The 144,179-nt window shown below is 44.4% G+C and overlaps 1 protein-coding gene across 1 annotated transcript; it reads right to left on the reverse strand.

Moving 5' to 3' along the window:
- Positions 1–8,045: 8,045 nt before the first annotated feature.
- Tgfa (transforming growth factor alpha) lies at positions 8,046–96,431 on the reverse strand. Its single transcript, XM_051175023.1, is given in 9 exon segments — positions 8,046–8,668; positions 9,128–9,237; positions 10,513–10,662; positions 20,034–20,151; positions 57,762–57,815; positions 91,867–91,957; positions 91,959–92,114; positions 92,208–92,339; positions 96,384–96,431. Coding segments are annotated over 9 exon segments (867 nt in total). The 3' UTR covers positions 8,046–8,660.
- Between the last annotated feature and the right edge of the window lie 47,748 nt (positions 96,432–144,179).

The raw sequence follows: 144,179 nt of genomic DNA on the forward strand, positions 1-144,179 counted from the left end.
GTTCCTTCTGGGGGAAGCAATCACACACTGAATGGATGACTATATAACAAACATAGCATAGTTACAGAGTTGGTAAAGAACATAAAGCAGAAAAGAGTGATAGACCATGCAGTTAGAGTTAAGTCTAATCATCCTCAGGACAGAGCAGGCACAGCCTGAGGCAATTATAGTGGGTGTCTTAGTTTACATTCTAGATATAGTTGGAATAGTAACTAATTACTAGAAGCAATATAGATGTTATCCTTTCCATTATGGGGCCAATATATAATTTTTCTGAAAATATTTTATTTGTGTATGTGGCATGCTGTGAGCAGTGAAAAGATGTCAGAAAACATCCTATAGGAATTAATTTTCTTCTTTTACCAGGAGGCTTGTAGGGATCAAACCCAGGTTGTCAGGATTTTTGCAAGAGCCTTAAGCCACTATGCCATCCCATAAAATTCCTGAAAATAGTTAAAAGCTGAAATATCCACCTTATACTTGACATCACTGAATTACAATTATAAAAACATTAAGTTATTGTTATTAGTGTTATTGTTGTAGTCAGTTAAATTCATATAATTAATTTCTAGTTTCAGTTTATCTGTTTTAGAGAATTAAATTATGCCAGTGAAGGATATTATCTTTAAAGTTTTCTTTATTTCCAAGTAAACAAGCTCAATATGGTGGCACACAACTTTAATCCCAGCACTCAGAAGAGAAGACAGAGGCAAATAGACCTCTGTAAACTGAAGACTAGCCTGATGGTCATAGTAAGTTCTAGGCCAACCACAATCTAGGGAGACCCTGTCTCAAAAAACAAAAACAAAACAAAAAACAAAAAAAGTGGTTTTGTGTTTTTGGGAAAATAATTGTGCCAGATTTTGAGATTTACCTCTTTTCCTACACTGGAATTTTAAGTAGCCATTCAGGGAAACCTCTATTTATAGACTAAATCCTCAAATGCGTATGAGGCAGTTCATATCTTCTCAGAAGCCAAGCATTGAAATGGGAGCTTAACTGCCTCATCCAGAGTCCAGTGGTTCACTTTCCTGCCCAGGATGGAGAGCTCCCAGGATGCACCTGAGTCTACACTCAAGCAAGGCTTGGGTGTAGCTGTAATGAAGCCCTGTTGTATTCCTTGGGTGACCTTTAAAGCTACAGATTGTAAGTGGATGGAAGGTTGTCACAGGATGCTTGGGGTGTGTTTCTAATATACCCAAGATAGCACTTCATGATCAAAGGAAGGACATGAAAATAAAGACCCATGCTGGCTGTGGGCTTTACGTACCAGGTCCCTGAGCTGCCTGTGTGTATATGTGTGTGTCTGTATGTATATGCATATTTGTATGCATGTATCTGTGTCCATGTGTGTATGTGTGTGCATGTAAGTATGTGTACAAGTGCATGTGCACGTGAGTGTGTGTGTGTGTGTGTGTGTGTGTGTGTGTGTGGTGAGTGCAGTCATGCTGCTTCATACTTCAGGCTTCTTCACCTGTAAACTTCCAAAGCTTCTGCCGTTTCTACCTCCCATCTTATTTAGGAGTGGTGAGATTATAGCTGTGTAACTGGCCTTATGTGGGTCCTGAGGGCTTGAACTCATGCCTTCACACTTGTGTGCTAAATACTTCACTCACTGAGCTGACTAATCACTTTAACATGTGACATGATGACACTATTATCTGCTTATGTGGCCCCATAGGTTCTGGGCTTCTGGACTTCTCCTGACACCCCTACCCATACCTTCTTTCACCTTGAAGGGCATTGGAGGCTAGGAGCTTGAGTTGGATCACATCTTTGAGGTGGTTAGGATCACATTTAGATTTTTACTCTAAGAACCAGACTATGCATGGGAGACTGTCCTATAGCTTCCTAAGCAGAGCGAGTGAGAACTGAGCAGACAGCACTGTAGGCAGAATGACTAGCAAAGCCCCAGAGTGGCAAGGTGGAGAGGAGTGGTCTGGATGCATGCCCAGGACCTAGCTTCCAGGTCCCCTTCCTGATAGGTACCCCGAAGCCCCACACCTGGCTGGGTGGTGTCCATAGTGCAGGGGAAAGGCCACTCTTTCTTTGATCTGGTGGGACATTTCAATGCTGCAGTGTCTCCTGGGATGAGACCCATACCCATAATCCTGCCCTGCCATGTGCCATATGCTAGTGGTACAGGCTCTAGGGCAGTGTCCCAGGTCTCTCTTCCACTTGCATACTTGCAACAGAGGACCTATTCTGGGCATTTGTGTACCTGAGTGTATAATGTTCCTACAAAGAGGCTACTCCCCCTCCCACTGCATTTCCCTTTCAGTACAAAAACTCAGTTTATTTTTATGGCCAAGAATAAAATTTCTGTAAAGCTGTGGTCCACTTGTACGTAGCCTTGAGCACAAACCAGTGACCTTCCTTGTAGGAACTTCTATCTTTCTTCAAGGTAGGTTGACATGGATCTTTATAGCTCTGTCCCTTAATGAACAGAGCTTGAACCAAGCTTCAATGCTATTCAGCAACTCTTTTACATGGCTGTGAGCTGCACTAAAGAGACACTAGGAGGGTTTGCCAAAACTTACAGGGATTGTGTGGGCAGTTCTAGAAGTACTCCCTGCAGTTAGAGCCAACAGTGAGTTCCAAGAGATGGGGCAGAAGAGAGACAGATAGGCTTGTGTGCACTCCACCAGGCTGTGCAGAGAAGATTCAAAGGGATGCGGCCTCGGCATTTGGGTTGTTGTGCACTGCCACCTTCTGCTGGTTAGTTCTGTCAGCTCTGACATAATTTAGAATCACTTGGGAGAGTCCCATGAGTTGTCTAGATCAGGTTGGCCTGTGCTGTCTGTAAGGGATTGTCTTGTTCGTTCTTTTAAATGTGAAGATGCATTCACCCCAAATGTAGGTGGCACCAGAGCTGGGCAGGAACTGTGTCAGAGCAAAGAAAGGCAGCAGAAGCCTTCCCAGGCAGGAGGCATCTGTGCATTCCCCTCTGAGAGGGGGCAATGGAGACAGAGTTTCTCTTTGTAGCCCTGGCTGTCTTGGAGCTTGCTATATAGACTAGGCTGGACTTGAACTCCTGAGTTCTTCTTGCCTTTGGAGTGCCATGTCCCACTCCTCTCTGCTTTTGATGGTGAGTGTGATGTGATAAGCTGCTCCAAGTTCCTGCTTTGGCATTCCTCATGACTGTGACCTGGAATCTGAGCCAGCCTTTTCCTCCCCTAGGCTGCTTTGTGTCAGAGCATTTTATCACAACAGAGAGGACACCAGAACAAACCCCACAGGGAAACCGACTCTGCAAAACTTTCCCTTGAAACAACCTCACAAAAAAACTGCCCCAGAGTCCTACAGCACATGTTCCTAGTCTGGATGGCATTATCAGAGTGACTGAGGAACAGAGGAACAAGGGATATCCCTAGAGTTTAATACATTGCACCCCAAGCTCTACATTCCTAACAGTTCTCAAGAATATTAATATAGACCACACAGCCACCTACACACTCTTTACCTTAAATTCTATGAATGTTGTCAGGAAATAACCTGGAGGCATTTTCTGCCTGCCATCCTGCCTCAGTTTCTCTTAGTACAGGATAGTGTCACTGTTTTCCTCCAGGTATTAGGAAGAACTTCATTTCTTTAGGCAGACAGGGGTAAAGTACAGTCAGGCTTAGGATTCCTAAAAAAATCATCTAGAACTCAAGAAATGGCTTCATACTTCTCTTTCAATAGACCTGTGTTGGCATGTTAGGTGGGAACATGTCAGGTGGCTCACGACCTCCTGTAACACTAGATCCAGGGAAATCCAATACCCTCTTCTGGCAATTGAGAGCAATTTCCCTGCTCTCACACATGAATCCCTTCATAGACACACATGAATAAATACACATGATTAAGAATAAAAGCAAATCTTAAAAGAAAAATTACCTGCTATTTTTTTCTCATTCACATTTGCAGAGAAAAATTTGTTCAGCCACATTAAAGGAAAACTCTAGTCTTCGTATTTAGGAAAAAAAAGTTCATTCCTTCATCCTTCCAAACAAGGTACAATACAACTGAGTAACAATACACATTTCTGGAAAACACAACAATATCTTATAATCCTCATTATTCTTTAAGTATAATTCAGATATTAAGGAAAAAAGCTTCTAATCACATTAATACATTACAGAAACCAAAATTAACTTACCACATAAAATAAATTAAAACATTACATATTAACCTTCAGTGCATCATATACAGAAGTCAGAATGATGAGTTCTAAAAATAACATCGGGTTCTTATATAAAGTTATTACACTATGGAAAGTAGTTGCTTTTCAGTACTGTGTGTGTGTACAACACTATGTCTTTGAGACAAAACAATGGCTTCAGGGAATAGATCTTACACCAGAACATTAAAAACAAACATAAGTTAGGTGTGCTGGTATACACCTGTAACCCAGGAGGCTGAGGCAGGGGAATCATGGGTTCAAGGCTGACCTGGGCTGTAGAGTGAAACCCTATGTCAAAAATGTATGTGTTGTATGGCCTCCCCTTGGTCCTGGGAGAGACAGGCTCAGAACTCACCACAGGACTGGGCGGTGTTAGAATGTTGCTGGTCCATCCAGTGTCTCACAGGCACTAGGAAACCTGGCTTGGGGACCCCATGTTGCTTTCTTTACTTGAAGGGAATAATCCACCAACTAAACCTAGAGCCACAGACACCTCCCTCGCCAGTGTGAGTGTTTAGGACCAATTTTGCACCCCCCCATGCTTTTTCCCTCCCATGGAGAAAATGTGTCCCATAGTGTATTTAAAGCCACAACTAGAGGTGGGGGACTTTCTAAAAAAGTTAGTGTGTGTGTGTGTGTGTGTGTGTGAGAGAGAGAGAGAGAGAGAAAGAGAGAAAGAGAGAGAGGAAGAGAGAGAGAAAGAGAGAGAACATGTGTGTAGAACAATTCTCTCCTTCCACCATGAGGGTTGAATTCAGCTCCTAAGAGTTGTTGGTAAGTGCTTTTACTCATAGAGCCATCTCAATGTCCCTAGAATTAATTTCAGTTCATTTAATGGGGGATGTTCATAGTCCCCTGAGTCACTGGAACAGTTGTGCTGTCCACTGTCCTGTGTATTGAACATCAAGAGAGGGGTGGGGAGTGCAGTGTGAACTGACAGGAGGTGAGGGCGCTGTGGGGATTGCAGTGTGAGCTGGCAGGAGGTGAGGGCACTGTGGGGATTGCAGTATGAGCTGACAGGAGGGGGAGGGTGCTGTGGGGAGTGCAGTGTGAACTGACAGGAGGTGAGGGTGCTGTGGGGAGTGCAGTGTGAACTGACAGGAGGTGAGGGCACTGTGGGGATTGCAGTGTGAGCTGACAGGAGGGGGAGGGTGCTGTGGGGAGTGCAGTGTGAACTGACAGGAGGTGAGGGTGCTGTGGGGAGTGCAGTGTGAACTGACAGGAGGTGAGGGTGCTGTGGGGAGTGCAGTGTGAACTGACAGGAGGTGAGGGCGCTGTGGGGAGTGCAGTGTGAACTGACAGGAGGTGAGGGCGCTGTGGGGAGTGCAGTGTGAACTGACAGGAGGTGTGGGTGCTGTGGGGAGTGCAGTGTGAACTGACAGGAGGTGAGGGCGCTGTGGGGAGTGCAGTGTGAACTGACAGGAGGTGTGGGTGCTGTGGGGAGTGCAGTGTAAACTGACAGGAGGGGGATGGCGCTGTGGGGAGTGCAGTGTGAACTGATAGGAGGGCGCTGTGGGGAGTGCAGTGTGAACTGACAGGAGGGGGAGGGTGCTGTGGGGAGTGCAGTGTGAACTGACAGGAGGGGGCTGTGGGGAGTGCAGTGTGAACTGACAGGAGGTGTGGGTGCTGTGGGGAGTGCAGTGTGAACTGACAGGAGGTGAGGGCGCTGTGGGGAGTGCAGTGTGAACTGACAGGAGGTGTGGGTGCTGTGGGGAGTGCAGTGTGAACTGACAGGAGGGGGCTGTGGGGAGTGCAGTGTGAACTGACAGGAGGGGGAGGGTGCTGTGGGGAGTGCAGTGTGAACTGACAGGAGGTGAGGGCGCTGTGGGGAGTGCAGTGTGAACTGACAGGAGGTGTGGGTGCTGTGGGGAGTGCAGTGTGAACTGACAGGAGGGGGCTGTGGGGAGTGCAGTGTGAACTGACAGGAGGTGTGGGTGCTGTGGGGAGTGCAGTGTGAACTGACAGGAGGTGAGGGTGCTGTGGGGAGTACAGTGTGAACTAACAGGAGGTGAGGGCACTGTGGGGAGTGCAGTGTGAACTGACAGGAGGGCACTGGTAGACTAACCAGATCTGTCCCGTGAGATGGCCCAAGAAGGAAAACAGCATTTGTCTGACTTCCAAAATCAAAGTCACCAAAAAGCAGGGCTGTCATCTGCTGGACAATGTCCAGCCAGATCTAGTCTCAGCTTCTGACTGTTCAGACCCATTGTTTTGCAAAAAGCCTAACTGGGAAGGCACTTTTAAGGGGCATTTGAGCCAGCTGAGCTGCATTTGTGTACAGGCACTGACTGGGAGGGCTATCAGCTGCTATGACAGGCTGGACCTGAGAACTGGAATGTTCAGACACCAAGCTGAAGTCCTTCCTGGGACCCTCTGTCTTCACCATCATGTGTTTGTCCTAATTTTTCCCACCTCTGCTGAGTCTTGGCTGACAATTCCTGGTAACATCTTTAGGATGGGACATTCCCATTAATACTTTGATACCAGTTCTAACTCTTTAAAAGAAGTCAGATGTCCAGGAGCATTCAACAGATCAGAAAAAGACCTGTCATCTGAAGATAACAGTGTGAACTAGATTAAAACAAGCCCTGCACCTCCATTTGTGTTGGTCCCCATGAGCAGAACTTCAGGCAGGGTCTGCTGAGAACACTGGAGCTAATAGAGTCTAAAGTCCAGTGCAGTTGATTGGTCTCTGAGCAGCATGATACACTCATGAATGACCTTGACCCACATGTATGACACCAATGAATGCAAACTTAACCTATTTTCTTTAAAGATTGAAAAACTCCGCAGGGCATGGTGGTGCACACTGTAAGCTCAGAACTCAGGAGGCTGGAACAGGTTCAAGGCCAACCTGAGCTATACAGCAAGACCTTGTCTCACAAAAAGAAACAAACAAAACCCCACAACCATAATAATAACAAAATAACAAAAATGATGACCATAGCCATGTTAGCTATGTAGTTAGAGGACAGCATTGAACAGACTCAGTTTCTTCTTTTGGGGCTCTAGGCATTGTGAAAAAAGAGCTAAGACCTGGAACATCTCATATGATCATATGAAAATATAGATCATATGAAAAGAAAAAAAATCCACAGAAACAGGTGGAATGGAAAAGAACGAGGAACAGGCAAATCTTTCTGCTAGAAACCAAAACTGACTTGGTGTGTCAAATGTCCATGTCCTGATGTATAGTGAGAGGCTGTGGAGGGCTGGCAGGGGTGAGCAGCTTTATGTATTTACTGTCATTCTGTCTCCAGACAGTACCCAGCAGCCCAAGGATGAGGGTGGGCCCAACAGGTGAGAGCATCCTCAGGTGCTTCGGAAACATGTCTCCTTCTCCAGAGGGGAGTGGAGAGGCTTGGCAGCAATTTTATTAATAATGCCAATGTTCTAAAAGGGAACAAAACAAAGCTAAACAAAAAATAACAGTGGGGTATTTATCCCAATGCTTGAAAATAAACAGGAACGTTAAATTTCTCCTTCTAAAAATAAAGCAAAAACCAAGGCAACAGCATGGAAAATAAAGGGCTGGTCCCTTTCACGGATTTGGCCCACAGCTGGCTGCTAAAGCTGGAGCTGGGCTCATGAGAAAGTTAATGTACTTAATTAAGCATTGGCATGTGTGTCCTCCCTAGGTGTCCACATAGGCTCTCTTGTGTTCTTGTTCCCATCAGGGCACGGGTCGGGGGTGGGGAGCTGAGGGCTCTCCATGCCACTGGCTTTGCTAACTTTGCTACAATGTGTATCTGGGGGACTTTCCTGCTTTGTGTCTTAGAGGGTAAGACCTTCAAACAGCAGTTTTGTCCCCATCAGAGTGCACATTTGAAAGCTGCCTCTACAGCCCCTGGGAGGCCCCCCTCCCTGCGGTGTTGCTTTATCAAAGTGACTGGACACCTCTATTCGGTGTAACTTCACAGCCAGCTGCTCACATATCATTAATGTGGATGCCTGAGATTAATTTTAAAGATTAAAAATAAAACCATTATCCTTCTAATAAATAAGACACACACCCTGACAACAGCTTGAGGAGATGTCAAGGTCCCTAGGAGGCCACAGTGTCTTCATACAACAAGAGACGTTTCCTCTTGTCCATTTTGTACATCAGCCAAGGAGTCTCTGCTGGAGGCAGATGGCCTATTGAGAAGAAAGAGCCTGGAAACCATGGCTGGCAGGAGGCACCAACCCAAGCACATGCCTGGTGTGGGTTAGCAAGAAGGCAAGCCCTTTGAGGTTCTTGTTCAACTTGTCTTAAAACGTGGTCTACTGGCCTCTTTTCTAGGGTGTACTGAGGAAGCCCACCTAGAAGGCAGAGTTATCACAGTTTTGGAGGCCTGCAAAGGACAGAAGGCTGCACAGGCAATTGTGCAGTGAGAGGAGAAGGTCTGTCAGCATTGTCCCAGGTGACTAGGCACTGCTGGTGGTGTTGTCCCAAGAAGCTTTTCTGTCACTGGGCTGCCATAGGCCACCTGGCCAAATTCCACCTCTGGGATCTTCAGACCACTGGCAGAAAAGAAAGACAGGGTGAACAATGTGGGACTGAGACATGCCGGGGAGACAAGCTTGGGTTGGAGACTTTGAGGCAACATTACTTATTGGCTTCTCTCAGCAGCCAGGCTGAGTTCTAGCTGAGCTTCAGGGGCATCAACTTCTCAAACTATGCTTTCAGTGACAGATGGAATATGAGTTACAGTAGAGGGGGCTGGGGTTTCAGTGACAGAGAAAGATGAACTAGAGTAGCAAAGAGGTTGGTGGAGATACTTCTGTCAGGAGGACTGTTTCAGCCAAACCCATGGCCAGTACCCCTGTCAGGAGTGGTAGGGGGAAATAGCCCCTCATTTCCCTTCTGCATTGTCTCAGCACCTCTGTGACAACTTGGAAAATGGGGACCATTTTTTCTACCCTACAGTACCTCCCCAGGAGGAAAAGGGTGAAAGCCACTCTGTACAAGCATCCATGTACCTGTCTCAGAGTGGCAGCAAGCAGTCCTTCCCTTCAGGAGGGCGCTGGGCTTCTCCTGTCTGCAGATGAGGGCACGGCACCACTCACAGTGTTTGCGGACATGGCAGCAGCTGGTGATAGAAGGGACAGGTTGAGTGCACCTGCCTGGTAGAAGAGTCCAGCTGGGAAGCCCTGGGTGACGACTCAGCCTCTCAGAGCATCAGCAGCCTCAGGACCCTAAGGACCCAGACAGATACCCACATGCCTCAAAGTACATGTTGGCTGTCACAAAGTGTTGACACCATAGCTGTAGCTCTGTTCTAGACTCCCTGGGTCACCTGGCTTCAGATTCCATAGCTGAGGGGAAAGGCCATCCACCTGGCTGCTGGCTGTCTCCATAAAGGGCCAGCTGGGAAGTTCCACCAGTGTAGCAATGGCCTTACAACAGACATAAGGACTAGGACCAGCAGACCCTGGGATTGGAGGCCATGATGCTTCAGGAGGTGGCCAAGTCTAGGCACATCAATGGGCCTGTGCCTCAGATGTCCTAACAGCAGCAACTCACCAGGATAGTGTCTCTGTGTGCAGCCTGGCCAGTCCTGGAGGACAAAAGCCTGGCATTGCTTTCACACCCAGCCTTATCAAAATAGCTTTGTGCTTTCTCCAGTCCCAGCCTGAGTCAACCTGAACTGTGCCGACAGGCTGCCTTTAACTGACCAAGAGTGCCCTGTGCCAATTCAAATTAGGTAGGCATCTTCTGAGCCCTTTGACTTATACTAAATCATTCCAGGGATTAAGTCTGGCTTGGTGTCAGTTGCTGGGAATGCAGCACTGTGTTTCCAAGGTCTCTAGTTATATTGGCCAGGCCAGCAGGAAGCTCTGGGAAAGCTCTGGGATAAGACACTCCTGTAGTCTCCCTTGACCTGGGGCTCAGCACAGCTTCCTGAAGGGTACAGTTTAGAGGTCCAGAGGGTAGTGGTGGAGAAAGAGGGAGGGCATTGTGGGTGGTGACACCAATGTGCAGGGACAACATTGGGAGCCTCTGATGTAACTTTAGAATTTCTATAGGGAAGAGCTTTCATTCTGGACTACAGGTACTGGGAGCTGTTTCCAGCTCATAAGTTTTCAGAAGATTCTGGGTTCAAGGGCAGTGGTAGAGCTTGTCTTTGATTTGACATGATTTCTGGAAGAGCCCCAAACCACTGGTGGCAACTACCCATGCTCCAGGCCATTGCACGCATTGCCTCACTGTGTAGAGAGACATTAACTATCCTTAGATCAGCTGACATCACTCTCATGTCACAACAATGAACTTGTGGCCCTTTGATGTGGCCATACTCTATCAGGATGCTCCTGGGCAAGTCAGGCAGGTGGGGGACATGAACTCGGGGGTGGCAAATACTCACTGGATCAGCACACAGGTGATAATCAGGACAGCCAGGGCCACGATGGAGACCGCCACCAAGGCAGTGATGGCCTGCTTCTTCTGGCTGGCTGCCACCACAGCCAGGAGGTCTGCATGCTCACAGCGAGCACCCACATACCCAGAGTGGCAGCTGTAGGAGAAATGAATGTCAGTATGCTTCTGACAGAGGGGCTACTTTACCCAAGCTAAGCTGGAAGGATCTGGGGTCTGCTGGACAAGCCCCAAAGGGTTGTTGTGGAGACACAGGCATGAAGCAATGAGTTCCACTTCCTTGCCCTGGTGCTGCTTGCTGAGGGGAGGGGAAACCAACCCCCTTCTTCATCAAAGGTGCACTGTGATCACTGTCCTTAGGCTAACTCTTGAGTGCCAATGGCAGCATTGAGGACAAGAACTTCATTTTGTTGGGTGATGATACTGTGTGTGCGTGTTCATGCATGTGTGCTCATGTGTGTGTGCATGCTGGTAGGTGCATGGGTGTGTGCACAACTGTGGAGGGCAGAAGTCAATGTTGGATGCCTTTCTCTATCACCCTCTGCCTTATTTTGGAGACAGTGCCTCTTGCTGTATCTGGAATTCACCCATACGGCAGGGCTGGCTAGCCACTGAGTTCCAAGGATCTTCCTGCCTCTGTCTCCTTAGCTTTGGGGTTCTATAGGTTGCTCACCAGGGTCCCCCCCTACCCCATGGTGCTGGCCATCTGGACTCAGGTCTTCATAGTCTCTTGTGGCAAGAATTTTACCTCAGTTTTCTCAGTTCCAAATCTAGGTGTTTTTTGTTTGTTTGCTTAAGATAGGGTCTCTCTATGTAGGCTTGGGTGTCCCTGAACTCACTATGTAGATCAGGTTGGCCTTGAACTGACAGAGATCTGCCTGCCTTCACTTCCTAAGTGCTGAGATTAAAGGTGTGTATCATCATGCCTAGCCCAAAATCCAGGCTATTTCTAAACCAAATTTGCTTATTTAAAATTTTAGATGAAAGAAACTACACTATCTGCATAGTCCATGTTTGGCTTTCATGTCATCATCATCAAGTTTAACCCCAAGGATATTTCCTGGATGGCTCAGTGCATAGCTTGGTCCCTCCAGGAAAGGATGAGGGCTTGACACTGTCATCTGGTCACATCAGGGCTGGAGAAGTCTCTAGACTCCTGTGAAATCTTGTATATCAGCATTCAGTGAAACATGCCTGACCTCTATACAGTGAGCAAAGGTGTAAATGAGGTCCAGTGTGAATGTGCATGCTGGTGCAAGCATTGACAGCACAGTCATTACTGGTCTTGTTGCATCCCTAGCTTCTCTGGCTCCGTCATGCCAAAGGCAACCTCCTATGTGCACAAGGTTGCTCAGTGGATGGTTCTTCAGAATGGACCTACCATAAGGAGACATGCTTTTCTGGCATTCCTCCAAGCATGTGACTTTTTAAACAGAAAAGTGGATGAGGTGACACTCTGATCCCTTTTTAAAATCAATGTAAATATTAAGTTCCAACTCTCTCAGACAGGAAGCTTCCTTGGGGAGCAGCTCTATATCACACACTGAATTTGAATCTATAATCTCTCTCTCTTTCTCTCTCTCTCTCTCTCTCTCTCTACACACACACACACACACACACACACACACACACACACACACCTACAAGGCTAAGGCAGCTAATATTTTTAAGTCTATGCTTGCATTCCCTTGTAACTTGCAGTTGTCAGGTAAAAGGACTTTAAAGAACAAAGAACACAGAAAGGATCTTGGGCTTAATGGCCCTCCCTGGGGGACCTGCCGCTGTGCCAGGCTGGATTCACAGCCATTCCAGGTGTGATCCCCGAGTCCTGTCTCCTTAATCATCAAGCCCAGTTCTCAGAAAGGTTTGTGGAGTCACAGGAAAAACAGGGCATGTTTGCTCAGATCCTGGCTTTTGTCCACCGTTAAACATCAGCATTTGGTTGGTAAAGGGACCAATGTGTAGGGGTTTAAGGCTAATGGCAGCCTGGGATAAGGGGTACACACCCTTCTCTGACTCACCCAAAGGTGGCTATTAGTTGAAATTCACATATGTGAGTTTATTGTTGTTTTGTTTTGTGATAAGGGCTGGCTGTGTAGCCTTGGCTAGCTCAAACTCGTGATCCTCCTGTCTCAGCTTCCGAATGCCTGGATGATATTGGTGTACAGCCAGGCTTGGCTTCTTGCTCTTTGGTTGAGGTTATTTATGTCTGGTGTGTTTTCTCATTTACTCTTGTCATGAAATAGTCACGTCACACTTTCCCTTCTGAGGACTTGAAGGACATTTGTGCCAAGTCCAAGTCTGGGGTCTGGCTCTCTCTCCTTTGCCAGGATGGTAGGCTTATGATTTAGCACCTTATCTTGAAAAGTTGAAAAGACTGGAATTTAAGTTGAACATGGTATAAAGGGCTTGTGTCCTTGTTAAATAAGAAAGTCAGGCAGGGCCAACAAGGAAATTAAAGACTACCCTAAGGCACTAGATAGACAGGCTGTCTATACTGACTCTCATGGGTCAGTGCAATGGGATTGAGACAGAATTTTGTCTAATTAAAAAAGAAAGAAAGAGGGGCTGGAGAGACGGCTCAGTGGTTAAGAGCCCTGCCTGTTCTTCCAGAAGACCCAGGTTCCATTCCCATGGCAGCTCACAGCTGTCTGTAACCCCAGTTCTAGGAGATCCGATACTTTCACACCAATACACATAAAAAAATAAAGTTAAATAAAAAAAAAAAAAAAAAAAGAAAGAAAGGAAGGGAAGAAAGGAGGAAGGGAGGAAGAAAGAAAGAAAGAAAACCTAGGAGGAGGCAGAGAGGATACACAGCTCACTGGATAACCACTGTCCCCTTCCCTGGTGACAATCTGGAGAAAACAACAGTGAACAGATCCCCCAGGCTGGTTGGTGATTAGCTGGGCCATACACAGCCTGAGCTGTTCATGTCTAGACAATGTTGGACAGGTTCTCTTAGCTACTTCTCAAGCTCTAACCCTCTGCACAGATGTCCTTACTTTCCAGAGTCCATCTGAGTTAGAGGCTTTCTTTCTGTGATGCTTTCTCCTTCACGCAAGGTCTTAATCTACCCCCTAACATCTGCCAGTTCAAGTGGCTCACATGGTCCCTACTAGCCCACGGGTAGATGTATAAGTGGCCATACATGGGTGCTTGGACACCTGGGATATAGTCCCTTACTCTCTCCACACTGCATTCCACATCCTATATTCTCCAAAAACTATGTGCTTTCTACACTCACTCATTCACATGCTCACCAGCCTGCCCATTTCCCGTGGCTTCACTCTCTGCCTCTCAGGCCTTGTCCATCTTTAAACACCTGCAGCCCCACCTGTGACCACCCTCTTTCCCCAGTTCCTCACTCCTGCAGGGCAGGCCCAGTGTCTCAGTAGTTTAGTTCTTTATGAGTGACATTTCGTCTTCTCTTTAATTCCTAGTCTTCTAATATTAGACTTAATTATTCTGATTATTTTAAGAACAAGTCACACAAAGAAGGGAGGAGTGTCACCTCACCTGGCCACACATGAGTCATACCCTCACTCTGCTGCTGCCTTTACCTCTGGAAGGCACAGCCAAGTCACCTGGGAGTTCTAGAAACTGCTGGGTTCAAGGTTATACCCTCAGTCTGGCCACCTGGATGACTCTAACATGCATACAGGCCCAAGAAGCACAGAGGTAGGATTGGCTTGGTATCTAGAACCAAGTTAACATGCATTGGTTCTTCCTCTACCTGCCTTCCTTTCTTCCCTTTCTTCCTTCAGCACTAGCAGAGTGACAACTGCAAGCATATCCCTGTGCCAGGCCCTGGACAAGAGGGATAGAAGGGGCTGCACCTCCTTTTATGAAACAAATTAAATTGACATGAGCTTTATTACAAAGGGGGAAGAGAGGTGAGACTGGCACCTTCATCATGGGACCATTTACACACACACAGAGGTCTGCTGGGCCTGACACAATTGCTTGTCAGATACACACTTCTGCAATGCTGTCCGGCTTCTGTAATTCAGACCCTTTTCAGGTTGACTCTCCATAATGAGAGACAGACAGACAGACACACACACACACACACAGAGAGAGAGAGAGAGAGAGAGAGAGAGAGAGAGAGAGAGAGAGAGAGAGAGAGAAAGAGAAGGAAAAGAGGGGACTGCAGGACTACAAGGCTGCAGATAAGCACTGACAGCCCCCATTCTCCTGTGTCTCCTGGGGGCTGGAGGCTGTGCTGTGCCTGCTGGGTGGTTAAGACTGGCAGTTGCCTTAGAGCTTTTCCTAAGAGCAGTGTTGTGGCTTCTGGACCCTGTTTTAACTGTCTATAACATCCTCTCTTCCCCCTCCAAGGATAGCTTTTGGGTCACCCTAAGTTTCTGGCTCATAGTGCTCTTTAAAAACATGAAATATGAAAGCCACAGCTGTGAAATGTTAAGGGTTTCCTTAAGGAAAAATTTCACATTGTGAAATATAGAAAATATACTAAACATAGAGAAGCCCATACTACTGCCATGGTGCCAGCGTGTTTGTATATAAGTGACTAAAATTCATTACATAAATGTATGAAACTGTAAAATAGTAAAAGAGAGAGGGGGAAGAGAGACAAAGAAAACAAACAAACAAACAAACAACAACAACAACAAAACTCAATAAGAAAAGAAACTTCAAATCAGAATCTCAAGTTCTACCAGGCTCACGATGTATCTCAGTTCAATTCCCAGACATACAGGAAAAAACAAAACAAAACAAAACAAAACAAAATAGAAAACAAAAGTCCTTTGCAAAGCCACTTAATTTAAATGGAACACAGTAATTTCTGCACTTTAGTTTCACCAAATTCTTTCCACCCAGACGGTGCAGGGTGTGATATGTAACCAAGGCTGGACATTATCTCTGTACTCAAAGACACTTTGTTTGTATTTCAGATTACACCCCAGGACAGGAGCTCAAAGGTATACACAACTTGGAACAGGCTCTGTAGCCAAATTGGCCTGCATTCAAAGCCATTTCTTCACTTCCTGTCTGTGTTACCTGGAGCCAGTAACTGCTCTTCACCACAGATTCTGCATCTTGAAGAAGCATGTAAGACTCACCTCCCAGTTAAGAGCACCAAAGGAGCCTTGTGCATTGTGGTAAGCAGCACTAAACCTAAGGCAGGCTGTGTCTCTGTTAAAGATGAGATTAAATAGCAGGGTGTGGGGTGGGGAGATGGCTCAGTTGAAAAGGGCTTGCCTTGCACTTTGAGGACCTGAGTTTGATCCCCCAGAATCTATGTGCAGAATCCAGTCAAGGTGGTGTGTGATTGTAATCCCAGCAGACAGGCAGATTTCTGGGGCTCCCTGTCTAGCTGCCCTACCCTACTTGGATGGGCTCCAGGCCAGTGAGAGATGCTCAAAAATAAAGTGAGAGTTGGAGAGATGGCTTAGGTGGTAAAAGTTCTTGCTATGCAGTCAGGAGGATCTGTGTTTGGATCCCCAGAACTCACATGAAGCTGGGCTTTGAGTATGCTTGTGATCCTAGCACTGGGAAAGCACAGGTGCATCATGGGGCTGGCTGGCAAGCCTAAACAACTTGTTCATTATGAGGCCCAGTGAGAGACCATGTCTCAACAAACAAGGTGGGCTGGAGAGATGGCTCACTTGTTAAGAGCACTTGCTGCTTTTGCAGAGGACCCAAGTTCATTTCCCAGTCCTACACTGTCCCTCACAATTGCCTGTAACTCAAGCTCCAGGGGATTCAACACCATTTTCTTCTGGTCTTTGAGGGCACAAATACACACACACACACACACACACACACACACACACACACACACACACACACAGCACACAAAGTATATACACACCTGCATACACACACACATACAAGTGCACACACACATACCACACACACATAAAAATAATCTCGAACAACAACAAAAATCCCAACACAACAAGGCGGACAGAATCTGGGGAACAATGGTCGACCTCTGACCTCCATACACACATGTTTACATGAACTTGAACTGGCCTATACATATGTACGTGTACACACACACACACACACACACACACACACATGCTCATACACTCACAAAGGGGACATTTTTAAGAGTCTTTAGCCACATGGTCTCTATATGCTTCTATGGCTTTGGCAGGCGGCTGCTGCTACCCTGGTGACTCCCAGAGTCTTCAGCACTGATCTAGGCAGGCAGTGGAGCTTGAGGGTTGAGGGCCAGAATGAAACTGTCTCTAAACACATTTTGTATCATCTTGTGCTTAACATGTATCATCCCACAGGGCTGAGCTGGGAGTGGATTCCCCAGGACTGGTGAAATGAGAATTGAGTTCACCTTTTCTTGCTTTCTGGAGAAATGAATTCAGGGCTGAGTGTGGCTCAGTGGCAGAGCACTTGCTTAGCATGTGTGGGGTCCTGGGCTCCTTTCCCAGCCCTGAAACAACAAAAAGGACTAGATTCACCTGGTCCTATCCTTTCTTCCATGGGGCTGGGAGGCCAGGGCTTCCTCTGCAGCTCAGAGTCTGTGGTCTCTTGGGACATCTGATCCATGGGGGAGGTGATGCCTGTGTGAAACCTTGTATGCTTATGCTGTGCTGGAAGCAGTACCTGGGAAGTCTTCTAGAGTTTTTTCAATGATGACTGCAGAGTTCACCCCCCTGCCACCTCCAGGTTCAGAAAACTAAGTCCTATTTAATTAAATCAATGAATGTGAATACTTGCACATGCCCAGAGGCACAACGGCAATCACCACAGAGTCCTCACTGTGCATCTTTGAGGTAATGGTCTCTGAGGGAGATCTGAGGTTAAATGGGGCCAGGCCACTTGTGTGGGCACTCATCTGGATTTTAACTCAGGTCTAGCTGATCCCCAGATCCAGAGAGATCCTTATTGTCTGTTTTGGGTGGATGTGGGACGAGAACAAAACCAAGGCATAGTTTTCTCAGGTCCTGTCATGGGTGTGATGTCATGCTACCTCCCCCACTCCCTCCCCAACACTGATGTTCAGAGGCTAATGGGGGCTCTTATGCCAAGAGCAAATCCCCCACCTGAATCTGATCTCTTGTGGCTTCAGGGCTGCCTACCTGTGCTGGAATCTCACTGTGGTCTTCTCTCTCTAGGTATTCGTCTATTCAGACCTGTGGTGTGCACTGTGGCCAGAGTGGCCAGGGAGAACAAAGGGATGGGGAATGTTTTTCTTGACTGACAGAGATGTATTTTTCTGGGGTTTCTGTCAGGGTTTTAGTCACCAGGAACATTCAGAACAGGAGGGAAACTTCAGTCTCCTGTGATTCCGACACAGCCACCTCTGTGGATTCTGCCTCCTTCATGCAGAAGACCCACCACCTGCCCATGCCACCTTGGTAAAAGGGTGTGTTGCCCCTGACCTTACATCTTCACAGTTTTCTGTTTCTGCATATCTTCCTGCCATGGTGTTTGGCTCCAGTGAGATTTCCAAGATGTTCAGATGAACAATCTTGGGCTCATCTGAATCTTGGGTTGAAGATAATTTCTCAATGTCTGACTAGTGGCATCTTTTTTTTTTTTTTTTTTCTTTCTGTTTAGTTTTAGAGTCTGAAATGCCACTTTAGAGTTTCTGAAAACCTAATGACTCTTTTCTTCTGGGAGAGCATGCTAAGAAGTGGTGCCTGCCTCTACATGGCATTCTTGACTTGCTGGGGCTTCTTTACCAGGCCCTGACATATGGAGCCCTACCTCAAGGGATGTCAGTTTTATTGACCAGAATGTTGAGTATGTCAGCTCCTCAAAGCTGGGAGGTTCTTTAGAGTGGGGACAGAATGTTCTGGCTTTCCCTGTAGAGACTCAGAGTTTCTGGTCTGGTGGGAATTAGGTAGTTAGAACATTCTTCTCGTTACTATAAATATAAAAAAGATGCAAGGTGTGGTCCTGTCTCCCAGAGCTAATGCACCAGGAAGGTAGGGAAGCAAACCTCACCAGGTCTCCAGGTCTGACAACTTGCCTTGTTCAGACACTCTGGCTCTGTGCCCCCAGAGTGCTGTGTAGAGGATAGGGCATGGCCCTCATGTCTCCCATGGTCTCTGTTGCTCAAGGGGCCTTCTAAGAATTAGAGGCCAGTCACTCACAACACTCAGGGGCCCTGTGCATGTCTGGAGAGATCCAGTGGGTGACGGTAAGCAAATAGAGATGGAGGCAGGTGATGGACATCAGCACTGGGGAAAGGTGGGAACCAAAGAGCTGGAGAGGAAAACCATGGTTGTGTGATGCGTGGGCAGCCATGGCAGAGTGAGGTGTGGGTACACCCGTGGGAGGTCAGGCCAGCAATGTGTTTTTTGTTAAGGGAAGCTGAGCACCTGCTAGGAAGTTCAACTTTTAAGATGCACACAAGGACTTAGAGCCACCAGAGAAGAACACACAGTGTCATCTGTCACATTAACATGTCTGAAGACTGAATACTGGCCTTGGGCCACCAACATCCAGTAGGGAAACTGAGAGAAGAGGGTGGTCATTTTCCGTGGCCTCCCAGGCTGTCAGAATGTCCTATTCTGGAGCCTTGGCCCTGAAGAAGGCTCATAAAGAGTTGTTAGGAGCAACCCTGACCTTTCTCACCTGCTAGAGGAAAATGCCCATTTCTTTTTCAGAAATAGGAGGTGAATTTTGTGACAGATCCATCTAGGTCCATCTTGTCATAGTTACCACAGACAGATGAACACCTGTAAATATCCTGTTCTGAAGTTAAATGGCTTGCAGGCTTGCACTGCTCACTCCCAATGAGCCCTGGCCTTCAACTGCATCTTCTGCCTCCCTGCTGTGCACTCTGACCTGCAGTAGTCCCTAGAATCCTAGGTCTCGACTCCTTTCTGCTTGTCCACTGGTCAGCTCCACATCTGCTGAGTGCCTCTCCTCCAGGGCCTTTCTCCCCTAACTCCACTGTCGGTGGTAATTACCAGTGGCTCTGTGTGTGTGTGTGTGTGTGTGTGTGTGTGCACATGCACGCGTGCGTGCGCATGCATGCACATTCCATGACACACATGTGACGATCTGAGGATGACCTTGAGTGTTGGTCCTTGTCAGACATGCACCCTACTGCATCTGGCTTTCTATGTGGGTTCTGGGGAATCTGAACTCAGGTCATCAGGCTTAAGTGACAAGTGCCTTACCCTCTGAACCACCCCAGCCCTCACCATTGGGTTATATCTATGTGTTGAGGAGGGTCAGCATCTGCATTACACTTGGCAGTCTTTCTGAAGCTTCAGGGAGGTGGGAGCCACCAAGTTGTGACATGTGTATTGACCCTTTGCATGACCTTCCAGCTATTTCACAGGCTGGATACAAAGTGTCTGGTGTATGGAAACTTCATTATAGAGTTTCAAATACCCAGGTTAACATTCCCGCCCCCAACTCAAAGCAGAGAATTAAATTCTAGCCAGAGTTTGCTGATAAAAACAGATCCCAGCTCTGGATCTCAGTTCCCTAGCTAGCCTCATGGAAGTAAATGTTCTTTTAACTGGGTGCCTCACCACTTCCTGGAGACTAGAGGATACTTACACACATGCTGGCTTTTCCTCCTGCACCAAAAACCTGCAGGTTCCATGGAAGCAGAACTGAATGTGGGAATCTGGGCACTCATTGAAATGAGATACCACTGCAGCCGCCACGGGTGAGTCTGCTGGGGCGAAGAGACATAGGTCAGACCTGGCATACTCACCCTTTGCAAAACTCTCCCTTCCCAGTGCTCAGCCAGGGCCCAGAGTCTTCATTAAGAAGTCTGGGTATTTTTCCAATATTGTAAAAGATTTCTCCCAAAGATAGCTAGTTAGAGTCATTTTTGCAAAGAAGCTCATTTTTTTTTTTTTTTTAAATAACAGCCCTAATAAAAATTGTTTGCAGCTGGGTGTTAGCACACACCTGTAACCTCAACACTCAGAAGGTACACACAGAAGGACCAGGAGTTCAAGGCCAACCTAATTGGTATATTGATGAGTTTGAGGTAAGTTGGATCCCATTGTCTCAAAATAAAAAGGGGCTAGAGAGCTAGCTCAGTGGGTAAAGTGCTCGCTGTGAAAACACAGCTTGAAACTGGAGTTTGAGCTCCAGTACCCACACAAAAAGACATTGCAGTAAGGACTTTGATTCCTTACTGGCATCGATTGGGGCAGCACTCTGTGCCTTGTGGCATAAGAAACAAGGATGCTTACTGGACAGAAATACACTGACACACGTGCAGAACAGGCTCAATTTTCCTGCTTCCATGTTCAGAGAGTTTTTGAAGGAGACATTGTGAGCAATGGCAGATAACCTCCTTAACAATGTTCTAAAATTCTTGCAGAAGCTCCAGCCAGTGCCTCCTCTCCTGTGTCATCACACAGCATGAAGAAACTCCATGGAACAGTCACAGTGAGGGTGGGTGACACCTGATCTCTGCCCTCTGAGCACAGAGTGAGAACAAGAAGCCTACTACTTAGCGTATACACTTCTGGTCTGGTCCCCCCCCCCCATACCTGGCATGTCACACTGGGGATGAAACCAGGCAAGCACTCTACAATTTGGCTTTATCCCCTGCCCACTTCTGGTCCTTCATACAGCCATCTAGCTGTCTGCTGCTTAGAACGCAGGCTTCCAGTTCTTTCTGATGCCCTGTCCTCTTCAGGCCAAAGGGCTCAGAAAGGATGAAGTCCATGTTACAACAACTAAACAATTTATTTAAAACAAACAAACAAAAAAAAAAAAACAACTTTCAATTACAGTGATACTCTTGAAACTTCATCAGAAGTTTAATGAATTTCTGGATTACAGAAATAGTCCACTTAAACCACCAATATACAATAAAAGCCACCACAGGGAATAAAGTGCATCTTTAGTCCTCAACTTACTGAGTCATAACAACATACCACACACTTGTGAGCTTACATTCCTGTTCTAAAAGTCAAGTGCAAACACACTGTAAATGGGAAACTGCCCTTATCTGGGACCTGTAGAAGTGTTTGTGGCCACCAAGGGCACCTCAGAGGGCACCCAGAATCACAAACAAACCCATTCCTACTGATGCTCAATGTGAGAAGGCTGCGGTGGCTCTGCTCTGGCCAAGTACTTAACTCATTAATGTCAAGGCAGGGCAGGCAACTGACCAAAGATGACTTGTTACCCACCCTCCCCCCCCCACACCTTTGTGTGTGTGTGTGTGTGTGTGTGTGGGTAACACTGCCTCTAGTTTGTCAAAGTAAGTTTATGAGGAGACCTCAAGTTCCCAATATCTTTCCCCAAAAGTTGGGCCTCTCAGCTTCTTCTTCTCCTTTTATTCTTTTAAATTAAAAGATGTGTATGTGTGTGCATGCGACTGCAATTACTAGCAACTGAACTCAAGTTCTCTGGAATAGCATCTTTACCACTGAGTCACATCTCCAGCTCTTTCTCTTTAAGAAGGTGTTATGCAGCCCAGGCTGGCCCCAAATTCATATCACTCTTCCTATTTTAGTTGAGGGCTAGGATTCTAGGTGTGTACCATCACAGCTGTCACCTCTCTTTCCCTTGCCCCCCTCATATCTCTTCTCTTTATAAAAACTCAATAAAATTTCAAGAGACAGAAGGAATGCTTTTCTACCCAGGTAGAAAAGGTGGGGTGAAGGCAACATCCAAAGAAAGACTGTTCCTCTAGTGCACATGGAGGGCTGGGCAAGGCTGGCCCAGTCCCCTGCCCTGGGCCATCTCGTGTGGGTACCATGTCTGATTTGCTCTGGGACTGATAGGAAAAGCAAATGTTCTGGTTGGGGTGCAGCTCAGCACCAGGCACTTGCTAGCAGCTGGAGTTTCCAAGCTGCTCAGTTCCTGTTGTTGTGAAGTTTCTGAGAGGCCCCTATATCCTGGAGACCTGACATTTATTTTTCCCTGGGAAAGCCGTGAAAGAGACCACAGACTCACTAATAGGGCCTAGAGCCCAGCCCAGCTCACAGACAAAGTCTGGAATAGTAATCAGGGGGTGAGGAAATTCCTGCTTCAATCCACAGGGGGTTCAGAAGTTTGGACAGACACCATCTGCAGTGTCTTTGGGAGCTGGAGTTGGGGAGCTCCTGGGTTGCAGCAGCCACACCCCTGAGTAGTCTTGAGGAGCAGCTCTAATTGGCCTATGTGCCTAGCTAGTTTGGGAGCCTACAAGGCTGTGACTCTTCACTTTTCCCCAGATGTAGTGTTTGCCAGTTGTAAAGCTGACATTTATAGCCCTTTCATCACTTCCGACAGTTTCAACATGACATCTAGTAGGATCGTTTGTTTGGCCAAGGCTAGCAGTCAGTGGCAACAATAGCAGAGTTGTCTGTGAGGAAAGATAAATTAATGAATATGAGAGTCCCCAGCAGCCCCCTGAATAGCCAGGGAAAAGCAGACACCAGAAGGATGCCCCCTGTAGGGCTAGACAAGTATTTCACCCTGAGGCCAGGCTAGAGGCCCTGTGTCAGGGAGGTTGGGTTCAGGGCAACAGGACTGGCTACAGGGCTGGGACTTCTTGCTCATGACATGATATGGCCACAAGTAAAGGAACAGTAGAGGCCTTCCCCAGAGGGAAGACGTGGCACACTGGGGTTAGAGATGAATGGCTCAGGTCACAGGCACACTTGTGGGTGGGTGAGAGCAAGCCTTTGTTTTTTGAGACAGGGTCTCATTCTAGCCCAGGTTGACTTCGACCTCAGGACAGCACTTCTGCCTCAGACCTTTATGTGCTGGGATTATAGGCCATGAGACAGCATGCTCAGCTCAGGGGGACTCTGCAAATGATCTTGAAGAAGAAGGATGCCATCTGCACTGTGTGGCCACACCATAGACCTTTACTAGTCAGAGGAACATCCCTTCCTGCAAGATGGCAGGCAGGCCTCAAGGGAGCCAAATAAGTCATCAGAGGATGAAAAGGCGATCATGTCACTTCTGTTGTTGAAGCTGCTAATGTGTCGTGTCTTATTCTCAGGCTCTATCAGGCCCCAGGTTCTCAGTGTTCTAACAGACCTCATTTACTTGAATGATAAGATGGGCCAGTGAGATGGCTCAGCTGGTAAAGTAGCTTGCTGCCAAACCCAATGACCTGAGTTGGATGTCCAGGACCCACAAGATGGGAGGGTGTCCTCTGACCTCCACACATGTGCTGTGGCAACACTCCTCCATACACACCTCTATAATAAACAAACAAACAATAAATAAATGAAGGTCAAGGTGAAGTGCTTCCTATAACTGGATCCCAGGACACAGATGTTCTAGATCTTTCAACACTCTTTCCTGTACAGTCTGATTTCAACCCAGCCTGGATCCATCAGTTCCCTGCCTGTAAACTGACCTTAGGACACACGCCATGCCTTATACTCTCATTAAAGAGACAGGGCTCTTCATTATTTTGCCAAATCTCGGACCACTGTATAGCCTGTGGCTAGAGTCTTTCAGATGCAGAAACTAGCATTCAGATAAGCTTCCAGACAGCTAGAAGTTGCTAGAACAAGACATTTAGCTTGTTTTTAATCCTACTTTGAGCAAATGAAAAGCCATAGGAAGTCAATGGCATGCTGCACAAGTCTGGATGGCAAATGCTGGGAGGAGTATGATAAAAATCAACAAGTCTGGTGAGCATCAGGAAGGGCATACTTGCAGAAGCAGCTCCTAGCAGCAGGGACTCCTTTAGGAGAAATGAGAGGCAATTCTGATATTCAGAAGGGGAGGGAACTGAAGATGGCAATTTCTCAATCCCACAAAAAAGCAGCAGCCAGAACCATACCATACATAGGTGCAAAAGAGATTTCTAGATGCATGAGGAATGGTTCACTGAGGAGTAGCTGGGATGTGCTGAGGGTCCCATCTATGACATGAGATCTGCCCGCCACTGGACTTCTGTGCAGTGTGGCACTCATGCCCAAGAGACCTGGAGCTTCTGGTTTAGGACAGGGTTTGGGTGGAGCCAGATGCTTTCTGCATCAACACAGGGAACAACCAGACCAATTGGATTTCCATTGCTCATTTCTAGCTCCAGGAAAGACCCAAGCTATAGGATTGAACCAAGTTCAAAGATAAGTGCCATCTTCTACTGTCCTACAAAGATACTGGCTACTTTGGCCAGCTTTAGGAAATCAGAAACACTGTCAAGGAGTCTGTCTCTGGTGATACCACACCTGGGAGGGACTCCCCTCCTGTGCTTACTTTAAGTCAGAGGCAGAGTTAGCATCAAGTTTGATGCCTGCTTCTATCTCAAGAAGAAAACAGATTTGCCTTGCCAGGACCCTGTTGTAGCTGAGACACCTGGGCTTACTTGTAGTTTTAACCCAGATGGATTTTCTGAGGCTGGGCTATGATGGTGATAGCTGATGTTACTAACAGGAGCTATTAATGGATTATCTAACTGCACTCAGCATGATGAAAGAAGCCTTTGCTACTCCATTCTGGCCACATGAGGGAATTTAAACAGAGGGTGGTGATGTTGGTTCAAATATAGGTGATCACTCTGGTTCTTCCTGACGCCTACCTGACTGTCACTTCAAGGTGTGGATATGTGAGAAGAGGGGCAAGAAATCCTTAGTGGGTACCACCACACATAGATGACTCATTCAGAAAATAAATGAATTTGGGATTACCAAGGCATTCTGGGAGCATTTTAGGATTAGGGACTGAGATTCCCAAGGTAAATGGCTTTAATTAGCAAAGAAAATTTAGGAGCCTAAAATAAATGTCAAGTGTGGGATGGGACCTGCCTGGCTATCCCCTAGATGTCACAATATGCAGATTTCAGCTGACTGCCTACCTGCACCTTGGAGAAGGGAAGGCCAGTCCTTTTCTAACCTGCTTTCTAAGTTATGGACTAAAGGGACAAAAGATGACTCCCTTCCCACAGCTCTTATTGCTTCAGAAGACCCTGGGCTCAGCCTACAGGTTTTTAACGGGGGGGGGGGGGAGAGGAGCAGGTCATGGTTTTGCTTTGAAGACAGATGCCAAATGTCCCTCTACCCCAGCATTTAATCATTTGATTTCAAAGAGAAGGACTGCTTCTTTCATATCTTTAAACCAGAAAACCCCTTATTCTAATTTCAAGTTCTTGGGTGTCAGTTAGCATTCTGAAAACACTTCACCTCGATTTTCATTCATGCACTCAACAAGGGTATACTTGTACCCAGCTCTCAGAATCAGAGCAGGAGGATGCTGGGAGCCACAGGTGAGCCCTGCCAGGTGGGGAATTCTGCCCCAGCTTTGTTGAAGAAAGAGTCCCGTTAGAGCCCAGGGCTACCTGCCTATGCCAGCTCTGTGTGTCTCTATTCTCTTTATAAATACCAAAATTGTTAGGTAGATTGCCTGACAGGAAACCCTCACTCAGCCCCAAGGAAAAAACACTCCTTCCTGCTAAGTCTTTGAACCCTAATCCCTTCAAACCCTCTGCATCAAGGGTTATAAACACTGCAGAGATTGTTGTTTTTCTAGAACATTTTGTGTCCTCAGAACTTTTGGTGATGGTACTCAAGGCCTTGTGCATTTGAGGCAAACATTCTACCACCAAGCCCCACCCTCTGTCTTCAGAACTTCCAACAGATATGTTATTTGTGCATTTGAACACAAAATCTCTGTGGGTGGATGATGAGCCTAATTATGAATGAAGAGACTGAGGTACTAGGAGGTGGACTTGAGACAAAACTTGGAAGCCTTAAAAAACACAGGGGTAGGAGCTGCCAAGGTGCTCAGTGGGTAAAGGTACTAGCTATCAAGATTGATGATCTGAGTTTGATCCCCAGGATCCACATGGTGGGAAGAGACAAGATACCCTCTGATCTTCACACATGTCCCACAGCACATGCATACACACAGACACAATATAAATAAAAAGTAATAATAATGATAATAAAAACTATAAGAGTAAGATCAGGCATGGTGATGCAAGTGTATAATAACCCCAGTACTCAGGAGGCTGAGGCAAGGTGGGCTGTGAGTTTGAGGCTAGCCTGGGATACATAGTAAGTGCCCATCTCTGTCTCACAAAGATAAAACAACTGTTGCAGTGGTGTCAAGGACCTGCTTGAGATGAAAGCTCTTCTGTCAAGTTCATATTCCAAGTGGAAGTGTCAAGATGTTAGGAGAGGATTATGGGTAGTTTTCATTTCTTTTTTTTTTTCTTTCTTTCTTGTTTTTTATATTTCACAAGATGATCACCTTAAGAGTTTGAAACAACACTGAAGTTTCAAACTTGGCAGGAGTGGGGGCACAAAGCCTGGCTTTATTTTTACTGTCTTAATCACAAGACTGTAGGGTTAAAGAAGCCTGGGCTGTAGGAGTCTGGATTTGAATATGAACAAGAAAAACTATGTCACTCCCTCAGGCTTTAATTACTAAAAGAGAAAGGTGAAGAGCGGTACTGTCCCCTCCTTGAGTTTCAGCAGCCTTAGAAACAATAAGACCTATGCATGTAATGCTCAAGTTCTTTATAAACTCTTTGACAGTTGAACACAACCCCCAAACATCCTCTTGTATGATTGGATTGCTCCCAGACCACTCACAGTGCCCAGTGCAGTGGAAATGAGGCACAATTAGATTGTTGAGTGGATCTTGGAGTAGAGGGTGGCAGAATCTGTGGTGCAAAATCCATGGATGTGGAGGGTCTCAACAGAACATGTTCAGATGAGAGATGTTTGACAATGAGGTGGGAGACATGGCTCTGCTGTTAAGCCACATTCTATAGCTCACAACCACATAATATAACTACAGCTCCAGGGGATCTGATGCCCTCTTCTGGCCTCTAGGGTACCTGCACTCAAGTGGTGTGCCCGCATGGCACGGGCACTCTCTCTCTCTCTCTCTCTCTCTCTCTCTCTCTCAAAAATAGACTTAGAAGAACATGGCACCTATGTGAGTCCATCTAGCCACACTAGTGTCTTGGATGTGTGTTCATATGCACACATGTCCATTTATGTGTGAAGGTCAGAGGGCAACCTTGAATGTTGTCCCTCAAGAGCTCACCATTTCAGATTGCTGGTCAGTCAGCCCCAGGACTCCCCCATCCCTGTCCTTCAGACAGAACTGGTTAAAGGCATGAATCGTTAAGCCTGGCTTTGATATGGACACACAGGTTCTGAACGCAGGTCCTCATGCTTGTACACCAAGCACTTTACCCACCGAGCCATCTGTCTAACTCCAGAATTTTGCTCCTAAAGGAAAAATGTTGGGAGTTTCCAGCCACACCAGGGACATGTAACTGCTTAATTATTTCCAAGCCATGTTGGATATTTTAGTGAAAAACATTTTCTACCCAAAGTCAAGGAAATGAAGCTTGGACATGTCTTGAATTCTCTTGGGAATATCAAGTTTTCTTATCTATACGTTAAAGAATTTTCAGGCATTTTTTATGGATTTAAACTCAGAAACAGATTTGTCTTTCCCTACCTTCTGAGCAATCATTTATATTGGCTACTTCTTAGAAATAATCAGTGAAGATGGAGCAGTTCTTGTGAATTTTCCTTGGCGAAGCTTGTGTGGACTCCTGATGAGTAAATTCTCTTCCAGCTTTGGGTGGTCTCTCACTGTAACCTGTGCACAGACTTCTATGTCTTAACCCTTTGTCTTGACAGAAAATATGAGAGCAAAATTATACTCAGGGGCAGTAGCCTTGCACTAACCTTATCTTGCCTGCTCCAAAGAGTGAACTTACCCTCACGCGCGTGTGCAAGTGTGTGTGTGCATGCATGTGAAGTCCATATTCTCCATCTTATTTTTAAGACAGGGACTCTCACTAAGGTACTGCTCCATCTTGGCTGGCTGGACAATGAACTCCGGGGATCTTCTTGTCTCTCCCTGACCCCCCCAAACACTGAAATTATAGACCTGGGCAACATTGCTATTATTATTATTATTATGTAGGTGCTGGGGATCTCAGGCATGCATATAAAGTCCTTTACTCATGGAGCCTTCTCTTTAGCCCTTGATTTTTAAAATCTTATCAAACATCCATGTCTGTGTTGATCAACATTTGTCAATCTGGGGCTTCCCAGCAGAAATTCCTCCATTTCCTAACAGTGCCCAGGTTTTCCTTTAGTGAATCATTTCTTGCACTACAGGTTTACATTGGTTACAGATGCCCTCTGTATGGACTATGGATCTAGAGAAGAAAGACACATAGTGGATGACACTGTGCCTGGCAGGTTGGCATGTCGAGCACTGACTGGTCTAGAGGGGAATCTGTAATTCCTGACCTTTGCTCCAGGAACCACCTGGACTATCACTTATCACCAAGCACAGCTCCTCAGCTCTCTGGCTGGGTTTGTGGCTCCCCACAGCCTTCCATTGAGACTGTATGGGTTCAAGGTAGCAGGCTGTGATTGCTGTAACAAAAGTACCTTCATAAGGAAGTCTGGCCTTGGATTTCTTCTCACCAAATCTCCACAGCCTACAAGACTGGGGCGTGATCTCTTTAGTTCACTGGAATTATTTATTTCAATTTTTTAAAGACATCTCTATACCATGCCCATAGTGTAGAAGCTGAACTAAAATTTCAAGTTGAATTTCTTTGTTCCTCAACAACTCCTTTCTGGTGGCTTTGCATGGTCACATCTCAGTTGGACAGTCAAGAGACATCAGATAGTCATGCACTATCATTGGTACCATCCCCTCTGACAGGAAGTCACATGACACAGCCATACTGCCAGCTTCTGGAGCCAGGATTATCTATGCTCTCAGGTGTCAAGGTGCCAGTATTTGGCAAATCTCACAGAGGAAATATCTTAACGTGTCCTAAATTTCTTTTCTCCAGGCTTCTGAGTCAGGAAGTTATTGTTTTCTCCTGCCTGCAGAGTGGATCAGTCCTTCATGGTTCTGTTTGTGAGGCATTTCCTGCATAAGAAGAAGGGCTAGAGTCTGTGCCCAGCCAATCCTGCCTCTGTAGCCTGGTTGGTGACACAGTGAATATTCTAGCTTGTTCTGTGGTGGCCTTCAGGGAAGAGAAGCACAGGAAACAAAGGATAGAGTGGCCTGCTTCCTCTGATCCTTGTCTACATGCTGCTCAATGGCATCTGACCCTGACCACAGTCTTCTGAGAGCAGCGGGGAAGTTTCCCTGTGTTCTTATAAGTGCATCTTCTACCCTTATTTTTCATTTTAACAACTTGAAAGTGCCAAGGCAACAGTTCAAAGTGGAATGTGCAAGAGAAAAAGCAGAGAAGAAAAAGCCACGGACATTTGAAAGGCCCCTGTCCACACAGAACCACAGCTAACACTGAGGAGGCTCCGACAGGAAGTTAATAGAAAGGATCAGCATTGCCAAGTCACATTCCTTGTCACTGTGCTGAAACACCTGCCCGAAGCAATTTCAAAGAAGGAAGGTTTATTGGGGCTCACAGTTTCAGTCATCATGGCAGTGCGAATGTGTGGCACAGTCTGCTCACATCACAGCAGATCAGGAAGCAAACAGTGCTTCAGAACCAGGCAGGTGCTGTTCCAAAATCTTCCAAGGCTCTCTCTTAGTGACTTATTTCCTCCAGGCAACCCCCAAAGATTCCACAGTCCCCCAGATTACTGCCACTAGCTGAGGAACAAGCACTCCAAGCAGGAGCATATGAGGGGTGTTTTAGATTTAAACCATAATAAACCATCCAATTCAAGTGTTAGAAGGAAGCTTTGGTGGCTGATGTCACCTCTTGGCATACCTGCTTCTTTGGGTCCTGTGGACCCTCCAAAGTACACACACACACACACACACACACACACACACACACACACACCCTTTAGAAAGGGTCTTACTGAGCAGTCTTTGCCTGCCTTTGCCTCTAAGTACTGCGATTAAAGGCAAACACCCAGCATTTGCTATTTTTGTTTGTGTGTACTAATGGTTATCTGCCTGGAGTAGAAGCAGTGTGACAAGGGATCCTCCCTTCTAGGACTTCTGAGGTCTTTGGTCAAGCCGCAGCCACTGGAATGAGTGACTGCCTTAATGGATGAAGTTATTTCTTCACCTTCCTATCAGTGTTGTCTGTCATCTTTCAGAAACTTTTTGGCCAATTTCTCAAAAAAAAAAAAAAATGTGTATACATGTGTATCTAACTGTGTGTGGGTATGTGCACATGTATGTGGGTGCCCTTGGAGGCCTGAAGGGGATATCAGATCCCTGAAGCTGCAGTTACAGGCAGTTGTAACCTGCCTGATGTAGGTGCTGGGAATCAACTCAGATCCACGGGAAGAGAAGTGTGTGCTCTTATCCAGTGAACCATCTCTCCAGCCCCTTGGCTGAGTCTGTTTGGAAATCTTTACAGTACCAGCTCTGTGACTTGGGATGCAGAATTTTCTCATGACTTTCAGCTTCTCCATTTTTTGATTTCAATTAGCTGACTATATCTTTTGCCTATTTTTCTATGGACACACCCATTCTTGTTTATTTAAGAAGCTCTCTTTAAACTACTAAGAATAACAATTCTACATCCTGTTATGTAGACTACAAATAATTTGTGGTTTGAGCCTTCATTTTGTTGATACAGAAGACACCTTGGCTTGTAATTAGACACCTTCCCTTCCCTGAGACTATATAAATATTTACCTGTGTTTCTACCACTGGGCTGTTTATACAAATGCAACCTTCTGTAATTTATTTTAGTGTTAAAAGTGTGCTTTATTATTTTCTAAGTGGCCCACCAATTACCCCTGATCACTTATTGACTAGCTCATCTTTCCTTACTGATTTTAACTGCTACCTTTGTCACCCATCACTTTCTGGTTCTCCTGTCCAGTTTCACTGAGATTCTGTCTGCTCTGATACCAAATCACTTACTGGTTCTAACCTGATAATACAATTTGTCATTGTCTCCTGAACTTACTCATTATTTTTTTTGAAAAGTGTTATTTATTTGAATGCGTATGGGTGTTTTGCCTGCATGTATGTCTGCATACCATGTGCATGCAATAACCACAGAGCCAGCAGAGGACCTCAGATTACCTGGGACTGTGAGCTGCCATGTGGGTGCTGGGAACGGAATCCGGGTCCTCTGAAAGAGCAGCCAGTCTACTGAGTCAGATCTTAGTCGAATTCTCCATTTTTTTTTAACAGTTTGAATATTTTCACCTATTTATTTTTTCTACATTGACTTTAGGATTCTCCCCAATTTATAAATCTTTTTTGGGGAACTGAGACCTGGCCTGGGCATGGCTTTGCCACACTCATCCTGATGATTTTAGTTAAGTCACTGCCTTCCCTGGATCTGTTTTTATCTTTGTGAAAATAAGGTATTGCCTATTCAGAAGGTTCTTTACAGATTAGAAGTCCATCAAAAGGGAGATGGGCTGTTGGTGAGCCTCAGTTGGTAGAGTTCTCATCCTGTATGAAGCCCTTGGTTCCTTACCCAGCACTGCATGGCAAAAACCTAATGTGGTGGTACATGCTTAACATCCTAGCTCTTGGGAGGTTGAGGCAAGAGGATCACAAATTCAAAGTCAGCCTCAGCTACATAGTGAGTATGAAGCCAGCTTGGGCTATAGCTACGAACGACCACATTCAAACTTACTTCTCTGTTGCTGTGAGTAACACTATAATCAAAAGCAACTTGGGAAAGAAGGGCTCTTTTGATATATATATATATATATATATATATATATATATATATATATATATATATCCCATGCTTCAATTCACTGGAAGAAGCCAAGGCAAGACCTCCAAGCAGGAGCTAAAGCAGAGACCATGGAGAAATGCTGGTTTGCTGGTTTGCTGACCATGGATTTTCCAGCCTGATTTCCTATACAATCCAGGGGTGCCATCACCATAATTGGCAGGGCCTTCCCACATCAATCATTAATCAAGCAAATGCTCCACAGAGTTGCCTACAGGCCAATCTGATGGAGGCAATTCCTTAACCGAGGTCCTCTTTTTTCAGATGACTCTAGTTTATGTCAAGTTGACAAACAACAACAGCCAACCAGGGTAGATCCTGTCTCAGAACCAAACAAAAAAAAGATGTTGGGCAGGAGAGCCCTTTGAGGGGAAGGCAAAGCCCCACTAGCATGCACATATTAATGAATGTCTAGGTTTTACAATGGTAGATACTTCAGAGACAGGTGGGGAGTGTGAATGTGTCTTTGGTCTCTATAGAAGGAGTGTGCAGGGCTAAGAAGTGGGATGGGGAGGAAAAAAGAGAGCCCTTGTGACTGAACAACACAAACACCAGATGACTTTTGACCAGAGAGTGGATGCATGGGAAGGTTGAGTTGGTATAAATTTTCATAGTCCCTCCCTCCCTCCCTCCCTCCCTCCCTCCCTCCCTCCCTCCCTCTCTCCCTCCCTCCTTTTCTTCTTCCCTTCCTGCCTCCCTCCCTTTGTTGAATCAGTGTCTCTATATAGAAGGCTGGCTTTGAACTCACTGTAGTCCCAATTTGGCCTTAACTTCATTTTGTAACTCCAGGGTGACCTCAAACTTGTACAGTGTTTTCACCTCAGCCTCGAAGAGTACCGGGGTTACAGGTGTGCTCCTCTACATGGGTTCCTGGTCTGTTTCTTTCAGCAACATCTTTGGCTGCATTTCAACAGCTTCCACCCATTCAGATCAGTAAGGCCTAATACAGAAAGCCCAGACCAGTCCTGAGGTTTCCTTGGCTTGTTAACTCTGGGACCTTGGTCTTGATTTCTCTCTCTAGGAGCTGAGAGGGCCAGAGAAGCACAGAGAGAAGTCCTCACCCAAGAAGACAGATCAGGGCACCGACCCTCTGTAAGAAGTATGAGGGACATAGGTGGCAGTTGTCCCTTCCTTCTAGGCCCAGAGGACAGCCTGAATGGGCCATGAACAGAGCCATGCCAGGAGGTGGGTGCTGCCTGCCTGACCTAGGGAAATGGGACCTGGCTTCACAGCCTAGGACAGAGATGCCGGGCAGGTGAGTGTCTGCTCCCACCAGCTGCTAGAGGGAGGTGGGTGTTGGAATGCTGCTCCTAGCCACCTTGGCCTCACTCAGCCTGGCATTTCACACACCCATTCCTTAACCTCATTCTCTGTCTATTTCATTCCTCATCCCACGCAGTGTTTACTAAAATCCCTCCTCCACGAGAAGCACGGGACTTCGGTTCCCTGAACCTTCTGGGAAAGTTCCCACAACCTGGCAGCCACCAGGCATAGCACCCACTGCAGGCCAGAAGGCCCCAGCTTCTACCTTGGAGGACACAGGCCTTGTCAGGGACAAGAAAACCACAAGGTAATGTCAGAGGAAACTGGCTTTCCTTTTGAGGTTTCCAAACATCTCAAAGGAAAAGAAAAGGAAGATGCAAATCCTGGTGGCTTTGCTATTTATCAGAGCAGGGCACAACAGCCAAGGGACAAAGAAGAGCCCGAGAAGCATATTGTTATGGCTGTGTAATCCTCATCTCTGACTATGTGCTCTCATGTACAGAGACCTTAGATGCTTGTCAGCAAGTGTCTGGTTTTCTCCTTGGCCCAGGCTAACCGCCCCAGAGACAGCACCATGGGTTCCTCAGTCAGGGATGCAATGCCCAGGCATACTCAATCTTGGCTATGTGCATGTTGGAGAAATCACCTTGGAAAAGTACCCTGCCAGGATAATGACCTAATTGTTCTGAGGTATAACTAGGACAATAGTTTGTTTCTTGGGGTGTCTACTATGTAGAAAAGTTTGGGAGCCACTGGTTTAGGATACTTATAAATAGATTAAAGCAATCAAGCAAACAGACGACAACAAGAAAAACTAAAAGGAGACCTTCCTTTTCAGACTCTAAATGTAACCACAGAAAATCGTGTGAACCATTACAACAAACCTCATTGAGAACCAACTGAATGTATAAGAAACAGCTCATCTGGTATGACTTTATCATGTGGTGTCAGTAAACTTAGGAAGAGAAAAATAAAATCATGGAAACCTGTGTAGTTCACAGACAACATCACTTCCCATCCACAGCATCCTTTACTTGTGAATAGATTTTGAAAAACATTTTTTTCATGCAACAATTTTCAGACATGGTGAACTGGACTGTTTTGTTGTAGGAGTGTTCTTGGCTTGGTTTTTTTTTTTTTTTTTTTCTGTAGTGGATTTTAGTTTGATAACGTGCGATGTGCTAGGGCTCCCTGGGCAAAGTGGAAGGTCTAGCACAGTACACAGACTTTCCTTTGATGCACAACCTCCTTTACTGTAGTTGGACACCAATCTTTTAGGCTTAGAAAGGAGGTTTTATTTCTGTGCCAAGGGGCAGAACTTCCAAAAAACACAAATGCCTTTCAGCATCGTGTAGAGTAAATAATCAAGGGAATGTGAATCAATTACCCTCTCTACCTTCAACTCATCATCGAGCTGTGGAAGAACACCCAGGCAGGTTGTCAGCCCCCAAGCTGAGACACGCTTCTTTGGCTCCCCAAGCCTCGGCTTTATCTGCTTCAGGGGTTTTCCAAAAAAGTACATGTACGTAGATGAGTTAGCACTTTGCCTTTTAATTCAAGCCATTCATAAATTCCGGGGGAAGTACAAGGGACCCCAATGGTACTGAGTTTTATAATCATTAGTATCCCATGGTCCATGTCAGGAGGCTGCAGGAGATCATGCCCTATTGCACCTCTTACCCCCAAAGAAAGCCCTGAGAGATCCCAGAGCTCCACCACAACTTAGTAAGTTGGTGGGAAATAGGATGAAGAAAGTAATGAAAGCCCACATAGCAAGTGCATGGCTTCAACAACCCAGCCACACTTCCCAGAGGGGCACAACTCAAAAGTCACCACAACTGTATTTATGCAAAAGCAGCCACTCTGTTCAGGATGGCACCACCAGTGCCCACCAGGTCCCTTTGGGTTGTTTGTGGGAAACATTCTCTCTTCTCTTTCCCCTTCCATCCTCCCCCCCCCCCTCGTGTGTGTGTGTGTGTGTGTGTGTGTGTGTGTGTGTGTGTGTATTCAGGAGTGTGTGGAGGCCAAAAAGACCAAAAGACAACTCCAGTGTGGTCCTTCAGGTGCCATTCACTTTTCTGTGGAAGAAGAGAGAAAGGGCCTGCCAGTGGTCTGGTATTCTCTAAGTAGGTCAGGCTGACTGGACAGAGAGCCCCAGGGACCTACCAGACTTTGCCTCTTCAGCATCTGGATTACAAATGTGGGCTACCAGGTCTGAGTTTGGAAAATTAAGTTTAAAGAAGTGTTCATAGTGGAAGAGAGGAGTAGAAAGATTGTAGAACCTGAAAGAACAGGAAGTTTGCTGATTTTTGTCTCCTAGAAATGTCAGAGAAGCTACACACATAAAGTCTCATCAACTTGACTTTATACAAATGACCTATAAAGGACAGTACCAACAGACATGCTAACACAGAAGAGGAAAATCTCATGGCACCCTAACCCTAAACAAAGAACTACAGGCAACTAAGGAAAGCTGAGAGTGGGAAAAATAAGTCTTTCCCAGGGAAGGGCCCCAAACTGGTTATCCAATACTAAATGGTCAGGGCTGAAATCTATACATACAGGTAACATTATATGTACCAAGCAGGTTGTTGTACTTGTATATTTAGGAATATACATATACATACATTTAGGAATACACACACACACACACACATGCACACACACACGCACACACACACACAAGCGCACGCACACACACACACATGCTGTGAGTTTGAGAAAGAACAAAAGGAAGTTCTTGGGAAGAGTTGGAGGGACAAAATAAGAAGTAGGAAAATTATGTAATTATATTTTAATTTCAAAAAATAAAAAATGTTCATTTCCTTTATTTTCTTAAAAATTCAAAAGAGATGAGTGTATGTTGAGACAAGACCTCACTCTGTCCACTAGTTGGGCCCCTTCTCTGTTGGCTCTGCCTCCATTTTGGAAGGGCTCATTCTGCTGTGAAGGGCCCTGTCCACAAGCAGCTGTTTGGGAGTTCGAAGCCCTGTCCATCTCTACCTTCATCCCTTAGGAAGCCTCAGGACACCGCCCCACATGGTGTTGAGAAGGACCCAAGTAAGGAGTCTATGTATCTACGGGTCTTGTAGATGAGACTTTCAAGACTATCCACACTGTCCCCTGCCCCTGCACCCATCCCAAGTCTGTTCAATGCTGCAGGAGAGAAATGTATAAAAGCAAACCTTAGACTGGGGGAGGTCTCCTTTTGATGGAGATTCCAGAGAGAGAAAAACAAAGAGATTGGGAGTGAGAGGGAATGAAACAAGACTAGAGACCTAACAAGGATTTGGGGAAGAGAGGAACAAAGGGTGAGCTGGTGTCACATTGATCCTAGGGCACATTAACAGGTACTTGAATGGGAGATTTCCTTCTGCACACCTGGTCCAGGTGGGGCCCAGGGAGAGAGGATGGATAGGATGAATGGGCTCTGTGTTGGAGCATGGTCAGTTAAGAATGGCCCTGGCATCTTTGCAGCTGGACGGCATGTCTTCTGAGGTCAGGCGTGGAGGAGATAAGGTAGCTGCTTACGTCAGTCTCTGCCCTACTTCTGACCATCACTAGACAAGCAGGTATTACCTTCCCATTTCACAGACAAGGAAATGGAGAGGTCAGGTGATTTGTCTAAGGTCACTTTGCTGGTTGGCATGGGGGCTGGTCAGAGCCCTGGTCCTTGTGTGCTCAAGGCCTGGCTTTCCCCTGTTTCTTTATGCAGCTGCTGCAGACTTCATTTCTCTTGCTGTTCTGTTAGATTATGAACCACATTCATAGAAAATGGGGGGTTTTCACATCCCTACCTAATTTCACACCCTTTCCACATGCTGGGCTAACAAGCTGTCTCTGCGTTCCCCTCATGCTTCTCAATTACCATTTGTGCTACAAATATGCTCAAAAGACAAAGGTGTCTTTCACGTCACTCCCTCATTAGAACACTTGGCTTTTGTGTGATTGCTGAAAACCTTCAGTCAGTTGTTTGCAGTGGCTCTAAGATTGATTGGGTCTGTTGTTAGGTAGCGTTCTGATTCCGGCAAACACAAATTTGAGAACAGTGCATATATATTTATGTTTAACATTCAAGCTCCAATTGTAATGGGTACTAATGATGGCTGTACTTTCATGTATCCAGGAAAGGCATAAATATACAAATACTTTTTTTATTTTTTGAAAGTAAAATATTATTGTAGAAACACCCAATATCTCTATACAGTTACCTAGCACTGAATGGGAGCTCTCCTTTCCTGTTTCCATGGAGCAGAACCACCTTCTCTTTTGGGCAAGCCACTTTTAGAGACCTGGAATGTCTGCCCCTATGGCCCTGTGGTGATGCTAGAGTTTCAAACCTCTTTTTAAAAATAGTTTTATTTTTATTATTTTTAATTAGGTGTATGTGTCTGTGGCTCCATGTAGGTATGTGCATGGGGGTGCTGGTTTGGAGGAGCCAGAGTTATAGGCATCAAATACCCCAGAGCCAGAGTTATAGGCAGTTGTGAGCCACCCCACATGGGTACTGGGAATGGAGTTCAGGACTTTTAAGAGCAACATTCTCATTTAACCCTCAAGTTGCCTCTCCAGCCCCAAATCTCAAAATTTTTCATATAAATCTGCAGTGCCTTGGGGTATGAATTTGAGTAGGAAGGCTCTTCTAGGAAATATTTCTAGAAAGATCTAGGACCACTGTGGGTGACCTGAAGCACCCACACAGGGTCAGGTGCATCATGGCCTCTATCTATCTGGGTTCTAATGCCTCTATATCCACCCTCTTTGCCTGAAGAGGAGTTCCAGGATCCTCCACAGCAGAAACATGCCACTCATCTTAGCACACACCCCAAAAAGGAAAATGCCTCCAAGACAAATAAGCTAAAATTTCCTTCACAGCTCCACCCACATTCATCAGTGTCATAACAGCCAGGCACCTAATAGGGTAAACAGAACTCCAGAGCAAGGAGGGAGCCTGAGAGATGAAGAGACCAGAGAGGGGAACTCCATCCATCTGTGATGCTCTATGTCCTTGAACCTCTTACTAGGATCACTTAAAATGCACAGAAGGCTGGAATTCAAATTCAGTTTGTGCTCTCCATTTCCAAATGTCATATTTATTGTTGCCACTATGACACAATGTACAAATTAAGTGACTTAAAAACCACACACATGTACTATTTTACAATCCTGGAAGCCACAAATTGATATGAATGTTAGGCTAGAATCACGAAGGCATGACCAACCTTATCAGTCAGATCTCTCAATAGCTTTCAGAAGTTGCCTGGGTTCTTCAGCCTGAGATGCAATTCTGTTCATGTTGCCACACCTCCTACTGAGCTTTCTGCCCTTGTTTCCCTATTTTAAGGGTTCTTGAAACTATAATCTGTCCATCTGCCAGAGATAATCCCACTTCCAAGACCCTCAGACTATCTGCAAAGCGCCTTTGGCCACAGAGTTAGTAGCATAGTCACAGTTTTTTTGGGGACTGGGGGTAGACATCTTTGGTGCTCAGTGAAAGCCCTTCTTTTAAAAACATACTTATTTATTTTTATTTTATGTGTATGAGTGTTTTGCCTGCATATATTTCTGGGCACCAAGCCTGTGGAGGTTAAAAGAGGGCCTTATATCCCCTGAAACTGGAGTTATAGTTGGTTGAACTGCTATGTGGGTGCTTGGAACTGAACTGCAATCCTCTGCAAGAGTGGCCAGTGCTTTTTTGCTGAGCCCTCTTTCCAGCCCCAAGACAGCCTTTTAAAGGCAAAGCAGCAAGAAGTGGCTGAAGACTCAGTTCTTGTGTGTGGTGATTCCAGTCTACCCCCAACAGAACCCAGAAATTCAAACATGTGACTCTGCTGGAACCACGTAAGCCTAAACTGCAATGGGAAAACCAGACACCAGAAATCTGACTCCAAACTCAAAGGAACTTGAAAGGTAAGAACCTGAGAAATTCGCACCAAGACTGCGGAAAGTCTCCAAACTATAAATCCCCAAAGACCTTAGTGCTGTTTACCCATAGCTGCTCTCAGCCTCCATCAGGGTCTCCAGTACACAGGCTCCCATTCCTGTCCACTCTTGTATCTCATGGAGACCCCAATCCTTCCCCAGCAGCAGTTATTGCCTCAGAACTTTGAGGTTTTTTAAAAATATTATTATCATTATTATTGTTTTTGGGTGTGCAGGGTGCATATGTGTGATGGGGGCACACGTGTGGAGAGTAGTGGACAATTTGCAGGAGTCTGTTCTCTCCTTCTGTCACATCATCCTTGGGGTTTGAATTCAGGATGGTAGCCTTGGCAGCAACCACTTATACCTGATGAGCCATCTTGTCAACCCCCGCCCAGCTAGTTTTCAACATAAATCCACCCAATGCTTATTTCCTTAGGGTAAATTCTTACAAGTGAATCAGTGGATGAGAAGAGTTTCCCTTCTAACCATGTGATGAGGGTCAGCCAACCTGCTATCATAAGTTGTCAGATCTTACACACCAACAATTCCTGTTTCCAACTCTATCTACTGTGTGCATCAACCCTACCTCACATTGATTTGTATCTCTTTGGAGGCTTCAAGCCTGGACATCTGTTTTGTATTTCTTGGCCTTTCTTGTCCTGAGAAGTTGTTCTTTTATATTGTGCCCATTCAGATAATCTGACAGATTTTCCTATTGCGTTGAGTGAATATTTCATATACTAAAGGTATAAATTCCTTTTAGGATTCAAGTACTGACAGATATTGACTATGTTTTTTTCTGCATTGGTGTCTTTGATGGTGTTCATAAAACTAACTTTTGTATATATTTCCCTATATTGTTTGTTCTTCAATGTTCTAGTCATTTTTTATTTTTGGTCATATAAACATTCTTGTTTCCCCCCCAGTCCTGGGAGTTAAACCCAGGGCCTCAAAAATGCCAGGCAAATGACCTACTTCCCAATCTCTATTACATAATGTATATAATATATAACAAATAGACATAATATAGTGAAAGAAATATAACAAAATATTTTTGCAACAGGTATTCACATGACCCATCTGACACAGGATGACCTTAAATTTCTGATCCTATTGCTTCCACCTCCCAAGTGCTGGGATCACAGGTATGCACTGCTACTATTGCTTTATACAGTGCTGAGAATCACACCCAGGGCTTTGTGCATGTTAGGTAAGCCCTCTGTCACCTGTGCTACATCCCCAGCCTCTCATTTACATTTTCTTAGAGAAATTTTATGCTTCTATCTTTGAAATATTTCAATCTGCCAATATTTATTTTAAAATGTCACTCATATTCCAAATCTAAACCTGTTTATCTTAGATATTTACCATCCTGTGCCAGGAATTGCTCTCTATCTAGAGATGTGAAACACCTCTTTGTCCCATGTCAGAGAGTTATGTGTGACTGGGTCTTGAAGAATACACAATGTCAGGATGAAGGTCAGTAGTTGCTTCAAAACCATAGTAACCAATTAAAACATGGAGGATTAGGGGAGGTTGAATTTCTACCCGTGGCATGAAGTTGTGTTGTGTAACATGAAAAGACCATGATCTGCTGTACAACTTTGAGCTTGTAATTCCTGAAACTGCTGAGCTGGAGAGATTGCTCAACAGTTGAGAGTGTTTGCTGCTCTTGCAGAGAACGCAAGTTTGGTTCCCAGCTGCCACATGGGGACTTATAACCATCTGTGACCCCAGCTCCAGGGGATCAGATACCCTTTTCTGGCCTCTATGAATACCTGCATTCACCCATGCAACACACACACACACACACACACACACACACTCACACACTCACATACACACATACACATGCACACTTAAAAATAAAAATGATCATCTTTAAAGATGTTAATTCACCATGTTGTGTTGTATACAGAAAAATTTAAGAGGGTAAAAACGTTCCCAAAACATCCTGGGAAAGATAGCCTTCAAAGATTTGAAATATAGATTCTGTAGAACACTTGAGAAGAATCTTTAAAAGGTGTCCTTAGGATGTATTTGTGGAATTCCATGGATCTTTCCTTTTAAGGTAATTTATTTGGCAGAATTTCTGCCTTGCTGAGGAAGCACAATGCTATAAAATTGTTCTCCTTAGCACATTCACCAGCAAGGGAAGACCCAAGTTACTTTCAAGATAAAGGAGAACTTGACTAAATGATACCAAAGTCTCCTTTAAAAATAAAATATAATTTATTTAAAGACACAATGTTCCTTTAAACAAAGAGAGATTTGTACCATCAAATGTTCAATAGATAAAATGAAACTGAAATAGTTAAAGCATTTTAACACTGGGACAAGGAAAGGTACATCACTAAGTCAGCATGGAAAGCCCCAGAACAGTCCTAGTTGCACACAAGTTGACATGGGATAAAGTGGTGTTTCATGTTTTCTGGGAAAGAGCTGGTCATACCACAGTGACTCTGAGATGGTAGGGTATGCACTGAGAGAGCTCACATGAGCTATACAGCATCCCCCCCTGCCACTGTCAACTACAGAGTAACTGGCTTGGAAGTACCCTCTCAGAGCACAGTCCAGGTGAAGTCAGACACAGTAGCTCAAGAGCATCTATAATCCCCAAGCTTCTCCAGCAAGATGGGAGGCAGAGCCAAGAGAATCCCCAAGGCTTGTGGATCAGCTAGCCTGGAATATACAGCATCAAGTAAAAAGAAAACCTGTTCCCTAACAAGGTTGTCCTCTGGCCTCCACATGTGCTCTGTAACACACACACACACACACACACACACACACACACACACACACACACACACACACACATTATTATTTTTATTTTTTTTAGCAGGCACTCTGGAGATATGAACTCAGGTGTCACAGAAGGACTATCTCACTACACAGGTCTGTGTGATTACACATTACCCACTGAGCCATCTCCTCTGCTCTCCTTGTCTTTAACAGATATTTTGAGGTTATGGGTGTTTTCATAATGTGTGATTATTTAATTTGTGAAAATAGTAATTTAGCTCCTTTCCTGCCAGGGTAAAGTGAGCAAAGAGCAGGCTGGCTCTCACCCTGGTCTTGGCAGTTCTCAGAGCTCCCTGTCACACACTGAGGTGCTGTGACAGACCCTCATCACTGCTGTCTAGCACTTACCTATGCCTTCTGATCACTGTTAGCATATTTTTATTGTTTTACAAAAACAGACTTAAAAGTTTTACAATGTGTCTGACCTTTTGGTTCTGTAAAACCATTAGTTATCTACAAAATTCATGTTCAGCTAAATTACAAAAAACTCAAAATTGCAAAAATTTTACCATAATGTTTCAAGTAAGTTTGCAATTTTAATTAGGTGGTGCTCATAGCTGCCCTTGTCAGTGTATAGCCTGCAGACCCAATGAGTGGGCATGAGCACATTTCTTCTCCAACAGCAATCACTGCAACCCTCCTGTTCCAGTTAACCTCTACAGCTCTCTCTAAAATACACTCAACTGGAGCCTTCCTTGTTACTTCTGCAGGAAACACAGAGAAATGACCCATCTCAAAGGCTGCAAATAAAAATCTGTGTGTTATAGGAGCCCCTTTAACTGCTCTTCAAAGAAAGCCAACCAAAATACTCCCTCCCATGTGCCTATCAAGATAGAAAAAGGCAAGCCATAGGCTCAGACCTGAATCTACCACAGACTGGTGCATGCTGGGAGGCCTGAGGGCAAATCTCCACGCAGAAGGAGCTTAGGTTATTCTCTGAGTGTGTACTCCCAAAGCAGTTGTTTTGTAGTTGGCAGGCTGTGTGTGCTTGTGTATGTGATTACACACACGGCCACTGGTCCTGTTTGCAATAAGTGAGCCACACGGATCTGACCCAAACCTTCCTGCAAAGCACCAGAAAGCCTTAAGACACTTGTCATGTAGGACACTGCCCCATAAGATACCTGTCAGTCAGGAGGCATGGTGTCCAGAAATATTGCCACTGTCACTTAGTACACAGTACCCAGGAAATACTGCCCCACTGCCGCCTGTCTTCCAGAGACTAATCCCCTTGGGTGTGTCCCACTCCACCCCTGACCAACCGTGCAGAGGAGGTTCAGTTAAGAGGGCAAGATGACAGTCACCAGCTTTCAGGAAGTCTGTGGATTCATCTGCTGTTTGAGTTGCCAGTGTGGCCACTGACAACCCCCAGGAAGGCTGCATGTGCTAGCTGTCCAGGTTGAGCAACTTTCAAGGCCAGCCCATAGCAAGTGCACAAAGTCCTTCATAAATGCTGTTGTTCTTATTTGAAGTGAGGAAAATTACTAGTCACAAGAAGAAAAAGAATTAAAACCAGCTTGTTTTAGTATTAGTGCAGGTGTTTTGTGTTTTTGTTTTTTAAATAATCAAGACTGACTTTAGGAGCACTTTCCAGCTTACAGGACAGTAGCATTCCTGGAACTTGTATGGGTGGGTTAGATAGATCTACACAGGAAGCAGAATGTTACAGAGGTGTGAGGATATAGTTGGTCACTGCTTCTAGGAACTGGCCTTCCCTACCACACACTAGGCTGGATGAGATGGCAGGGTGGAGTCTACTGCTAGGGTCAATGCAGTAGGCATAAGGTTTTGACACCACGTGTTAGTCTTTGTAAACTTGGTACAAACTAGGGTCACTTAGGAAGAAAGAACCTCTACAGGAATTGCTTCTATCAAACTGGCCCAGGGCCATGTCTGTGAGGCAATTCCCTGATTGATGAGTGACATCTGGATGACTGGCTTACTGTAGGTAGTAGTGACATCCCTGGGTAGGTTCTGGGTTGTACAAAAAAGTAGGCTGAGTAAGCCATGGGGAACCAGCCACTAGGCATCTTCCTCCATGGTTCCTGCCTCTGTTCCTGCTTTAGTTCCTGCCCTGACTTTCCTCAATGATGGAGACTTGGAAGTCAAATAAACCCTGTCTTCCTGGTGGTGTTTCCTTGGAAGCAACCCCCACAGGCTCATGTATTTGAATGCTTAGTCCCTAGTTGGGGAGGATTAGGAGGTGTGGCCTTGTTGGAGGAGTGTCCATCTCAGTCTTTGCCTGCTACATAGATCAGGATGCAATGCTTTCAGCTACTCCTTCAGTACCATGAAGGTGTGTTTCCCACTATGGGGATTATGGACTCTCTAAAACTGTAAGCAAGCTCCTAATTAAAAGTTATTTGTATGAGTTGCCTTGGTTGTGGTGTCTTGTTACATCAGTAGAACAGTAACCAAGACACCCCCCCAAGTTGCTTTTGGTCATGGTGTTTATCATAGCAGCAGATAGCAAACCAAAACACTCTATAGTGTTCTATTCCCTGTGCAGATGGAACCACCAGAAAACTGGTATGGGGCTCCCCAGGGCCAGGGGCACCAGCTAGTGTGTGGGCTGTGGGGAAACAGGTATGTGTGATACATGAGTCAGGGTGAATAGGACCCAGGGAAGAGGATAGCTCCAGGTTCATGGTTTGGAGACAGTCTACAAAGAAGGGGATTGAGGCAAGGAAAGAGGGTCCCTGATTTCTAGCTAGTTCATTACCAAGATAAATGGAGGGGAGGATAGTGCTACTGACTGAGGCCTATGTAATGGGGTGGAGGATGTCCTCTGTCCCTCTCTGGTTTTGAGGTGGGGACAGACATCTTCTCCATGTAGAGGAGCATCCAGGGGTACTATCTGGGCCTGTGTTCACACCTGCCAGAGTGTGATGGCTGGTGTTTGCTTGGAGCCACAGGGAGCATATCTCTTCACTTTCATTGGGTCCTCATGGTCACTGAAGTTACACAACTAAGATTTGGTCTGCATCTGCATCAGGGCTCCAAGGTCTTCGTTTTGCCCTACACTTCTCACTGTGGCTACATTCTAGAGCCCCTTAGAAGGGTTAAGAACACCACACTCATGGTGGGGAATCCACCATAGACCTACGAATTAGAATCTCAATGGTGGAATGGATCTGACCCACAGTAATCAAAATAAAGATGGCTAATTTGCACATTTATTCATAAGAATAATTCATAACATACTAATCTATAAAATCCATGATCTGTTGTTTATGACAGTTCATGTCAGCTTTGACTAGCCATGTATTAAGTGCTCCTCAGTGAGGAAAGTGTGTTTCTCCACATGCTGTCTGGAAGCTTTTAGAGATGGAGAGATGTCTTCTTTTTACAAAGGTTCACACATATGGCCTGGGTAGTGGTGGTCTTGGTTGGGGGTAGGGGTGGGTGGGAGGGTGGGGGGCCAGGGGGACTCTCTTACTTAAAAGAAAGTGTTGACTGAGCCCGGTTCTTTTTCTTTTCTTTGAGACAGGATTACTCTGGATTAGAGCTTGCTGTGTAGATCAGGCTAGCCTCAGACCCTCAGGACTGCTTCTGCCTCTTGAGTACTGGGATTAAAGGCCTGTGTCCCCATGCCTTGTCTGAACCAGATTCTAAATAATGCCAGTCTTTGAAAAAGGAGGAGAGTGTGGCACAGGGTGGGGGTTGTAGTTCAATAGCTCAGTAGTAGAGTGCTTGTCTGGCATGCCTAAGGCCCTAGATCTGATCCCCAGTAACACAGTCACACATACAAAAACTACAATATCTTAAAATGCAGTAATTGTCAAGGTTTACCCATGTTTCACAAGTGTCCTGATATGAGTGTCTCATCAGGAGGTCCCACCAGGAAGCACCTGTGACCAGACCCCTGCAACACACTTACAGGAAGAGACCAGACTCCTGCAACACCCCTACAGGAGAGACCAGACCCATGTAACACCCTTACAGGGAGAGACCACCACAGGACCTGAGCTGGTTTAGGATGAATGACAGGATAGACTGACAAAGGAAGACATAGAGGTTCTGGAGATGGACACTCATAAAGCTATCCTATGTAAGTTTTTAAAAAGTAATTTACTACACAGGCCTCCAGGCTCCATAGTCTAAGAACAGTGATATCAAATGGGAATGATTTCTCTGCTTAGACATCTTTCAACAAGTCTGTGGGAGATAATTAGAAGGATAGATTCTCTCTGGCTAAACCAGAAACTTGCTGCATTGTGGCCACCTGAGGTGCCCAGCAGAGAGGGACACTACACACATTAAAGCTGAACCAGGAGAATACTTCTTTTTATCCCTGACAACCAGCTTTGTAATCTACGGGGTCACCCATGTTTCACAGGTCCCCTGACACAGTGTCTCATCAGGATCTGCAAGGAGGTTCTGTCAGGAAGCATCTGTGACCAGACCCTGCAAACACTTAGGAATCTTGACAGCTAAGAACAAAATCCATCACAGGACCTGAGCTAGCCTTGGCTGAACAGCAGGACAGACAGACAAAGGAAGATTATATAGCTTTGTGTCAAGAAAGAAGGCAAAATATTGCTGCTAGACACATGTGCTTACATGGTATTACTATATGCACATGCTATCCATACACATACATGCATATGAGATCACACACATTTTATGTTAAGATGAATATCTAATTTTAATTTTTATTATATTTTATATGCATTTGCTGTGTGTGTAAATGTGTGTGCCAACAGAGGTTAAAATCATAGAGGTAAGGTATTTAGAATCCTGCATTCCATTACCATCTGGGTTTGAATCCCACATTCCCCTCTTTCTAGTGACCTTGGGCAAATTTGATAACTTCCCTGTGCCTCAGTTTTGTCAAGTGTAAGATGCAGTTGCTAAAATTACCTTCTTCTTTGAGTTGCAGATATTAAATGATGCTAAATAGACCAGCACCCAGCACATAGCAAATATGAACTGTTAGTTCACCTTGGAACTATATGACTTTAACATGACGAATAAACACAAGCTCATTGTGAAATGTTGTTGAACTCTCACAGAAGCTTTGGCCATTATGTGTATTGATTCAATAATATGTAATTAATAAAGGTTCAGCTTCTATTTGCAGGGCTTGTGCCTTTGATATTTAAAATTAGATTTTTGGCTAAGGCAGGAAGAGCGCTACAAATTCAGTCAGGCTAGGCTACATATGAGTTCCAGGCCAGCCTGAGCTACAGAGTGAAACACTGGACACACACACACACACACACACACACACACACACACACACACACACAGAGGGAGAGAGAGAGAGAGAGAGAGAGAGAGAGAGAGAGAGAGAGAGAGAGAGAGAGAGATTGGTAGATTGGCTGGGAAGTATTGACCCAGGGTTGAGTCAGAAGCTGCCCACAGTGGTCCCTGTGGTAAGGACTTAGGAGTCTGTCTTCTCTCTGCTGGCTTTTATTTAACTGGGTGTCAGTTGCAAAGTGTGCTGAACCTGACTTTAATAGAAGATACTAGACTTTATAGAGGCATGTCATAGCCTATCACAGTATTGGGAAGATATGTTTGTGGTGGATTTCAGAGTGACATGTGACACCTTCCTCTTCTGAGATTTCAAAACATCTTCCTAGATCTACTGGGCAAGATGCAGAGGGGTACTTGCCATAGTTCAAGCCCCTTGAGTAGAGATGAGAGAAGGCCTATGCTTATAAGCCACTGAGTGACAAAGGGAAAATAAAAGATGTCCCTTCTGCCTTGGGGCCTCAAGGTTGCTATATGAGTCCTCTGCTCTGCTTCATCTCACCCCATTTCTAGGCCGAGGAATTCAAGAAACACTTTAGACAAAGGAACCTGGTCACAAAAGGGTCAGATGCATGACCCATCTGGGAAGTAGGATATGACTTTCAAGTTCAGGATGAATCTATGAACTGCAGGTTTCAACAGTGTAGAAGCTATGACTCCAGCTTGAGTCCCCAGGAAACACAGTCACCATCCTGCCTCAAAGCCACTGTGTACTTTCCATAATCCCAGATAGGCCAGTGGGGAGAGCGGGCTTTGAGGTGAGGGCCCTATTTCACTTCAAATTCAGACATGCCTTATTCCAGAACCCAGCTGAAGAGAAGCAAGGGCTACAGGGATGGGGACTGTCATTCAAAGGTGAGAACATCTTGCTTTTAAGGGCAAGCACCATTCAGCCTCTTCCTCCCACCAAGCTCTAGCAAAATGTGACTAAGGCCCAAGAGCACAGATTTATAGGCCCTGTGCTGATGGGAACCCGGGTCTATATTTTTACTCAGTGAGATGACTGTCACAGCACTGAAGTGTCAGGTCTCAGCACTCAACGGCAAGGCATACAATAGCCTCATAAAGACAGTCTTACTTCACAGGACCTGCTTTTCCAGAATGACACAAAGCATGGAGACCAGCAGTGGGTAGCAAGGGACAATGTGGGAGGAACACTTCCAGTGTACACACAGAGCAAAAGCCTCATCTTTTAATAAGAACTCCACCAAGGAAGAAGCTGGGGCACAGGGGCCACATCTCCCAGTTGTTCTCAGTCTGTCTTAACAGATGAGATGTCCCTAGGGTTGGGAATGCTAAAAGTGAGACATTTCCAGTGTACAATTCCTCCCTGTGCAACAAGGTGACCCCACCCTCCACCCCCGTGGATGGTACATGGGAAATAGAAGTTGAAAATGTATTTAATGCACTAAGCTGCCAAACACTTGAGCTTGAATGTACTCACAGTCTTAGTTAGCCTACCACCAAGCAAAGCCATCTAACACAGGGCCCACTTTATAATAACATGCTGAGGATCCTGGGGGTATATGTGAAATGGTAAAGAGCTTGTCAGGCAAGCCTGAGGATTTCAGTCCTATGCCCTGGGTCCTATGCCAAGGTGACCATTGAGAACAAACTCTACAAAATTGTCCTCATAATAAGTCAAATTCTTAAGAAGTGCTAAGTGCAGCTGGGTGGTGGTGGCACACACCAATCTCAACACTCAGGAGGCAGAGGCAGGAGGATCTCTGTGAGTTTGAGGCTAGCCTGGTCTATAGAGCGAGTTCCAGGACAGTCAAGGTTACACAGAGAAACCCTGTCTTGAAAAACAAAAGAAGAAGAGGATGAGGATGGGAAGAGGAAGGGAGGAAGAAGAGGAGTTTGTGTGGCTCATTCACTGCTACTGTGGCACAAGATTGCTGTAAAGCAAAGCAAAACAAAACAAATAAACAAACACAAACAAACAAACAAAAACAAAAACACTAGAAACCAAACCATCATGACTAACAACCCTGCAATCAGTTCCTGTAAAGAAGACTGATTCAGGAGCCACAGGGCCACAAAGTTATGCTACAACTGATGAGGAGACATTCAACTGGATGGCAAAGCCACAGGGAAGGCTGTGCTGCCACCAGCATCTGGGGCCAGGTTTCAGGGCACAAGGCACAGGTGTAGGTGTGTGTGCTGAGCTTAGAAACTGCACAGCCTGACTAGCCCTCAGTGATCACCGAAGCTGCTAGACACCCAAGAAAAAGGGAATAACAAGTTAATCTACTAGACACGATTATTGCAAACTTGTTTGCCCTTTATTTTTGCATCTGGTCATAACATTTGTAAATCTAAGGTATATCTTTTCATTTCACCTTTTCTTACACGAATATCATGTGTATCTTCCTTTATCATTGTACATTTCATTTCTTCCCTAGCAGAATTTTTAAAAGCATATTTGTAACCCTGGAATTTGGGAGGTAGAGGCAGGAAAACCTCAGCTACATAGTGAGTTTGAGGTTAGCCTGGGCTACATGAGACTGCCTGAACAACAACCAATGTGATTTTTTTTGTGTGTACGGGAGGATTTTCTTATACAGCCCAGGCTAGATTCAGACTCCTGCCTCAGCTTCCCAAGTGCTGGAATGGCAGGCATGAACCATCATGCCTGGCTCAATAACACAATTAAAAACTAAAATACAAAAATGTATTGTGTACGGGTGTTTTGCCTGCAAGTATGTGCACCACCCGCATACAGTACCCTCAGAGGCCAGAGAAGGGGGTTGGAGACCCAGAAACTGAAGTTACTGGGTCTGTGAGCTGCCACATGAGTACTAGAATTGCACTCAGGTTCTCCGAAGCAGTGCTGTCAGCTAGAATCATGTCTCCATCCCCTAATCAGCATAGTTTTGAAGGACCATTTTCTCTGGAACTGTTTCCCCTTTTTCAGACACTTAAAGACACCTTTTGCCCCAGTGGGGAGCAACCTAACTCCTGTCATTGTTTTTATAACACAAATCCCTAGAAGGGCCATGGTGGGGTCTCAGGGTGTGCACAATGTTAAAGTTCTTCTATATGGGCTAACACTAAGCTGCTCAAGGGCCAGTCTGGGATACATAGGAAGAACCTGTCACAATTTGTCAATCTCAGAAAGGTTACACACCCATTGGCAATCAATGTTGCCATCCTATGATGCAAACAAAAGATGTCTCAAACTCTACTATCATTCTAGAAAATACATGAAGAAAGGGCTTACTTCATTTTACACTTCCAGATCACAGTTCATCTTTAGGAAAAGTCCAGGTGGGAATGCAAATGAGAAGAGGAAACAGAGGCCTTGGAGGAGCACTACTTGCTGGCTTGCTCAGTGGCTCATGCTTAGCTAGTGTTTTTATATACCCCAGAACCACTGGCCTAGGGATGGTGCTGTCTGCAGTATGTCAATTAATAATCAAAACAAGCCCTTACAGACATGCCCACAGACCAACCTAATAATGACAATTTACTCAATTGAAGTTATTTTTAGGCAATTCTAGGCTGTGTCCAATTGACATTGGGGCCTGGAAGATAGCAAATTGCTCAATAAACATATGCAATGTAGAATGGTTCCCAGGTCATTTTGAACTATGGGTACCAGGCTCCTTTCCTTCAGGTCTGACTAGGAAATCTACCATCTTCCTCAGGCCTCACTGCCTTCTAGCCCCTTATTACCCTGGAGGTTTCCTCTGTTGCTTCTGCAGCTCCAAGGTATCAAGGAAATCATATTTTTTTTTTTTCAGACACAGGATGACTGGCCTTAAGATGTTCTTCATGGAAGACAGAGTAATGCCCCAGCCTATGTGTGACCTCTAGGTCTCTACATGTGTTCCTTGGACCAGCTGGAACATCCAGTACTTCCCCAACAGGACTCTGGGGCCAACTCTTATCTAAGCAGTCACATTTTGCACAGTTGGATGGAGGGAAGGTGCTGTTTCTGTAGGATACGGGTTCTGTTTTTGGCAGGATGGCTGCAGTTTAGCAAGGTGCAACTGAATGCAATGGATGAAAACTTAACTTAGGTTAAGAACACCAGCAGCAGGCATGACGGGCAATGGGCAGGTGAAGAGCCAGTGGAAAAGCATTCCAAACCTCCTGTGAGCTAACAGGCTTCTGAATGTATCTCTGTGCTCCACAGGGAATGCTGGAGAAGGGAATGCTGGAGAAGTAGCAAAGAGACGTTTCAGCTACTTAAAACAAAGATGGTGTCTCTTTGGACTTTAAAATTGTTCCTATGCAGCTTATTTTATTTTTGTTTAATCAAATAAGCAGAAGGTCTTCCCGTGGGAAAAAATAAAAAAGAACACCAAGTCTTAGGTCGGGCATTGGTGGTGCATGCCTTTAATCCCAGCCCTGGGGAGGCAGAGGCAGGTGGATCTCTGTGAGTTTGAGGCCAGCCTCGTCTACAGGGCTAGTTCCAGGTCGGGCTCCAAAGCAATATGGGGAAAAACCAAAAAACCAAACCAAAGCAAAGCAAAACAAAAAACACCAAGTCTTCATAGTTTGCAAATGTGGCTTTCTTGAGAGAAGTCTATCATGGTGTGTCCCAGTTTTGATGGCATATCCCTATAATCCCAGCTCTTGGGAGAGGCAGAAAGATCAAGAGTTCAAGACCACTCTCAAATACATATCAAGTCAAAGGCCAAGGTCGGTTTGGGCTATACATGGCCCATCTCCAAAAACCAGACCAGATCAGACCAATTATCATCCCGACCTGACTGATCCAATGCACTTCTTTGACAGGGTTCACACTTAGTTCTCTTCAGGGCTGCATACAATGCCTCATCCACAGAATGTTCTCAACAATGTATGGGAAATAAATGTTAAGCACTAAAAACAACAATATAGTAAGACTTCTGCAGGCCTAGATTCTAAAATTCTTTGAATTTTATCACTTGCCTAGCTTCCTCCAAAGATAATGACTGCCCTTCTAGCTCATCTTGTGCCAAGCCTTTCCCTTCTTCTCTTGGCACCATTGGATCAAGGCCCTCAGCCAGCACAAGTTCAGGTAGGTGGTTTCCATAGTTGACAGCCTATTTCTGTTCTTACCAGTTAGATTATATGTTTACCAAGTGGCCATTGTGTTTGTGCTCAAACCTGTTTAAGTCAGTTGTAGTCATTACTGTATTTGTGTAATTTAATTATATATTATGTAAATTAATGAAATATCTGCACAGAGGAGAGCTACTGTTCCTGTGAGTTTTGAAAAGGCCTGATGAAGATGGGCATGTCAAAAGTGATCTGCTGTCATGTTTCTATATCTTTGAAAACATACAGGCCAATTAGGCTGGCACACAGCAGAAAAAAAGCAAGAGACCCTGTGTCAGACAAGGATTGACACCCAAGTCCTAGCACTCATCCTGAATAATTCTAGGGATTCCATGAATACTTTAGAAATGCGGTTCATGCCCCCACTGATAGGAAACCAAGGTACTCTTAGCCAGTGAGCCTGGGGAGCAATCCATTTTCATGTTTTGTGTTCTGTTTTCTCCCAAAGAAGCCTCCCCTTGAAAGGCAACAGACATAGCACAATTTGCTTTGCAAACAATAACAGGTAGGGTTCAGCAGATGGCTCAATGGGTAAAGTGCTTGCTGCAAAAGCCTGGTGACCTGAGTTCTGATCCTCAGCACCCAGGCAAAAAAGGACAGGCACAGAAGCACAAACCTTCAATCCCAGAAATGCAGGGACAGGAATACCCCTGGTGTTTTCTGGCCAGCCAGCCTAGACATATCAGTAAGCTCTTGGCTCAGTGAGATACTTTGTCTCAAAAATAAGATGGATCTTCTACAGTTTTGTAGAGGACTTGAGTTAAAGTTAGGGTTTAGTTTCCAGCACCCATCTGGTAGCTTCACCATCACCTGTAACTACAGTTCCAGAGATTGAAACCTCTTCTGGTTTCTGCAAACTCCTATACATTACACAGGCAGGCACATACCCGAAAATAATTAAGAGAGAATCTTTTTGTTTTTTTAAAATGACAAGCAATTGAAGAAGACAACACATGTCAATTAGTCTCTAAGTCTCAATGTGTACAAGTATACAAGTACATACACACCTGTACAGGCATGTACACCACACATATACACACTGTAGCAGATGAAATGAGGAAGTAGATGACAACAAGGACACACCCTGGAAGGCAGGAAGACTCATTTTATCCGGAAGCTCCTCTACGAAAGCACTAGGCAACTGCACACAGGTGTGTGCAGCTTTATCCTGAACTGCTGTACAGCAAGCTCCTTGTGTGAGGCACTGATTTGAAACAGGTGAACCATGTACCTGGGTCAAACATGTGAGCCTTCTAATTTTAGAATGACTTCAGCTTCCCATATGGGAAAACTGTAGACAATGGAACGGGGAAGCGTTTTGAGGTTCTGAAAAGCTTTTGTTAAAGGAGGTGAGCAATGAGGAGAGTCCTGGCTGGCTGGCTGGCTGACCCACGTTCTGCCTGCTTTGTAAACAAGAAAAGCCTTCAAAGGCTTTCCCCTCTAATCTGACCTGCCTTGCTGTCCAGCCCAGCCACAACTCTCATTTCAGCAAATTGGAATCTACAGTCCCCAGTGATGCCTGACCTGGCCACTATCTCCCCAAGCAAGTGAGAATAGTGACACACCCTACAAAGAACCCCACAGTGAAGTTTCCGTGTTCATCATTTTTGAATAGTCTCTCAGAGACTGCATTAAACAAAGTCCTCAAACATGCAAGGTCAGGTGGGTGTCCATAGACACTGGTCAAAGGTGAAAGATGAAGAATTGGAGGTGGAGAGAGCCACTTTGAGGAACGTGCAAGCCGCAGGAGTCTGGCTCCCAGGGACCCATAGGGGCCCTCACCACACCTTGGTCATTACAGTGAGTTTCATGAGAAAAGAACCAGATAAGCGGCCTGGGAATGTGCAGCATTGCTGAGGGCGAGGCAAAGGGCTGCCCAACAGCTTCGTGACTTGGTGCATTCTGTCCTTTTAAAAGGGGCATCCAAGAGTGCCTTTTGAATATAGGTTGGAGTTTTTTTCCTAAGGAGGGTGTGGCTGGTGTTCTAAACTGTGGGTGCTGACACCCTCACCTGCATCCAGCTGATGTTTCTCTTTGAGTTTTATAAATAGATACCCAACAATGATTAAAGTTTATGCTCCAAACTTCAGAGCATTGATTTCACTCCTGTGGCAGTCTATGGTCAAAATGGCACACGGAACAGCCAGTGATACCTCCAAGAAAAGTTCACAGACTATGTCGTCACCCATTATGTGGGCTTCTGGAGGGCCAGACAGATATGTCCAATTCTTTGTAGGATTTTAACAACCAGAGGGTTGAGATTTGAAGATACAAGAGCATCCTTGAGATGCAACATCCCAGGAGAATCAAATGCAGCTGTCCCTTTGTATCCAGCAGGGAAGGACCAGTCCAGATTGAAACCCAAAGATGCTCAAGTCCTTACAGGAAACAGTGTAGGTTACACTCATGTTCCCGCGCAAGTGCACACACACACACACACACACACACACACACACACGCATGCAGGCCCAAAAATGACATCAGTGTCTTCCTGGATTGTTCTTCACTGTATTTATTGAGGCAAGATCTCTCAGCTAGTCTAGCTAGCCAGCTTGCCCCAGGAATTGACCATCTTCCCCTCCTAAATGCTGGGATTATATGGAACCACCATGCCTGTCCATTTTATATGTGGGTTCTGGGGATCTGAACTCTGATCTTCACAATTCCACCAAGCCATTTCCCTAGCCCCTTCCTACATATTTTAAATTACCTATGCATTACTATAATATACAAAACAATGTATAAACGTGCCAAAGTCTATACATATTTAGTGTGCTTGCCATTTTTTTCCAGGTAGTTTTGGTCCTTTGACTTCTAAGATGCAGAACCTGTAGATATGGAGGGCCAACTCTTCATAGCGGTCACACCATCATTCCCTGCCTGACTCAGGGCAGACATCAGCAAGTGATCACTGACTGCAATGCTCTCTAAAACCTGAAGGTATCCTCAGAATCTCCCATCAGGACAGCCATGTGGAGATTCTTGGGCCATTGCTTTCTCAGTCCCACAGATGAGGAAACCAATCAAGTAGACACTTGAGGATTAACCTGTTCAGGAACTTGGAAAGTCTGAAACCAAGCCGGCCCCACCAAAAGATCCTGGTCTCCTCCCTGAGGCCCCATGTTCTCCACTGTTCCACCCAAAGTAAATGCCTGAGAAGCCTTTACTGATGCAATCCAGTTTCCCACACCTCTGGCAACCTCCACCCTTCAGTTTTGGGGATCTAAGAGAATGAAACTAAGATTTTGGCAAGAAAGGCCAAGGGTAACTGCCTGCCTGCTCTAATGGCATGTATACTTCCCCCAATCAAAAACAAACAAAAAACAAATTCCATGTTCTTCTGAGCAGGGGTCCCACCCTTGATTGGCACATGGAGCCTGCAATTTTCTCTCCGAAATGTTCTGTAATGCTGGGTCTGCCAGAGGCCCTTGTGGCACCATTGCCACTCAGGGATGTATTGAATCAAATGTAGATACAGTGGCTTCTAGTTCTGATCAACGATGTGGACAGCTGTGCCCATGCACTACTGTCCTGAAATTCCTTGTCCTAACCCTAATGGATGCTTCTGGAATTTAGTATAGGAGCCAATCAATACCCAGGGCATGGGGGAGGGGGAGCTCAGGTACAAATGAATAAAATTTCCAAAACAGAGTTCACATGAAAAAAATTATACTTATCAGGCAATGTAAGAAAACACCAAAATAAGCACAAATTAACACTGAGGGCTGGGAAAATGGCTCAGTCAATAAAATGCATGCTGTCCAAGCATGAGGATCTGAGTTCAAGCCCCAGAATTCATGTTAAAAAGAAGGCAGAGATAGGACCTCCAGGGTCCAATGGCCAACCAGTCTAGCCTAATTGGTGTGCTCCAAAACACTAAGAGATCCTATCTCTAAAATGATGGACTGTGTTTCCAAGGATGATGTCCAAAGCTGTTGTCTGGTCTCCACAGGCACATTTGAGCTGTTCCCACCCCAGGATTTCAGCAAAACCAAAGAGAGCCAGTCTCACATTTATCATTCATCTTACCGAGAATAGCCAGTGTTCAGACAAGTAGCCACCTCCCTTTTCCCCAGAGGGGAAGTGGTTTGGGGCCTTCTGTAAAGTGCAGTGTGCTTCTGTTCTGGCCTGTCAGAGTGAGCTTCCATGGGAGCTAAGTCATTAAAGAGTCCAGGCAGCATGGCAGGGGACAGACTTGATGTGGGGGGGTCTCTGTGAGAAGGGTACATTCTGAACACTTGCTGAGGTTGGGCACATTCCCTCATGAGGAAATTCAGGAGGGAAAGGGGAACTGGGGCTTCAGACAAGGTGGGGCCGGTGATTTTCTGGCTGAAGGATCAGTTCTGCCAAGAGGACCTATAGCACTCCAAGGAGGCTCAGCAGGAGCCATTCCAGGGCCCTGAGCAAATAGACTCAAGCAGGATATCACTAGGCTCTGTCTGTATGGATAGACTTGAAGGGGTAACATAGTCAAGGGTATCCTTCCCACTGATAGTGACATCAGCATTTGCCACCATTCCAACCTGTTTCAATGGAGTGACTCAGTAGCCAGCAGGTCTCCATTCCACCTGGCTGACCCAGCCACAAAGCCTGCATGTTTTGGGTGCACAGTTTGGTTTAGAAGGATGCAAAGCACAGCAGGGCCACACAACCAGCATCTCAGCCTCCCAGAGCTGCCTGAAGGTATGTACTTCCATCAGGTACCAGAGTGAGTAGTGACTCCTGCTTGGCCTCATGCTTAAGTTCCCTCAAGCCCAGGCTGTAAGTGTTGCAATGGTATCTGGTACTTGCCAGATGGCTTAGTGGGTAAGTGCCTGTGACACAAACACGAGTACCTGAGTACATACACACACCTCTGTCCCAACACACCGAAAAGCAGGAATCAAAATCATTAAGACAACCATTATTATGTACAAAGACTAGCTAGAAGCCCATGAAACGGAAGGGTTCCCTGGTACACTGAGATGGTGAGGGCTTTGTCTCCCAACTCTCAGAAGTACTGAGAGAGAAGACTGAAAAGAAGGGGGTGGGTGGGAGGTAGAATAACTAAGCAAAGGTCACTGGGCAGAAATGGACAAGAGTTTTAGAAATCTAATCATTACATGGATGGTAAAGTATGGACAACTTCAAGCTCTGAGGTCCTGCAGGCCCCAATTTACCTGCCACATTGGTTGTCTAAACAGGTGAAGGACTCTTAATGGGACACCCCTGAGGGAAAAATGTATAGTCCTCTTGGGTTATGGTGTAGGCCTTTCAGTACACTCTCTTCTGCCTGCCCAGAAGAGATAAGAGGGTTCAAGGATAGGCAAGTGCCCCTGGAAGGGAGCTCTCCAGATGTGAGGCAGGACCCATACCCCATCCACATCCAGGGAGGATGGACTCACCGCTCAGGGGGGATGTGCTGTTTTCCAGAGCCTGACACACAGCTAACATGAAACCTGTAAGGGAAGCAGAGAAGGTGGATAAGTGTCTCCTCAGAAAAGAACTTCCTTGGAGGTCAAGCAAAGACTTCAGGATTTTATTAAGGGGCCAACAAATATGTCTTTGAGGGTCTCAGGGCAAAATGAAAGCAGGAGCCCCTTGTGCCCAGTGATGTAGTAGGCAGTACCCTGGGAACTAAGGCTCCCATTGACTTTCTTCATGAGACACAGACTCCAAGACAGTACAGTGAGGCCCACATGCATGGCCACATGCATGATCCATAAAGCCACTTCTGACAACAGGTGACCCATATGTGTCCTCAAGTTACAGAGGTGGATGTTTGTGGAAACAGAGCAGAAGGTTCTTGAAAAGAAGGGAGCTCCTGTGAGTTTTGCCATCATCATAAATTAACTTCCGTGACCTGAAAGGCAGAGAGATGCCTCAGGCAGCCCTGCAGAGGAGGCTAGGCCCTAGGAAGACTATTCTAGAAGGCTGAACCCCTCAGCCACTGCAAAAATCAAGGTAGGTCTTATCTGCCCCTCTACCGCAGTGTAGGATCTATGTGACCTTTGAGGTGCAACAGCTGGCTCCTGTTTCTCAGAGGAAATGTCTCCTTCCTATAGTCCACATGTTCACAGGAGTCTCCAGACAAATCTTCCATGCACACACCCAGGAGTCCATTTCTGCCAGAGCCAGAAAAGGTTGGGGGTTGTGCCCTCAGAGCTATGGCATGGTCACATCCTGATGCTGTGGGCACTGCCACAAACCACTCTGGCTGAAGTCAGTCTGAGACCCGTAATCAGTCAAGGCTGACATGGAAATGCCTGGCATACCTCAGGACAGAGAGCATGACCAATCTGTCAGCATATGTCCCCAAATCACTGAGTGATCCTTAAGCCTCCTCCCTGCCTGAACCCTGCCTGTCAGGACAAATAGCATAAACACAGTACTGAGCATTAACCCTGCCAGCCTCTGGAGCAAAGTCAGGGGATCTGGTGTACAGTGGGGCCAGTCCCCTACCTGGCACAAAGCCCCTGCATCCTTCTACTTCTCACCTGTCAGCTGCCAATTGCCAAACTCATGAAGGCATTTCAGGAAGTAATTAATGGCTGCAAAGAACATATGTTCCTCTGAGGAAAGAACACTTTGCTTTTATTTATGATTCTAGAAAGGTGACAATAATAGTTCCCTTCTGTCCCCTCACTTCCCATGATGCCCTGGCTTCACTCTAGCTGCTATGGGCCTGGATCAGGCAGAACAAGGCTCAGACTCTCCTCTTAGGTGCCATGTGCTATGGTTCCACAACCCACACAGGTTTCAGACATTCTCATCTTATTCTTTTCATGACCCTAGAAACAAGTTCCTGCCAGTCTCTCCATCTGTGGGGATGCCCAGGAAACTGAGCCTTAAAGTTTCAGAAATCTGCCCAAGCTCCTATGCTACAATGAAACTTGAGTCTACCCACTTGCAATGTGCAAGACACTGTTGTGTGAGTGTGCCCGCCGGCTGGTCATGGCACACCAGCAGGTATGTTTCCATTGGTATGACCCTTCTGGCTTAATCCAGAGACCTGGCAGGCCCAAAGGTCTTATAGAGGCTACAACTTTACCTCCTGGGATTTTTTTCTCCTTTCCCTCAGTTTCCCCATAAGACAGACCTGAGCTGTCCCACCTGCATATTCTGGGAAGCCAGCACCCACCCTCCATGTGGCCTGATGTCTGAAGGCCTTCTAGGAACATGTGGCTTTGGCAGACATGAGGCTCTGAGAAGCCAAGGGGCCACCACAGAGCCGGCTTGGGCTTAGAAAGACACAGTCTAGCCTCAGGTTCAGCAGCAGGCAGGAGCCATGAGTCCCTCTAGGCTGAGTGTCAAAGCCACCTGGCACTGGTCCTGGGGATGGGAAGGCAGCTTGTAGGGCCACCGAGCCAGCTCTCCTCCCTTGGGGACAGGCATCCTTTCAAGGCTGTCCTGCTAGGATCTCATTCTCATGTCTATCTAAATAGCTCCCAAGTAGGAAATCCCAACTGTAGACTTAAAAAAAAAAAAAAAAAAAAAAAAAAAAAAAAGGAGGGCAGTGGGTGGTGTTGAGGGAAAAGCTACACACAACTGAAGAGGATCCTTAGGGAAGCCTGGTCCCAGTTCTCAGCACAAAGCTGGGACCCAGGACCCAGGGCTGCCCTCAAGGCAGGGTGAACTCACCATGCTTGTAACACAGCTGTCTGCCACTCAGAAACTTCAGATAGAAACAAACAAGGTGATAAAGAAGGCTAACCCATGCTTTGGAGTTTGCAGGAGTGGACACTCCCAAGCCTATCTGTGATGGAAAAGTGGGAAATGACATTGAGAGGGCTGGTCACTCCTGTTCCCCTGGGTCCCAGAGGAGGGACACCCACTCTTGAGCCCAACTCCTGACTAAGACAGACAGTCTAGGACAGGGACACAAGCTGGGCTTTCAGCCTGAGACAGAACCCTCTGCCCTCGATTGCCCATCGCTTGGCAATCACTTCCTATGGGCAAGTGCCAGGCCTAAGGGGGGCATCTTCAGGCTCCTGGCTGTACCAGCTGAGGTGAGTGTGTCCCTACCCTGGCCTCTGTTGCAGCCTGTTTGCTCCTAGGCTTCTGTCTCTTCCACTGAATGGCTCAGTGGGAACCTGGCAAGAGCTCCACATGTCATCTGTTTGTACCTCTAAGCCTGGAGGGACAAGACTGAGTGAAGTCCTGGTGCTGAGGGAAGATGGAGTTGGATCCAAGTCACAGCAGGTGCCTTTGGGTACAAATGCTCTGGGTTTAACAACAGCACAGGGGAGGGGTGGGCAGGAGCTGGGCTAGAGAGGGACAGAAGGATGCATGAGCATTTGGGGGTTGCTGCTAGTCTCCCTTTCTGCCTCTTTATCTCATTGGAGGTGGAGAGCCATGAGGAACAGAGGAGGAGTCAAGGAAGAGGTGAGTAACCTCCTGTGAGACCCTGCAGTTTGGTACCAGGTCTGCAGGGCTCCCAGTGGCACAAGAATTCTTGTGAATGGGAAACCAGATCCTAGGCCCTGCTGAGATAGACCAGTAAGTGTTTGCCTCACAAATTCCCCAGTGAAGAGGAGCCTCCCAGTCTCTGCTGGGAAGAGGTGTCAGTTTACCCTTGGCCCTGCTCCCAGAGGTGCTGTGCTCCAGAGGAGCAGGCAAAGCTGCAGAGGAACTGGCCAGACAGGACAGGGAGAAGTCTGGGGACAGTGAGGCAAGGTGTTTGGAAAGACAAGAGACCCAGGAATGAGTCACTAGACAGATGGCCCCATGGCACACAAGGCTCTTTCCTTAGCCACCCTATCTCTAGAGCAGTCTTCCAAATCACAGGCTGGACCTTGGCATCCAGGAAGAGAATTTGGTGGGGAACTCACTGGCCAAGGTCAGTGCTTTATCAGGAGATAGGTTCTGACACATAATGGAACTGGAGTTGTGGATGGTTGTGAGCTGCCAAAGTGGATCCTAGGATTGGAAGCTGGGTCCTTTGGAAGAGCAACAAGTGCTGTGTGCTGGCCGTTTTTGTGCCAACTTGAACACAAGTTAGAGTCATCAGCCTCAGTTGAGAGGCTACCAGGAAGTCCAGCTTTAAGGCATTTTCATTTAGTGATCAATGGGAGACGGACCTAGCCCATGGTGGTGGTGTCATCCCTGGGCTTATGGGTTCTATCAGAAAGCTTCTTTTTTTAAGGAACCGTCAGCACGTTGTTGTTGAAGTGTGGAGTTGTAACTCTGTGTGGACTGTGGACAATATATACTTAAATGTCACATTATTGCAAAATGGGTGTTTTATCCAGGTACTCATACACTATTTTTTTTGTACTGCTGGTATTGTACCAGAAACATTTTCTTTTATTGTTACTTGCTTTTTAAACTTTGTTTAGCCACTTAAAGAAAATCTGCTTATGACACAATTTGCCTCAAATCCATTCCAAGTTGTTTTCCAATAAAAAAATTACAATTTACCCCCCCCCCCCAAAAAAAAGAAAGCTAAGCAAGCTAAGGGAACAAGCCTGTAAGCACCTTTCATGGCCTCTGCATTAGCTCCTGCCTCCAGGTTCCTGCCCTGCTTGAGTTCCTGTCCCGACTTCCTTCAGTGATGAACAGCAATGTGGAAGTGAAAGCTGAATAAACCCCTTCCTCTCAAACTTGCTTTATGGTCATGGTGTTTCTTCACAGCAGTAGAAACCCTGACTAAGACATGCTCTTAACTGCTGAACTCCAACCCCTTGTTAGTTTGTGTGGGCACAGGGTCTTTTCCTGGCCAGAAACTCCAGTGAGTTCCAGGAGCCTGACTCCACCTTACTATGCTGGGATTACAAACACACTGGACCTGGCTCTTTCCATGGGTTCTGGGGGTCAAACTCAGGATTTATACTTGCAAGGCAACCAACCACTTTAATGATCAAGCAATCTCCCCATATATATATATATTCACACACACATATATATATTCATATATATATGAATATTTATATATAGATGTTGAAATATTTTGGGAACAGGAGCAAAGTCCAAACAGAAAATTAATTTGTTTCATATGTATATCCTATGAATAGTCTCAGTGTCATTGGGCTTAGTAATTTTAGAGTATCTGCCTGGTGACTGTGAACTGTTCCAGAAGGTCAGGTGTGAAACATTCTGCTTAAAGCCTCATCTGGGCGCTTAAAACACTGCAGACTTTGGACCACAGGTTTTCAGTCTGGGTGAGCAGCCTGTATGATGCTCCTTATTTAGAGGTGAGAAGACCCCAGCAGAGCACTGGGCCATGGGCTCATTCTAAGCACTACATAAAACCAGGTGTGGCAACACACACCTGCAGCCCCCAAACTCAGGAAGTGGAGGTGGGAACATCAGAGATCCAAGGCCATCCTCAGCTCTATAGGGAATTCTAGCACAGATAGGCTGCTTCAGGCCATGTCCCTTTTGGCTAAGGCCAGGCATGCTCAGTATGGGCAACGCAGGCAGGCAGGAGCCCAGAGCCTAGCTTTGACTAGGAATTTTTTTTTTTTTTTTTTTTTTTAAAGCAAGTCCTTATCCTCTTCTCCTCTCCTTCCAGTCCCCTTCCTCCTTCTTTACTGCCATGTAGTTCAGGCAGGTCTTGAATTCAGAGCAATCCTCCTGCCTTATCCTTTTGAGAGCTGGGATTGCAAGCATGCACCACCATGCCTGGACCAGTTTCATCTTTTCCCACTTTGGGCACTGTCTTAGATAGATGACATGGTTGAATCTCCAGCTTACAGGCAGTTATGAAGTCAGAGGGCTGCCCACCTCAGCTAGCTAGCTGGGGGCAACAGACCACATTTGACTCTTTCTGAGTAAGTCCTCTGCCTGGAATGACTGCCTGCCCATACAGTCTCAGCAAGGGGTGCTGCTCTACAATAATATACATGGAATTATACAAACTATCAGGCTCTGGATGAGATATCAAATTAGGGTACTTCCCACTTCTACATCTTCAGTACAGACTTGATGGCTTCCTAATCTATCCATATGTACCAACCCATGAAAGTCAGTGAGTTTGGGTTCCTCAGCTGCCTGTCCTACTAACCTCTGGGGTCTCTCAAGCAGCTAATTTCATAATGACAAGTCTAAGGCAATATCTCCTGGTGACCTTCTGGTGACTGTGTGGCATAGGTGTCACAGTGTCATGGAAAGCTCCACATCTCTCTAGGTCAAAGAGACCCTCATGGACAGGGAGGTGGAGAAATGGCAGAGGGGTTGGACACTGTAGCTTCTGCCCCTTCTAAATTCTGATTGAGGTGTGCCTTGACTTTGGGTCACAGGACTATGGCAAAGTTGAAGTGGGTGTGTCGCTTCCTTAGAGTACAGTGTGCCTACTGAGTCTGGCAGCAGACGCTACTTTACCTGATGTCACTTTTCATTTCTCAGAACTCTCCAGAAATCAGAGAAGGAGCAACAGTTGCCCACCTTGTTCTCCTTCAGGACTCCTGAAGGACTTCAGCAAGGGACTACCTGAGATCCAGGGTCACGTGGTTGAAGTCCAAGGGTACTCAGGGCACAGACCTGGCTTTTGAGGATTTAAAAGGGCACCATCTACTTATGTTAATGAGTCAAAGATTGAGCAAACACCTACATAACAAAAGGAGGAAGAGGGTCAGATTGGGAGGGAAAGAGAAAGAAAAAGAGGTAGGAGGAAGGTCTATGGGCCCTGGAGATGGTTAAGAGCATACACTGCTTTCAGAGTTCCCATCACCCATGTCATTGGTGGCTCACAATCTCCAGCTCCAGGGTATCCAAGGGCAACTGGGTACCTGCACTCTGGTTCATACACACACACACACACACACACACACACACACACACACACACTTAAAAACATAAGTTTTTAGAAAGAAGAAGAAAGGGAGAAAGAAATAAGAGAAGGAAGGAAGGGAATCTGAACTCTGTGATCTCTGTTCTAAATAACTGAGACACACAGGGCAATGGCAGTGTCCCCATTATCACACTGCAGCAGAGGCCAATAATGTGAGCTGTTGAAGTCACTGAGACCATCCCAAACACCATCTCCAGCCATACCCTCCATCAGGGCCTGTTCCTCAAGTCACAAGGTAAAAATAAACTCATGTCCTCCCCCTTCTCTTCCTGTTCTAAGCAAGGCTGAAGACCAGGTCAGCCCCTCCCTCTACTTTGCAATCCAAGCCAAGCCCTCCTACACAGCCAGCCCCCACAGGGACACTTCATCCATCCCTGCATTTCAGCCTCCCCAGTCCAGGCCTCAGCACCTCTCTAGGCAGCTCAATGGTTGCCAAACCGGTTCTTCTGACAAGGCCTTTCCTCTTTTACTCTGGCTGCTGGAGCTATTGAGAGAGGGCAAAGGAGCCAGCACTCTGGACCAGCTCCTTTCCCAGCTCAACCCAGGCTGGAGTCTTGAGCCAGATTTAAACACAGTCTCAAAAGCCAGGCATGGTGGTGCATGACTGGAGGTTGAGCCTCTCCCAAATAAACAGCAACACTCTCCCCTCTAATCTACACACACACACACACACACACACACACACACACACACACACACAGACACACAGAGACACACAGACACACACAGACATACAGACACACATACAGACACACACACACATACACACACCAAGCCCCCAGAGGTACTACATCCAAACACCCCTGCCTCCTCTCTCTAGTGCTCAGACTTCCACTGCCTACCCCAGCTGCCACCATGCTTGGGGTCCTTGCAACTCTGATCTCTGTGGAACTGTTGAATTCTCTTTTCCTTCACCATGAAAGGTCACAGATTCCATCCCTTGGACAAATTCATTATGACACAAGGCTTAGGGGATTTGTCAAAAACCTGCAGGGCACTGAATAAGTGTTTCTTCCCATTTATTTTATTTTAGAGACAGGATTTAATTAATGTAGCCCAGGATGACCTTGAATCCTTGATCCTCCTGCATCATCTCCCTAGCTCTGGGATCTCAGGTTGCCCCACCATACTTGACTGCTCTTACTGACAGTTGCTTAGGTCAATGGATTGCTAATCACCCAGATCACAGCCATACATATTTCATATCATAATGTGTCCTGAAACATGCATGGACATTAACATTGTCTTTAAAGTGCTGCTCTCTAATGTTGGCACACCTCATCCTCCTGTGGAAATCATGTCTGCCTTTCAAAGTCCAGCTCATCTGTGGAAAACAATCACGCCTTTGCCAATTTACTCCTTCCTTGTGGCTTTGAGATTTTCCCACTCATCCATCTGTCCCAGTGGTATGGTGTTTCCTGTGTTCACTATCCCCATACTTGGCCTCAAGCCTGGTGCCTACTTTGGATGGACTGAGTTTCTCTAAGAAGTCTCCCTCTTGAAAAGGAAGCTGGAGGTGATGATGGGAACCTGTAGGAGTGGGCAGCCAGAAACCTGTCATTCCCCAGAATTCTCTGTTTAGACCCCTTTCTTCTTACATTTCTAGAGTTTCTTATTCAGATTTCAAGGGATTATATTCTGACCATTCATTCATTCATTCATTCATTCATTCATTCATTCATTCAAGTGGTGACCAAGTATCTATTACTGTGTTGGAGAGACTGGGGACAAAGAGGCCTGTCACTCACAACCCACACAATCCTTTTCCTATAAGAAGCTACCTTTCCAGTTCTTGAAAGCCATCACAGTGAACTTTAGAAATGATCTCTGAAGAGCTCAAGTGGAGTTTAGATCCTAATTTAAAAATGCCTAAAACTGACATCACAAACATGAGGTTGGCAGAGAGTTGACCCACTTGCAAAAGGAGGTGGTACATCCTAACTTGCTGAAAAGCTCCCAAGGTAAATAAACAGTGAAAATCAGCTAATGAGAAAGCCGAAGAAGTGCTTGAAAGAGATCCACCTTGTCCCAATGAGACACTTCTGTTCCTAAAGCCACATGTGTGCGCCGAAACATGTTGCCATACTGCCATAAAGATCCCTTCAATGAGAAGGGGTTCTGACCCTTCACCCACTCAGTAGCAGCAGAGTTCACTATGCTGCTCACTGATGCTGGCTTGAGTATGCGTACACATGTGCACGTGCGCGTGCACGCATACACACACACACACACACACACACACACACACACACACACACACACATGCCTGACAACACAGCTCTGGCTCATCAGTTACTTGCCAGGACTCAGAGCTATGTGTGTCCTGGGGCAAGGAAGGCCCTTGGCAAGGACTATCTGTAAGATCTGTGCCACAAACTTCTCTGCCAGGATGGAGCCCATCTCTGGGTTTGGGATGGGTCCTGAGTCAAGCTTCCTCTTCCTCCAGGGGCCCCTCTAGACATTCCCATCTGAGTTCCTGGAACTGCAAGGTAGCAGAGCTGGCTGGAGTCCTCAGTTGCTGAGTCACCAACAGGCTTTACCAGGGCCGAGTGGCAAAGACATTGTACCATGCTGAGTGCTCTGAAAGCCTGTGCCAGCTGACTACCTCAAGGTACCTTTGGAAAGGGTCCTAGAAGGATGAAGAAAAGTCTAGAGGCATGGGCTGACACAGGGTTGGGGTTCAAGTGGTACCATCCATGGGGCCCAAGGCCTTGGAGCCTGAAACAGGCAAAGAATGAGGCAGGATAGAAATACAGGGAAAGGAGTCCTTTACTCCAGCATCAGAATCATCTGGCCAGGTGATAAGCAAGCAATCCAGCACAATCAACATTGCTGAGAGGTAAACAAAGCAGTGAGCCAGGCTTATGGTCTGAACATGTATGATTTGGGCAGGGCTGTTACTATTCTTCCTTTTTCTGGGAATCTCTTACAAGTCTATTTTGTTTACAGTGGCAATAGCCTACCTTCCCACAACCCTGTGAGCTAGACTTTTCCTGGCCATAGCCCATCTTCCCTTAGTACTGTGATCTAGACTTCTCCTTTATCAAGTGTGATCTTGTCCTCAGGAACTATGTGTGACCTCATTCTGGTTTCTTAGCCATTTGAAGAGAACAACTTCAAAAACACCCAAATCTTATATATGACTACTGTAAAAATTATGAAAGGGACTCTTTTCTCTCTCTGAGAAGCCCAGATCCCCATTCTCACATGTGTCCTTTCATTGCACCCTTCTCTTACCTATAGTGCTTAAAAATATATATTTTAAGACATCTTTTTAAATCTCAGTTCTGCTTTATCCTGGCTCACCCTGAAAATCTTGCTTCACCTGAATCGAAAGATGATGGGATCCTCTTGGACTATTGAAAGAGGAGTTGTCCTATGTCCCTACGGCTACGGATAGAGTACACTTGCTGCCAGCAAATGTGGATGCCATTGCCAGTCGTTAGGTCTACAGGGATGGTATGAACCCTCTCTCCATCTATGTGGTCTACTGGGACATTGCAGCATCCCTGCTTATGGTAATTCAAATCATCCTTTGACCCCAACACCAACCAACATAATTAGCCTTTTGGCAGCTTCAAGCTGGCCAGGCATGGGGCATGTTTCCTTTCCATGTGTAGATATCCCACCTGGCCAGGGGCTTGGAAGCCCTTAAGAATGTGCAAACAGTCCCTGAACTCTGCTCCATTTCCTAAATGAGCAGCAAACACATTTCTTCCCACCACTGCCCAAGACTCAGGACACACGGGCACCTCCCGGGACCAAACACAGAAGGTGTTTGGGTCCAACACAGATCCAATCCACTTGGCAGGATTAAGATCAATGAAATATTAGTCTGGGTATGAAGGCAATTGGGAGGAAGGGACAATGAGTTCAGTGATTAGGAAGCATGGTCCCAGAGAGGAAGAAACAATCCCTAGAAGGTCACCAGCTTGTGGGGAGCACGTGGAAGCTCTGGGGTTTACACTGCAGACTGGCAGGGTTCCAGAAGTGAGGAGCAGGAATGACCCAGAAGGGAAAGGAAGGACAGGAGAGAAAAGCCCAGGGCTGGAAGGAAGAGTGGGTTGGGAGTGTGGCTAGCTTACTGCCTTTTACTAGAAGACCAGCAAACCCCTCGCCTTCCAGACAGCCTTCTTCCCGCTGGCAATACACCCCACTATGGTCTTTTGAATCCCACAGGGTTTTTGTGTTATTGTGGCAATGACAAGGACCACTTTTGGTATTTAGTGGGTGGGCCAAGAGTACTAAATTCCTGTAGTGCCTGGGACTTTGCTCCTTTCAGAATGTGATTGGTGCTTCTAGCGGAGACAGTGGAGACCCCCAAGGAGAGAATCTCTTCATTCCAGGCCCGAATGGTGCCTAAGCAGAAATGGCCAGCACATAGTGGAAAGGAGCTAGGGACAGTCACAAGAGCTGACAAGTCCCTCATCAGAACTTGGCAAATGGTCTCTCAGAGGTTAGACTGGGATTATGGGTAGGGTGTGAGGTGCTGACCTCATCTCATGTCCATCTGTCTGTACTTGTCTGTCTGACTTTTTTTCATGAACCAAAGGCATCTGGGTTGAATGGCACAACATCTGCTTGTATAGTATTGAGGCTGATTAGCCACAAACAAAGGCCATTTCAGAGGTTATGAGATTCTCAAGGGACATATAATTCTGATCGCCTAGTGCACAGCCCAGCTTGGAGACCCTGGTGTATTGCCATAAGGTCATTTGGATTGTCATGGCCACATGTAGCAATACCCTTTGGTGCTTTACATGTTCTCACTCATGCTCTCCAAATCTCATTTGTGGACCCTAGAGACACTGGTAAGGAACTAGGCACGGCTACTCAGTTTGGGGACAGACAATGCCATGTGCTTTTTGTTAATGACACTTTAGAACATTGAAAAGAAAAACAGTGTTACGAGTTGGGATCCTTCAGAGTTATGAAAGACATCATGGAGGGTAGGGCAGGAGCTCCCTGCCATCTCCTCTCACCCCCACTTTCTCCATGTTTATTCCTTCAGCTTCTGTTGGGGAAGAGCAGAAAGAGAAGAAGAAATAGGAAAAAAGGATGTTTGCTGCTAAGAAGGTTCAAATCTCACAATAACAGGGAGCTCTTGGGAAAAAGGAGGGAAGGAGCTAGGACTCCATGTTGAAGCCCCAGAGAAGGGTGCAATGGGACAAGGGTGTTGGAACACCCCTGTTTAGAGTGCTCTGAAGTACAGCCTAACAGCCAGACCCATCTCAGAGAAGGGGCCACTCCAGAGGACAGTTTGGGCACATGAGTCCTGCCATGGGGCCAAGCCATAGCCCCTTTTACTGCATATCAGAGTTGAAAATGAACCTTCACCAGAGTATCCATAGAAGTTGTCCATTAAGTGCTGGAACCTAGACACCACTGTGATGTCCCTCACAGGTAAGTGATAAATGGTGTGGTGTGGTCAGTGTGGGGCATTATATAGCAATGAAAACAAATACGCCAAGAAACTATCAAGACACAGGGGAGGCTGAACACCATAAGTTAACACCATTAACTTAGTAATAACATGACAGCATTGGCTTGTCAACTGTAACACACACACACACACACACACACACACACACACACACACACACACCAGTGGATGAAAGGACATACAAGAAGGCATTGGGAGCTCTAGATTTTTGTTCCATTTTTCTTTAAACCTGAAACTGCTCTAAATAATAGCCTATTAATTTATAAACCAGACCAAGCAAAAATTCCCCTCCCTTCTAATTGTCTAGTTGCTCTAGTCCTATGTCCAGGCAAAATGCCTCTCTCTGCTACATCCTGAAGAGTTGGGTGGGCTTTTCCAGACAGGCAGAGATCCTAATGAGCTTCAGATGGAGTCAAGAGATGACATGTAGCCGCCAAAAGAGTAATATACCGAGCATTACCAGTAAGCCACAGCTTCAGGGAAATATATAGATTAATAGAAATGGGTTAATTTATAAGAGAGAGCTAGCCAGTATTATGACTGAGCCATTGGGCAAACAATTATATTTAACATTAGCCTCATAGTGTTATTTTATGAGTGGATGTGGGGACATAGTGGGCAGGAGAGAAACCAGTCCAGCAGGACCCGGAGAGACAGAGAAAAACTTCCAACTACATGTGACAAAGGATAGTGGAATAGTGGTTAGTCAACCTCTTGGTCTTCCAGCCATATGTGAGAAGGGCTCCTTAGTGGATACTCTACACAGATTTCATCATATATGAACCATAGACATGAGACTTCTGCCACCTTCTCTGCCCTGTGAGTTCACCAGCGACAACCAGGCCAACACTCTCTCTTGAAGAAGATGACAACTCAAAGCTTACACACATCTGGTAAGAGGTAATCTCTATTTAGGAATTATCTTCATCACCCTGGCCTGTAGGAATGTCTGGGGAGAGTTTTCTTGATTGCTGATTGATGTGGGAGGGGCCAGCTCACCTTGGGCTAGGTAATCTCTGGGCAGGTGGGCTATAGAAGAAAGGGATTTGAGCAAGCTTCAAGGAGCAAGACAATAGGAAATATTCCTTTGTCATCCTTGATAGTTTCTTTCTTGAGATCCTGCCTTGACATCTCTCAGTGAAACTGTGATCAGAAGTATAGGCCAAATAAACTCTTTCCTCCCCAAGTTTTGGTCAGTGTTTAATCATAGCAAAAGAGAAACAAACAAGGAAAGCATGAAAAATAAGAAGCACAAGTAACAATACCCTCAGCCTGAGGAAATACATCTTTTTATCACTCTAAGAAAAATGGGTCATCATCTTGAGCATCAATATAAATAGGTTGCATGCACAGAGTCAACTCTATGCAGGATCCCCAGCAGACATTACTAATCAATCACAGAATTATCACTGAATTTAACTACAGCTCATAGAGTCATCTAAACAGTCACTTCCAAGACATCATAGTTGGCCTAGAAGATGAAACTGTTTCCCAGGTGTGCCAAGACAAAAAACAAAAAACAAACAAAACAAAAAATGCCCTCCCCCCCCCATTTTCTGCTATGCTAGTGGAATGGGAGTCAGATGGAGGAGGGAAGGAAGGAGGCAGATGAAGAGAGTCTCTGGAGGTAAATGACAGCCAACTATGGAATATTGCCATGATAGTTGAGACTAGAAACAGAAGCAAAGTCACCTGTCCCTCCCATTCTCAGGCAGACTGTGTCACCCAGACACCTGACTAGTATAACTGCAAACTGAAAGAGGGTTCTTTTAACCCCATCCCAATACTGAGAGTTATTGGGGCCGAATACTGATAGTGATTCATGCTGATTTCCTTATCTTCCCAAAGCAAAGATCTATCTTTCTTTCTTCCTTTCTTTCTTTCTTTCTTTCTTTCTTTCTTTCTTTCTTTCTCTCTCTCTCCCTCCCTCCCTGCCTCCCTCCTCCCCCCTCTCTCTTTCTTTCTTTCTTTCTTTCTTTCTTTCTTTCTTTCTTTCTTCCTTTCTTCCTTTCTTCTAGGAACAAAAGCTCTAGACATCTTTGAAAATAGCTCCTCAGGTGACAATCAGTAGAGACCAAGCAGCACCTGAACCATTTATGCACAAAGCAGAAGCAGAGAAAGTAGACTCAGAGAGAGTGAGCAGCACCACTGTTCTGCGCTTTGAAGTCATCTTCGTGGAGTCTAATAATGCCTTTCTACAAACAACTTTATCTTCAAGGCCAATGGGAAGGCCACTTGTCCACTTCTAGTTACTCTCAGCTGAGTAAGAGGTCATCATGGCTCCAGAAAGCATCCTTGACTAGGTCAGCCCCAGCCCACAGGGTGGGGATGGGTGATTGGCAATCCCAGGGAAGAGGACCAGACTGGTCAGGATGGGGTGAACTGCCAGTTAGACACCAGACTGGCTCACAAGCACAAACTGTGCCTTCCTTATATAAGGAAGTGCACACAAAGGAAAACATGTATCACATCATATATGAGGGGGTGAGAAATGAATCCCCATGTGACAGGAATCCAGTTCTCAAGGCCAAGGGCTCAGATAAAAGGTCTGTCCTTGAATATCATGTCTCTATCCTTGGCTTACTGACTTGTCTGGCTGCAGGCTGCTCTCTAGCCTCAGGCATTTCCCACAGAGGACAGGAGCCAGCAGGGAAGCTGTATTCTGGATCTTTCAAGAATCATAGCTATGAAGCCCAGTGGCTTTCCTTCCTATTAGAAAGCAAGACTTATTTCAGTAGGCCTTCTCTTTTTAATAGTCACCAGGCCTGAGCTTTTTGGGCTGAGAAGTCCCAGCTGAAATGATAAAAGGTTTCAATTAACAGGGCTGTTCTATTTTAAAAAGTTCACCCCTCCCCACAAGAAGATGTATCATTTGGGTCAGGGACAAGTGATGGGGTGTGGATCACAGAGAAATGCATAGACCCAATGAAGACCATGGCTGTTGGCAGAGTCATGGGGCAAACCTGCAGAGATTGAGGGGGTTGGGGGAGACTCCTGCTCTGGCAGAGAAGCATCTTAGAAGGAACTACTCTACTGTCTGTCTATATGCTGTTGGACCAGAAGGGTGGGCTCTGTCCACAGTCACCAGCAAAGCCAACTTCTTATTTCTGTAGTAGACACAGCATACCTTACCTAACTTAAAGAGAGATTGCTTTGGAAAATGATGCTCTGATAAGGTCCTTTAAATACAACATAGGCCTTTTCTTTTATGAGATGGAAGGTCCTACTATGTAGCCCAGGTTAGCCTTAAACTGATAATGCTCTTTTCTCAGACACCTCAGTGCTATGATAACAAGCTTGTACAAGACTAGAATCTTAAAGATGTATTTATTTAATGTGCTTTTTGGTCATGGTGTTTCGTTGAAGCAATAGAAACCCTAAGACACATTGTATGCCTATGCCCAAGGGCAAGCATGAGCATCATTACTAGCAAGTTCTAATATTTTTCTATAGTTAACTTTCCAGAAATAGATTACTAGGTACAAAGATCAAATACTTTATTATTATTATTATTATTATTATTATTATTATTATTATTATTATTTTGTTTTTTTTTGAGACAGGGTTTCTTTGTGGCTTTGGAAGCTATCCTAGAACTAGCTCTTATAGATCAGGCTGGTCTCAAACTCACAGAGATTCACCTGCCTCTACCTCCTAAGTGCTGGGATTAAAGGTGTGTGCTACTACTGCCCGGCATGATTTATTTTTTATTATTTTTAAAGTGTGTGTGTGTGTTTCTGTGTGTATGGGTATATGCATGTGAGTGCACTGCCTGTGGAAGTCAGAAGAGGGCATCAGATCCTCTGGAACTGGAGTTAAGGCCAGTGTAAGCTACTGGATTCCGGTGCTTAGAGATCTGAACATCAGTGTGTACTCTTAGCTGCTGAGCCATCTCTCTTGGTCCAAGATTCAGATTTGTAAAATCCTCAGTTTTTTTTCAGACATTTGCTCATTGTGAAGAGGTCTATTCCACCAGTGGGTTTGTGTATAATCAATGATTTGTCAATGTGTGCTTAAAAAGGAGAAAAAAAAAAAAAAAAAAAAAAAAAAAAAAAACAAAGACAAAAACAAAAACCTAAACACTTTAACAAACATTTGTAGAATTCCTACACAGACCCCTAACCTGAATCAGATACTTAGTGTCTGTCTACTCTAATACGCAAAGCCCTCCCCCAAAAGAAGTAAATAAATAAAAAAAAAAGCCACCAGCTGGACGAGGCTCTGGTGTAGGCGTGAGCAGCAAATGTTCCTTTGTTCTCATATGCTGCTCAAGTCAACAGCAGTATCTGTGCTTTTGCAGGCTGTATGGCATGGCTGGGGTGAAGATTGAAAGGAAGGCAGCGTGTAGCAAACCCACTAATCCAGGTTCTATCTTTAGTTGGCCTGTGAAGAACTGCAAGTGTTCATGTAAAGGTGTTAGAGCTGCTTCTGGCTTTCACTGTGATTTGAGGAAGCATTGACTAAAAGTTGTAGGGGTTGGGAGTGGAGAGGGGAGGCCAGGCCTGCGGCACAAGGCCTGCAGGTCACACTCTGTGACTTTTGTTGTCATTTATGGGTGACAGATTGTATAAGCACCTTTTGAAAAATTCAGGGTAGAACTGCAAACGGGATTCCACCAACAAATTTGCTCTAAGTTCCTAGGCACAATACGGATTTCAAGTGGCACCTTATGTGAACATGTGCCATCCAACCTGAACTCCTGACAGCAGGAGAAAGCTTCTGCTGTGCTCCTTTATAATATTCTCCAGTCTAGAGCAGGGCAGCTGTCCTTTGTAGCTAGCATGGGGACATGCAGGGAAGTTACTCTGACTGGGTGCAAATGCAGGGAATGGCAGCCTAGAAGCCTGACCACACAGATCAAGGTCAGCCAAACAATGGCCCCTCACACATGACCAACATCTCATATGATCTGGGGCTTGGCTTCCACAGCCTTCAGTGCCTAGCACCTCAGCCCCTACAGCCTTATTGCCCAGCACCTCTGCCTCCACAGCTTTCAGTGCCCAAGGATTCAGCCTGCATGGCCCTCTGTGACTTGATGCAGAGAACTGGAAGTAGTGGCTTGGGGGCAGGACAGAAGACAAGGATTCTTGATCCAAATCCGATTCTGGGTTCTGGCACTTGCTGGTTGCAGGAGTTTGAGCAAGTTATCTAATGTTTTTTGTGCCTCTGCTTCCTCATCTATGAAACTGGAGGTCTCAACATGGCTTACAGAATTGCCAGGTGGGGTCAGTGGGTTCTGTATGACATCTAAGGCACTTCGAGGACTTCTAAAGGCAGAGTGTTGTCTCCTCAGTACTCTTGCAACATTCTTCTGAGCCCAAGGTCCACTCTATATCTTATGCCCCTTTTTAAAAGCCCCTGTGTCCACTTAAATCACTTTCTGCAAGAAATTTCAGGGCTGGGGATCAGGGATAGGTCATGGTTCCCTTTGCAACATCACCAAGCCCAGCCCAGCGCAGTTATATACTGAGATAACCCACGAAATAACCTGAAGAGAGGCCTCCCTTGCTTCATGTTGACTGGCTGTATGTTCCTTATTATCCTGTTGGTTCTGTAATACACTGTGGATGAAATAGCCATGTTGGGTAAATTACCCAATGGCGTATTAGAGTTGGGCCACAAAAATCACAAAGGCCACTTGATCATGTAGATGACCCCACTTGGGGTGGCAGATGTAAGAGTCCATTGCTTCCCTTTAATCTGAAGTCCAGAAAAGGCAATTCAGTTGAAAGGGCTGTTTTGTTTATTTTCCGTCGTTGCACACTATGGGAAAGAGGCTGTTCACAGGAAGCCAAGCTCATGTTACATAACCAGTTGTTGCTGTTTTACTAAGGGTGCGTCTCTCAGCTTTCAAGTGGTTCACTGGTGCAGAGCTGGTCCGTTATCCTGCTACCTTAACCTGAATAGAGCCTTAGTCCAGGAAGTTGAAATGAAACTCTTTGTTCCTTTTTCTCCTTTCTCCACAATAAATATAAACATATAATAGAGGGTGGAACTCAACTCACTGGAATTCCCACCCACAGGTGACCATGGAGACGTGAATCACAGATAGGACTCAGCACTGCAGACCCTAAAACAGCCCCTGAGTCATTTGAAGGATAAATTCATATAATCCCTAATATTGCAAAGCACCCAACAGCAGTGTCAGAGTCCATGTAGCAAAAACTGTAGACTGAAATGGGGAGTAGAAGTTACTGTGGCTGCTGGACACTTCAAAATCCTAGACTAGAAGCCAACAAAGACAGTGTTGATCTAAAAAAAATATCACCAGTCAGAGATGTAGCTCTGTTGACAGAGTACTTGCCTAACATGGGTGAATCCTTGATTTTGTTCCCAGTTCTGAACAAACCTGCTGTGCTGGTGCTTGCTGTCATCTCAGCATTTGAGAGAGAGATGGAGGCAGGAGGGTCAGAAGATCAAGCCCATCCTCAGCTACATAACAAATTCAATGCTAACCCATGTTACAAGAGCATTTGCCTCGCTCTTCCCCCCAAAAAGTTACCATCAATTAATTGATATAATGAGCATTTATAGATGATGCTGAACATAGCAGCTAAATACACAACCTTCTCAAGCTTATGTGGAGTATTCACCAAGAGGGACCACATTTTGAGACATTACATACAACCCATGGGAAGGAGTAGAAATCAGAGTGTGTGCTTTTAGATCACAACCCAGTGGAACTAGAAATCAAAACAGAGAAATAGCTAGGGGCTGGAGAGATGGCTCAGTGGTTAAGAGTGCTTAACCCTCTTGCAGAGGGCCTGAGTTCAGTTCCAGTGCATGTAACTCCAGCCTCAGTAGATCCTACACCTCTAGCCTCTGTGAACATAGTGCTCATGTGCACATTTCCTATACATACATAATTAAAACTGATAAAAATATTTTTTAATATATGGAAATCTCTAAATTCCTGGAGACTGAACAACACACTCCTAAACAAAGCATGGGTCATGGAGTTATGGAGAGGAGCTAAGTATATTCTGAAGCAAATGAAAACTCAGCTCATTGAAGTTTGTAGGATGCAGCAAATGCAGTACTCAAGGGAAAATTGTACTGCTGCTTACACATCCTACAAAGGAAGATGTAAAACTACACTCCAGGATTTCCTCTTTTAAAAATGAGAGATGGGGAGAGAGAGGGTGAAGGAAGGGAGGGAAGGAGAGAGAGAGGGAGAGACAGAGAGACACAGAGAGAGAATTCCAAATGAACAGAAGAATTGTCACCTCTAAATTTCTGAAAATTAGCCATTCATGTGGAATGAGATGTCTCCTAAATTTCCACCAACACTCCCAAAATTGCATCAGGTTGTGTCTATCCCTGAGTCCTGTAACTAATCTGGCTAGCGAGGGAGATGACAAATTTTCTGAAGTCATGGTTTAACCTAAAACAAGTGAAAAAACTGAAAATCTAATGTTTTCAGTCTTGCTTTCCTTTCACTAATAGATCTGAGGATATATATAATATATATATATATATAATCTTAAAATTTATTCTTATTTTTTCTTATTGTACTTATTGATTTATTCTGTTTTTGAGACAGGGTTTCTTTGTACAGCCCTGACTGTGTTAGAACTCGCTCTGTAGACTAGGCTGTCTCTGAACTCACAAAGATCTACCTGCCTCTGCCCCCTGAGAGCTATGATTAAAGGCATGCACCACTACCACCCTGCCTGAGTTGTTATAACATAGAAAACAGTGTCATGACTTAAACTACTTAAGTTTCCTTTGAATGCCCAATTTATCCATGTTCCAGCAAGATGTACCAGGTTGGGATTGGGGTCCCAAGTATGCCAGAGTAGACACCACATGTTCTTAGCTGAGAAAGAAAAGAGAAGGAAGACAGTCTCAGTGCTCCAGAATGTCCCAAGGAGGATGGCAGACCTGCCACATGCTTCCAATTCCCCGAAAGCCCAAAGTTGAGAATGACCATCAAGGAGTAACCAGGCTCCTTCAGTCTTCCAGAGCAATGAGACCCAATGTCCACCAGACTCTAGCTAAGTAACAGAGTGAAGTGATGCTCTTCTCTCCATGAAGGGAAGTACGGAAGCAGCCCTCCAACACCACAGAGGTGTCAGGAGATGGAACCCTCGTCACCACAGTGAGAAAAGAAGGGCATCCTCCATGATACAGTGTGACCTTCTGATTGTCAGTTCCGTCCTAGTTTCCAGGAGCACTCATCTACTCTGGTCCCGACAAGGGTGGTGCATTATAGCCCCAGTCCTCAGAACTGCAGGACAGAACAAACACCACAGACAGACTGTAACGAGTACGGTTTTTCCGCCCGCCACCTGGTTTTGCCCTGCCACCACACCAGCCCCAAATAATATACAGAGACTCTGTATTTGATACAATGTTGTTGGCCCTGTTACTTGTTTTTTATTGGTTAGCTCTGCCTTAATTATTAACCCATTTTTGTTAATCTATGTACTCTCCATCTTGGCTCTCCATCCTGACTCTCCTTACTATTTCCTGTTCCTCCTTGTCTCCTAGTCCCTCCTATCTTCCTTTCCTATTGGCCAACGGTGCTTTATTTATTAACCAGTATGAGAAACATATACAGAATGACATCTCCCATCATCTCCTCTTTTCTGTCTAAATAAAAAGAAGGGTTTTAACCTTAATATAGCAGAATATATCACATAACAGTTATCAAATAATCACAGTTAACATTATTTAGTCCATTAACATTTAGCAAGATTTGAAGAAAATATTCCATCATCTATCCTATCTTTGTGTGTCTAAAGTAACTTATCTTTAATACTAAGGAAAACTATAATTATAACTATCTGTCTTCAACTCCTTCAAAGACCACAGAAGGATAGTCTATAAACTCTAGAAATGACAGAGACATCTTGTCCGAAGTTCTTCTGTAATCTTCCATCTTTAGCCCATAGGCCATAGTGTGTCTGACAGACTCTCCAGTAAAGCAGGAAACTTTAAACTGTCTTTTTGTATTGGCAGTTTGTCAGTCACTTTTCTCTGTGTCCTGCAGACTGTCTCGCAGACTCTTCCATGAAGCAGGATCTCTGTAGCAATGTCCATCTTGAATCAGGAGTCACTTTCCTGTGGGTCCTGCATGTCCAGTTTATACATCACAAAGTCAAACAGTCCAGACAAGAGGAGTATCTTGTCCAAATGGCTAGTCTTGCCATATTGGAGGCAAACTCCATAACGAGTTTCTTTAATGTCCATCTTCCTTTTTGACACAGGTGGTGTTACCAGGAGCATTTATGTTTCATTGTCAAGTAAAACCCTAAATCATTTTAAATGCCATATTCTGTAGGTCTTTGAAAGGTTTGAAGAATTCCTATCTTAAATACATCTTTGTGTATCTTGAAAACCCTAACTAAACTCTAAGCTTTGACTGTCATAGGTAATTATCTATAATCTGTACTACATTATACATTACATTTCTAAATGAGCTACACAAACAAGAGGAGAAATATACATATGACAAAATTGACTTTAAATTGTATCAATAAATGAAAATCCATTCCAAAACAAACTATGCATATCTATATCATAACAGACCCACATCTCCTACGAATGAATTGGCAAAGTGGAATTTGAAATCAATAAATGCAGAAGAAATTATCCAGCAACCAAAGAACAGCTGAGACAGTATTTGACAAAATTGAAAAAAAAAAAAAACCCCAAAAAACTTTGACCTGAAATCCAAACACATTCTCCAAAAGAATTAAGATTCAGACCAGCAAATGAACACCATAAAAGTCCAAAATGACACAGAACCATAGAAAGCCCTTCCTACCCTTAGCCCTTAGCTTCACCAAAGCAGACGTACCAAGAAGTTATGAGAGGATTCTAAGCCCCTGTAAAACAAAATAAAAATGAAGCCATTTATTTGTAAGGCATGATGGTAGAAACACTTAACGCCCAGTTTAGAAAACTGTTTACAGGTCAACAAGAAAAGAACTAACTAACCCCATCATGGATGCCAGAAGATGAACCGTGCTAAAATCCAACACACATCAAAGAAGACAACTTGATTGATTACATTTCACATGTTTAGAAAATGATAGTACTCACCACAGACAGGTTGGCTGAGAACCACACAGGTGATGGAAAAGTACCTTCCTTCAGCTTTTCAGAAGTCAGGTTTTCAAATCATTTCAAGAGGAAAAAGTGTGAATCTTGGGGACTAGAGAGATGGCTGAGCAGTTAAAAACCCTTTGTTGCTCTTGCAGAGGGCCTGAGTTGGGTTCCTAGTGCCCATCTTGGGTGGCTCATAGCTTAACTGCAAAAACTTTCAGGTCTGCATATTTAGAAGCTTCAAAAGAACCTCATGTCCATCAATCAGGGGCAGATAATTAAGTGACAGATGTGATGGCATACCTGAGAGCCATCAAATGGACATAGTGATGTGTTTATGCATTTGCAGCAGTGTTGCCCTTTGCCTTGTGAGTGACAGATTTTGGACTCTCCCAGGTGCCATTTTTGATGGAAAACAAATGAATTTACAAATATCTCTATTGGTATCCAGGAAAAGTACATGTAATAAAGGGCAGTAAGCTGGGGCCTCTGGAGAGTCATGTTGGTTGTTTTTAGAGTCCCTTGTTTGTGGGTTCCTGTTTCTGTTCCTTTTGGGAAAAGACTCAGCAGGATTTAATGAGGATGGCAGAGAAGAGGTCCTGGTCTGACCACCTGGGAGGTGATAGCCACAGGGACATGAGAACCACAGATAGGAAGTGGTCTACACCATGTATAACATCAGAGGTGTGTGTGTTTGATGGGTTTCCTCTAGAGGGCATGGATGATCTATAAGTTGACTTCACATCCCTGAAAAATGCTCAGGTTCTAGGCTGGCTTTCATCCCAGTGTAGGGACCCATGACTCATCCCCTTAAACCTTAATTATAGCACTTAAGTCAGCAGTGTGCCAAAAAACATCTGTCGTTGTTTAACTCTGCTGCAAGGAGTGAATACAGTTCACAAACAGGCCTGAGGATGCCTTCCCCCAGTGCAAGACCAGTGGGTCAGAAACCAGCACCAGCAAGAAGGATTCAAACCTGTAGCTTCTAGCCAAGCTTGGTGGCAAGTCAGTGGACTGGTCCTGTTCTGCTGTCAGTGCTGTGGGGGAGAAGATGGACTGAAGCTTTCTCTTTAAATACAACAAAATTGCCCTAACTCTGTATGTTCCCAGTCAGTTGCCAATGCCAAGCACTAGGAAGGGAGTGGTGTACCTCTGTCAACCTCCCATTCATCAATGGTGGCAGGTCCTGTGTTGATGTGCTATGAGTTCCATTTAGCCAGTTAATCCTTGGGACCTCTCAGAGGCACAGAAATGAAACAGAAAATGTTTTAGCTTGGGCATGATGACCTAATGGCTGGTGCCCAGAGAATTGCTGATTTACCTCATATAGACTTGGATAAAAGGCCCCAAAGAATCCAAACTGAAGATAGGTTCTTGCTCCAAGAACCTAATATTTGTGTCTGGAAGTACTGATAATAAAAATAAAAGAAATTAAACAAATAATCCAATAACTGTGGATCTAATAGACACAGCAGCATTCAGAGAGGACAACACATTTTTAAAGCTTAAGGTGGGACTGAGAAGATGGCTTAGTTGGCAAAGTTCCTGCATGAAGACTCCATTCAATCCAAAATACCCACTGAAAAACAGTCAGGCATGGTAATGCACACCTGTAATTCCAGTGATGGGGAGGTAGAGGCAGGAGGATCCCTGGAGCTTATCGGCTAGCCAGCCCAGCGTAATCAGTGAGCATCATGATAGTGAGACTCTGTCTCAAAATACAAGGTGAGGGTTAGAGGGATGGCTCAGCAATGAAGAGGATCCAGCTTTAGTTCCCTGCACCAAAATTACAGCTCATAACCATCTTTAAATCCAGTTCCAGGGGATATGATGCCCCTTCTGGCCTTTCCAGACACTGCTCACACACGCTGTATATAAATTCAGGTAGGTACACACTCATACACAGAAGATTAAGAAAATAAAATCTTTTAAGACAGAAATTTAAAAAGGCAGATGGAACCTAAGAAATGACACCAAAGGTGATCTCTGACCTCCACATGTTCTAGCACATAGACACAAAGGCTTCAAGAAGCATCTGGATGTTGCTGGAAACCATCATGCCAGACACCCTCCAAATCAGAGGCGGTATTCTGATAACAACTCCATTAAGTGCTTTCTACAAACAAAATCATTTCCCTGGACTCATAGGAACAGCACCAACCATGAAAATTTCCCTTGAGTTTTATGTGATGATTTAAAAGAAATTTCCTCTCCCAACATTATTAAGAGAAATACATTTTAAAATCTGTTTTATTTGGGGGCCCTGGTGCTCACTTTGTTTTACTCTGTTAAAGGGCAGTTTCCAAGGAAAATGTTTAAAATACAAGACTATTTGTAAACCTACCATAAAGTTTTGGAAACCAGAGTTGAATAGATTCTAAGCAAAACAACACTGACTTAAGAAATAATGTCTTTGTTACTGTTCTGTTGCTGTGGAGAGATATCATGACCAAGGCAACTCTTATAAAATAAAGCATTTAAATGGGGGGCTTGCTTACAGTTTCAGAGGTTCAGTACATTATCATCATGATGAGGCCATGGTGGGAAGATGGTGACATTCATGGTGTTGCTGCAGTAGCTTCCTTTCCCACAGGTGGGGGAAGGGGAAAGGAGAGGAAGAGAGAGATTTTGTGTGTGTGTGTGTGTGTGTGTGTGTGTGTGTGTAAGAGAGAGAGTGTGTGTGTGTGTGTAGGTGAGAAAGAGAGACAGGGAGAAGAAGACAGAGAGAGAGAGAGAGAGAGAGAGAGAGAGAGAGGGAGAGAGAGAGAGAGAGAGTTTGTGTGTGTGTGTGTGTGTGTGTCTGGGCCTGGCACAGGTTTTTGAAATGTAAAAGTCCCTGCCCCACACTGACACACCTCTTCCAACAAGACTGCACCTTCTAATCCTTTCAAACAGTTCTGCTCCCTGGTGACTAACCATTCAAATGTATGAACTTATGGTGGTCATAACTCCCACAGATAGGAACCTGGAACCAATCACTAAAAAAATGTCGAGGGCAACATCTGCCATTTACTTCACTCTTTCATGAGATTGTCACTCCCTAAATATTTCAACCTTCAACATGGAACCATTAAAATGTATTTTATAAAGTTCACTCGAAACTAATGGCAAAATGTAAGAAAAGAAACAAGTAGTGGGTGGTGAAGCTGGAGAGCAGATTCAGTAGTTACAAGCACTGGCTGCTCTTGCACAGGACTTGAGTTCAGTTGTCAGCACACACATGGCAGCTCAAGACCACCTATAACTCCAGGGTCAGGCTAGCTGATGCCCTCTTCTGGTCTCTGTGGGCACACACACAAATAAAAAACAAATCTTTAAAAAATGAAGCTTTGAACAGACACCTCACAGAAGATTGAACCCAGCAATATTTACAGATTTGAAAATAATGCTTTAACATAATTAAGTCAAGTGTCCTAAAAACACTTGAAACCAAGGGAAAAAAATGCTGAGCCTTAGTGAGTTATAAAAAGTGTATTTTATATGTATACATAGACATATATAAAACAAAAAGCTAATCCCCATATTTAACTGTTGAATGCATAAATACTATTAGTAAATCCATGGGAAAAGACTATCTATTGCTTTTCAAAAATGTTGCTTTTTAGGGTCAAAGAGATGTCTCAGTGGGTAAAGGTGCTTGCTACCAAGCCTGGGAAGCTGAGTTTGATCCCCAGGACCTACACAGTGATAGAACTGACTCCCACAAGCTGTCCTCTGACCTCCACATTCACATTTGTCAGGTGAGCATACATTTCTTACAATTCTAGCTGGCACCATGTATTAAAAAGAAGACAGAAACAACAGACAATAATGCTGGAAGGCATTATTCAAGAATACATTATCCTCTACTTGAAACGCTAAAAGAATCAACTGAAGGCATCTTAGAGTTGGCAAGGTTTGTTAAAATGCAAAAATGAAGGGAACAAAAGCCCTTATGTGTCACAGTAGACAGCAGGGAAACACCCCATTGCTGTAACTCAACGATGGGAGGATAGGGCCTGTCTTTCTCGTGGCTGACCTCAGGCTGCATCAGAATACATACCGGTGAACAGAATAAAAAATTTGCTGTTAGGGCAAGAATGCAAAGTCATGGAGTCAAATTGAAGTTTCAGCTTGATGCATGTGCTTGAAAGCACTTAGCAGATGATTTAAATAATGATCTTTCAAGGTGGATTATGATAAAAAGGGTAAATCAAAAGAACTGCTAGGCTGTTTTTTTATAAGATGAAATATGAAATCAGGTGTGGTGGTGGACACAGGGAATCTCAATCACTTGGGAGATGGAGGCTGGAGGATCAGGAGTTCAAGGTTATCCTTGGATATATATCGAGTTTGAGGCTAGCCTGGGCTACATGAGACCCTGTCTCAAAAATAAATAAATAAATAAATAAATAAATAAATAAATAAATGAATGAATGAATAAATGAATAAATGAATGAATGAATGAATGGAAGATGAATCACACTCTCACATCCTACACTCTTCCATAGAGTAAGTTCTAGATCAAATACTTCAACCAAATGTGTGTGATTCCACTACAGAACTGGAAGGGAAAAGTAAGAAAATACTTGTGTTAGTTTAGAATTCAGGAAGGTTTTTTTTTCTCCCCTAAGTATTTAACTTGAACATCACAGAGAAAAGTAGACTATAGATTTATAAAGATGCCTTCATCAGAAAAGCAAGGGATAAATGATGGAGACGAGCTCTGTAATACATGGCTGATAAAGACTTGTGGAGTGAAACACTTTCTCCTAGAGCCTCATGGAGAGAACAATGGACCAATTCAAAGACATGGAGAAAATGATGGACCAATTCATAGACTCTTTTAAAATGTTAAGATGTAGACACTGAGGCAACAAATGGCTAGTGTGTGAATGCATGAATATACCCTACTAAATGGCAAATCTGATTTTTCTCCAACAAGCTTGTCAAATGTTAGGTCTAATCTGTGGTGTTCTTTCTAGAGGACTGAAGAAGGTGGGTATCTGGGAACAAGATGGAAGCAAGGCCAATTTCTGGGATTTTATCTTAAACAATCAAAGATGAATCCAGCATTTCTGTATAAATATGTCTGTTGTGTGGTGAGGTTCTTTTGTTTATGCATATGTGTGCATTTTTGTGTGAGTATGTTCACAAGAGGCCAGAAAAGGACATTGGAGTCCTTGAGCTGGGGCTATAGGAGCTGGAGTTATAGGTGGCTGTGAGCTGCTTGATGTGTGTCCTGGGAATTGAACTTTGGTCCTCTGGAAGAGCAGCAAATAATCTTAACTACTGTGTCATGTCTCTAGCTCTGACTTTCTAGATTTTAGACGTTAACGATAAGTTCAATAAATTTAATATATGGTTTCTATTTCAAAAAAAAGTTAACCAGTACCTGAGGATGTGTGCACAAGGCCCTGGGTCCAATCCTCACACCACAAAATTTTTAAGCCAAAGCACTGCATATTACATTCAGCTCAGGAACTCGCCTTTCAAGTTTGAATGTATTATGACAATTCTCATTAACCAGCTGCCTAATGAATCACTCCAGTGATGACAAAGAAGAGAACCCATTCAAATAACTCCAGCACCATGGCAATTCAACAAGCAGCATCTTTCACCTGTCTCCTGTATCTTTACAAGCATTTCTGTAGCACAGGTGGAAAAGTGGACTGGGTGCATTCTCAAGTTAAGCCCACTTGTAACTGATTGGACACTGAACGAAGTGACTTCTGAGAAGTGTTATATCAGTTAATATTCCCAACACAAAGGTGGATTCTTTGTTAACAGTGAGTGATAGGAGGTCAAAGCTGTGCAAAAGCTGGCTATGTTATAGTATAAATGCATGTGTGCATGCATGTGTGTGTTTGCCTGTGTGTGTGAGAGAGACTCTTTGCCACTAGACATTAGTATATATTACCCAGGAGTCATATAAAAGTGTTTATTACAAATGATTGAGATACTCAAACAAATAAAAACATCATGAGCCCACTGGGATTCATACACATCTTAACACTGACCTATACTTCCCCATGGGACTGTAATACAGTGTTAATTGTGGTTATGTTGTGGTGGCTACCCAAACACTTCTCATATTTCCCTTAATTTTCCAGATATTCTAGAGGAATAAAATAGGTCTTTGCCATCATAAAGATATGTCAGAATTTGTTTTTATGCATTCGTGTGTGTGTGTGTGTGTGTGTGTGTGTGTGTGTGTGAGCATGTGGAAGCCTGAGGTATCATCCCCAGGATGTCACATACCTCCATCAGACAAGATCTCTCATTGGCCTGACACTTACCAAGTTGGTAAGGGTGGCTGGACAAAACCCTAATCCATCCTCACCAAGACTAGCATCACAAGCTTATTCTGCTCATGCTACATAAGATCTTGGGGTTGAACTTGGGACTGAACTTGGGTTCTCATACTACTTATTCCCTGATCCATCCCCCTAGTTCCAAGTCTACTTTTCATATTTAAAAAAAATTATTATTGCATGCATGCAACCCAAAACCAAAACTTTCAAAAATATTTTTTTTCTCCTTCCATCTTTGTGTGGGTTTGGGGAATTGAACTCAGTTCATCAAGCTTTTGAAGCAATCACTTTTACCTACTGATCCATCTCACTGGCTCTGTAAAGCATTTTTTTAAAACAACAAGAAAACAACATCCCAAAGAAGAGTGGCACTCGTGATATGGAAATTTGCATGCAACCACCCCACCTTTGGTTATCAAATAAAGAGCTGTCTGGGATGAATGCTGACAACACCTCCTGGTGTTTGGCAACTGAGGTATATTTAGAGTGTCCTAGGTAGACACTCCATGAGGTCATGTTGACAGGTCTCAAGGCAGAGGTGAAGATCATGGAGCCAGAAAACAGCAGAAGAGAGGAATGAGGCACTGGTCAGCCTATCCACACAGACTCTGAGGCGGAGGTGCTGCCATTTGTTTTCCAGGCAGGAGAGGTGAATGCTAGAAGATGGAAATCAACAGCCAACACCAGCAAGCTAAAGAAGCTCCATGTCTAAGCCCTTCCTGTGGAAAACTGCACCAACTTTGTGTAATTGAAAAGCCAAAGGCTCAAGCAAGGAAAACAGAAGGTCCTTTTGGGCACCACACATTTGTAATTCTGGCCCCCAGGGGGCTGAGGCAGGAGGATGGTGCTTTCCTTGGCAGATAAATCCTGTTTCATTCTACCGCTCCAAAAATATTACATATAGGAGAGCACAGAATTCAGTAGACTAGGAGATGACTCCACGTAAAAAGAAAATAAGAGAAAGAAAGAAAGCAAAAAGCTTCATCAGGCTTACAACAAATAAGCCAGTATTAGATTGAACACAATTAGGTTTCATTAAGTGTCTGGCCTTTTCTAATCCCAGGTTAACAGTTTTTATTTCTTAAGTCTGGTTTAATACAACACATTCATGATGCTTCTAAAGAATTGGCCTAGGCAGGGTGGTGGCACCTTCCTTTAAGCAGTCAGATCTCTGTGAGTTCAAGGCCAGCCTTGTCTACACAGTGAGTAACACCCTGGAGAGAGAAGGAGTGGTGCCTAGACATGAGCCTGTGGGTCAAAAGAGCACACCCCCTTGCGTTTGAGTTGCTGTTTAGAGGTGGTCTTGATAGCTGGATTTCTGGCTTTTCTGATTTTAGGAAAGATATTTGTATTTGCCATTTGCCCTAGGAGACATTACATAGCTAACCAAAGGTCTGGAGAGATGACGGCTCAGCAGCGAAGAGAGCCCACTACTCTTACAGGGGACGTGAGTTCAGTTCCAGTGATCACAATAGGTGGCTCACAACACCTGTGACTACAACTCCAGGGGATTTGATACTGTGTTCTGGCCTCTGTGGGCACTTCACTCATGTGCACAAATCTAGATATATACACACACACACATACTTTTTAAAAATCATAACAAAAATATAATCCAAATCAAAGCCAGTAGAAAAATCTCCCAAGCCTCTTTATCTAGATACAATTACATACACACACACACACACACGTTTTATATATATATATATATATATATATATATATATATATATATATATAGTTTATATCTTAAAGTCATATCAGGAATATTTGAATAAGCTACATATCAAGAGCACTGACTGTTCTTGCAGAGGATATGGGTTCAATTCCCAGCACCCATATGGTAGCACACAATCCTCTGTATCTCCATTCTCATGTCATCTGATACCCTTGTGGCCTCCTTGGACACTGTGTACATGTGATGCTCAGGGGTACACACTGGCAAAACACTCATACACTAAAAATAAGTACTTTAAAAACAGAAAGCATGAAATGGTTAGGTTGAAACTGATGTTTGGTAACACAGGTTATAGGCAAAGCAGAACTGTGAACTCACAACAAGGCTCCAACAGCTTCGTTGCCAGCAGCACAGGCTGAAAGGTGGCTTTAATGACAGCTCCCAAGTAGTCAGCCACACTTAAGATTGATTGATCGATGGATAGGGAGAATGGCTTGGAGGCACAGGCTAGTTAGTTAAGGAAGAAGGTCCCCACAGCACTGTCTGAAGAGCAGGGGTTTTTGAGGCACCTCCAGCCACACAGGACACACCTGAGGCCTTACTGAGCACACAAACCCCTCCACCCCTGTTCGTCAGGCCTCCAGATGGGTCAGACACAGCATATTGCTGTACAAGATGCTCACAAGGTTTTCAGTGTGGGATGACCTGATGCCTGTCTGCTTTAGAGGGCAGTGTGGTGACCAGGGTCTTGTTCCAAACTCATATTGCAAAGGTCCTTGGAGATCCATTCAATGGGAAAGTCATCCATTTGTCTGTGTTACCATAGTAAAAATAGTTCAAAGCATCATTTGCTCCTATAAAAAAAAGTCTCCCTTGAAAGAGGCATTACTTATAAAAAGATCACCTTGTCCTGAGGAAACCAAATGTTGGAAGAGAAAATAAGGCCAGCAACCTTGCCAACATCTACCTCCACCTCTCCAGGCCTCACTCCCAGCAAGCATACCCTAACTGTCCAGTATGGAAGGCTTGAGTCCTGAAGGACTCATGAAAGGTAGACAGTGAAGGCCTAAAAGATGACATTTCCATGTGATGGAGAAATCCCCTAATGAATCCAAAACAAGGTCACCAATCACTGCCACCCCCATCCATGACAGCCTCCTCTGACATCTATAGACAGTCTTCACCTATGGAAGGTGCTGCCAAAACAGTATTTATCTAGGAGTTATAAAGGCCACCTCGGTCACAAAATCAATTTTATTTTCAGTGTAGCACTTACTTATATCTTTTGCAGCAGTAGGGCTTTGGGCATTCCAGGTAAAATGGCTTTACCACTGAGCTGCATCCCCAGCCTAATTATTTTTATGGTTTGTAAATCTGTTGGCCATCTCATCTGCTTTCAAAGCAACCTGGAAGATGGGGCTGGCTTTATTATCCCCACTTTACAGAAGGGAAAACAACTGGCCGTTGGGTACTACAGAAAAGGCACAAATGTTTGACATAAAAAATGAAATGGTTTATAATGAAATGAAATGGTTTATAATGTACGGAAGAATGTCTAGGTTTACTGGAGTTTGATGGCCGACAGGCGACCCTGACTAGAAATCACTTAGGTAGGTTTTCTGGCAGAAACAGGGTGAGGAGCTTGAGGCAAGCTCAGGTGGTGACCCACATAACCTGCCGTGACATCCTGAATTCTCTGGAGCTCCAAGTACTAACAACAAGGGGATGGGTGGCATTAAGGTTAATTAAGCTCTTACTACATACCAGACATTAGTCTGCAGGCATCAAGTCTATCCAGTAGCCCTCCTAACATTCCCATTTCACAGTGACGAAAAACAAGGCACAGGAAGGCGATCTACTGCCCACAACTTAACCTCTTGTTCCCTGGACAAATAGGAGTGCCATGCCCAGGAGGAGAACCCTGATGGCAGTCATCACAGGAACCTGGATCACATTTCGAAAAGTCACTATCTGGGCCGCATTCCCCACACTCTGTCCCCAGAAAGTGGATAAGTGTAGGGATCCAAGCCTCTATGGCAGCGCTAACAGCCAAGTCTGTCAGGCCAGCCTAGGCTTTTCTGGACCGTGTTTATTGATGAAATGCTGGCTGATTTGCCCGGAGCTGTCTAAGAAAAATCAGAGAGGAAAAAAGGCAGCTTCAGAGGAAATACTGTCAATTAAAGACAGGTGGGAGGCAGCCATTTGAGTAAAGGAACAGACCTAAGGGCTGTTTTTTTTTTTTTTTTCTTTCAAAGAGTGTTAAATAAAAAGAAATCCTCATTGGTGTAAATTAACCCCCCCATCCACATGCAATTTTTTTAAAAAGCTACTCCTTTTGAAACATTACAAGCCAGCTTTTATAGAGTGGTCAATCTTATGTTTATAATTTTTTTTTTCTCTCTCTCTCAAGGAAGCAGAGAAGCAGCTGCATAGAGCACTCAGGCAAGGAGAAAATTACAGCTTGTGTGCTGAGCGTGCAAAGGGACTGGGGGAGCACAGCTGTCAACAGCTGCCTGGAGGTGGGAGGCACTTGTGCCTCTCATTTTCACCGACTGAGCAACCTTGCCATCCTGACGCTTAACCACAAAGAAACCGAACAGCGAGTTCTGGAGTTTTCTATACCATCTCTCCTCAAAGCTCCACCTGAACCCCAGAGATAGAACTGGGATGTTGACCACAGGTGAGGTGACTTTCCACACCTGCACTCCTTGCTATTTAATGAGGCTGGTCCACCTAGGCTCTTTGCACTGTCTTTCCTCTCTCTGTAAAACGGGAAGAAGGATGTCTTCTTCATCAGGTGGGTGTACAAGCCAAATGAGTGAACAAATTAGGACTGCTTGGGAACACCAGGCAAGCACTTACCGGGTTCTATCTAGTAAATACAATTGGGGGGGGGGGAGTAGGTAAAAAGCCTGCAGGATTCCCAACACTTCCATGTTTCATGACAATATATTGTATTTGAAGTTTCACTTCACCCAAAAGGTAGTTTTTGCAAAAAGTAAGGAAATCTGCCCATAACTGTCCCTTCAGGCGAGGATGCAACTAGGGCGTCCCCTCCTGACACAGAGCAGGACTAGCCTTTCCAGGATAGAATTGAGGGGACCTGGGAACCCTCCTTCATCTTAGCTGTGACAGGCTCCTTCATCTTGGCTGTGACAGACTACCAGTATGTGCATATTTTGCAGAGGGGAGTTCCAAACTTCCCTCTGGGCACTATTGACCCTGGAGCAAGCATCTTACTTAACAGGGCTTTAATTATTAATAATTAATTAAAACTAGATTTTCATGAGCTCAGGATAGTCTCAAACTCGCTATGTAGCTGAGAATGGTATTGAAATTATGACCCTACTGCCTCTGCCTTCCCAGCGCTAGGGTCACAAGCCCTGGTTTACATGGTCCCGGGATCATTCCCAGGCTTGGTGCCTACTAGACAAGTACTTTTACTCACTGACCTGCCTCTTTACCGGGTTTTTTAAATGTTGAAGATATCAGGAAAGATTCCCAAGGCAGCATCAGTGGCCAGGGCACCTGGGTACTTCAGTCCACTCTGTCAAACATCACAGAACCCGCACCAGACAGATGAGAGTGGATACTGCACTTGGGAACACACACATCAAGGACAGACCAGTCACCCGAGCACACGTCTGCGAACTTCGCAGCGGGAAATCTCCCCTGCCACCCAGACACGCGGGGACGCGTCTCCCCTCCCCCACCCACCAATTCTGAGAAAACTGGTCACGCTCAGGTGTCACTTCTGCCTCCTCTGACAGAGACACCATGGCTTCCAGGGAAGCTCATTAACAAAACACTTAATCTGCATAAAAAGCCCAAATCCACCCCAATGCCTAGGAGAGCTTTAAGAGGAAAGTCAAGGGCGCGGGTGCGCAACGTGGGCTCCAGCCCCGGGGAAAAGAAAGGGGACTCAAGCCAGGGCCACCAGAGGGTCGTACTCAGACAACCCGCGCTCAGGCGGCTCCAGGGAAGCCCGGCTCCCCGACAGCCAGGTAGGCAGGAGGGCGTGGGCACCGGCGAGCTGACGCGTAGAGTAAAGTTCAAGCCGGATCTCACCGCCGGGCGGCCACCTCGCCAGGACTGTCCCCCGCTTCACAGTTCTCAGTGACTCCCGGTGGCTCTCATGCTCCCACCCACTTCAAACACCCCCCCCCTCTCTTCCCCTCTCCCAAGTGGACTCCGGAGCATCGTAGAGAGCAGTCTGGAGAGGGCCCGGGGACACCGGGTGTCGCCTACGTACCCAGAGCTAGCAGAGCGAGCTGTCCGGCGGCGGGGACCATCTTCTGAGCGCAGGGCGCTGCAGCCACCGCGCTCCCTGCGGTTGGCTAGTGGCCGCGCGCCGCCGCGGTGAGCGCGGGGAAAAAGGCGCAGGCTGCAGGGCCGGCCCCCCGGCGCGCGGGCGGAGGGACGACCGCGCCTCCCGGTGGCACTGGCCAGCACGCTGCCCGCGGCGGAAACGGGAAGGAGGTTCCCGCCACCTCTCCGCCCCTAGGCGATCCGGGCGCGGTGGACCACCCTCCGGTGATGGGGCGCCCCCGAGGGCTCAGGGGTGGGGACTGGGAGTCGGGGGCGGGGACCCGCGCCCCGATCGCGACAGCCAGTCACCACCCTGGGCCAAGGGCCAGGCAGGAAACGCCAGGCTACAGACACCTCCCCGCCATGCTCGTGCTCAGGGTCGCCGCCCGAGTTCCCTGAGCAGTAGCCGCGTCCAAGCTGTAGGCGGCGGAGAGGAGTCGCCCAGGATCTAGTCACCTGCGCCAGGGGCTGCTCCAAGACATTCCCGAGCAGGAGCCTGGAGACCTTAGTCAGTCACCCGGCAGGGCCTGACCCAAGAAAAGCGCTGCCTTCATAGTCAGCCAAACACTCAATCAAACTCGGATGCCCACCTATGCCCCCTTCCTTGCTGGTTCTGGGACGCCTGCATCAACCAGAGGCAAAGCCACCCTGCGTCCCAAGATACAGCGTGAAGATTAGGAACTCTGTCTTCCATGAACTTAATCACGCGTCAACCCCCACTGTCCCACTGTTTCAGGGGTGCGGGAGCCGGCACAAAAGCTGGCTAACGTGGAGTTAAGTACAGGGCAAAGGAGGGTGGGGGTCAGATTGCTGTCGCTTTTAGGGTTTGTGGCTTTGAGTTGACCTCTGATTACTGGACAAGAGAGGAGAACACAAGAAGGGTCTTTTCTGGGTGGAGAAAGGATGACTCATGCGTGTTTGGGAGACCATTCATGGGGAACAGTACCCCAAAGAGACTAGCCATAGTTGTCAGACTGACCCCCTCCTGCTTCCTACAGCCTAGCTGCTCTAGAGAGGTCTCGCTCTCCTTGGGGATGGAGCCTCGGTGGTAGGTTTTGTTGGCTTTGGGATTCTCTTGCTGTCTCCTTAACTGGATGCTCAAAGTCTCAGATTTCAAAATTCCAGTTTATTCCAAAAGGAGGCCTAAGCCATTGGACTCAACGTGTGGCTACTGCACTAATTATCTTTCTGTTGCTGTGGCAAATGCATGCGATAGGGAACTTAAAACGAGAGATTTTGGTTCTAGTTCATCACTTGCCACTATAGCTTCAGGTCTGAAGAGGAAAGACATCATAGTAGGGAGCATATGGCAGCTCAAAAGCAAGGAAGGGGGTCCCAATATCCCTTTCATGGGTACATTCCCATTGACCTAACTTTCTCCAATAGGGCCCATCTATTGAAGTTTCCACAATCTCTCACTAGCGCCGCCCACTGGGGGCCCAAGCAAACAACAAATGAGTTTTTATGAAAAGAGGTGTTAAATCAAGCATCTGTTTTGTTTTATTTTACTTAATTGATTGGTTTTTTTTTTCCTTTGGAGACAGGGTCTCATTGTGTTGCCCTGTCTGGACTTGAACTCACAGAGATGTACCTGCTTCTGCCTCTGAAGTACTGAGATTAAAGGCCTACACAGCTATACCCAGTTTCAAGTGCCTCTTTTGGAAAACAAAACAGATTTGCATAAGTGTTTTGACTGTATATACATGTGTGTAATACATGCATGTCTGTCTGTCATCTGATACCCTGAAACTGGAGTTACAGATGCTTATGCACTACCATGTGTGGGGAACTAAACCCAGAATCTCTGCAAGCATAACAAGTGCTCTTAACTACTGAGCCATCTCTCCAGTCTCACCAAAAGAGGTTGGGGTGGGGGAGGCATTTAGGCATTTAATATCTTAACTATAAATATGGGCTGTTTCATTAGAAAAAGGTGCTTTGAAAGGGGTGTGAATTTGTACAGAAAACCATCCCTTTCCTACACTGACTAGACAATAGTGTGCTTCCTTCATCCCTTTATGCTGTGACTGGTAAGGGTCTCCTGTCAGTTATTCCCTCCACCCATTGCACCGATCCTTGTTATAGCCTTCACACAGGGGCTCGTTTCCTTCAGCTTGACCTGGACCTGCCCTGGGGCTCACCTGATTTTATTTTATTTTAATTTTTTGGTTACAAGAGGCAAAGAATCAGGGCAAGGGAATGGCTGTGTCCTTCCTGGAACACATGCAGAGCAGCAAAGGCTGTGGTTGGCTGCCAGCTGTCTGGGAATTGGACCTGGTCCCCTGCCCACTGCCCACACACTGTTGGGGCTGGCAGAATCAAGCAAGTAGGCTGGTCCCCTGAAGAGCTGGAAAACATTTTTAATCAAAGGATAATTTGTGGGGCTGCAGAGAGCACTTTTCCTCCCCAGAGGACCAGAGTTCAATTCCCAGTACCCACACAGTGGTTCAAAACAATCCATAACTCCAGTTTTAGGGGATCCAATACCCTCTGCTGACCTCTGTGGGCACTAGCATGCACGTGGTATATGTACATAAATGCAGGCAAAACACAATGCCATAAAATGAATAAATATAATTTTAAAAACTTTCTTTAAAAGAATAAAAAGATGATTTGCCAATTTTCAAACTTGAAAACTCCAAGTGCATTCTTTCTGTTTTACTCCCACCCTTCCTTTCTCCTCTTCTTCTCTTTCCCTCTCTGTCTTTCTTTTCTGGGGCAGGGTCTTGTTACATAGCTGAGAGTTTTCAATTTTTCTGCCCAAGCCTCTTCAGTGCTGGGGCAACAGAAGCCATGCCTGGCTTAGAGTACTCTCTAATACTTGAAAATCACTCATCATTCCCCCAAGATTTTCTTGAGCTGGTGCAATGAGGTTTTAGACCATTCCAGTTCATTCTCTCTCTCTCTCTCTCTCTCTCTCTCTCTCTCTCTCTCTCTCTCTCTTTCTCTCTGTGTGTGTGTGATATCCTGTTGTGTGTATGAATGTTTGCATGTGTGTGTTTGTGCACATTTGTGCATGTATGCAGAGGCCAGAGGTTAAATCATTATCTGCTGTCCTTCTACCTCATTTGTTCATTGAGGTAAGGTCTTTTAATCAAACCAAGAACTCACTGATTGGGCTACTCTGCTAGCCAGCTTGCTCTTGGGATCTCCTCCTCTGCCTCCCAAGGTTGGAATTTCAGGTAGGCTTTCAAACCACCCAGTGTTTATGTGGACTCTGGGGCTCTGAACTCCAGCTGTCATGCTTGTGTGGCAAGTACTTTAACCATCTCCCCAGGCTTCTTCCCGTATATTTTTGTGAGTAATCAGGTTTGGGAAGCAAATGACAAAAGTGGTGTTGGAAACAAACTTTGTTCCAAAGGTTTTCTGCTCCACTGCCTCAGTTTCCCACATTTTAGTGAATATAATACTTAACTTATTGGGCTGTAGGAGAATTAGGTGCCAGAATTTGTCTGCTTAACCATTTCATATGAACAAAGCTAGTTATTAAAGTTCCCCTGTGAGCTCGCCACCCCATTCCATGTTCCCTACTCTTCCCTTGTTTAATCATTCCATGCTAATTTCCTTGTTCATGAGTGCACATACATGCATGCACACCTTTACAAATACACACATGTACACCTGCATGCACACACATACATACTCCTGTTTCAGCTATACAAAATTCATTGTTCTCTGAGCTTCGTGAATCCCAGTGGTGTCTTTGAGACTGCAAGGAGACTCAGTGCCCTGCTCCTGCAGACCCTACACCTATCCCATGCATCCTCAAGGCTCCATTCCCATGTGCACACAGAGCCCTCATTACAGGAATACACCCTGGATGGAGCAAGAGTGATTCACTTTGCAGAGCCAATCATGTCTGTCCCTGAGCAAACAAAAGAACATTGGTAGGGCTGGGGCAGAGGCCACCAAGTCTAGGAGGCTTCTATCCAAATTCTGAAGTCATGAGGAAGGGGTCCTTTCCCCCACCCTCCTCCAGACTCCCCTCATTCTTGGTTATGGGGCAATCACAGGCCCCGTGCTTTTTGGGCCTAGCTTTGAGTGAACAAACCTGATGCTTCTAAATGGTCACAAGGAGGAAATATAGCTGTGGATGTGAGAGGAAAGATAGCTCCCATGTGCCTGTGTCAGAGCCAGTGACCCTTGCTGGCTTCAGCTTGTGCACGACCTTCCCTTGGGAAGAGACACATCAAAAGGGGAAAGGGGGTGACAGAGGCACCCACCAGACGTCAAAGGTCAGAAGCCATTGGTCATGAGGGACCCTTTTGGAGGACTCGAGAACTGAATTTTGGTAGAATGAGAAGATTCTATCTCAACAAGGGATTTAGAGAGAAAAATGGTTGCAATGTGATGAATTGTCTAACTTTCAGGCCCACAGAGGTCTCAGCTGTCAGTGTGCCCAACTTTAGGGGAGGTCAAATAAGAGGAACTCATGCTGGGTTCATTTTGAGTCTTACTTGCCTGGGTCAGGGAGACCTCTTCCCTTTCGTGCATCTGGGTGATCTTCATTGCCCATGCTATTAAGAACTGGTGTGGCTCTTGCTTCCTGCCTCACACTTGATGATCAGGCTGACCTCAGATGTGGATGCTGAACATGTGAATTACTGCAAATCCCAAAGCATGGGTTGGAAGCTTGGGTGAAAACTGGTCAAGGTACTGGGTTGGATGCTCTAGAGTTCTGGAACACCAATGGCTGCCACAGCAGAGGCATTGTCATCCAACACAGCTTGGGAACTTCCTAGGTACCTGGATATAGTGCAGGTGACCTACTCTGGTACATTATGTGGCAGACACCACTTCTCTCCAAGCATGCACAAAGGTAGAATAATTCACTGGACAGCCAGTTCCAGGTCCATTCTCTTTGCTGCCCTCCCCTAGTAGTTTTGACTACACCATCACACCTTTCTGGAGACTGAGAAGATGACGTGTGGAACTCTTACACAGTTCCTATAGGAAAGTCCCAAATCCAGTGTCCAGAAACCCTTAAGCAGACTCAGCTAAGGATACTGTCAGAAACAGCGATGTTCAGAAGTAAGACGGGAGGACAGAGGAAAAATAAAGAGGATGGGGGAGATGGCTTAGTTGGAAAAGCACTTGCTATGCAAGTATGAATATCCAAAACCCATCTCTAGAACACACACACACACACACACACACACACACACACACACACACACACACACCCCTAAAGAATAAAGAAAAGAGAAATCAAGGCAAATGGGACTTACTAGTTTACTTTTCAATTATGGATCCAACTGCCTAATACACTCAATACATTCTCCCCAAGGTCAGAGGAAAGGGGAAATGGAAAGCAGGACAGGTAAGACAGAAGACAGAGAAAGACAAAGATAGTCAAAATATTTTCAGGATGCTCAGGACTACAGCAGAAGTTGATAGAGGAGAATCTGGTCTCTATCCCAAACCAGAGAAAATGGGAAGGAGGGGAGAGTTGTACCCCACAGGTCTATGAGAGATGGAGTTCTTGTTCAAGGAGATTCTACAAACACAAGGACATATCTACACTCTGTGACAGGCAAGTGTGCCTTCACAGTCAACTTCCAAACTCCATGAGGAGTATGAGGGACAGATGACAGAGTGGGAGCCTGTGGCACTGACCAAAACAGAGAGAGGAGGGGACCCACTGTCACATTAGACACCAGTGCCCTTAAGGGCAGCTGGAGAAGGCTTGGCAGTTTTTCAGTTCATGATGAGAGCAGTGCTGCAGGGAGCCCAGGAATGTTTGGAGTTACAGTGGTGGAAGTCTGTGCAGGCAACAACCCCTCCACTGTGCTCTCTCATCTTAGTGACACAGCTTTTGCTTCAAGCCTGTTGTATCCCAGTCACCTGAGTTTGGACAAGCTCTTCTGCTCTGTAGGGAGCTGGGGGGAAGAAGAATCAGGGCGCTTCCAAATAAAACTTATTGCACTGATGTCTGTCAGATAAATGCCAAAGACCACAAAGTCATTGCCATGGAATTTTGAGAGGAAATGTCTGTTACACAAAATTCAATTTCTTATCAAGATAGTTCAGATAAGACACTATAAAAGTGTCAACCACCTGTGCACCGCCCTGACTGAAAAACATTCCGCAGAAAATACCCCAGCCAAGAAAACAAAACAGACTGAATAACGTGGAAGAAATTAATGAAAAAGTTGATGAATGATGGCAGGCGTGAACCTGGTATTGATCTCACATTTTTAATGTCTATAGTGCCCACTATTGTTGCCAGTAGCATGGATGGTTCCTTTCCCATAAGAATGGCAGCAAGCCACAAGATGAAACAGGACAATCCCTTGATTGCTGCTATTGATTGGCTTAGGGGTAGGCACATTAATAAGCCTGGCCATCAAAATATCAGGGGGTCTCGTGAAGCTTCTGGGAAAGGAATATTCCTTTTGATAAAAAGAGTATTGAGGTGGCCTTTTCTCCTTTCCTGTTTGTGGATGAAATATCTGCAGCTTCAGCATCCATTTTGTGGCAATGAGGAAAAGAATGTTAGATTTCTGGTGGAGGATGGATTCAAGAGGGTACTGAGCAAGACTGCTGGGGATTAGTAACATTGTGAACAGATAGAGAGACAATAGAATGGCAGGGGCTTTAAAAGAGTTCAGGTCACATCACCAAGACAGACAGTGTGGCGGGGTCTCTGAAGAAAGAGATCAGAGCCCATTCAGTGGCAGAAGTGGGAGCCTGTTCTTACAACTCATGAGGATGGGGGAAATTTTACTACTAGGACCTCTGATTCCCAGGCTGGAGGCAGGGAAATAGCAGCAAGCACAAAGTGTGGCCTCTGAAGATTTTTTATTGTAAAATCATCTCCCCAGGGCTCAAACACAATGTCTCAGTAAGGTGCCTGTGAAAGCACCTGAGAGGAGCCTAGATTCTAACATTACATTTTTACTACCAAGTGAATGTGAGCACTGGGCATTGAATTGCTATAAGTCATCCCTGCGTCTTCTCTTGGCTACTAGTATGTGTGTGTGCGCATGCGTGTGTGTTTGTGTGTGTAGGGCAGTGTAAATGCATGTGTATCCATACATGTGGGGGCCCCTTGAGTGTCTTTCTCAATCTTCCTTCACCTTAGTTTTTGAGCCAAGGTCTCCCATTAAACCTGGACCTTACCAAATCTGCTGGACTGACTGTTTGACCAGTGAGCTCCAGACATCCTACTGTGTTCATCTTCTCATTGCTGGGCCAATACCACCATGCCTGACTTTCTATGTTGGTACTGGGAATTCAACTGAGGTCCTCATGTTTTCAAGATGAGTATTTTACCTACTAAGCTACCTCCCCAGTCTATTCTTGCCATCCTTTTTGTGTGGTAAAACTGTATAATTAAATGTCCTTGAAGTCTGAGATGATGAAGAAAACTTTCAAAAGAAAATTCACAATAAGCCATGTGTGGTGGCACACAGCTGGATTCTCAGGACATGTAGCCTCCCATGAGTTTGAGGTCTGCCCAGAGTCTGTAGTGTTGGAATTAAATCTAGGGTTTCATGCATATCAGACAAGGACTCTACTAACTGAACTACAGCCCCAGTCCCTAGGTCTCTTTTTCTAAATTTAGTTTAGTATTATTGTGTCCATGTGTGCATGTGTGATCATGGAGTTCAAAGGGCAACTTTGTGGTGTTGGCTCTCTCCTTACATCTTTATGTGGGCTCAGGTGATCAGGCTTTTGCAACAAGCACTTTGACTCTTTGAACCAGCTCACAAACCCCACTTCTCCTTTTAACAGGCAAAATCTCTTCAGAAGATTTTTAAGAAGCATGCCTAGTAAAAATCATAATAGGCAAAAACAGACACTAATAAACTCATCATGGGGGACATGGGAATCAGAGACAAGCCCCTCACTGCTGAACTTAGTCCTCAACTGATCCATGCAGTTGTGCTGTAGGATCAAACCTGCCAGCCTCGGAGCTTCAGGAAATGGTAAAACATCAGTTTCAAAGGTCTGATTCTCAATGTGGCTTACACACATAACAAACGAGCGACAGACTGAAGTTCCAGGGTGCCTCACTATCAGGAACCCCTCAAAGGGATGGAAACAGTAAAGATACCATGAAGTTGAGTAATACAATTCCATTAAATTAATACACACAAGTCAAACCTTTTTATTCTGTAAATCCAAGATTCAAGAGAAGTGAAGAGTAAAGATGAGTAAAGATGCTTGCTGTTCAGTCTGCTGATGTGAGTTCAATCCCTGGGACCCACATGCTGGAAGGAGTTTTCTGCTGATCCCACTTGTCTATAGGTACCTGAACATGAGGACAGCATATGTATCCTGCATACACAGACTTATAAATAAATGAATAATAAAATAAAATCAGAGACTAAACTTGACATTATCTCTAGAACCACTGAACAAGTTCTTAGTTAATGAGACATTAGATACATCACTTAGGACACATTTTTTATCTTAAAACACTGGGAGTAGTTGTGCATGGTAGAGGTCAACACTGATGCTGACTTAGCCACTGTTACATGATGTTTTCCAAATAAGTTGATTTGCCGATGACACCCTTTCTCTGAATCTATCTTCCTTCTTTTCTCCACTGATTTGAAATAATGCCTTCATCACACTGTCACCCCTCCATTCGCAGTTTGTTTGCTTATTTTTTTTTAAATTCACTCCAGCCTCCCACTGTTTTAATTCCATAATTTGGTTACAGTTATTTTTTTTCCAATGAAAGACTTTTTCTAATTAGCACTCCAACAGTGGTCCAGATTCATACCATTTGTTAATTCTTTGGGTCATCCACATTGTGTTAATTTGATGGGAGATGTCATCCTGTATATGTTTCTCATACTGGTTAATGAATAAAGCACTGCTGGCCAATAGGAAAGGAAGATAGGAGGGACTAGGAGACAAGGAGGAAATAGGAAGTAGGAAGGAGGAGTCAGGATGGAGAGCCTGGAGAGAACAGAACCGCCATCCCTGCGCTTTCGGTAAGACCACGTGGAAATACATAGAAATGTATTAATAATTAAGACAGAGCTAGCAGATAAGAAACTACTAACTGGCCAACAGGATTATATCAAATACAGAGTCTCTGTGCATTATTTGGGGCTGGCGCAGAGGGACAAACCAGGCAGTGGGCGGAAAAAACTTACTCCTTACATTAATTAGTCTTAATTATCAACTTCACGGAAGTTAGACTTATCTGAGATGGGAGTCTCAATGAGGGATTGTCTAGTTTAGGTTGGTCTCTGGGCTTGTCTGTAGGGGACTGTCTTGATTACATTGAGATGCACACCCGTCCACTATGGGTGACACCATCCCCTACATAGGAGATCCTGGACTGAGCTGAGTAGGTAGGAGAAAATGAGCATGCATATCAGCTTGCAAGTATTTGTTGTTCTTTTCTCTGATGTCATGTGATCAGCTGCTTCTGATGCCTTGGCTTGGTTGCCACAATGGACTGCCTAGAACTGTAAATCTTTCTCCTTTAAGTTGTTTTTTGTCAGAGTGTTTTTATCACAGAAGTAAAAGGGAAGTTATGACACACATCCTGGAAAATATGGAAGTCTATGGACTGTCTTCCTTGTATTTAGATATGTGTCTCCATCTCTACACAAATACAGATTGTTTTTATCAGTGCTAAAAGGCTCTTTGAAGCTTATAGTGACAACCCTTAAAAAAGATATGCCCATCCATATTTACCCCAGAACATTTACTTTTCTTATACAGGCTAGAGGGTCAAGTTTCACTATGTGACCCAGTGTGGTCTTGAACTCACACTGTAGACCAGACTGGCCTCAGTCCTCTGACCTCAGCCTCCTGGGTGAGGGAGTATTTTATTCCTTAGTATAACTGAAATTAATTTCAGTGATTATTTATGATACATATATGAAAAATGTACCTTGTAGCTGCATTCTGTCCCTTTCCACAAGAGTGTTAATGTATGCATATGGACAAACAGCAGGACAGAGTGAATGTCTAACTTCTTCCTTTTGGTTTTCCTTGTTTAATTTTCTATAGCAAGCATCTCCTGCTTTTGCAAGGATTTTTGTTCCAAAAGGAAGGATGGTGAGGGCCATGGGTAGGTTTGGGTTCCAGGGAGTGGCAGGGGAGTGTTTCTTCTTTTGTAGACTTTCAGATGGTCCTGAGCTTGAGGACAAGCTAAGCTTGGATGTCAGCTGTTGGCATTGCTGCCACAGAAGGGCAGGGATCCGAGGCTGATGAGGCCTCCTCTGCCCTGCACACAGGCACCTCAGTGTGAGCAGGGGCTGGGATGGCTGAGCAGGCTCAGCGCTGGAACAGGAGCTCTGTTTCTGCCAGTGTCCAGCACAAAGGACAGAGGTCTCTTGTTTACTTTGGATTAAAAATGTTAAAATGAAAGACAGAAAAAACGTTTGATTTTCTCTTTTTTGTTTCCTTAACAAATTGTCATGAGTTGGGAATGTTTTTGGCATCTTATGCAAATAAAACTCAATCAACCCTGATGGCTAAGGAAGCCTTAAAGAGCCTCTCTTGTTTACAGTTTGCTTTAGATTTAAGACTTAAAAGTAAAAAGGACTGAAGAGGCCCCTGAATTGTTCATTCATTTCCCAGGAAGTGGGGCATTTATTCCCAGCTCATTGGTTAGCTGGGCCAAGTGACATTTGACCTTTTGCAATAAGCTCTGTGTAGGCTGAAGCAACACATTATTATGGTCACCCCTCATGCTCCCTTCCTGTCTCCAGTCCAGTCTCTCATACACTGAGATACATGTTGTCAATCAAACACCCTCTTAGAAAACTGGGCCTACTATGGGACACTTTAGACACAGAAGTCCATAAATCACGAAGGCCTAGGTGGTCGTAGGTTGAAAGACTGCCTGAGACTCAGGGGAATGAATCCTTGAAGACCTCTGTATCATGATCCATACTATGTGAATGGGAGCCTGGGGTGAGACCATAGGTCTGCACTAATGGCCAGGGCAATGTTCTGAACCCTTCTTATTGGCAGTTCAATGTAAAATGGGGGCCACTGTATTATTCCACACAGAATCCCTGTGAAGATTACACAGGATGGTGGGAGTCAAAGGTTCTAAGTCTGTGTCTGTTACAGCAAACAGTGCATGGTGACTGGCTTACTGGCCACCATCTGTCATCACCATGGAGTGCTTCATTGGGAAGATGGGCTAGCCACATATAGGCCTAGAAGAGAGCTCACCCAGCAGAGCCTTCTGTCTTGTGCTGGCTTGTTCTTAAGTTACTCTCATGACATCAGAGATGTCTGTGGGGGTTAGAAATAGAAGTGTTGGGCATGGGTCTTAGTCCTCCATGCCTGATACTTCCCAGCTTCTGATACTCCTAGAGTGTTTAGTGAGATGTGGCTACCTGTGATGAGAGATGGATGGATGCCCTTGGTGGTGGTGGGGAGCATAACATACTTATCAATGGGCATTAAAAGGCAGAATCGAGACATTAATTTAGGTTCATTGTGTTCTTTTCTGATGCTGAACTCATCACAGACAATAATAAGTGGAGGGGCAGGTTTCTCAGAGTGGAAGCTAATTCCATGTGTGCATTTGGCTGGATGAAGGTCTGTCTAGGGAGCTGCTGTGATGCTCAGTATTGTCAGCCAGATAAATCTGCAATCACTTTGCGAGGTGGGCTTCTGGGCTTCCCTGTGGGGAATTATCTTGTATTAAAAGAGGTAGGAAGACCCACCTACTGTGGGTGGAAGCTGACAGGGATCCTGGGCTATACAAAATGAGAAGGGGAGGTGGGCAGCAACAGGCATCATTACTCTGCTTCCTGAGTATAGATGCAATATGACCAGTTGCTTCAGGTTCCTGCTGCATTGACTTTCCTTCATGATGGATTGTACCCTTGCATTGTGAGCTGATTTAAACCCTTCCTTTCTTAAGTTGCCTTTATATTTTATCTGAACAACATAAAAAGAAACTAAGGCACCTGGTAAAGCAGTTGAGGAATTACACACATGTGTGTGCTGGAACGGTGTTTCTTGAAGAGTACAGATTTGAACAGGGGAAAGTAAGTTAAGATCAACCTTAGCAGTATGAATGAAATTAATCCAGTTCTCCAAAGGTCTGTATAGAGTAAAAAATGGTAGAAGATGCTGAGATGTAGCTCAGTTGGTAGAGCACTTGACTAGCTTGCAGGAAGCCTGTGTTTAATTAGCTCCACCATATAAACTAGGTGTGGTGCTGCACACCTGTAATTTTAGCACTGGGTAGGTAGATGCAGGAGGATCAGAAGTTCCAGGTTATCCTTGACTGATTAGTGAGTTTGAAGCCAGTGTAGGCTACATGAGTTCTTGTCTCAAAAACAAAGACAACTATCTGAAGCAATGGCTCAGAGGTTAAGAGGGCTTGTTGCTCTTGCAGAGGCTCTGAGTTTGGATCCCAGCACCCTCATGGCAATTCATGACCATCTGTAACTCTACTTTTAGGCTATCAAGTGCCCTCTTCTGGCCTCCATGGACACTGCATGCACATGGTGCACTGACATACACATTTCCTGTAAACAAGCAAATACACAATAAAAGGAGAAAGGATTGCCCCCATGTAAGCTGGGCACTCAGCTGGGCACTCAGATCTCATCCTTGAACCTTTCTACTCCTGGTTCGCAGGTCTTCCAGCTTGAAGAGGGAGTCCACCTGAAGTTCCCAGGTCTTTGGGTCAGACCAGAACTTAGCTCTTATTACTATTTTTTCCCCTGTTTCTTGGGCCTCTCAGTTCCACTCAGATGACACCACTGGCGCTCTAGGACTGGCACGTCTCAGTTTCCATGGTGGTGATACATGCATTTAATTGGCTACAACTACAGTGACTTTTTGATGTCTTCTTCTTTTCCTCCTCCTCCTCTTCTCCCTCTCCTGTTCCTTCTTCTTCTATGAAAAGACTATTTTTAATTGTATATAGATTGTGTGTGTGTGTACATACAAGTGAGTACAGTGCTCAAGGAGGCCAGAAAGGAGGCAAATCCCCTGACGCTGGAGTTACAGGTTGTTGTGAGATGCCTATCATAGGTGATGGGTACCAAACTCAGGTCCTATGGAAGAACATTTCATGTTCCTAACTGCTGAACCATCTCTCCAGTCACTTGAGTTCTTATGTGTGTGTGTGTGTTTACAAAGAGCTTCTGAAGGCTCGCTGCCCTCATGTGATCTCACATCAGTGCAATAGGGAGATGCCATTGTGATCCCCATTTTAAAGATGTGAATCCTGGAGTTGATCGGTGAGTTGTCTATGGTCCCACAGCTGCAAAGTGTCAGTGAGATTGTATTCCTGGGACTACAGGGATTATTCAGGATAGGTTCAGGACACATCTGACCCTCATGTCATACTTGCCTCAGACTCATCAAAGGTGTCTGCTTAGGGGAGGGTCATCACCAGGATGAGAAGAACAGACACCATCTTTGGTATTATGTCTCAGCCTTCTGGGCTCCTGCAGCAGCAGATGAGCTTGCTGCATTGTATTCTTTCTGCAAATGAGAAGAAACCCCATCTTTCTCAGATGACAGCAGACAGGGGGCACGGCCACAGCCTAATGGAAATGTTGGGGGAGACAAGTTAGCCAGGCATAGTGGCTCCCACCTATGATCCGGCATTCAGGAAGCAGGAAAAGCAATGGAACAGGCTTAGATGGATTGGAGCTTGGGAAAAGCTGTAATAGACGCACTGTGAAGGTTGTAAACCATGTCAAGTGTGTTGTATAATTTGTGAGTTTCAAGCTTGTGATGTGATGCAAGTTTCCCATTTTAAAAAGTGGTGTGCATGTACATGTGTGTTAATGTATTTGTATGCATGTCAGCATGTGCATGAACAAGTGTGCATTGCTTATGTATGTACATACATGTGTTTATACTTTTGTCTATGTGTATGCATGTATGTAGGAGGCACAGAGGCCTTTGTGCTCACAGATAAACACAAGGGAAACTGGAATGTTAAGCATACAAGGTTGTTCCTTCAAGGGAAGGAATGCAATACCTGTTATCCACCCAGAATGCTAGGAGTGGACATGTTCACTAATATGGAGTCCTTTGTATTATCTGTGTGGCCAGAGATGTTTCTTGCACCAAACCCTTCCCAAGACCCTTATCATAAGCTTGTTTTTCTCCATCAGTGAATAGAATCTATATTTATGGACTTTACAAAGAGTTTCAATGTAGACACAGCTGAACTGTATTTAGTTTACTTTGTTCCTCAAGGAGATTTATGTATGCTTTATTGTGCACACAAGATTGAGTTAATTGCCACCAGGAAAGTTTTCACTAAATTGTGCTGTGCTTAAATGTGTCTAAAATAAACTGCTCAGAGTCAGACTCTTGAAGTTTGAATCTGCTGCTAAGTTTTGTTGAACCAAACTACCTTCTTGCCTCCTACGGATCATCTACCTATAGGGCTGAATGTGTGTACATGTGTGCATGTGTATGCATATACATGCACCTGTTTGTGTTGGTCCTCAGGAGCCTTCTACCTTGTTTTTGAGTCAAGATCTTTTAGTGCAATCTGGGGCTTACCAAGTAGGCTAGACTGGCTGGCTAGCAAGCCCCAAAATCCATCTGTCTCTATCTCCCCAGTGCTGGGGTTCCAAGAGCTCAGCATGGTACCTCACTTTAATGTGGGTTCCAAGACTCTGAACTCAGGTCCCTCTGAACATGAAGAAAGCATCTTACCAATTCAATTATCTTTCCTGCCCCAAGTTTTATGTTTGTTTTGTATTCTTATTATGAAAATAAATTTGGTTTCACCCACATCTTATTTTAAAAACTTGGAGGAGGAGGGAGAGAAGTGGGAGTGGAGAGGAGGAAGGAGTGACGGAGTGGTCAGGATGGTTTTCCTGTAACCATGACAAGGGAAAGAGGTAAGAGCAGGGCTGGGTAGCACTGGTGACTAAGCGATGAGGAATGGGGAGAATCCTGGAAGGTTCTCTGTGTGCTTACCAATGGATGGCAACACTGGGCATGTTCTTGCACACTCAGTGTTGGTGACTGGTTTGAAAAAAATCTAAAAATTGTGAAACATGCTTAATGATTTACTTTTGGTTTCAGTCTGAACCACACAGAGTTTTATCTGACTTCATGTTGTTGTTGGGGTACTCACTGACATCAGTCTCTCTTGCTAGGTCCTTTTGGCCTTTCAAGCATCCTGAGCTGTTAAAGAATCCCTTGAGGCCATGGGGTTGAGGGCTTCATAGGTAGAAGACAACTGTGGCTGGAAGCACATAGAAAGGTTCTCATCCTGGGGTCTCAACTGCACAGCGTCATTCTCCTTGTAGAGACGAGACCCCAGATGTTCAGCAGCATATACACTGTGAAGTTCAGACTTGAAGCCTGAAAACCAGATCCTTCAGTGTGGGGGGTTATCACGGTTTAATAAGGCTGAATTCAGGGAGAAATAACTTACAACCTAGGCAGATGAACACCAGCAGATTCCACTGGATGCTCTCCTCTCCGCATCCCATCCAGCGCCTCCTCAGACCTAGTTCCATAGGTCACATCCACCCTTGGCCCCACCCCTAATGGGCGTGTCAGCGCCACAGAAGCAGACAAAGTGAATATCTCACTGGGTGGGGGACACTGTGGCTACGCTTGGGAGGGAGGGAGAGGACCTCCTGAAGCACATACAGTAAGAATAATAGTGTGGGCAAGGGCCATAGTGAAAACCACACAGCCAGAGAAAAAGGGCCTGCTCTACTGCGTGGATCATATTAACCCAAGGATAATACTGACCACCTGACCGAACTCTATCATGCACAGGAAGACACAGCATTGAAAACATAAAATAAAACAGTAAGAAAAGCTCTTTTGTTTTAACCCAGCCTCTAGTTGCTGTGGTCCTGTGTCTTGGGAGTTCAGCCCCATCCCTGGTGTTCTGCTAGAGTAACTTGACTGATTAAATGGTTTTACAAAAATACACTGAGGAACAAGCCTTGAGAGATAAATGACTGAGATTAGAGTCTCCACCAAGGAGAGAAAGTCCTGAGTAGAGTTCTACTGATGGAACAAACAGGAGCCATGTTCTGAAATCTAAAGCAAACATGACCACTCAACCAGAGATGGGAGAGGTGTCTCTGCACACTGAAGTCAATACAGGGGCATCTGGTACAATACCCTCTGTGGGTGACAAGGTAAGGACCTTCTCAATGATTTGAACTCTTGCCTGACTCAGATTTCCAACATGTTACCTCTCCTAATGCCAGATCTAAATATACATATACATATAGACAAGATTGTCAATGTGGTGGGAGGGGTTAAGAGTGCTTACTGCACAATCAGGACGACCAAAGTTTGGATCCATGCACCCATGTAAGAAGCTGTGCATCCTGGAAATTCCTCTAGCTCTAAGGAATCCACAGCCCTCTTGTGGTCTCTGAGTACACATAGGCAGATGTATACACACACACACACACACACACACACACACACATTCAACTCACATAATAAATGACTGACTGAATAAATACAAATTTCGGCCATCACAAATAAATGACTTCTGTTCTTAAAGGTCAGTTGCCTAGGAATCTCTCAGTCTCTCCAACTTTCTTCACAAAAATAAAGATGAGAAGAAGGGAAATGTGGTGGCTCATGCCCATAACCTCAGCACTCCCAAGGCTGAGCCAGTGGGACTGGGAGTGCAAACTTATGTTCAGTTGTATGGTGAGTTTGATACATGAGACACCATGTCAAATATACAAGAAAAAAAATGGAATAAGAACTCAGGAAACACTAGAAAATTCGAACCCATGGATGGCCTAACTGGGTTCTCACAAGCATATTTACAGGTACAGGTGGGACACATCAGATTGTTAAAAACTTATCCTGTTCATGCCTCATATAATAGAGGTCAGGGGAAAGCAAGGTGCTGCTGGTTGTTACTACAGACCCAGGGATCCAAGACACAGACAAATTGGAACCCCAGGTAGGAACAGCATCCCCATCATCCTGCCTTTCATGGGTAGTAATGTTACATCTGATTGGTGCAGAATCACTAGGAAATAAAGTCAGAAAGTGTGTGTATAGGGGAAAGGCAGATGGGAGGAGAACCAGCAATTTTGTGCTGTACTCTGGGATGTGTGGTATTTGTAAGTTAAACGCCACAGGCCAGGGTGGGGCAGAGAAGATCCCAAATGGTAACACACTAGCAGTTTCAGGTGTGCAGATGACTCTGACACCTTGGGTCAGAGGAACAGAGAACCAGGCAGGGAATGTGCCACCTAAGTAGAGTTAGCTACATGACTGTTGTCAGTTACAAAATTGGCCTGCATTCATGTATGCCTACTCAGACAGTGGATTAGCAAATGGGATGTAGAAAATTCAACAAGATGTAGAAACAATTAGGAATAATAAAAGACTTTAGTGAGGCTAATTATTTTCTTAAAGATTTATTCTGCTCTTAAGTGTGTGTGTGTGTGTGTGTGTGTGTGTGTGTGTGTGTGTGTGTGTTTACGTATGTATGCAAGTGCCCAAAGTGGCCAGAAGAAGGCATCAGATCCTTTGAAGCTTGGGTTGCAGACAGCTATGAGCTTCTTGATATGGGTCCTGGGCACTGAACACAGGTCCTCTGAAAGAGAAGCAAATGCTTTCAATTCTGAACCCTTTTCCCAGACCTTAGTGAGGTTAATTAGTTTCTATGAATTATCAGTAAATATTTTAAATGAAGTAAAAATACTGTAAGGAGTAAGGTTTTTCCTCCTCCCGCTGGTCTTGTCCCGCTGCTGCACCAGCCCCAATTAACACACCGAGACTCTGTATTTGATATAATGCTGTTGGCCAGTTACTTGTTTCTTATCGGCTAGCTCTGTCTTAAGTATTAACCCATTTCTGTTAATCTAATATTTCCACGTGCTTTCATCTTACCGGGGAATGCCTGTGTCTGGTCTCCCCAGCCTCTCCATCTTGACTCCTCCCCTCTAATTCCTCTTTTCTCCTTTCTCCTAGTCCCTCCTATCTTCCTTTTTTATTGGCCAACAGTGCTTTATTCATTAGCCAGTATGAGAAACATATTTACAGAATAACATCTCCCATCAAAATACTATATAAAGTAGCAAAAAAAAAATCACCAAATATTTAGAATAAATATAACAAAGTATGTTGTGGATCTCTACAGTGAAAACTATACCATGTTGATAAGAAAAATACCTAAAGACCAACGTAAGTAGAAACCTAACATATTAGATTGCCATTCTGTCCCAATCCAAATCATATGTGTTTTTCTACAGTGCAACTCTGCATTTGCCTGTCATCAGTAGTCAAATGTTCCTTGCTGAATCTGGGTGGATTTGAGTATTGCAGGAATAACTGGCCATTCAGGAACAGCCCAGCTCTACAGAGGTATGAGGATGTGAGAAGGCCCATTTAGTTTATGAAGAGAGTGTAGGAACCCTGCATGGTGCCTGGCCAGTCCTTCATGCTTTGGTTCTGTAATGGTCTAGCACCATCCATCCAACTGTAATTACCTGGGAGATCCCATATCACAGAGAAAGCCTATCTATAGGAGCAGTGAGATGTAGTAAATGGCAACTGTTGCAGCAAAATGCCTGCCACACAGGCATAAGGACCTGAGTTTGGATATCCAGCAACCATGTCACAAGCCAGGTATAATGAAATGTGTCTGTAATCTCCCCACTGAAGAGGTGGACACAAGAGAATCCTGAAGCTTGTCAGCCGTGGTACCTAGCCAAATAAGCAAGTTCCAGGATTAGGGAGGGACCCTGACTCAGAAAGTGGAATGGACCAAGTGGTGATGGGACATGCCCTTAATCCCAGCACTTGGGAGGCAGAAGCAGTGGATCTCTGAGTTTGAGGCCAGCCTGTTCTACAGAGCGAGTTCCAGAACAGCCAGGACTGCACAGAGAAACCCTGTCTTGAAAAACAAACAAACAACAACAACAAAATGTGAACTGAAGAAACTAAAAAGTTGAACTCTGCCCTACACACGTATGCATGCATGCACACACTGGTGCCATCTGTAAAGTCACTCTCTGTCTTATAAATGGAACACTAGGTGGCAATAAGAAGCAGTACATATCGACCACACAAAGAAATGTGAACAGATATCTCAAGCACTACAGGACAGAAGAAACTGGACAGGGGAGAATGCAAACCATGTGTTTCCATTTATGTAAGTTCAAGAGCAACTGATGTCAGAGGACAGGAGTCACAGCAGTGGTTACCTCAAGGCAGTGTGAACTGTGAACTGAGGGTGCCAGCAGCTTTCTATCTCTCTGTGTGAACATTGGTTCTCTAGAAAAATGCATTTGCAAGAGGTCACTAAGCTGCATGTTGAAGTTTGTTTCCATTTACGTTACTGCTCATGTTTTACATCCCAGAATACAGGAAAGAAAAATATGCAAGGACAGTGAATATGGCCAGGCTGTTTGAGAAAAACTGGCCTGCACCAGTCCCCTAATTTTAAGGGAGAAGGATAAGAAGGATGTCAGGATATTTTTAGGGGAAACTAAAAGTTTCCCTTGCATTCAGTTAAAAAAAAAAAAAAGAAAGAAAGAAAGAAAGAAAAGAAAAAGGTGCTGAATAAAGTTGAATTTTGTGTAAAAAAAAAAATGAAATAGAAAGGAAATTTGACTCAGTTCAGAGGAAAGAGGTGAATTGTTATTATGGTAAGAGAGGCGATTGGCTCAGAAAGGCACTAGAGATAGCCAAAAGTGTAACAGAAGGAAGTGTTTGAATGCCACATAGTAATAGGAGAATCATCTGCCTCTTGCTCTGAATTCATGAATAGAATCCTGTTGAGGGCAGAGCTAGTTTAATGTCCACTGCAGCTCCAATTGGCCTCATGAGCGACAGAGCTGTGGGTGGGAGCTATCCTCCCTGCTGGGTACCACGTCTGCCAGTGTCTCCTGTCTCTTGGACAGACACCAATTCTCATTATTGATGTTACGTGTGTGCGTGTGTGTGTGTGTGTGTGTGTGTGTGTGTGTGTGTGTGTGTGTTGTGCCATGCATGTGCCAGAGCACTTGTGTGAAGGTCAGAGGGCAACTATGCAGAAGCCAGTCCTCTCCTTCACCAGGGTTCAAATGCAGGTGGTTGGGCCTGGTAGGAAACACCTTTTCCTGCTAGCCATCTCTCCATTCCTAGATCTCATTATTGAGATCACACGTAGTTTCCAGGCTATTGCAGTTAAAAAGCTATTATACCTTCTCCCTATCCATCAAGCTAAATAGCAATGAGTTTAGAAGCCACAACAGGTTCCATCTGCCTTGATCTTTGAATGACTGTGCAGCAAAGTCTTCCCTGAGTGCCACTATAAACCAAGACCATTAGATTTAGACCCTTGCTCTATGCCATGCTACTGGAGTTTTGGTATTTGTTCATTTTAGGGAAAGTGAGGCAGAGGGAATGCTCATAGCCAAGACTGTGAGGCTCAGCTATGCATTACCCAGCAAAGTTGAACATGAAATTTTAGGAGCCATCACTTCGGCTTCTGCTTACATAGTCTATGTACAGTGAACATTATTACAGCACCCTTAACAGGGCTAAAGCACAGAACTTTCATTAGAGAGAAAGTGGTGAGTTAAATCATAGTCATAGATTAAGCAAACCACAGTGAAAAACAAATCAGAGCCACAAACAGCAATATGCGTGGCTATCAAAAGCTGAATATTGAGCAAAGGATGTAAATAAATCCTCTAAGTCCTGGCATGTATGGGATTTACATACACTCAGAATGAGTCCATTTCTGAAACATATGAAGGTTGGATGAGACCAGATGAGACACACCCTCTCCTGTTTAACTGCTGAACCCATTCTTCAATTCTGAAGACAAATAAAGAGACTTATATGGCATTTTCATCAACTATGACTGGAAAAATTATGACACCATCACATCCTGAAATGCAGACATTTTAGAGAGAGGAAATACATTAATCAAGCAATGAAAAGCCCAAGTTTTAAAAGTGGAAATCTCCAATCTGAAAGGAAGGAAAACCCACATACCCTAACTGAGTACAAATGATTCTAGTCACAGGCCATAAAGATATCTGCCAGGACATTCCTGTGTTATTGTCTAAACTGTTGTAGAATATTATTTTAGCTGGGCAAAGATGTCTTACATTTGTTTATGCTGTAGAATATTACTTGAATTATATAAAGGTCTGTTACTTTTGTTTGCGTTGCATTTGTTTAATTATGTAAAGATGTGTTGCTATTCATCTTGTCTTCTTAAGGCACCTGATTGCTAATAAAGAGCTGAACAGCCAGTATCTAGGCAGAGAAAGGATAGGTGGAGCTGGCAGAGAGAGAAAACTTATAGGAGGAGAAATCTAGGCTGGAGAGGGAATGAGAACAGAAGACAGAAGAGAATGAGGGAGATGCCTGGGGCCAGCCAAGCAGCTGCCAGCCAGCAGCCACAAGGAGCAGTGAAAGTAAGATATACAGAAAGAAGAAAAAAATCCTGAGGCAAAAGGTAGATAAGGAGAAACAAGTTAAAAAAGCTAGCCAGAAATGATTCTAAGTTAGGCTGAGAATTCAAAACTAATAATAAGCCTCTGTGTCAAGATTTGGGAGCTAGTTGGTGGCCCAAAAGAAAAAGCCTGGTCCAAACAGGAAAAATTGGAACATTTCTCCTGTACTTCTTAAAGCTGACAGAACCCTGGAAGCAAACATGAAATGATGCACAAGCAACAACTAACCAAATGTCACAAGTGTGGTGGTACAGTCCTGTGATCCTAGCACTCAGGGGGATCAGAAATTCAAGTTTCTCTTCTGCTTCATAAGTTCGAGATTCTGTCACAAACAAATAACAAACAAACAGGGCTTCAAATTGTTTTCATCCTTGATCATAATCATTTTTAAATCACAGTAAGTCAAAACAAAAGGATGATGTCAAAAGCAATTTCACAGAGGTTCGTCATATGTGAGGCTGGAGAGATGGCTCAGAGATTAAGAAGGCTTTGCTGTTCAGAGGACCCAAGTTTAGCCTTCACACTCGGAGGGTCACAACCATCTGTAACTCCAGTTCCAGGGGATCAAATATTGTCTTCTGGCCTCTGTGGACACCTGAATGCATGTGTACACACACACACACACACACACACACACACACACACACAAACTTTTAAAAGTGATTAAAACCCCAAAGTAGATATATACTTTTGATTAATCTAGTAAATGGGTAGTAAGGGCTTCTTTACATGGTGGACTATATTCAAACAAAACCAATTGCTAATGTTGTTTTAATAATGAGCCAACTACTGATATAATTCTTAACAGAGGGTGTCCTGTCCAAGCCAGAACCTTATGTTTACTGCTCACACTTTCATGAATGTCTAACTAATATAAAAATTAGATGCCTGGGTTGAAAAGACAGAGGAAAAATTATGATTTAAAATGTGTGATCAGCTGGGCCTGGTGGCACACACCTTTAATCCCAGCACCGAGGAGGCAGAGGCAGGTAGAGCTCTGTGTGTTTGAGGATAGTCTGGTCCACATAGTAAGTTCTAGGCCAGACAGGACTACATAGTGAGACCATGACTCAAACAAACAAACAAACAAACAAAAAACAAACAAACTCCAGAACAACAATGAGAAAAAAGTGTGGTTAAATTTTCTCCCTAGACAAGTGACAGTTGGATGGTGTGTGGGAATGACCTTCTTGTATAGACAATAAGGTGAATGCTCCTTATAGACCGATAGACTGAATAAAGCTAACTTAGCTTGGTTTTGTACTCTTGCCTCCACTTCTGTAACCATGCAGACACAGACATGAAACCACCCCATTGTGCCTGATGCCTTTTTATTTAAACAAATAAATGAACAAGAAAACAGCAATGTAAGCTATGTAAGCCAGACTGGCTGGGATTACTGTCATTTCAACAGGGCCTAGGCTAGTGTTCATCTAGCATTATGATATTTTAAAAGACTGACTTAATTTTTAATTATGTGAACATATGTGTGTGTGGGGTGGGTATGTGCACATAAGTCAGTGCCCACAGAGGTCAGAAGAGGACATCAGGTCTCCTAGAATTGGAGTTAGGTCATTGTGAACTGAATAGTATGGGTGCTTGCATACGCAAGTAAAAAATAAGCAAATGCACACACACACACATTTGTGTGTACACACAGGTATATATACATGTGTACACACAGGTAACGCTCACATATGCGCACGCACACACACACACACACACACACGCAAAAAGTAAGCAAATGAACACATTACACACACATTTGAACACACACATACACATATCTCACTGTGACAGTGCATTGTCATAGTCACACTACTGAAGCTGAAAAACACCCAAGATCAGCATGTTCTGGTACTGCTTAGAGACTATAGCCCTTGCTACAGGATGTGGACTCATCAGGAAAAAAAAAAAAAAACTGTGAAGTTTTTTAATAGTATCCACCTATTCCAAGATTTTGTTTTGCTTTCCTTTTTAAGAAAAAGAAGTCACAAGGGCTAAGGTCAGGGCCAGAACCCTCTCTCAGCCTGTGGTGACAGTGATGGATGTCCCTGTGGTGACTTCAGCCTCAGACTTGAGCTCTTTGGCTCAGAGAGCAGGCAGTGGGAACTAAGGCAGATGCTCAGGTTACCAGAATACAACAGTAGCTTGCAATTAAGAGCAGCACAGATGGCAGCTTGACAGTAGAGGGAGTAAAATGACCACCTGAGACTTAGGGATGCAACCACTTCCCACATTCCTACCCATGCTCTATGTGGCCAGCTTTAATTTGCTGGGGGTGGGAGTGGGAAGGGCAAAACCAAGAACAAATAACATGATTAAGAAACGGTGAGGCTGATGAGCCACCCCAGAGTACCCATTTATTTCTTCTTTGTCATGTTTTTTTTTTTCTCTGCAGGAGTGTGCCCTGGGTCATTTGAGACGAGAATGTCTTCCCTTTGTCCTGCTCCATTCTTGTTTCTGTTTTTAATGAGAAAGGATCTTACTCTATAGCACAAGCTGGCTTCAAACTTGAGGCAATCCTCCTGTCTCAGTCTCCCAAGTACAAAGATTACAAGCCACTGCCTGGCTTTTCTCCCTTGCTCTAAACTGTCTCTGAACACCCCCTTCTCATTGTCTCCTGAGCGTTTTATTTTGTTCCTGGTGGTAGTGTTCTGGTACATTCTAGTGACCCATTGGTGCCAATGAGGAAGATATTAAGCTTGGAGCTTCTGGCGGTGACACAAATCTACCAGAAAGAGACAAATGCTTTCAAGTTAGTCTAGGCTGGTAATAGCATAGCTAGCTAATGGCAAGCAAGATACCACAAACCTCTAAGCTGTGGCTAGGATAGTTGTGAAAGCAACATGGTTACCTCCACACTGCCATATGACACATGAACAGGCAGGGTCATGTTGCATCTGTCCTGTTCTGCCCATCTTAGGTCACTGTCACTCCTTTGATGCATGAAGCATCTATACTAGCTAAAATCACCTAGGAACATTCCTATTTTGTTCTTGAGATAGCTTGGATACTGGAGTTTTGAGGCTTTTTTTTTTTTTTTAAACAAGCCAGAACTGTATGAGACCTGAAACATCTCAGACCAGTTTTGACACAATCATTTGTAGAATGACAATTTCAAACCAGAACCATAGGAGTGGACTGAAGGTTAGTAGCTGATGATGGATTTGCTTGTTGATATTAACACAAAACTTATGAGTCTGGAAACATGATGAGCTGGCTGGATTCATAAAAACCACATGGCTAATGGGCATATTACATACGTGTTTTCAGTGTTTAAAGTCCTGTTCTTAGAGATGAACCGTGAAATTAGGCCTCAGGTTTCTCCTTGTCTACCTGTGTAGCACCTGGTTCCTTTATTCTTCAAGTCAACACATCTCCATCTATTTGCCCTGAGGGAGCAACTGGGGTGTGCTGGCCAGGGCACATAACTCAATTCCAAAATTCAATCCAACAGCAGTGTCTCTATAGGATTCTCTCTCCAATGAATTACCAAACATCCTGGACACGAACAGGGGAAGATTGCCCTAGACTCCAAATACAGCACTTTGGTCTTCTGTCAGCCATACAGCTGCCTCCTGGCTCAGTGTGATCTGGACCTAAAAGTCCTACTGAGCCATTGAGTCATCATCTCTGATTACAGTGATAGAAGCATGAGGCAGGAGATTCATTAAAACTAACCAACCAGCCAACCAACCAGGCAACCAACCAACCAACCAACCACAAACTCAAAAAACTAGCAGTGTTCAAAGGTGGATCCCAGGTCCTGTCCTCCCCTGGGCTTTGATGACACCTGGAAAATTGAGTAAATCACATGTAGGATACTGTGCTCAAAAGTGTTTTGTAAGGATGTGGAGGGTTCAGGCCTGCAGTGGGTTCTAGATGTAGGATGTTGTGGCAGCCACCTGGTCTTCAGCCTCCTTTTGTCTTTACACCTGTGTGTTCCAAGATTTAACCTGAGGGAAGTTCGAGGAACTGTGACAACAGTGAGAACTATGGTCAAAAATGGTCACAAGGGCCAGTTAGACAGTTAAAGCCTTAGTAAAGGGCTTGAGATGCAAGCATGAGGATCTGAATTCAATTCCTCAGAATCTACGTGGAAAAAATAAAAGCCAAAACAAAGAAACTCAGGCATAGTAGGTGTGTACCTGTGACCTCAGTGCTGGGGAAGTAGTGACACTAGGATCCAGATTTAGTGAGAGGATTTGTCTCAAAGGACAAAGTGGATTGTGACACACAATGACACTGACTTCACATTAACTTTCACAGGTGTGCTTATACATGTGTATGCATACACACACACACACACACACACACACACACAAACACACACACAGGTACATCCCTCCACAAACACATTCTCTCTTTTCTCTCTGTCTTTGTCTCTCCATCTCTCTCTCCTCTTTCTCTCTCCCCCCCTCTCTCTCACTCTCTCTGTCTTCAGTCTGTAGCTATGGCCCTACAGGAAAAGGAAATCAAGATAGGGGACAGAAGGGACAGATTAGGGGAAGACAACTAAGGTGGTAAAAGGATCTTTTGGGGGTAATGAGAACATTTCAAATTAAATTATGGTTATAGTTTGTAGCTCTGTTAAAATCACTAATAATCATGATGGCAAATAAATTACATGATGATAAAGCTGTTCTGGCCAGCCTGGCCAGGCTTCCAGCATGTTAGTAAGGTAAAAAGTCCTGCTCTTTCTGACCACATCTCAGGCAACAATTCTACACTTGACACTGGCCTAGGGAGTGGGAGGCTCCCTGCCCTCCCTGCCTGGGCTTAGCTGTGTGGTCCACCAGAGACAGTGCCCAGGTCTTTGCACTGAGGAGGGGGGCAGGCCTCCAGAGGTGGCTTTGCCCATTTTACAGTTCCTACCTTCAGGATGTGGCAAGTTCCTGTCCTCATTCAGAAACCCCAATGGCCCTGCCACATTACAGGATGGGGATGTTTGTGGGACTCTGAGAGATCTGCTGATCAAGATGCCCAAGCTCAGACTTCCAAAGACTTTGGCAGAAGAATAACAGGAACTCAGTAGCAGGCTACAATTGCTCCTCTTTGATAATAGTAATTAATGCAAGCTTAATAACCTCTCACTGTATTTCCTATTGCCACTTCTGCTTCCTACCACTTCACAAATTCAACAGAAAAGAATTCTAGACACTCCTGGGGTGCAATGTTACAGCAGTGTTTTAAGGTTTACTTGTTTAGCATCTATGATGCTGTTTTTATTTCTAAAAGTGTCATGTTACCTGTATAGAACTTTAGAAAGGGCAGAAAGCAACAAAAGACAATAGAAATGAAATGTGACACACAGGCCAATGACAGCCACTTTCAGTGTATTGCATTTGTTTACTGTAAATCTCTATGGTCTTTTGCAATCACATTGAAATATATTGTTTTGAAAAAAGAAATAAAACCTTGAATCTGGTTCATTTTGATATGTGCTGTCTTTTGTTTGCAAATTCTTTATGTTAAAGTATTTTTCTTCTAAAAAATTGAAAGAAAAGTGTTGATAACCTAATTTGTAATTTGACAATAATCCCCAGTCTTTCCAAGTCACTAAGCATACTTTGAAAATTTGTCTATCATAGTCATGTAGGATTGCAGTGTACAATATGTAAATTATATAAAATTAACATATCATTTTGACTGATTTATAGGCTAGCTAATGCCTTATACATTAGCATATATATTTAGTATACTATAATATATACATATATGACTTTATATTAATATAGTTAATCACTTCCTGTTGTAGATTTTGGATGTTTCTATTTATTGTTTATTTATTAATTTGGTAGTTTTGGGGCTTGAGCAAACACTTTACCACAGACTGCACTTTCAGCCTGTAGGTTGCTTCCAATTCCTATTGACAATGAAATTGTTTAGACCAACATTTTCTACAGAATTGTCTCACCCTAGACATGAGATTTCTGTTTCAAAATATGCAAATATCATTTGTTTTGCCTTCTATTTTCTTTTGTCTATTTAAGACAGGATCTCACTCAGGACACTTCTGTGGTGCACCCTTATATTGCAGTATGATTCTAAGAACTTCCAAACTCAGAATAGAGATCAGAAGACAACTTGGTTTTCTCCTTCCACTATGTGGGTCCCAGGAATTAAACTCATGCTGATAGATTTTTGTGGCAAGCTTCATCTCACCAGGTCTATATCTCATTTTTTACATTGTAGGTTCTTTGGTGCTGACATTGGTTTATTATGTGAAGCAGGGTCTTTTTTTTTTCAAGTGGTTATCTACTGGACCATATATTGAAAATTTATTTATTTTTGTTGTTTGTTTTGAGGCAGGGTCTCAAGTAGCCTAGACTGGCTTTGAACTGAATATACCAACCAGAATGACCTTGAACTTCTGATCCTCCTACCTCTATCTCCCAAGGACTGGAATTACAGGCACAGACCACCACCACACCTGGCTTGTGATGTACTGGAGATTAAATCCAGGGCTTCAATGCACACTAGGCAAGCACTATAAATTGAACCCCCCAGCTGCAATTTAATTCTTCCTGTAACTAGTTTTGAAGGGCTACCTTTATCTCGAAGTGAGATATTATGTAAATTTTTATTTGTTCCTGGGCTTCCATTTCTTTTTCCTTAGTCTGAGAGCCTTAGCCCATGCTGCCCAGAGTTATCTCAACTAATGCTAAGTATCATGATATGAGCTGTCGTATTAAACTGTCTCTTAGTTTACTTCTCTGTTGCTGTGATGAAATACCATGACCTGAAGCAACTTATGGAAGAGAGAGTTTATTTTGGCTATGATTCCAGAGGAATAAGAGTCCATCATGGCAGGGAATTGTGGCAGCAGCCAGGCATGGCCACCAGAGCAGGAAGCTGAAAGTTCACCTCTCCATTCACAAACACCAAGCAGAGAGAGTGGGCTGAAAATGTGATGAGATGCTATATTCTCCAAGCCCACTTCCAGTGACATACTTCCTTCAGTGAGAATCAAATAAACCTCCCTAAACAGTGCCATCAACTAGGGACCAAGTGTTCACAAGCCTGAGCCTATGGGGGACATTTTTCATTCAAACCATCACATAGGGTACTAATACCTAATAGAATAATTGGAATTGATTCAATGAAGTTTATAAACATGTGGCTATTTCTGTAGCTGTGGTCACTGGAAACCTTTTTAAAAACATTTCCTTAATTTATTTATTTACTTGTATTCATGTGTGCCTGCATGTACACAGGTACCCAAAGAGGCCAGATGAGAGCATCTGCTCCCTTGAAACTTCCAGTTATAGGCAATTGTGAGTTGTGAGTTAGGTGCTGTTAGAACCCAGGTTCTCTCGAGAGGAAGTGCCCTTAGTTGCTGAGCCATTTCTCCAGTCCTAGGACCTCCCTTTTCTGACTTCCACAGGCACTTGCTGGCATACCCCGATACACACACACACACACACACACACACACACACACACACACAGAGAGAGAGAGAGAGAGAGAGAGATCGCTTAATTTCTTTTTGTCATTTTTCTGAAGTAGTTATGTAAAAATTCTAATAGCTTCTCATTGTTGAACCAGAGTCACATTCTAGAATAAGACCTTAAAATATGCACTATGTGGTATATATATATATATATATATATATATATATATATATATATATCTTAAGCCACTAAATTCCATCCTTCCTTCCTTTCTTTCTTTCTTTTGTTCTTTCTCCCTCCCTCCTCCCCCTCTCCCTTTCTCCCTCTCTCCTTCTCTCCCTCCCTCTCTCTCTTTCTTTCTGAGAAGGTCTCAAGTAGCCTAGACTGCTATGAACTAGGTACCCAGGATCTTTCTGCCTTCACCTCCCAAGTGTTGTGGCTATAGCCCTGCTCCACCTTGCCTGGATTACTAATGTTTTATTTAGAAAATTTCCCTCTGTTGATAAAATAATTTGGGTGCAATTTCTGTTGTCATGTTTGCCTTCATTGACATCCCTAGTTTTATTTTTATAATCAAGTTTTATTTTATAAATAAAAAAGATTTCCATTTTTTATGTTTTCTGGGGCAATTTTTATCTTACGTTTAGCTTATGTGTATGTATTTATAAGGAGTGCCACAGCAGCCCTGGGTCTGGCAAAGCCAGTTGTGCCAGTGAGTACCAGGACTGAGCAGAACCCTCAGCTATGGCTGAGGGAGGAGAACAAGTATCCCACACCCTTCATGGAGGCAGAGTTTTCTTTTGTCTTCACAGTGCCCTTAAAGGCTGGGGGATTAGGTTTTCTGTTGTCCACTGAGTTTGGTTTGATAACATACCAGTTCCTTTGAAAATCAGCCCATCCTCATCAAAAGCAGTTTCTCTCTCTCTCTTTCTCTCCTGTTTGTTTTGGTTTCTGATTTTGAGACTGTTGTCAGGTAGCCCAGGTTGGCCTGTGACTTCCTATGTAGCCAAGAATGACCTTGAACTTCTGGTCCTCCTGATTCTACTTACAGTACTGGGATTATGGTGGTAATCCCCTACAATCCATTTATAAGGTAGTGGGGATGGAACCTGGGATCTCCCACACACCAGAGACACATTCTAACTGCCTGAGTATAGCCCTAGCTGAACTAAGGGATTGTAATTAATCTTACTGTTTTATGTTGTTTTCATAAAAACTGTTGCAGATGGCATTAATGGTGCTCTTATGATTTTTTAAAGAGTTAATCACTTTCTGTTTTTATTAGACCAATGCTTTTTAGCAACTTTATCTTACATTTCTTTTACTTTAAAAATATTTCTTTTTGAGATGAATTAACTTATTTTTATTTTTCCTTTAAAATAATAAAAGATCTCAGAGTACAATTTTCTTTCTGAACTTGGCCTTGTCACCCAAGCAGAGGTTTTGAAATCCACGTTGTTATTATTATTATTTTCCAAACAGCATCTAATGACAGTTCCCACTTCCTTTATTACCTAAGAATTATTCTGAAGGATATTGCCCAACTTCCTGGTATTGGAATGCTACTATTCAATCCTTTTTTCGCTGATTCTTTGTGTTGCTAGATGATGACCAAAGATAACTTCACTGACATTTTGTTTATGGCTTTACTTTTAGAAACTTTGTTTATCCAAAGTATTTCTTTTTCTTTCTTTTTTTGTTTTTCAGACAGGGTCTCACTATGTAGCTCTGGATGTCTTGGAACTCACTACATAGACCAGGCTGGCTTGAATTTACAACTACCTCTGCCTCCTAAGTGCTGGGATCAAATGTGTAGTTCACTATGCCTGGTGACCAAAAGTTGTTTTAAATGAATTTAAATTCAGTGTTTATTAAGAAACTGTTGCTTAGTTCCTTTGTTTTCAGTGGATTCATCCAAAATCATTCCTGGTTCTTTTAAAAATATTTTACTTATCATCATCATCATTATTACTATTAATTATTATTATTGTGTATGTGTGTGTTTATGTGTGTGTTTGTGTGTACCTGTATATGCACACACATTCATGTGTGTCAACCTTGGGAGGTATTCTTTTCTTTTAGACCAGGGTCTCTCACTGGCCTGGAACTCTTCAAATAGGCTAAGGCAGCTGGCCAGTGAGCCTAGGAACTCCCGGACCTCACCTCCCCAGTGCTAAGTTACCAGCATGCAAAATTAGCTTTAGGACATGGCTCTAGAGGTGAGACTGAATTTTCTTGCTAGCAAGGCAAACATTTCTCCCTTTTGGCCATCTCCCTAGCCCTTGTCTTCTTTTAAAGAACTATTTTTAAGGTCACTTTATTTTACATTTCCTCTATAGAAACCATCAAGTTAGTCTCAAGTGGGAAAGGATTTTACAAGGCTTGTACTGACAAATCACTGGGGAAGCTGGGGTCTAAAGGAGATGGGCACCTAGTCTGCCACCTACAAGTCAGGAAGCCACTTTGGCTGCCTGTCAGCCTCCTGCCCCTCAAAGCTGGGGCCAGACTTTAACACAGAGGCAGATGGCCCCATCTATCTGACCTTGTTTCCACCCCAGCAGGAGGAACACGGTCCCTGACCATCTCCACCTGCCAAGGCATCCTTGAGGGTACCTTACAGGCCCAAACTAATTTTTACCAAAACTGTCACATAGTACTGGGTTCAACGTTGTGAACTCTGAGGGCATTTTTTAAAACTGAGAGTATTGTCACAACCATCATAGCTGCTGATAGCAGTGGCTGACATCTTTGCTTTTCTGCTCATATGCATGTCTTCTTTCTTTGCTGTCTTTTGGTGTGCAGGTCAATTTTTATACAGTTTGTAAGTTTTTTTATTTCTTATTTTTTCTTATTTTACATATCAATCCCAGTTCCCTCTCCCTCCCTCCCTCCCATGCCCCTCTACCCCCTCCTCTCCCATCCCCCCCACTCCACTGGGAGTGTGATGCCTTCCAGGAGGGATCATCAAAATCTGTCAAGTCATTTGGAGTTGGGACTAGGCCCTCCCTCCTGCCTCTAGGCTAAGGGAGTATCCCTCCATGGAGAATGTGCTCCCAAAGTCCTTTTGTGCACCAAGGATACATCCTGGTTTCACTGTCCGTAGACTGCCAAGTCCTTCTAACTGAGACCCACGTTCAGGGGATCTGAGATGGTCCAATGCTGGTTTCCCAGCTATCAGTCTGGGTGTCCATGAGCTCCCCCTTGTTCAGGTCAGCTGTCTCTGTGGGTTTCTGTAGCCTGGTCTTGACCCTTTTTCTTATCATTCCCCTCTCTCTGCTACTGGATTCCAGGAGTTCAGCTCAGTGTTTAGCTGTGTCTGCTTCTATTTCCATCAGCTACTAGATAAGGGCTCTATGATGGCAGATAAGGTAGTTATCAATCTCATTATCAGGGAAGGGCATTTAAGGTAGCCTTTCCACTGTTGTTCAGATTGTTAGTTGGAGTCATCCTTGTGACCAGGCAATGAGATGTCTCTGTCATTTCTAGAGTTTATATATTATCCTTCTGTGGTCTTAAAGATAAGTGGTTTAAAGATAAGTTACATATAGGACTTTAGATTTACAAATATAGGATAGATGATAAAATAGTTTCTTTTAATCTTGCTAAATGTTAATGGACATATTGTTAACTATGATTCTTATTGGATAACTGTTGTGTTATATATTTTGCTATGATAAGGTTAAAACCCTTCTTTTTATTTAGACAGAAAAGAGGAGATGATGGGAGATGTCATTCTGTATATGTTTCTCATACTGGTTTAATGAATAAAGCACTGTTGGCCAACAGAAAAGCTAGATAGGCGGGACTAGGAGACAAGGAGGAAAGAGGAAGTAGACAAGGAGAGGCAAGATGGAGAGTCTGGAGAAAGCAGTATGCTGGCCGGCTCCCCGGTAAGAGAAATACATAGATCAACAAAAATGGGTTAATACTTAAGATAGAGCTAGCTGATAAGAAACAAATAATGGGCCAACAAAATTATATCAAATACAGAGTCTCAGTGTGTTAATTGGGGCTGGCGTGGTGGCGGGACCAGACCAGAGGCGGGAGGAAGAACCATACTCCTTACACACACACACACACACACACACACACACACACTCTATACACTCATACACACATCACATACACTATATATATATATATGCACCTGCCAATCACATATATACATATATATACATATACATACATATATATATATATATATTATACACACACACACACACACATCTTTTTCAAGAGTAAGCCTACATTTCTGTCTACCAGCTAATGCATTAGATGTCTTGACTAGGGCTCTGCTAATTTGAATGAAAAGGGCTTTTGAGGAGAAAGCTTTGTTGGCCAGCCTAGAGGACCAGGCTAATGAAGTGAGCAGGTGTCAGGAAGGTGATCAAGGTGACACCCAAGACTTGTTCTGAAACACCATGACACAGGCTTCTCTTCTACACCCCTGGCTGCAGAGCTGTATGGGGCTTCCTTCTTCCTGGATCCAGTGAGCTTGGGGGCTGCTGAGACCAGTGTTTACATAGCTGACTTTCTGTCATGAAAGGCCAGGCTCAGGTGCCACTAAGAGATTGTAATTCTTCTCTGGACAAGGTAGAAAAGACTGAGGCTTCCTCTCTCCCCAGTTTTGGCTAAAATGATCGTAATTGACATATGTAGATACAGGTGTCATTTCTCTTACTGAAGGTGAACATGGGGACCCAGGGCCAGTTATGACTGGGGGCTCCAGTCACAGAATCTCATTTCTCTGTCTGCAGGGTTTGGTACCCTGGAGTGTTCAATGCTGGAGGGATACTATTCCAAGACTCACAAGTAAGTTCTGCAGTCTTGATAAGCTGTCAGTAAGGGAGCTACCACCCACAGAAAGCATAAGTTTGGCCAATAGAACTGGAAAGTGGTCATTAAAAAAAAAATAGAAACTCTTCCAGGTTAGGGGCTTAGGAGATGACTCAGCCTATTACATACTTGCCCAGCAAGAGTGAGGACCCGAGTTTGAGTCCCAGAACCCATGTGAAAAGGGCAGACACAGTGGTGTACACTTGTAATCCCAGCCCTGGAGAAGAAGAGACTGGCAGATCCTTGAAACTGCTGTCAGGACCTCTAAATGCATCTACACATACATATTCACATGAAGTGCTTTCTGTTTAAGCCTCTAATGAGTGGAGCCTTCTTCTTTTTAAAATATTTATGTTTTACTTTACATGAATGGGTGTTTTGTCTGTGTGTATGTGTACCATGTGCATGCAGTGTCTAAGGAAGTCAGAAGAGGGCGCTAGACCTCTTGAGACTGGAGGCACAGGCAGTTGTGAGCTGCCGTGTGAATGCTAGAAAATGAATTCTGGTTTGCTGTAAGAGCAGCCAGTGTGCTGCTTAACCCATAAGCTATCTTTCCAGCCCTGAGCTGAGCCTTCTTGAAGCATTTGATCTTTCCTGGTGGCTGATCTAGGGCTTCACTTCACTTCCAGTAGCTACTCAAATCCCCACTGCTTCCATCCCCTGCCCCTTGAATTTTCTTTCCTCCTGAATTTTCTCTTGTAAAGCAATCTCTTCACTTCCATCTGGTCAGCCCCTCCCTCCAGAACCTGTCTGGCCAGGCCCTGACCTCAGCAGGCTGACTCATACCTGCATCATAGCAGTGAGGCCAGGTCTATATCCTGCTTCTAGGCCCAACCCTACTGTTACCCTCTCTAAGTCTTCTGGGGGGGAGGAACTGAAGGATTCTGTCTTCCCGTCTTCCTTCTGATTGATAGTGCTCAGCCAGAACAGATTTGGCTTCCCGGCTCATGAACCTGACCATTCCTGGATGCTCAATTCAGAGCTAGCAGTGCCCTTGAATGAACTGGCAAAGCTGTCCCTAGTTCTGACCACACATACTGTTGTCTGCCTGCCTTCCCCTCTGGGGTGGTAAGCTCTGAATTCCAGCATGTATCCACTCAGCTGTGGGCCTGGCAGGCATTTTGCCACTGAGCTGCTCTTGTTGGCTCTGTGCCCTCCGTAATTACTGGGGCTGGGCCATGCACATCCTCTCTCCCTCCTGGATTTCCAGCCTCTAGGATCTTCTGTAGAAATTGGAGCGGAGTCTAACCACAGGCTGGACGTGCATGGCCACAGGTATCTGCAGTTAGACAGGGATTCAGAATGTGCTAAGGCACATCCACTGTCTGTGGAGTTGTGAGTCTATACATTCAGGGTGACAACTCCCAGCCTGAACATATGCCGTGTCTCCTTAGCCTTCCCTAATCTAACTTAGAAAAACCTCATATGTAAGGTCCTTTTAAGGAACTTTGGATCACAGCCTGCTTCTCAACACACCAGATTTGACCACCCATCTCAATAAGTTAACTAAAAGAGCCAAATTAGGTTGGGCAGTGGTGGTGCATGCCTTTAGTCCTCAACACTCTTGAGGTAGAAGCAGTAGGATCTCTGTGAGTTTAGGCTAGCCTGGTATACAGAGTGAGTTCTAGGACAGCCAGAAATATAGAGAAACCCTGTCATAAAAAAAAGCCAAGTTAATAATGAAAGCAGAAAAAAGGAGATTTTTTTTCCAATGTGACTACATTGGGAACATTGGTGTGTGTGTGTGTGTGTGTGTGTGTGTAGTAAATGATTATGGTCATTTTTCAGTATGAGGTGGGCTTAGAGTTCACCTAAGTTACAGACAAGCAGGAGGTGCTTAGCCCAGGGTGTTGCTGGATCTCCTTCTTTCTTCCCAATGTGACCTCATGGAAATATTCATGGAACAAACACCCAAGTGGTAATTGCTAGATAACATGGTAGTTCAGTACTTAATTTTGAAAGGAAATATTTTTCTGATTAGCTGAATCTTCTCCCTTCCATCACCCATTGCTTGAGCAATCCTATTTCTCGACATCTTTACAAGTACTTGGTGGTGTCAGCGTTCCTTCTGCAGCTATTGTGTTGGTGAGCTCACTGAAGTTTTAACTTGTGTTTCTTTGACAGTGACAATGCTAAACATTTTCTATGTGCTTATTTATATTGTGCATTCTCTTTTCTCTGTGGTTTTTGCACATTTCTCCCTTCTTTCTGTCTTATGTGTGGGATAGACATGTGTGCACACTACTGTGTGGGCATACTCACTTGTATGCACACATGTGGAGGTCAGAGGTCAACACTGGGTATCTTCTATCTCTATCTACCTGAATTCTGGAGACATGGCCTCTCTCTGAACCTGGGGTTCACCATTTCAGTTAGACAGACTGGCCAGAGAGCCCACAGGATCCTCCCATCCCTTCCTGTACAGTGCTTGGGTTACAGGTGTGTGCCACCATGTCCAGCTTCTACGTGAGTGATAGTGACCCCAGACACTAAGCCATCTCCATAGCCTGGCCCTTGCTGATTTTCTACTAGAAATGCTTGTTTCTTTGCTATTCAATATTGAGAGTGGTTTTTTTTTTTTAATCTATTCTGATCACAGTCCTCTCCCATACACAAAGTGTGACAATTTCTCTCCCGTTCTGTTCCTAGTCTTTCAAGTCCACAAACACACGCTTGTCTTTTCTCACTTCTTCACAATCTTAGGATTTTTTTCAAATACTGTCCATGGAGGAATGAGAAGCATGGTTACCTATTTTCCCAGAAGTAGAAGTCAGATAAGTCTCTAAAAACTTTACATTTAATTAGTGCTGTCTCTGCCACACAGAAGTGTCACAAATTCCAGGAGAAGTATGACCAGCGATTTTGAGCATGACAAATGGAATTTAATTTATTTAAATGTTATGACAGAGATTTAAAAAAAAAAGTCAGAGTGCTGGGAAAAGCCACACTCTAGAAATATTTGAGGACAAATCTGACAAGACCAGAGCTGGTCTTTGGTTTGTTTTTATGTATGGGGACTATGAAAAAGGAGAGCCCCCGCTGATATCATTTATGGTTTTAGATTGAACATGGTGAACATGTTAGGAGGGTAGGGATGCAGGAAGAGGCCAGTGGTATGATGGGAAGAACCACACATGAGCTTTAGAGACTGAAGATGCCTGGGGAAGACCCAGGGCTGGTTCTAAGGGTCCCCAGCAGAATGTGGGAGAGAAATGGGGTTGGGGAGAGAGAGAGAAGTCAAGAGCAGTGTTCAAAACACTGGACCTAAGGAGACTCTGGCCCCTTGCAAGCATCATACATCAAGTCTGGAAGAGGTCACCTCAGTAGGCTGAGGACACGGGTTCCCCAAGCATTGGCCTGCCCAAAGCTTTGAGAAATTGCAGCCAGTGGCATATGGTGCCAGGGAGGATCTGGATGCTGAGGAAGATTCAGGTGTGTGTGTGTGTGTGTGTGTGTGTGTGTGTGTGTGTGTGTATGTGTGCAAGCTCCTGTTTGCACTTATTTTGGTTGTGAGAGACTTTAGTATGCTGTGGCGAAGGAAAGAGCCAACAAGGAGAGGTGGTTTGAGGAGACTGAAGATACAGAGAATAAGGAGCTGGCTACAGAGCCAAGTGGCTGGTGGGGATCATATGGGAAGGGGTAGGGGGAGTGGCTTCGATGCAAATACAGATATCTGGTCCTCCAAGCTTGGCATGAAGGTGAGATGCAGGTCATGGATGCATCTTCAGGAAGCAAGTAGTTCAGAAATAATAATGCTAGACCACATTTCTTATGAGGTGAGTTCAGAGCTCATCAAAGTATCACAGCCAAACTGGAGGCCCTGTCCTCTTGTCTTCCTGGCTGGGAGTTAGTGTCTGCTTGACTAGGTGCTCTCAGGGTTGACAAGTTACAAGCAGCCTGCCACTTGACCCAGTTCTCTTATCAGAAAAGGAGGGACTCTTGAGTCCCAGGAGGATGAAGAATTTGAGGTGGGGACTATGTTAGAGAAAAGGAATATTGTAAATCCCTGAAGAACTCAGTGAGGAATTCAGGGGATAGGGAAATGTGACTAGGAACAATGATACTGCAAGGCTCCAAATCAGGGTGCCAGCCAGTATTGCCTTCCCTCTAGGCTGATACCCAGCTTTGCACAGTTGTGAAATTTAACTGTTTAGCTTTCACGACTGATTCTCTAGTGCTTTTATTATGAAGTAAGGATCAATATCTCACAATGGAAAAGTTTTCAGTCCTGTGCTGACTGGCTCCAGTGGTTGGTGGGTTCTCTGGCCTCTGCTGGTTACAGCTCAGGGTTGAATGGAAGAGTGATGATCACTCCAAAGAGAGGGTGATGGTGGGCAAGCCGAAGGGCTGTCAGGTGTGAGCATCCAGCTGAGTCTGGATGCCTGCATCTTCCAGCTTTCTCCATATGAATCCATGAGTCAATCTCACCCGCATTTCCATGAGTGATGTGGAAATCAGAATAGATGTATTTTCTTGGCAAAAAGACATGGAGGAGAAGCTATCAGCTATCTTGGTGATGGTATCTTGGTGCAAAGGGAATGATTTTAATATGGGACTCACTCTGTAGGTAACTTGTTTAAAAACACTTAGTGGCAGGCTTGCAGGGTTTGAGAGCTGTAATTACTGTGTGGAAAGAAGGAAAGGAATTCTGTGAATTGCCTGTAGTTCACTGTTTGGGCACAACATCGACTGAGGCCCTGTAATGATAGGCAGTCCCACTAATAGCCTTCTCCAGCAAAACATCTCTCATGTTGCCCAGACAATGCACCCATTTGTGTGGCATGCAGGCCTGGCCTCTGCGACTATACGAACTCTAGCCAACTCAGCACTTGGCTTGGTGACCCAAGGTTTCTTGGGCCACATCATCAGAGATGCACACAATCACTGAGGACTTCAGGATGAGGGACCTCCAGGGAGGGCAGAACTGACGTCAGCCCAGGAGGTGAGAATCCAGGCCCAGAGAAGGCAGGCTGTGTTTAGGGCATGGCAGTTTCTGTGGAGACAAGATGGATAACCCACTTTCCATTGAGTGGGTTAGGGGCTGGAGGAGCAAGAGAAAGCCAAATTTCACCCATTCATTTGTGAGGAGCTTGCCTAGAAAGGCTGAGTTCATGATGGCCTAACATGACAAGGTGGCCTTGCCTGCTTTTCAAGGGGACATCTTGCATGCCCAAGAACTTTTGAGCAATGGAGATCTACAACTCTTTTCTATAAGCAACCCTGAGCTACAGAGAGATGAGGAAATGGGACATATTGTGTATTCAAAGCTGGAGACTGCAATGAACTGCCCAGTTCTGTTACAGAGAAGGCCTGACCCAGCTTGTGTTCAGCTTGGTTGGATTTAGAACCATTGTGAAGGCAAGCTTCTAGGCATGTTGTTAGGAGAGTTCATAGATTGGCTTAAGGGATGGGGAAGTCTATCTTGAATGTGGATAACATCTTCCTGTGGGTTGATGTCCTGGACTGAATGAAAAGGAGAGGGGGTAGGTATTGCGGTAAATAAGGATCAGGATAAACAAATAGGCCGAATAGATGTTTATTCAGGGAGAAATAACTTACAACCTAGACAGATGAACACCAGGAAATTCAACCCAATCCTCTCCTGTCCGAGTCACGCCAGAAAGAGAGAGCCTTTCCTGGCCCCCTCTGACCTCCTTCCACAGGTCACTTCTGCCCATGGCTCCACCCCCCAATGGGCGTGGTCAGTGCCACAGAAGGACTATCTCACTACAATTCCCCTTTTAGTCTAAAGAAAAGATTTAGGCTTAATACAAAACTACATACACAACAGTGAATAACAAGTGTGCTCCAAGAAAAGGAAAATCGAGAACAAAATGACCTACATATCTAGTCCTAGGGTGAGGGCATAATGGAGTTTACAATAGAGTTGTCCTAAGCTGGAAAACGTAAGTCTAGTACCTAATATATCTAACTAGGAAGAGAGAATAATAGTTGTGATAGTTTAATCTTCAACCTCATCAAGACCTGAGAAGGAAATTAACAATACTAGAGTAGACAGGAAATGTGGATGGACAACTTCCAAAAGGTGCAGCAAGGACAGAAACAGCAAGCCACCTGAACAGTCACCCTAGGTCTCACAGCGACGTTGGTACACCCAGATTTGGCTAAGGCTAAGAGAACTTGACAGACCACAACAACAGCAGGGAAATAGAATGGCTGTCTTACCCTGACTTGGCAAGGTCAAGCAGTCTTTTATATTTGTCTCCTGCAAGCACATAGGACTGCAAGTCCAAATCAGTGGTCAAGGTGGGGGCAATTCTATGCCCAACAGGCCATTAGCTGAGGCGAGATTGAACTCCAGCAGGAGCAACAACAGTGTCCAACATATTTTTCGGGAAGTGCACGGTGCTGTCAGGAGCAACAGTATCTCATGTCAATGGAGTACTAATATTAAAACATTTAAATGCCATGTTCTGCATGTCTATGAAGTGATTGAAGATTAAGCATCTATATCTGACTAATCTCATAGGTACAGGAAATGTGAGTGAAGATAATCTGTAATACTCGGGAACTTAGCTAAAAAGACTGATTAAAACTTTCCTGAGTAAAGCAGGAACAAATACTTAAACAATATAACTATTTACATATACATACATGTAAATCCCTAAAATAGAGGTAGAGTATAAGTGTCAAGACAAGAGGTAGAACTATAAAGGGCAGCAAGATAAATATCCCAAATTGTATCAATATACAAAATGTCTTGAATACAAGAAAAGTATACATACATAGAATATGGTAAAAAATAATGTGCATAAAACATTGTAAGTGGAAATATTTAACACAATATAACAAAATATAAACTTAATTTTACCACATAAGAATACACAACAATGTAAGCTGTAAAATACTATCTCATTCTTACTCAAATTCTCAAGAAAATAGGCTAATCTACCTATATCCCATCTAAAACATACCTTTCCCAACCATTCCCTATTCCTGTCTAAAAGATAAACCCGAGTGTAAGCATCACCCAATCCCAAATAACTAAAACCAACCCAAAGACGATGACTATTATCCCAAAATTCCAAGGGTAGGGAAAGGGGGCGTAGTCATATTAAGATTACTTCCTGCTGAAATGGGACGATGATTGCTCCAATGGATCCTGTAGGAAGAAAATTTTTAGCAACCAAATTTCTCAACAGAACTGGCTGTGACATATGTAGTTAGTCACTGTGTGGCAGAAAATTCTTGACTGTAGTTCTATTTGAAACTCTGGCCAGGGTGTAATAAAAAGGTGCACCATTACAGCTAGCTAGTCATGAGTTGTCTCGAGCAAAACCCGCTTCTGACACCAGATATTGCGGTAAATAAGGATCAGGATAAACAAATAGGCCGAATAGATGTTTATTCAGGGAGAAATAACTTACAACCTAGACAGATGAACACCAGGAAATTCAACCCGATCCTCTCCTGTCCGAGTCACGCCAGAGAGAGCCTTTCCTGGCCCCCTCTGACCTCCTTCCACAGGTCACTTCCGCCCATGGCTCCACCCCCCAATGGGCGTGGTCAGTGCCACAGAAGGACTATCTCACTACAGGTAGGCACTAACATAAATCTCTGCTTTCCCACTGTGAATGCAATGTGATCAACTGCCTTCTGCTCCTGCTGCCATGATGGGCCATGTCCCCTTTAAATTTGAGCCCAAACAACCCTTCCCCTGTTTAGTTGCTTTCATCAGGTGTTTGGCTGCAGCAATGAGAATACTGTACTAACACACTGCTCATCCAGGCAAACCCAGGAGCCCAGCAAGGTCTGAAGGTCCAGGCTGCATGAGAATCTGTTGGCGTTGGTGATGTCATGAGGGCCTGTGTCATCTCCTGCTAAAGAAGAACCAGGAAGGCTAGGAGATGGCTTAGTGTGTGTACTTGCCCTGCAACCCATGAACACTGGAGTTTGGGTCCCTAGAATCTGCATAAATGGTAGGTGGGCATGGCAGCCCACTTGCAATCCCAGCACTCAGGAAGTAGAAATGGGATACTGGAGCAAGCTGGACCAACTGAATCAGAAAGCTCCAGCTTCAAGTGAGACCTTGTCTCAGGTGCAGAGTTTTCCAGGAAGATACCTGATATCAACCTTTGACCTCCACATGTGCAAGCATACAAGTGTACATGCACCTGCTTGCAGACAAGTGCCCCACACATATAAATACCCATGTGCATACATGTGCACATCACACACATGTGTGTGTATATATATATATATATATATATATATATATATATATATATACACATATGTGTGTGTGTGTGTGTAAAAGATGACCTAAACAACCTGCAACTGTCAGCATACACCTTTTACAGAAAAGAAGCTGGGTCATGTGATCTAAGGATTATGTTGGGCTTTTCTTGTTGTTTCAAACTATCTGACATAAAGCAACTCAAGCGCAAAAGGTCTTATTTTGGTCTACAGTTTAAGGAGCATCATCTGTCTTGATTGGGAAGGCACTGCGGCAGGAGTCTGGGGTAACTGGTTACAATGTGTCCACCATTAGGAAGCAAAGAGGAGAATGAAAATGGAGGCCACCTCCTGGGACTCACTTCCCCAGACAGGCTCCATTTCCTAAAAGTTCCTTCATTTTCTAAACTAGCTGGCTATGAAGCACATCCACCTGTGTTCTTGTGGTCATACTTCACATTCAAATAGCAGCAGAAACTCATGGGTGTCCTTCTTTCTATTTCCAAAGACTTCACAAGGCAAATGCTTTTTTTTCCTTTTCTGAGAGCCTGTCTAGATATCCTGAGAACCTAAATATCATGTAGCTAGCCTGAGTGACCCCAGAGGGCACCTGGACATCTTCCTGATGGCGTAAGCAATAGGAGGGGGCATTTCCACACCTTCCCATGATTAGAAAAGGGAAAGTCATACCAGGGGTGATGGGGAATGAAACAAACAAACAAAAACAAACAAACAAACAAACAAAAACCCTAGAAAAGCTGGGATCAGGTGAGCCATGCACTCTGGAGACACACCAGCAGTCTGGAAACTCAGCAGGTTTATTGTGTATAGTTGACTGAGGAGGTGGGTTAGCTAATTTGGGAGGGGGAACTCTCAGGCTGCAGTCATCATGGAGGAGGAAGTTGTGGTTGATGCTTTGTTTATACACTGTCAGCATCTGTACTCACTAGGTAAGGACTTTGAGCCTGACCTGCAGAAGGCCTTGCCATGCCTGTGGTTCTGAAGTGTTGGAGTCCTTAACATGGTTGTGCTCAAGTCAAATACACGTTCAGCCAGGACTCAGCCCTTCCTCACAACACACCTGTTTTCTTGGTGGCTTGGAATTTGCCAAGAGGCTAGCATAGGTTGGTCAGCAAGTCTCTTCAATCTGCCTCCCATTGCTGGGATTACAAGTATGTACCGTGACACCACCTTTTACAGGGGTTCTAGGGACTGAACTAGTTCCTCCCTCTACTCATCTCTTTTCTGTGTATTCTGTGTATTTGAATTCACAATTCTCCCTTCTTTGCCCCTCAAGTGCTGGGATAAGGATTATAGGTGGGAGTTGTCAAACCTGGCTCCATGTCTTATTTTCTCTGTTACTTGAGATGTTTACAGTTTTTCCCCCCTGTTTCTTTCCTATTGGCTATTTGTTAACTTGCATATAGTTGCGACATTCTCAGTTTACTTTATTTATTTCTAATTCCTCTGTGATCAGAGGAGTCATAGTTTCAAACACTGCTAAATACTTGAAAATAATGTGTATTCTGTTATCATCGAATAACGGAATATTGTAGAGATTTTGCTGGACTTGTGAATAGTATTTTATGCAGGCCTTCTAGTTCCTTGTTGATTTGTTTACCACTTGTATGGTAAAGTGAGATGTTGAAGCCTCCAAATGCTATGACTAAGTTATTTATTTCTTCCTTCAATTCTGTCCATTTTTGTTTCATGTATTCAGAATGTAATTTTTTTAAGTGTTTATCTTCTTGATTAATTGGTACCTTTATTATTATTACTTATTTGTTATTATTATGGAATACCCTTTGGGGTAATGAATTTTGTGCCAGAGACTATTTGGTGTGAGATTAGTTTGTTGACTCTAGAGACCTTTTAGATACAGTTTACTTTTCCCATAATTTTACTTTCAGGGTTTTCTTTTTTGTGTGTGTGTTTTGAATATAAAACAAATGTCTTGTAAAAAGCAAATTGGTTACATTTAAAAAGATCTAGTTTAGCAATACCATCTCCAAAGGAGAATTTAATTCATTTATACTTAGTAAAATACCAATAGAGATTATAGTGATCACTTCCATAATTCTTTCCTAATATCTTGCATAATTTTGTTAATTTATTCCACTATGTATTGCTGCTGAGAATTTCTTACTGCATCTTTAAATCTTTTTTATCTGTTTTTAATGTCATATCATGTTTTGTAATTAGCATAGTAAGTCATAACAATTTAGTTCAGATTTAGTCCAACTTAATTTCAACAGTTACTGAATTAACTTTTATTTATTTGTTCTTATATAACAATGCCTTCCTCCTATGTGTTATTACTGTCACTAATTATATTTTATATATTTGTGCCATGAATTTATAAGTGCTACTGGTACAAATATCTGCTAAATCACATGGGGGAAGCAAAATTTCAAACAAAAACATGCTTTGTTTTTAACTTATGCATTATTTTTACTGTCCTACTTTTTTTCTTTATGTTAGCTTGCATGTTTTTTTTTCTAGTCTAAAGAATTTTCTTTACTATATACATGTGATGGACTCTTCATTTTTTATCAGAATATCTTAATAGCTCCTTTGGTTTTGAAAGATAATTTAAGAAGATGCAGAATTCTTGGTTGACAACTGCTACCACCAGCACTAAAAACAAATGTGTATGTGTGTAGGTTTGTGTGTGTGAATGCAGGTATCTATGGAGGTCAGAAGTCAGGTGATTGTGAGCCACCATGTGGATGCTGGGAACTAAATTCAGATCCTTTGCAAGAGTATTAAGTGCTCTTAATGATGAGCCATCTTTCCAGCCTCTCCCACTTGGTATTTTGAGAATTACCTTCCACTGCCTTCTGATGCCTCTAGTTTCAGAAGGGAAATCTGCTGTCTGTCTTATTGAGGCTTCTATGTGCTTCACAAATCATTTCTCTCTTGCTGCTTTCCAGGTTACCTTTTTGTTTGTACTGTCACTTATATCTAGGTATGGATCTCTCCAAATTATATCTAGGTATAGAAATCTTCAAATTATATAGGATCACTCTGAGTTTACTGTGATGAGAGAGCATTTCTTGGATATGCTGAATAATTCTGTAAGTATGAAGAATTGAGGAAGGGCATCACTTCTTCAAATGCTTTCTTGGTTTCTTTCTGTATCACCCCTTCTTTTGGAACCTCTATTGTTGAGATGGTTGATGGCATCTCACTGGTCTATGATGCTTTGCCTATTTTTCTCTATTCTTTATTCTTTGTGTGTTTTTCTTTTCTTTTTTTAAACCAAATGATCAGTTAGCCCAATCCCAAGTTCTTTGTTTCCCCTTTCTGGGAAATTCTGTAGAATGTTTAACTTCAGTTATTGTGCATTTCATCTCTTACTTTTTGTTCATTCCTCTGTGGTGCTTATTAATGTTCTCTTTTTAGTAGGACATTTTTTGTGGTCTCCTTTAGGGTTTCAGTGTAGATAGCATTTGTCCAGCAAGCCCAGTATCTAGGCTTCTTTTGGACTGATTGCCTTTCCCCACTTAGAGCCAGTACTTCTTCCAATATTGACAAGGAGCCCTGTGAGCACTGAGACATGATTTTACCATTTCACCAAAGTGCTTCCAGCCCTGCCCCAGCCTTCAATTACTGCCTGTGCAGAATTTTGAAGTCAACCAGAGATAAGACTTTAGAGTATTTTCTGGTCTTCTTGTCTGTGTGCATAATACTTTGGATTCTCAGGAATATTGCAAAACTTGTCCCTTCCTCTCTCTTTCTCTCCCTTTTCTCCTCTGTCTCTGTCTCTCTCTTGCTATCTCTTTCTCTCTCCCAGACAGGTTCTCTTGCTAGCCCAGACTATCCTGAACTCACACTTTTACAGCAGTGTCTTTGGAGTTAGGAAGGGGTGGGAGACCCTACAAGGAGTGGGTCACTGTGCAGTGTTTAGGAAGTGCCACCAGGAAGGGCAGAGAAAGGCAATCACTAATATTTTCCGGATGGCAGCACACAAATTCATACTGGAGGGGAGAATAAGTACAGGGCATCATAGAAACTTATGAATTAGAAGTTAAAGTACATGTGCTGGAACACTTGGTTCCCAGAAGTTGCTGTTATTTTGGAGGGTTGGGGGAACCTTTGAGAAGTGGGGATGAACTAGAAGAAGTAGGTTACTGAGTAGAGGGTCCTGCTCCACAGAGAGGTGAGCATACAGCCTCACACTTCTGCTGCCAGCAGCTGGGAGAGCTCTCCTGCCACCATGATTTCCCTGCTGTGAAGGGAATTATATAAAACATAAATACATAAAAAGTAAAATCTACCTCCCACGAGTTGCTTCTTGTCAGGCATCTGGTCACAGTGATGGGAAAAGTAGCAAACAGAAATTAAGGAATTTGGAGCTATTTCTAGTTTGAAGTCATTGGGGGAAAAGGACAGGAGATATCCAAATATTGGGGGGGGGGGGGAATCCTCCTTTCAGAACTTCTGATCAGCTTGGTGGCTCTTGATTCTGTGTGTGATTACCATGGATTTGTCAACCAGAAATTTTAGTCTACCACAATGAAGATGGCCATCATTTTGAATTTTCCTTCATTGTTAATTTCAATTAGCTGCCCACCATAACAATAATCCACAAATTAGACAGCTTTCTGAAGCAAACGACACAGTCTAATTTTCCTAGGTGTACTCTCAACCTAACACAATCTGGAGTCACTTGAGAAAAGTCTCAATAAGAAACTGTCTACCTCTCTGTTCAGGAAACCTCCTTGTCTCCTAGTCCCGCCTATCTTGCTTTCCTATTGGCCATCAGTGCTTATCCATTAACCAATAAGAAAAACATATTTACAGAATGACATCTCTGATCATCTCTTTTCTGTCTAAAATAGAAAGAAGGGTTTTAACTTTAACATAGCAAAATATATAACAAAACAGCTATCGAAATAAGAACAATATTCAGTCCATTAACACTTAGCAAGATTTAAGAAAATATTTTATCATTTATCCTATCTCTATGAGTCCAAGTCCTATATGTAACTTATCTTTAATCCTAACTAAGGAAAACTATAACCATTACTATCTGTCTTCAACTCCATCAAAGACCACAGAGGATAATATATAACTCTAGAAATGACAGAGACATCTCACTTTCTGGTCAGTCACCCGAAGTTCTTCTGTAATGTTCCATCTTCAGCCTATAGGCCATAGTGTGTCTGGCAGACTCCTCAGCAAAGCAGGAAACTTTAAACTGTTCATCTGTATTGGCAGCTTGTCAGTCATTTTTCTCTGTGTCTTGCAGAATGTCTGGCAGATTCTTTCATGAAGCAGGAACCCGGTAGCAATGTCCATCTTGTATCATCAGTCATTTTTCTGTGGGCCCCCTCCTGAATGTCCAGTTTATACAGCGTAAAGTCAAACAGTCTAGACAAGAGCAGTATCTTGTCCAAATGGCTAGTTTTGCCACACTGGAAGTAAACTCCACAATGAGTTTCTTCGATGTCTAACTTCCTTTCTGACACAGGTTGTGTTGCTAGGAGCAATTATGTCTCACTGTCAAGAAAAACCCTAAACCATTTTAAATGCCATATTAAGTAGGTCTTTGAAAGGAGATTCAACATGGAGGATGGAGAGAGCAGAACACCGGGCCCTCTCTTTGAGCCTTCACCTAGTAGCTGATGGAAACAGAAGAAGATACCCACAAGTAAACACTGAGCTGAACTCCTGGAATCCAGTTGCAGACAGGAAGAAGTGATGAGCAAAGGGGTCAAGACCAGGCTAGAGAAACCCACAGAAACTGCTGACCTGAGCAAGGGGAGCTCATGGACTCCAGCCTGATAGCTGGAAAACCAGCATAGGATCATCCAGACCCTCTGAATGTGGGTGTTAGTTGGGAGGACTAGGAAGTCTATGGGGTCTCTGGAAATGGATCAGGATTTATCCCTAGTACATAAATGGACTTTGGGAGCCCATTACACATAGAGGAATACTCTTTCAACCTAGACACACAGGGGAGGGCCTGGGCCCTCCTCCAAATGATATACAGACTTTGAAGACTCCCCATGGAAGGCCGGGCCTCATCCTCCCTGGGGAGCAGGAGGCTTGCCTCAGACACACCATCAGGAAATACTTGGAGTCTCTCAGCATCTAGGTTCTGGGTGCTTTTTTGTTCTCCACCCCCCCCAGGGGTGTGTGAAACATTTCCCTCATGTTTCTTTCCATATCCACACCCAACCCAGCCCTGGGACCTAGAACCTGGGTGCCACGGTGATGGAAAGATAAGATTGTCCCCCTGTGGGACAATCTGGGGAGAACACTTGCAACTTAACAGCTTCTGAGGGATGCTCCCCAAGTGGGCTATTCTGAGCATGACATGACCCTGAAGATCATATCTTCTCAAACATAAACTAGCATACAGGGCAATGACTGTCTCAAAAAGGATGGACTGAGGTGCACCATGGCAGGAAGTACAGGTGTGGTTGGTGACAGAGGGGGACATCAGGCCAACAGACTGACCATGGCCTGGGAGCAAGAGGGTGACTTGCTTGAGAGACTTGGGATAGGTTGGTCTTTGCCTCCAGTAAGTCAAAAACTAGCGAGTCTAAAGCAAATGTGTTTTCCAGGTCTTGGAAAAGGTTTGATGGCACACAGTATTTGGATGCACACTGGTTAATGACTGTTTATGGAGTGCTTTGAGATGCAGTTATATGGCATACAGCCAAAAACAAGGGTGGCCTATTTGGGTTGGCAGTGAAAAAGTTAAGTGCACTTTCCTAATTAACACAAGTTGCTCAAAAGCTTGTTTTTATTCTTTTCCCCTCTGAGCTAAGACCCAACATATCTGACTGTGAAGCAACCAACTTCCCTTTAATCCACATGCAGCCAACAAGGAGATCTGCTGCTAGGGATCTGCAGCATGCCTGAAAAACACCAGCCCAGTGGGGAACCAGAGTCACCAGGGCCCAGGACAAAGGATTCCCAGTTTCCAGATCAGAGCACCCCAGAATCCTGAGCTGAGTTCCTCAGGAGCTTGGTAGGAGGAGGGCACCATCTGCTGGCCAGAAGGCAGCAGGCATAGAGTTTGGGCAAATAAGCAGATCTCAGGATTCTTTGGAGGTGGATCAGTTGGTAGAGTGCTCGCCAGGTGTGAGGTCCTGGGTTCAAGCCCCCATGCTGGGGAGGCGAAGAAGAAATGCTAAAGGGAAATTCATGAGGTTCACCTTTATTTATTTGGATAGTTTAAAGTTTATCAATTATTTTTTTATTTATGAGTATGAGTGTTTTGTCTGCATGTGTATTTGGTGTTCACAGAGACCAGAAGGTGGCATCAGAGTCCCTAAAACTGGAGTTACAGACAATTGTGAGCTGCCATGGGGGTACTGGTAATCGAACCTGGTACTTTGGAAAAGCAGCTAATGCTCCTAACCACTGAGCCACCTCTCCAACTCTCACCTCCATTTCTATGAATGCTAATAGAATTAAATGCCATTACTATGAGAATGTAAATTACACAAATTAAAGATTGTTTACATTTATTTTGTGTGTGTGCACCTGAACATGCATGCGTGTGTGTGTGTGTGTGTGTGTGTGTGTGTGTGTGTGTGTGTGTATCACAGCATATATGTAAGTCAGAGGACAACTTGTGGGAGTTGACTCTTATATGGGTTCTGGGGATCAAACTCACAGCATCAGGCTTGGCAACGAATGCCAAGCTAGCTCACCAGTACCAAACGTACAGCTTGGCTAGGCCTCTGATAAACTGTCAAGCTGGAATAGTCTGGAAAGAGAGCACAGAGGCCACTTCTGTAGTTAATGACCTGTCAACAGATGATGCTGTCCCTTGGTTGGCATCCACATTTTTTGTCTTCTTTCACCTACCAGATAGAGTTGAATGAGAACTTCTACCTTGAATTTTGCAAGGTAATAAATTATGTTTGCCCAATTTTTCACCAAAATTTGATTTAGTAGCTTGAAAATATTTTGGGGGTACACTGTTATCCCTAAAATATTAAGAAGTCAATAGTGTAACTCTAAGGACAGGTATGATCCACTATGTAAGGAGTGGGTCACGGCTAGACAATAAATAGATAATAGCCATTCATCAACATTAGCACAACTGTGTGCAAGTAAGTTAGCCCCTGGACCAAACGTCATAGTTGGGTGTGAAATGTCCCCACATTGTATAATATTTGAACATGTAGTCCCTTGCAGGTGGTGTTGTATTTGGAAGCTTTGGAACAGGAGGCCTGGCTGCCAGAGGTGGGCCTTTAAGAGCTAGAGGCCATCCCCATTTCTGGTCTGACCTCTGCTCCCTTGTCTGCAAGAGTCAAGCAAACCAAGCTCTTGACATGACAGCTGCCATTAGCAGTCTCTACTACCCCAGCTGCTGAGTGTACCCTGTCAAGATGGATTGTGCCCTCTGAACAGTGAGTCAAAACCATCCTTTCCTCCCTAAATTGCTTCTGTAAGGTGCTTTGTCAAGAAAAGCAGCTGACCCACAATCTATCCTCACCCAGTCAATGAAGGAGGCATGGAGGGGGCCATGCAGGTATCTGAGGGGAAAGTGTGTGGCAAAGCATGGGAGCCACGGATGCTGTGACATGATGGGAAGAACTGACAGGCTAAAGTGTTCAGAACAGTGTGAGCAAGGACCATCCAACCTGGGGCCTGTAGGGCAGCTCTGAGTCCAAACTGGTGCATGCACATTAACCTGTTTAGCCTTCCCAGCCTGCCTAGCATGCAGAAACAAATTATTATGGTTGTAAGTCACTGGAAGTTTAAGACTCTGCTGTGTATTGCTATGATGGTGACAGCTGGCAAATATATTAATCATGGAATCACAGAACTAAGCATAGTAGTGAATGTCATCCAAAATGTGAAGCCAGAGGAGGCTTATCCTACACCATTAGTCTGTATGTCTTTTACAGTAAGGAGGAAAGGGCAAGGAAGTGGTGTCCAGAGGCTAAATGGTAGGTGGTGTGTTCAGGAAGAGACAGTTGCGTGAGTAACTTGGTTCAGTGGGTAAAGGTGCTTCTGCTGAGCCCAAGTTCAATCTCTTGGACCCACATAGTAGAAGAAATGAACCAATTCCCCCCAAGTTGTTTTTTTTTTACTTCCACATACAGGGTGACACATATGCACCCCAATATGCAAAACCAGACAATTAAATGTATCACTTGCTGGGGCAGTGGGGGACAATATACTTCCTAAAATGTGTGATACTTCTGAGATCAAAAGAAGGCACTATTAATTGTGCAAGGATATGGATATAAACTAGGGATGTCTGGGCAAATAGAGACATATGACCAATGTTACTTAGGGAAGTCAGCCAGGTAACCCAAATCCCTGCCTCAAAACAAAAAACAACAAAACAAGACAAAATGGAAAACAAATTTCACACCCTAAACTGCTATATAGCCAGAACCTTTCTTTCTTTCTTCCTTCCTTGATGGGAGATGTCATTCTGTATATGTTTCTCATACTGGTTAATAAATAAAGCACTGTTGGCCAATAGGAAAGGAGGATAGGAGGGACTAGGAGACAAGGAGGAAGAGGAAGTAGTAAGGAGGAGCCAAGATGGAGAGTCGGGAGAAAGCAATATGCCAGCCGGCTCCACGGTAAGAGAAATACATAGATCAGCAGAAATGGGTTAATAATTAAGGCAGAGCTAGCTGATAAGAAACAAGTAACCAGGCCAACAGAATTATATCTAATACAGAGTCTCAGTGTGTTATTTGGGGCTGGCGGGGCAGGACAAGACCAGGCCGCAGGAGGAAAAACCGTACTCATTACAAATGGCGCCCACGTGGCTAATAAGAACTTCCACTTAAAATTTAACAAAAGCTTAAGAAAGTGTTTTAGAAACAAAAGAACAGAGACAAGCAAGGTTTCTTGGTAACAACATTTTCTGGGTTGCACTCTGTTTTGTGTGAGACAAGCAAAAATTTCTGCGGCTCCTTTAAGGGAAGATTCCTGACTCAGCATAAGCGACAAAAAACTGCACGGCTTTAAAAAAGCACTGCTAACAATTTATTGGTGTGCATGAGAGATGGCAATGGCAGTGACCACATCTCCAAGCCAGCAGCATGCCTGCTGGATGGCAACATTGACCAGGACAGTGACCACAGCTTTCATTGCTGGCAGTAAAAGTACCCGCCACCATCTTGATAACCGCGGCAGAAACAAAGACTTTCATTTTAACAATGTTGTTGTTTAACATATAAAGACTCATGGTCAAAAAAAGATAAAGATTTACAGTAAAGACAGATTCATATTAAGAAAAGGTGCTAAAACTTTACAGTGTGTTTTAAAAAAATACGTAGAGCTGGTGTCATACAGTGTTCAGTTCTGGATAGACTGAACATGTATGCCCCTGACAACATGCTCCCAAAGGCAGCCAGTGCTGAAGGAGAAATAGACAAATTCAGTCAGAGGCTTTGTAGGCCACTTTCACTAATGACCAATAGACCTGATCTGTGACCTCACCAACACAGATGGAA

This window comes from Phodopus roborovskii, unplaced genomic scaffold (assembly GCF_943737965.1).
Source record: "Phodopus roborovskii unplaced genomic scaffold, PHOROB, whole genome shotgun sequence".
Lineage (NCBI taxonomy): Eukaryota > Metazoa > Chordata > Mammalia > Rodentia > Cricetidae > Phodopus > Phodopus roborovskii.